The 144179-nt window shown below is 39.0% G+C and overlaps 3 protein-coding genes, 1 long non-coding RNA gene and 1 pseudogene across 13 annotated transcripts; 2 read left to right on the forward strand and 3 right to left on the reverse strand.

Moving 5' to 3' along the window:
- The first annotated feature begins 473 nt into the window (after positions 1 to 473).
- On the forward strand, positions 474 to 16398 carry LOC135731364 (uncharacterized). Its single transcript, XM_073813679.1, has 14 exons — positions 474 to 586; positions 2681 to 3309; positions 3397 to 3492; positions 6066 to 6299; positions 6394 to 6541; positions 6650 to 6676; positions 7881 to 8416; positions 11214 to 11287; positions 12069 to 12780; positions 12940 to 13035; positions 14064 to 14297; positions 15021 to 15168; positions 15414 to 15440; positions 15606 to 16398. Exons 1-14 carry the CDS (start codon positions 580 to 582, stop codon positions 16157 to 16159), a joined length of 3522 nt encoding a protein of 1173 aa, XP_073669780.1. The 5' UTR covers positions 474 to 579; the 3' UTR covers positions 16160 to 16398.
- A 6449-nt stretch (positions 16399 to 22847) lies between these two features.
- On the reverse strand, positions 22848 to 38988 carry LOC135731401 (nuclear factor 7, brain-like). Its single transcript, XM_073811776.1, has 7 exons — positions 38937 to 38988; positions 32193 to 33205; positions 31849 to 31944; positions 24529 to 24762; positions 23773 to 23914; positions 23629 to 23655; positions 22848 to 23541 (listed from the first exon to the last, which is right to left on the reverse strand). The coding sequence occupies exons 2-7, from the start codon at positions 32745 to 32747 to the stop codon at positions 23018 to 23020; spliced, it is 1578 nt and encodes a 525-aa protein (XP_073667877.1). The 5' UTR covers positions 32748 to 33205; positions 38937 to 38988; the 3' UTR covers positions 22848 to 23017.
- Positions 38989 to 42018: 3030 nt separating this feature from the next.
- Positions 42019 to 44328, forward strand: LOC135783684 (uncharacterized). The gene is made up of 3 exons (XR_010545735.2): positions 42019 to 42112; positions 42474 to 42602; positions 43117 to 44328. It is a non-coding gene; the product is annotated as an uncharacterized lncRNA (long non-coding RNA).
- A 4485-nt stretch (positions 44329 to 48813) lies between these two features.
- LOC135731542 (E3 ubiquitin-protein ligase TRIM39-like) lies at positions 48814 to 104858 on the reverse strand. Of its 10 annotated transcripts, none has more exons than XM_073811766.1 (10): positions 104774 to 104839; positions 98590 to 98902; positions 97047 to 97283; positions 96655 to 96897; positions 60849 to 61417; positions 60458 to 60553; positions 57976 to 58209; positions 51391 to 51532; positions 49503 to 49529; positions 48814 to 49411 (listed from the first exon to the last, which is right to left on the reverse strand). In XM_073811766.1, exons 2-10 carry the CDS (start codon positions 98606 to 98608, stop codon positions 48864 to 48866), a joined length of 2115 nt encoding a protein of 704 aa, XP_073667867.1. In that variant the 5' UTR covers positions 98609 to 98902; positions 104774 to 104839; the 3' UTR covers positions 48814 to 48863. The 10 variants fall into 10 exon arrangements, with proteins under 10 accessions (XP_073667867.1, XP_073667870.1, XP_065105674.2 ...); XM_073811769.1 differs by lacking the exons at positions 57976 to 58209; positions 60458 to 60553; positions 60849 to 61417 and adding exons at positions 92717 to 92950; positions 95442 to 95537; positions 95963 to 96498; XM_065249602.2 differs by lacking the exons at positions 96655 to 96897; positions 97047 to 97283; positions 98590 to 98902; positions 104774 to 104839 and adding exons at positions 61581 to 61811; positions 64484 to 64545; positions 69280 to 69379; positions 70994 to 71054.
- Positions 104859 to 125291: 20433 nt separating this feature from the next.
- LOC135783386 (E3 ubiquitin-protein ligase TRIM39-like) lies at positions 125292 to 131587 on the reverse strand (annotated as a pseudogene).
- Positions 131588 to 144179: the final 12592 nt, after the last annotated feature.

Below are 144179 nucleotides of genomic sequence, written 5' to 3' on the forward strand. Positions count from 1 at the left end.
TCATAATCTGTGCGGTAAATTTATATATAGAATTTTGCTATTTATTTCAGCAGTTAACAAATTCAGTTTACCCTGCGTGTTTTCTGTTTTAATTTTACAATGTTCAATAAAAGCTGTAGAATGCATTTAAAAAATAAAGCGTAATTTTTAAGTTCATTGTTCATAAACGGCACACCAAAGCCGTTTTTTATAAGTGTATTCCGGTAAAAAAGTCAATCATCAATCTCGAATCCTGAAGGAGGAGCTCTGTGCAGAGTTGTGAAACTTTGCGCATGCGCAGTAGTTGGAGCAACCTGGAAAGGTGTTCAGTCGATCTCAAGAAACAGATTTTATGGTATAACCTTAGTTGATGTAAGACTTAATTATTATAATTATTACTTAATTATTATTCATACAAAACAGTGTGACAATCACGGTTGTGAACCTCCGCCCTCAGGTGCTGGACACGCCCACAAAGAGAGAGAGCGAGAGAGTGAGAAAGAGAAAGAGATGTAAAACAGGTTTTCTTTAGTTTTTATTCACACACACACCCATCACAAACTGCGACAGCTTCGAGAGAGTACGATAGGATACTTCATTATGCAGTGTAAGTAAAAGCATTTTATTATTCGACATTCTGTGTTTTATCAAAGTCTATCATTTGAAATACATGCTTAAAATACTAACAAGTTAAGAGTTTGTTCAGTAAATCATTAATCGTTAAGACGTGATCGATATGATTCAGCTAGTGTTTGCTATTATTATTATTTTCATTCACTCATGAAGAAAGATTTAATAAGATTTTTAAGAGGATTTAAAGTTTATTGGTATAGATTTGTGCAGGTGGGTGCTGTAAGATAAAGTTAAAACAGTCAGACAGTCAGTAACAGGTGTTTGTTTGGATTTAAATGTTCGTCCTGTTTTACTGCATTCTTTGGATAACGTGATGACGTCAGCGTGCATGACCTTCACACGCCTGATAAAAAGCTTGAGCTCGTGTTTGTCTCTAAACTATTGATTGAATTATTGTGTCAGTGAACCTTTATGATGTGTTTAAACTTCCCTGCTGAAATAAAACAATCACAGAAATTCTGTTGGTTTGGTTTCCAATTCAATACCATTAGGAACCATTAATTATAACCATTAAATCAAAACAAAATTCATTTTTGTAGTGTGTTTTGGGACATATTCCTGTGGGATTTAATGGTCCCACCAATAGAACCCAACACATACCAGTAGAGACCCACAGAGACCATTATAGTTTCCATTACAACCAATAAAAGTCTCATTAAAGGGATAGTTCACCCAAAAATGTAACTTCTTTCATTTACTCACTCTCATGTTGTTATAAACCTGTATTAATGTCTTTGTTCTGATGAACATGACTGAAGATATTTTGAGGAATGTTTGTAACCAAACCGTTCATGGACCCATTCACTTTCATAGTATTCTTATTTCCTACTATGGAAGTGAATGGGGTCCACAAATTGTTTGGTTGAAAACATTTCTATTTTCCTTTGTGTTCATCAGAACAAAGACATTTATATAGGTTTGTTACAACGTGAGAGTGAGTAAATGATGAAAGAAGTTACATTTTTGGGTGAACTATCGATCCAATGGAGTTTCTGTAATTTTTTTAAAGCATGGTTAGAAGAACCTCCAGTATTCAATCATGTAAAATACAGATAATCCATCACCTTTACCTGCAGACTAAACATGATGTAATCTTTATGTTAATAGAGATCACACATACTGAACAAGACCTGCACTTGTATACGGCTAATTTCAAAACTGTACCTTTTTCTATTTGGTTGGAAGTTCATCCACACGCAGACGCAGTATCAGGTCATGAAACTGAACTTTTATGAAAACTCCTGCCAGGCTGAATATTTTATTATAAACTGTTTTGGCTTTTAGAAAAAGTTTTTGGTTTGTGACGTGCTAAGGGGAAACTCTGCAATGGCTTCTGATTGGCCAACATGGCTTTACAGTTAGGGAGAGATTGCCATCTGTTGGTTTGGCATGCTCTTGACATCGCTTCATACCGGGGTTTTGCGTGTTCATGTGTGGAAAAACTATGTTTATAAAAACTCTGGTGTACATCTGGTCTAGGCCTAACTTTGAATTTAAGGTGCTGTGTGTAAATTTTAGCAGCATCTAGTGGTGAGGTTGCGAATTGCAACCAACAGCTCAGTCCTCACCCCTCGCCTTTGAAACGCGTGGTAAAGCTACGGTAGCCGCCACTGGAAAACATGTCATCGTTGGAGACAACTTTGTAAAAAAAGTTTGTCCGTTAAGGGCTTCTGTAGAAAAATGGTGGCACAAAATGGCGACTTCCACGTAAGGGGACCCCCTGTGTATGTGATTGTGATTAATGTGAATACTAAAAGAAGCTATGCTATTCTTTTTTGAGCTGTCATTTCGCTTTTTGTTTGCCTGTGTCAATGTTGTCTCTAAAACCTAAATAGTAGATGAAAACATGAAAAGACCTGATCAAATAAGTTATATAAGCAAGTAATTTTATTTACTTGTAAGTGTTTGAAATGAAATATGAACTTTGTTGACATCTATACGTGAGAATGAGCACCTTGCTAAATGTATAAAGCCTCACAACTCGTCCGTTGTTTACACCACGGCTTTTATGTTTCTTTTCTTTTGCTATCCTGCCATTCCTCTCCTCAATTCTCTGTCCATCTTACAGGCCCACAATCTCCAGGGCGTCTTCTGTCAGAGGAGCAGTTCTCCTGTTCAATCTGTCTGGATGTGTTCGTGGAGCCCGTCTCCACTCCCTGCGGTCACACCTTCTGTAAGGCCTGTCTGCAGGGCTTCTGGAACCACAGCAAAAAGATCCTTTGCCCCATGTGCAAAAAGACATTCTCCAGAAAACCCGAGCTCAGCGTCAACTGCGTGCTGGCCGAGATCGCCCAACAGTTTCAGGGTCTGAGCACAGCGTCCCCCGCCGGAGTGCCCGGTGCTGACAGTGCGCCGGCTGCACAGAGGGAAGACGACGGCGGAGACTTTGCCAAACCGGGAGAAGTACCCTGTGACGCTTGCATTGGGAGGAAGATGAAGGCCTTGAAGTCCTGTCTGAACTGCCCGGGTTCCTTCTGCGAAGCTCACCTGCGTCACCATAAGAAGGGAAAGGCTTTGACCGGACACAAGCTGGTGGACCCCATACACAACCTGGAGGACAAGATGTGCAAGAAACACGAACGCCTGCTGGACGCCTACTGCCGAAACGAACATGTGTGCGTCTGTAAGGAATGTGTGGAGACCTCGCACAAATCTCATAACGTCGTTTCCGCTGATCGAGAGTGGAAGAAAATAATGGTAGGTGTTTCGTCACTGAAGTAGATCTTCTCTTCAGTCGGTAGATGTTTCCTGATGTTTCCTGACATGTGACTGTTGTCTTCTCAGAGTCAGCTGGGGAAGAAACGCTCAGAACTGAAACTTATCATCAAGGAGCGAGAGAAGAAGCTGGAGGAAATAAAGCACTCCACCAAAGTCCTGAAAGTAAGTCCAGTCAACATCTGGATAGATCTGCTTATAACTCGACTGTCTCTATCATTTCATCTTCATTTTTATGAATTACTGATGATGTGATGTCACAATAACAGTGAAGGGAAAGTGACAGGAGACCAACAGATTAAAGATTTACAATGGACAATTTAATTGTAAATAAAAACAATTTGTAATAAATTAAACATTTTTTTACAAAGAGTTAGCTTAGTTTTAGAGTACAATTTGCATAATTTCTTTAAATAATAATAATAACATAATTTTATGAATAAATAATGATAATTTTTTTTTTATAAATGATAATTATAAAAATAATAATATATCGATAAATAATAATAATGGTGTATTCCAGACATTGAAAGTCAGAGAATTTTATATATATATTTTTGTCAAAGTCATGGAATATCAGGGATTTTGTTTGATGCTTCAAATTTTATTTTGCATTTATCTAAATGTAATTAGCTTGTTAAGTTGTGACGTTATCGGCTGAGTTAGAAATGGGGTCAGATTTGACTGTGTGAGATTAAAAACGTAAAGGATGACACAGGCAAAATTAATCAATTACATAAGTGTATTTACAATCATATTGAACTTAAAACACCACACTAAAACCAAACCTAAAACAATCTAAAAGTTCCAAGTGTGTAAAAAGTAGGGTGACCATACATGCCATTCTTCCCGGACGCGCCCTGGCCAGGATTTCGGGTGCGTCTTCTGGAAGTCGTATTTGTCGACCGCATACTTCATACAGGATTATTATTATTACAGAAAAATTTCATTTTAAGGTAAGAATGAAACTACGATTGTATGTCTTATGTTTTTAAATGAATGGCGTATGCTGTCAACAAATACAACTTCTGGAAGACGCACCAAAATCCTGTCCAGGACGCATCCGGGAAGAATGGCACGTATTGTCACCCTTGTTAAAAGTCCATTTGTGCAAAGTGTCCAACGTGTATATAATCCAAGTGATATTTCAAAATTCAGAATGGTATATCCAATAAAAGAAACTCCACAGTTCATAATCCTTTGGATGAGCTAAAGCTAAGCTAACCATGTGCTCTTTGCTGCCTCCTTTTATAATGGCAGTTCCTGTTTCCTGTAGACCAAATAAAATAAAAGTAATGCACACATTTAAAACTCAAATATACATAAAATTACAAAATATATATTGAGCAAACATGTGTCTTGTGTGGCTGTGTCATCACGTAAGAAATGCTGTTTCTGGGTCCAAGCCTCCATTAATTTCAAGTGAGACTACAATCTAAACAGCTACTTATTGGTGTTGTTTATTTATTTCATGCATTTAAGCAATTTTTTATAAACTCACTGTACACCATTTATTAGACTCACAGCATCTCAGACATAGGTCATGAAAATTCAGCTTTTTAGTCAGTAAAAGTCACTCAGGGAATTTGTCATTTTACTTGGAGTGGAAACCCTGTGGCATATTTCAATAAAGAGGTTCAAACTCTGGGTTTATTTACCCTGAGATGGGGAAACCCAACCATCATAGTTTCCATTACAACCAATACAATTCCCATTTAAACCATTACATCCAATAGAATTACTGTGATGGTTTCAATTGTATTTTAGTTTTTTAGCAGAACTATAAAGGTTAATTTACCCTTCTTGTGACCACTTTTAAAAGCAATGGGTTTATGAAACACACCAGAATAGCCAAAGTCAAAGAAAACCCAGAAATATCCGACCTAAAACTGTGATAAGCCTGTACAGACACACAGGCCATCTCTCAACCTTACACTTGATTATATCTGTTAACCACGTGATCTAATGCAGACAATAGGAGCACTGCAAATATTTGCCATATTTTATATGTTGTCACACCCATTTCAACTGAGAGAAGTTTCCAGCAAACACACTACACAGTACTACACAATTATTGCAAGAACCCAGACAAAAGCCTTTTGTTTGTGCAAATATAAAGTAAATAAAGAGTTGTGCATATTCATCTTTGATTTCCAGGAATTTATTCGAAAGTTTAACTGAGCTGAAGTTATAAAAAACAAAATGCAGAAAATTAAATAAATTAATAGAAAGGTTCATTTCTGTGATATTCTGTCAGTGCTTTAGGCCACAAAGCAAGTTCACATTTAAAAACTGTTTTTATCCTTAGGCCATTAGGTCACTGAACTCTTAAAACGTTTAAAGCATGTTCAATTGTAGTATATATTGTTTGTTTCTCTTTTATCTTTCTTTTATACTGATTCTATAATTTATTAAATATATTTATTATGCACAGGTCGTAGATGCATTGCAATTTCATTGTATAGCCCAAAAATAAAGGTATTAGATGTGTTATATTGGCATGGGTAGTTGACGGTGTCGTTCGGCCGGTCTGTCCGGTCTCTGTGTGTGTTTGTGTGCGACAGCAACATTCCTCTTGAGATGTTAATATCCTCTTTCACACACAGACATTTCAGTTAAATTACCATAAATACACAAGAATAACTTTACCAGTAAAGAATTAATGTCAGGAGGAAACCATAGTCTGGTTTGTGTTGGAGTGGATTAGTTACTGTATGAGTTTGTTCACGTGTGTTCAGGAGAACAGTCAGAAGGAGATAGAGGAGAGCTGGGCGGTTTACGCTGAGCTCCAGCGAATCCTGGAGCAATCTCAGGCCGAGCTTCTGGACGCTATCACAGCCAGACAAAAACAAGCCGAACAACACTGCAGAGATCTCACCAGCAGCATGGAGCAAGAGCTGGAGGCGCTCCGGAGAAGATCCAGTGAGCTGGACGCGCTGGCTCAGACACAAGACAAAGTCATGTTCCTACAGGTACACACACAGACACACAACACAACACACACACAGATGTTTATGAAGTGAAGTGCAGAGTCAGGATTTGATCTCAAGTTTGTGTTACTTGCAGTTTCTTCCGTCTCTACCTCCGCCGCCCGAGCCGTCCGATTGGTCAGCGGTATCCGTGAACACAGATCCGCACGTCCACACCATCAGGAAGTCCGTCTGCTCCCTGATGGAGAAATTCCAGCATGAAGTCAAACGAGTTTATGGGAAAGGTGAAGAGCCAATCAAATCAAGCTTATTCCATTTAAAACCATGTTTATCATTTCCATTTCAAAATGCATGATGTGTAAAAACTTTATGATTTATGTTTATCCCTGCAGAAATCAGAAAGCTGCAAAACTATGCAAGTAAGTGTGTTTTTTCAATTGCAATAAAAATACAAGCTTGCCCTACGATAACTCATCATTTTATTGTTTTTTTAATAATAGGATGATCAGGGTGCGTAGCAAACATTTTAAAGGTGGGGGACAGGAGTGTAAATTAAAGGGAAAAAAATTATATATGTAAGTGAAGTGCATATAAATAGCATGCATATATAGTCAAAAAAGAATTATTGAATAATATTGAGCTAATGCACATGCTATTCACGCATGTCACGTAGTTGGCAGAATCTGTTAAACACCACAATGATTTAGTACCAAAATCATTTAAGTACAAGGATGGCGAAAATATATTATGATATTAAATAATTTTTGAGCCTTTTACTTTTTTTGAAAGGACAGTGACGTTTTTAACTACAGAGACTTATGTAATAATTATGAATTCTGCGTTATAATGTATAAATTAAATATAGTGATCCTTAGTATTGTGACAATAGTTCAATCAAAGTCTAGACTGGCAGTTTTAGATAGTTTTGTGTAAATATGTATGTTCAAGTGCAAGAACAAGAAAACATGAACTCAGTTAGCATTCTGAAGCAAGGAGCATAGGAGTAAACCTGTTTCATGTCTTCTTGTGCTTAAATATTAAAATAGGCAATGCCTAAAAGCATGTGAAATGATCATTTAGTGACAGGTCTGCGCTGTTCCCGAATTTAGAAGCTCAATCAGAGGTGTATGCACGAAAGATCATCGCTTCATAACTCTCGCTTGTGATTGGGTATATGTTACGTCACTCAAATCTAAGCAAACAAAAAACATGCCCTTAAAATGTGTCCCCCACATATGCTACGCCAATGAGGATGATATAAAAATGTATTTGAATCGTTTGCTGAAGTGATCGTCTTTCATGTCTTCCTTACATTTATTTTAAAAAAGTTAATATTATTCTTCATAATGGACACTAGGTGGCACCAATCCATTATAATATACAGTTTCACACACTGTACACAAACATACTTGTGTACTTTATTTCTACATTGTAATATTATTGTGAACTTTACCCATGTACATTTAAAACTGAATAATATATGCTCTTACGAAATGACTTAATGTTTTTGTGTTCAGACAAGCATCTTTATTACCACGATCATGATCATATTTATAATGTATTATATTGTGCCATGTTATAAATAAAAACCAAAGAGATCCAAAATAATTCCTTTTTTTCTAGGTGAGGTGATCATGGATCCTTCCACAGCCCAGCGTGATTTGTGTCTTTCTGAAGACGGACGTCAGGTGCGCTATGAAGAGCAGCGCAAGAGCTCCTCGCATTCGGACACGCCGCGACGCTTCAGCCCGGCTCTGTTCGTCCTGGGACGCGAGGGGCTGTCGTCGGGCAGACACTACTGGGAGGTGGACGTGGGCAATAAGACAGCATGGACAATGGGCGTCGCACGGGGTTCAGCGAGACGCAAAGGAGACATCCGGCTCAATCCTGAGGGAGGCTTCTGGTGCTTATGGCTGAAAAACGGCGAAGTGAAGGCCCTCGCCGGCAACAGGGTTCCCGTGAACGTCTCTACGCTGCCCCAGAAGGTGGGCATCTTTCTGGACTGTGAAGCCGGTCAGGTGTCCTTTTACGACGTGAGGGCTCGCTCTCATCTTTACACGTTCAGCGATACTTTCACTGAGAGTTTGTACCCCATCTTTAGTCCTTGCATCAACCAGGATGGAAAAAACCCCGGACCACTGATCATCACTCCGTTCAAACACACCTGAGGAGGACCGGCACACAGATCTCTCATCTTGGCATGAATAGCACTGCTGCTGAATCTACATGACACTACTGAGTCTCATGAGTTCATGAAGGACACAAATCTAACTATAACCTTGCCCTGTGTGGTTGCACACATAACATACGAACGTGCGTACGCACGCAGCATCACCAATACTGAGCCGGTTCTTTGTAAACGACTAATTGACTCACTGAATCAATCATACAATCTTGATTCATTACTGTCATCATGAACTTTTATTGTATTTTGGGCTTGTGAAACTTCTGTTTAGTTACTTACTTGTTTTCACATTCAGTGCAGCTTTTAAATGTTGTTATATATTTAAAATATATATTAGTTTGTAGGACCAGTTATTTCTTTAATACCATTGCTTTCTTTAAAATATCTAAAGAATGATTAATAAACATGAAGGGTAAAGTAAAATACTGTGCTGTATGTACAAGAACATTTTGCAAATGAATCCTGAACAAAATCAAATCTTTTAAATCACACTGCAGGTTCCTACTGTAAATGTGTTCAGGTAAAACAAAACTTTATTTCAATAATGATGGCAGTTAAACAAATCACTATGTAATAGTTTGTTTCAGTAACAGTGATTGTGGATGCTGGAAGTTTTTTTTTTACTTTATATACCCGATGAATTTTATATTGAATGTGTTGTTTATATGATGATTTTTGAGGGTATCTTAATGTTTTTCAAGGTTTTGTATGAACATTTTAATAAAAGTAATTGATAACATTCATTTGTAACATTTCCACTTAACACACAGACATAAAATGTGAACAGACTGATAGACAGTGGACTTGATATTGGGGGAAAGTTAGGACGATTCTAAGGGCCCATAGATATCATTTTAATTAGTAATAGTAATAGTTGTAATGTAATAGAAATTAAAGGGTTTACAAATAAAACAAAGTTATGGCTTGTTTCTGCATTTCCGGCAAAATTAAACCCCCATCCCATACGACAAAAAATAAATGTCTGTGGCCACAATTATGTTTTAAATATATGTTATAAATATAAAATGCAAGTAAAGCTAAATTAAATATATTTTTGAATTTGAAAATATATTTAGTTTTAATCTTCAGCTATTAACATATATTTCAAAATATATTTCAGGGGCAACAAATACATTTCTAATTTGCAGAATACAGCAAAAAATATATATTTTCATTGCCAAAATATATAAGTTTGTATAAAGTATAAGTATAAAATATAAAATTATAAGTATATTTTTGCAGTTGAAAATACATTTAATTTTGACAAATAAGGGAATAACCTCTTTTTGCTCAATCATTGAGAAAGGTGAACTTTTAAGCTTTCAAGTATTAATGGAAAAGATTTCATTATAGAAGTAAGTTATTATGATAAAAAAATAAAAGAGAAATTCAAAGATAATTTGAATCCACTGATAGACATCAGTAGCCTGGTTAGCCAGACCTACATCAAGATGTAAGGTCTGGCAACTCTTCACACAAACGGCTCAATGCAAGGGGCGGGATATAAGGTTGTCCCTCAAAATGCCTCTGCACGCAATAGGATAGCGCTATGACGGATCAGAGCAACGAAGAAGGTGACGTAGTTACCGTAACCAGTCGGCAAAACTCCAAACACATCTTTCTTGCTTAAAAAGGACTTCAGTAGGGTTATTTGCTCTTCTCTCAAAGAAAAACATAAGTCTAAGTCCTCCAGAGTCGCGGCCAAAGCCGCTTCAAAAGAAAGCTGTTCGCCAGCAGCAGCAGCCATTCTTTGTTTTCAAGTAGGAACCGTTGCAGCTCTGTCGTCATCATGTTAAGCCCGCCCCACAGACGCTACACACGATGTGATTGGCCTGACCAAATTTTGGTTTTTGGAGCTGTTAAGTGTATTGTGAGTGCCTAGACTAAACCCTGGCAGCAAATATATTTTGCGGCCGCTAGGGTGCGTCTAGATTTCTAGGCTAAGACATCAGGTATTCGATATAAGATAGTTTCTCAGATATACAAGAGTTTAATAAATATGAAGAAACATTCTACAAGTTATATCAAAGAGTAATGGATGACAGAAAATGGAATAATTTTTATTGATGAAGAGTGGTCAACCACTATCTATCTTTTTTTACAGTATATGGTGAAAACCAGACCTAAGGCTCAAATCTAAGTGTGAGATTAAGAGCCTCACAGTTTGATTTCAAACATTTATTTCACTATGAGTTCAATTGCTGACATAAAATTACTGTCAATATTAAAGATCAAGTTAATCAAGTTTATATTTTCACAGAATGTTCTTTACATCATGTAGGGGGAGTTTATGTAGAAAACAGTACACCACAAATAAATATTTCAGCTTGGTTTTTAATTATCCTGTGGGCGAAGCTGAAGGTATGTAAACCATGTTTGTTTAATCTTTGTTTAAGAATGTTGCATTTTCTCTGAATGTTTGATTAGGCTAATGTATTTTTCAATTACATTTACATATGCACAATAAATCATCTTATAGCTACAAGCATGGTAGGTCTTTGACTAAAGACTGATAATATTGGTCAAAATAGCATAATGTCTGTATTATTAAATTGCAGACTTTGGATAGTATGTGTGTTGGAAAATTGGGGGGCCCAACATCAGATTATTTCATGGGCCCAAAATTGCCACAACAGACACAAGAAGAGTGAGGGTCTGTTAATGGTTAACATTTTATCTGAGGTCGTAAGGGACCCCAGTCTTTGGTGTTAAAGGGAAACTAGGCTAGGAGGGAGGGTGACAGATTATTTTTAGGGTGACGGAGACATCAGCTGTGCTACATGTCACTGCTGTCCAGAGCAGACGGTCAGTGTGTTCAGAGTCATTCAGCTACAACAGACCACCGGTGAGTGTTAAATGAAAAACACTGTAATAATAACAGCATGAAAATGATCTGAACTTTATGGAGGATTAAAGAACTGCATGCTCTGCTTCATTGCCAGTGTATGAATTATTCAATTGTGGTTCTTAATCTATGCGGTAACAGATATAGATTGTCCAAGCAAAACAGTAAACCACTTATTTACTGTTCCCGTATGTCCTTAAAATTTGGCCTTTTGTCCAGCCAGCGTGTGTAAAGGTAAAACAAGCAAGCTTCTCTATCGCTGAATAATCATTCTAATGCAAATCACCCATAACCCTTCTTTTAAGGGCAAAAATCACCATGCATGTGTCGTTTATAAAGCAGGAGTCTGGTAAGCCTACAGTGGTATTTTTGGTGAGATGATAATCTTGGCTTCTATGAATAGCCAGGCTTTACATATTCCTGAAATGTCTCTGTATTAAAAGCCACTGCAGGCCAGACTCTTGGTATATTTAGCACACAGCAAAGCTGACTAGCAGATCTGGTTTGAGAGATTTTTCTATTTGATAATGTGTTTAGACATTCAATAATGTATCTATTTGGGATGGAATTAATTAATTTCTTACTATTAGACCAATTGAAACTAATAGTGACAACGTCATGGTATTGCGAGAATGCAGTCAACTTACAAAACAACAATTAATGTTTTTCAGTAAAAATCCTTAAAAGTAGGATGCAGTTACTTGGGAAGCAAAACTGTGCAAGACATTTCACATTTTATTCTGTCAGGGAACAACAGACTTTGTGTGTTTTATCTTACCAGACTGGCAAACGTTAAGAGCTACTGTATTTGGTGGATCCACAATTGTCCCTCTGTTCATACAGGAATGGCATCACCCACCAGTATGTTAGCAGAAGAGCAGGTGCACTGTTCCATCTGTTTAGAGATGTTTACCAACCCTGTCTCCATTCCCTGTGGACACAACTTCTGCATGGCTTGCATCGGCAGCTACTGGAAGTCCAGTGCTCTCTTCATGTGTCCGATGTGCAAAAAGACCTTTCTCAAGCAGCCCGACATCAGCATAAACACAGTGCTGAGAGAGATCACAGAGAAGTTCAAAGAGATGAAAGCCTACCCAGTCCAGAACCTCCAGAGAACAATGCAGCCCGATCCCGGACGAGCCCCCGAAGAGCTCCCCGCAGACTTGCCCGAGCTGATTCCACCCGACGTGCCGCCGGCACAGGGCGTGCCTTGCGACGTTTGCACTGAACACAGGCAACGGGCCGTGAAGTCGTGTTTGGTTTGTTTGACGTCTTATTGCGAGGAGCATTTGAAGAGCCACACTGCTCGCTTTACCAAACACAAACTGATAGAGCCGGTGCGAAACCTGGAGGAGCGCATGTGCAAGAAACACGAGAGATTATTGGAGCTCTTCTGTAAGAAAGATCAGACCATTGTGTGTGTGCTGTGCACAGAGATGGACCACAGGGCCCATTACACTGTGCCGGTCGAACGAGAGTGGACTGAGAAAAAGGTAAAGAAATTTGCATTTAAATATTTCCAAAAGTGACATATGTCCTTGTATATGGTGAAAATTAATGGGCAGCTGGCAAAGTAAAAAGGATTTATAAAGCGGTGCTTGTAGAGCTATTAGAAAAGATTGAAAATTCACTGTGAATGTGGTGATTGTCAGGCTCTGCTGCGTAAGACTGAAGCTGAAGTTCAACATATGATCCACGAGCGTCTGAAGAAAGTTAAGGATTTCAAACACTCAATAGAGCTAAACAAAGTAAGTTCAATATATCAGAAACATATGATTTCACATTTGCACTGAAGCACTTTTTTGTTTCTTGACTCTTTTAGGAACCTTTGACTGAATGGTTCTTTGAGGAACCAAAATGGGTTCTTCTAATGTATCTTTTCTCACCAATGCAATTTTTGTGCTGGTTCAGAGCTTAATTTCAAATCAGTTCTTTCTTTTTCAACACCCAATGCACCAGCTCTGAACCAGGAAAAGTGGCTGTTAAGTAGCACCAAAGCATTGCTGGTCTAGAATTAAGAACCGATTGCGTCAGGCGCTGGGGACAGGGTTACTGTGATGTGAAACTAGGAGGGAAGCTACATGCTAAGGCTAACGTTGTTCGGTGCAAATGATAAAACATGTTATGCCCAAACCATTATTTTCAATTCCAACCCCTGATTATATATATTAAGTCAAGATGCACATACATGTTGGATTCACCACGTTTGGATGCTAATGAACGTAAGCAAAGTCATGATCATTAATAGTGTTTATAAAATCATGTCGGGCTGCACATACACATTGATTTGCCCCGTTTGCATGCCAATGTAGGTACATAAAGCAGGACCATTAATAATAATGCATCATCCAACATTGTTGATAGTGTGTTTGGCTCTGCCGCACTAACATTGGTGGGAAAGACAAGACGTATACATTTACGTTAGACTTGGCTCTGTGGTGGCTCTCTAGCACATGGAAAGGCAAACCGGTTCTTAGAAGGCTCGCCAGTCGAACCAACTTAAAACTAAGAACAGGACTAGCTCTGAACCAGCACCTAGTTCTTTCTGGTGGAAATGGGGTATAAGGGATCACTGTAAGGGACCTTTTGTAGCACCTTAATTTTAAACACCTGTACACTCTTAATAATAAAGGTGTCTTGCTTATATTTTTTAAATCTGTAAGTTTGACTAAGAATCTTATTGGGACCTTTAATGAGTGTAGCATCACTGTTAGTTTCTCTTCAATTCAACTGCTTCACACATACAGTGCATAGAGTATTTTCATCTTTTTTGCAGGCCAGTGCTCAGAGAGAGATTGAGGACAGTATGCAGGTGTTTACAGATCTGATCCGAGCGGTCCAGAAACTCCAGGCTGAGCTGGTGCTGGATGTTGAGGAGAAACAGAGGAAGACAGAGAACTGGGCCAATGATCAAATAAAGGAACTTGAGAGGGAAATCGATGTGCTAAAGATGAGAAACACAGAGTTAGAGTATCTCGCTCACACTGAAGATCACATCCATTTCTTACAGGTGCACATCACCTCATACAACACTGATCTGTATTTTTACTCCAGTTAAATTAGTTGTTTAAACAGTATACATCATGTGTCTTTAACGGGGAGTCTGTGGTGGTATTACTGGGGGTCCTCCAAATATTGTTTGAATTCAAAATTTCTTTGGAAAAATCAAATTAGGCATCAAACAAAAAAGCTGCATTAATGGTATATTGACAGATAAAAAATCTAACAAACATTTTCCATATATAATAATATGAAACTTTATTAAAATGAAGGTTTCCCAGTTCAAATCTACTCAGTAAAATGTAAAAATGTAATGAAGTACTTTGCTCCTCCTCTCTATATTATGTGATCATTGGCCTGAAAAAGGTTGAAGACTTCTGGTATACATTAATGGTTTTACTACTTTACTACATTAGACAGTCATTAAGCCAATGATCTCTGAATTTATGATAAAGGTTTGAATGTTTTTGCAAAAACAACTCAGGCTACTTTAGGCCGAATAGATCATCTGTGAACAAAGCAAGCTGAAGAGCCACAACTTTTGGGATTTTGTTTGCCATCAGGTGGTTGTGTTGTGAAACTGCTCAGTGGCGGCAATGATGAAGTTTAACCTTTAACACATTAAACAAAACATTACACCAACGCCCAAGAGGAGCAGAATTTATTTATAGATGAAAGAGAAGAAGGATCACATGTTAATCCTTAATGCTTCTTTAATGTCTTATTCTTGCAGAACTTTACATCATTAATGTCTCATCCACACACTAAAGACTGGTCTGAGATCTGTGTGCCTGCAGAACAGTGTGTGGGAACCATCAGAAGAGCTGTGCTTAAACTGGACCAGACGCTCACTGAAGAAACAGACAAACTTGTTGAACTAGGTAAGCCTGTATTCAATACACAAAACAGCATCACATGCCTATGGGACATTGAGCAAGTCTCTTACTTACAAGTTAAACCATCAACATAATCTGTGAAAATCAGCAGAACTGTAATAACTTGTCTAGTCAGTTTTTTAAATAGATTTAGCCTTTGCTGTGTTGTTGGACCCTGTCTGAAACTGTAAAGTTGTTTTTGTGTTTTCTCGAAATTTTAATTATAATCATCATGTTTTTGTTGTAAACAGAGCTAAGGAGGATTCAAAAATATTCAGGTAATTTTGCCTTGCTTATGGTACGATTCATTGTTTGAAATCATTTGTCATTTATGAGTAGTCGCTTTCCATTCATTCATTTAGCAGACACTTTTATCCAGATCAAGTGGCATGTTTGATCAACATGAACTGTAAAGATGGTCTCTCTTTTGCCTCCCTGTAAAGTTGACATCACCTTTGACCCGGACACGGCCAACCCCTGGCTCCAGCTGTCCGAGGACGGGCATCAATTGCGTCACCTGGGGGCATGGCAGGATTTGCCTGACACCCCCGAGCGCTTCGATACAGTGGTCATCGTTCTCGGGCGCGATGGTTTTTCCTCTGGACGCCGATACTGGGAGGTCCAGGTGGGCGAGAAGGACGACTGGTACCTGGGTGTGGCCCGGGCATCCGTGAACAGAAAGGGGAGAATTTCAGTGAGCACACCTCACGGTTACTGGGCTTTAGCAATGAAGAAAAGTCAAGGGTATCGAGTTTCCTCCTCACCGCCCCTCCTGCTTCCTATTGAACCCAAGTTGAAAAGAGTCGGCGTGTACGTAGATTATGAAGAAGGACAGGTGTCGTTTTATGACGTACAAGCCAAAAGTCACATCTACACTTTTATGGACTCATTCAAAGAGAAACTCTATCCATTTTTTTACCTGTACTGTTGTGATAAGGCCTCTGACACCATGACTATTTGTCCTGTAGAGGAGAAATCACACGTGAAAGAGTGTTGAATTACCTTTGACAAAATCAACATCATTAAACATTTTCTTTTCTTTTGTGTTTAAAAATTTAAGGTAAAATTGGGATTGTGCTGTACCACTCATGATTAGTTTCAGATTGCATTCAGTGTTTTTATTTATAGTCATATTTTTGTCTGTTTGTTTAAATTGAAATTGTGTAATTTTCATAATCATTCATAATTTTGTTATATCTTTATTACTGTTGACAAAAATAAAAAAGCCTTAGCTATCATTTTTGTCAGTGATTGAGTAGTTTACTAGATTTAAAATTACATTGTTGTTTAATAAAGAATGGGTTGTGATAGTGAGCTAACATCACATAAGATCAAGAAAGACTTGCAGAGTCTGAAACTGCCTACTTTCAAACTATAGTAGGTGAAAAGCAGTAGGCGAGGCGAGTAGTATGTCCGGAAATACTCAGATGACCTTCGACTTCTGGCAAGTGTATATTCGATGGACCCTTTACTATCCGCATGAGGAGTTGACTTTGTCATGGAAAACCCTGTTCGGAGAGTCGGTCGAGGAGTTTGCCCAGCTATTCTCTGCGGCACAAAAAGAGACTGAGGACATAGCCCACATCATGCCATGTTGAAAACACTCCGCTCCTGCCCGTTGATGTCGGCCCCTTAGCCTGCCCCTCGCCGAGGGCGTCCTGCAGAGGCCGCCTCCGTTCCCCCTCGGACTCTTCTAAAAAGAAGCGAAACACTGGTCGCCAGCAGCCTGCCCCTCCCGCTCAGCCCGCTTCTAGAGGTGGAAAATGTAAGTCTAAGCGGCCCTGAGACGGGTGCATATTCAATGCATTCGTCCTAATAATTGGTTTGCATTTATCGACCTGAAGGACGCGTACTTTCATGTATCAATTCTCCCATGACACAGGCAGTTTTTCTGCTTTGCGTTTGAGGGGAAAGTGTACACACCAGTACAAAGTCCTCCAATTCAGGCTCTCTCTCTCGCCCCGTGTATTCACCAAAGTAGTGGAGGGGGCTTTAAAACCCGTGAGAGAAAAAGGTGTGCGCATTCTCGCGTATCTAGAAGATTGGCTCATAATAGCTCAATCACGTCAGATGCTGTTCAATCACAGAGAATTAATTCTCAAACACCTCGCTTGTTTGGGTCTTAGGGTCAACTGGGAAAAGAGCAAACTCTGCCACGTGAAGAGGATCTCTTTTCTCAATATGGAACTGGACTCGATCGATTTAATAGCACGTCTAACAGATGCGCGTGTACAGTTAATTCTGACTTGCCAAAATACGTTCAAGAGCAAGTGTGTGGTCCCGCTGAAACAATTTCAGAAGCTCCTGGGGCATATGGCAGCAGCAGTGGCTGTGACATCTCTCGGGCTGCTCCATATGAGACCGCTTCAGCATTGGCTTCACAACTGAGTCCAGAGGAAAGCGTGGCTTTGCGGTGTTCACCGTGCTATCATTACACCTGTCCCATGAATAGACCGCTCGTTTCTTCGGACCAGTGTGCCTCTGAGACAGGTCTCCAGGCATGCAATAGTAGCTAATGCAAAGCAGCGTGAGCGTCGTCTACGAGACAGGTGAAATCCTTCGCGCCCTCCCTCTATTCCTCCTTGGGATCAATCCTTGGTGCTAAAAGCTCTCCAGGATGCCCCTTTGAGCCTCTGCATACTGTGAGTATAAAATATCTCAAAATGAAAACTCTAACACTCCTCGCATTGGCTTCTGTTAACAGAATAGGGGATCTCCATGCATTTTTGGTCGACAATTCATGCCTTCAATTCGGGCGCGCTGTGTACAGCGTAACACTGAGACCCCAGCCCGGCTACGTGCCCAAAGTTCCCACCACTCCCTTAAGAGATCAGGTGGTGAACTTGCAAGCGCTACCTTTGGAGGAGGCAGACCCAGCCATGGCTTTGTTATGTCCTGTACATGCATTGCTTGTGTATGTGTATAGAACTCAAAGCTTTAGAACCTCGATCCAGCTCTTTGTCTGTTACGGTGGTCAGCAGAAAGAGAAAGCTGTCACCAAGCAGAGGATGTCCCATTTGATTGTGGATACTATAGCCCTTGCATACCAAAAGCAAGACATTCCTTGCTCATTTCATTTACATGCTCATTCTACAAGAAGTGTGGAATCATCTTGGGCATTGGCTCGCGGTTCCTCGCTAACACATTTGTAGAGCTGTGGGCTGGGCAACACCTAATATGTTCACTAAATTCTATAGTGTTCGAATCGAACGGTCTCCTCTCGGGTTCTTTCTTCAAACCAGTGAGAACACCGAAGGTCGGCTCATATGTCCGCTTGCAGCCTTTATTTTGGTGCTGTACAATTGTACCACTTTGGACGGCCATTAGTACAAAAACATATAAAAAACTGTTTTGTTCTCCTCCATCACCTTGATGGCTGATGTTGTGAAGCATCGGCTTTCAGCCTCTCACTAGATGTATTCTCTGTAAATCTTTGTTAGGCTGGGTGCCCACATTGTGTCCCCTACGCGGGGTTCCTATGTGTGTATAGTCTTTGGGGTTAAAATCCTCCATGTTTTACTTTAGCAGAGCCCCCCTCTGTGTCTCTCTGTCATACTATGTACTGTTCAGAGATCTCTCTATGAGCAACCACTCGGTTGTTTCATACTGTGTATGTCATCCAGTTTACCTCCTTAGGAGATGTCTTCTGCAGTGTTCCTAGTTCCGCCATGAAGAGGTCGCTTCCCCAGTTTGCTGGTTCACTATTGTGGGTTAAGGAACAGGTTGTGACTGGCCTTCTGCAGTTAGACTTAGGTTCTGCCTCCTACGTGGAGGGCAAAGGGCTTCTGCAGGCACTAGAAGAGTCCAGCTGCAGTGGCGCTTTGGTAGGGATTCCCAATTCGTCGTAGTGACCGTCTGAAAGGGAACGTCTTGGTTACATATGTAACCCTCGTTCCCTGAAGGAAAGGAACGAAGATGTCATGTCCCGTTGCCACAGTTTGCTGTTCCATTGCTGTTAGCAGGCCGGGCACTGATGCACGGCTTTCTCAGCAAATAGCTGATTTGGTAATGCACCTGCTCCACATTAAATACCTGCGGGGCGGGCGGTGCCAGCAGATGCAAATACCTGCATGCAAAGTTCATTGGGGTTTTTTAGTTTTTCAAAGTAGATTGGTCTCCGAAGCGGTTCCCAATTCGTCAATCACGATGTGACGTCTCCGTTCCCGAAACGTTCTGAACTGTGTGACTATAAACCTTCATCCAGATAGATGCTAAAATTTACCATACACTATACAATTCTTTGTAACTGGTGTACAAGGATGCTGGGTTTAGCTGTGACTCTGTCTACTAGACCAATTCCAATCCAACTTCCAGTGGATCGTAATGCCAGTTCTGCTGGTCCAAATTGAACAGAAAAGTTGTTGAGAAAGGTACGTTAAAGAACGATGGTGCTGTAGAAATGTAGTAAAGTAAAAATACAGATAATTTGTTGAAAAATGTAAGTCAAAATTATGCACTATAGATTCTACTTAAGTAAAGTACAAATATGTGGACATCCACACAGTTGACAAGTCCCGCCCACGAAACCCGAAAGAGAGATAATCCCCTATTTTATTTTTTACCCCTACACCTTCCCCTCAACACTTCCCCTTTCCCCTTGAAACAGAGTGAAAAAGGGGAAGGGTTAAAAATATTTTCCACAACTACTACACCATCATATTTCATAATATGTCCTACGTCAAAGTAGATCCCTTCTCGAAAAAAAACAGCATACCATCAAAACCAGCATATGTTGTGTTTTTGTTCTGGTTTGCTGGTGACCACAAGCATAGACCGTCATAATTCTCTGGTTTAGCTGGTGGTCATCAGCATATCAGCACAAGCATCAGCATCCCATGCTGGTCACACCAGCAAGACCAGCATATGTTGTGTTTTGGTGTTGGTATGCTGGTGGTACCACCAGCTAAACCAGCACCAAACCAGCATGGGAATGATGCTGGTCTATGGTAATTTTTTCAGCAGGGATGCAATGTTTATCACATTGCCACCTTCACCTGCAGTCATACAAGTTTAGTTACAGCCTAAAAAGTGGCCCTAGAAGCCCAAAAGCAGCACCACACACCCCTCTGTTAGTGATTCAGATGCTTTTCTCCTCCGTCTATTCACGGTCCGGTTTTCCGCAGTTTGTTCGCAATCGCTGTAGTGGACTGGTAATCTGAAGAATCAGGAGTAACCTCCAGAGCGTGATCGTGTCCCTGTTCCCCCGTCGGATCGCGTCCTGGGTCCCCGGTCTGCTCCTGCTCCGGAGGAACAGGGAACCGACTGAGCATTAAAAACTTTATTAAAGGTGACAGAAAATGAAAAAAAAACTTTTTTACCTTGTCTTAGTTGAATAATGGTAGACTACTCGCATTCACGAACATACGAAACATGCTAGACATTCTGAACATCTCCGTTTCATAGAAATTCCTCCTTTAGAAATGTCCGCCAGAAAATGGCCCAATCTTCACTACTGATACATATTATGTAAAATGCATCTCAATTCCCCCACACTCTCATTCAATTCCCTCAACTTCAAAATAATTTGCATACATCCAGCCTCTCACCTCCAACGGGAAGTAAATTGCAGCAGTGTTCGCCAAGTTTAAGGCGAAATGGCGAGTCGCGTTCCAGGGTGTGCTCTTCTATCTGTAAAATTTTGGTCTGTCCGTGTTCTGAAGACTGCAAAGTTTACATTCTTTTGAGTGGCAGCAAGAGCAGCCAATCAGCAGTCTTCAAGACATATTCATGGTGCTTTACATAGAAATTAGAAAACAATATATAAAAGAGAAAAAAGAAAATGTAAAAATAAGAGATACACGATAAAATGACAATAAAAACAAAGATACATGAGAGTTTAAAATAATGATTAAAGAAAATAAATGTGATTTTAATAAAAACAGTTTAGAATGTTAAAAAGAATAAAACAGGAGTAAAAGTGACTTGAGTTAAAAGTGCAGTCAATGTGAAGCAGCACAGTGCTCATTCAGTAAATGCAACAGAATAACAAAACAGAATAAACACTTCACTACAGTAAATATTTCAGGATTTCAGCTTTTGGGGACTCTAACCCTCAATTCAGCTGTTCAACTGTTACAGTATGTGGGACTCTATCCCACAAGTATTGGGGACTCTAACCACCAATTTAGCTTTTGGGGACAGAGTTAAACAGATGTGTTTTTAATCTAGATTTAAAAGTGTTTACTGTTACAGCACATCTGATCTTTTACAGTAGCTAAATGCTGACGCACCTTCTTTTGAGTAATCCTTGGTATTTCTAACTGACCTGATCTGAGTAATCTGTTTATATCCAGTTAGCATATCTGTAATGTATTTGGGTCCTAAGCCGTGAAGTGATTTATAAATGAGTAACAATATTTTAAAAAAGTAATTTAAAATACTTTTAAAATAAGTCACTTAATATTTAAAAATTTTATTTATATAGCACATTTCAACATAGCAAAGCCATTCAAAGTTCTTAACAATGTAAAATAAACGTAAAACAAATACACACAACTGAAGCAAACAAGACAGACAATAACAAAACAATGAAATAAAATTAAAATGCTAAGGAGAAAAGATATGTTTCCAACCTTGATTTAAAAATGTTAATGGAAGATGCAAGGTGGCACGATAAAGGCAATTGATTCCAAAGACGGGGCACAGAAAAGGCTCTGTGACCATTAGTTTTCAAATGGGAAGAGGGGGCCAGATAAAAGAGCCCTGTTAGCGGATCTTAAAAATTTGGTAGATGATAGGATAAGATTTAGATAAGATGGAGCTTGATTGTTGCTTTAAAAGCAAACACTATAATCTTAAACTGAACTCTAAAATTGACTGCAATCCAGTGAAGCGATGCTAAAATTGGAGTTGTTTTTGTACAAACATAACTATGAAAACCTAGGTTTCTAACCTGTGAGGAAATGGGGGGGGGGGGGGGGGGGGTGATTGCCCAACTACTTAATAATAACCATTTACATTTTGGGGGGGGGGCAAAAACAATCATTTCTGTTTGGTTCTCATTGAGTTGGAAAAAGTTATTTGGTAACCATTTTTTATATCCGAGATACATTTCAGCAATGGTTTCATTTAATCACCAGCTTTAAGTGGGTGGAACAAATGTGTTTCATCAGGATATAAATAAAAAAGAGACATTGTGCTTCCTTATAACATCTCCCAGAGGGCCCATATATAAGTTAAAAAAGCGGTCCCAGAATAGAGCCCTGTGGTACTCCACTAGTAATCGGAGCAGATGATGAGAAAAACTTGCCTTACTCTACAGAAAAAGACCTGTCTTTGAGATATGAGCTAAACCCCGTAAAGGCTGTGCCCTGACACTGATAAGATGTTCTAAATGACAAATAAGAACATTATGATCAATATATTATGATTGGTATGTAAGATCCAGTAAAATCAATACCGCATTTATTTCCCCAGAAATACATTCAGATAAAAAGAAAGGCAGATAGAATACAGTTCTAATAGTCACCTGCTATTACTACAAACATTACATACAAATCTGACCTTGTTTCATTATTACTATAGAAAGAATAAATATTTTAGGAGAAGGGGAGAAGTAACATTTAAATAAAATGGACAGATATATAAAATGGACAATACCCCATTCACCATGATATCTGATATTATAATACATATATATATCAACAGTGATTTGTCACGCTACTTTCAAAAGTGCATCCGAATCGATATGAAAGGTGTTGTATCGATGCGCGCATTGTCAGGAGTTCATGACGATGTATAGTTGTATCGATATTTTGAACACAGCACTAATATGTATATATATATATATATATATATGCAGTGAGATATTTACTATATATGTTGCACCTCTCACATATGAATATCAGTTGAATTACTAGAAAAAAATTTTCATTGGATCTGAATTTTTGACATTTTTGTTGGGATGAGGGTTAAAATACGGACGGATGGTTCCATTGAATCTACACTGAGTAAATGTGTAAATATGTGACAGATTGTCCATATTATAGAAGGAGATGAGATCGCTCTCATAGTCGACAAACACTCCCACCTTCTGAGGTTTGGTGGAGAGATGCAGCTGAATTGGACAATCTTCAAAAGCTCCATACGTGTTTGGACCAGAGAACAGAAAGACCCAATAACCCTCACTGGGTTTGTAGGAGACATTTCCTCCCCGGTTTGCATTTTCTCTCACTACGCCCAGTTCCCAGCCTGTTGTCTGTCCCACCTCCACTAACCAAAATGCTTTTCCAGACGTGATCTGAAGATTTCCCAAGACACCATCCAACAGATTGGTGCCTCTCCGGATGTCATGAGCGTTTGCTTTGCCTCTTACAGTTTTGCCATCTTGAAAGACTTCCAGAGCTGGATGTGCGGTTTCTTTATCCAGAATTACATCCACTGAAGGAAAAAAAAGAATCTCAGTTAAGAAAAGTTTCTTCATAAAACAACGTGATAGTTCAGGAATTAATTGTTTTTTAGACTTACCTAAAAACCTCTGAATCCTTGTAATTTCTGTAAAAAAGTGACTTTGAAGTTATTTTGAAACAAAATGCCATGAGACTATCAGTAATATTTACATCAGTAAACCTCACTTAATACATCACTACTGTCAATCATCATAATTTTTACCAATAAAGCAAAGATTCTCCAGCTGAGTCCTAATAGAAGTCAAAACAGATGTGGTTGTATTTCTCATGGAGCCAAAGTTTAGTTCCGTGTCAATAGCAACTCTCCAATCATCTCTGAGTTGAGCCGGCACAGTTGGATACGACTGAAAGGAAAGATGAACAAACACATCACAACTTTACAGTTTATTTAACTAAGTTTGGGAGAAGCATGCATTTCATACGATTGCCCCGCGTAGCGCCACATGAAGTCCCTCAGTTGTGTGTGTGCGTCTAACCTTCTGACACTTTCATCTCATTTATTTTCGTTGACGAATAAACAATGTAGCGAGTAACGGTAAGTGTCAGTTGAAATGTAGTGAAGTAAAGAGTACAAATACTCAATCAAAAATTTAGTTGAGTAGAGAGTAAAAGTTGCTTTTATTTTTGATACTCAGTACAAGTACAAAGAACCAAAAAAATACTTAAATACAGTAAAGAAGTACATTTACTCAAGTACTTTACACCTCTGCCCTCCTCCACCCCATTTCCTCACTCTCCAGATCTGATCTATCTGTTGTTTGGTGACATGATATCCTGATTGTTTGAAACAAAGAGAAACAAAAAGCTAATTTTGTTTCAAGGTGTAAATCACTGAACTGTATATGAAACTCATAATAAAGCTGTAGTGTGAATGACTGTCCTAATATTCAGTATAACAGCACTCTCTCTTGTGTGAAAAGGCTTAAATATACATTGTACAATATTATTAGTGTCTAACCTGGAGAAAGATGATGTCGTCTTCTTCATTCTGAGTCTGATTCAATCTGTCGATCATTTTTTTATACTTTTGCATGTCCTCCTGTATCTTCTGTGTCTTCTCTTCCATCTCTCTCTCCAGACTCCTTCTTCCATCTTCCAGAGGAGCAAGCAGCTTCTCCTCAGCTCTCCTCACAGCATCGATCACTGCAGCAAACACCTTTTTTATCTCTGTCTGCTCTCTGTTTATCTCAGCCTGTGAAGAGTAGAAGAGCGACTGATCACTCTCTGTGACTTTATATACATTCAGACTGACATTAATAAACATTCCAAAGTCATTGGACATTGTTAATGGACATTGTCAGACCATCATAAAAAAAAATCGGTGTGGTTTTATGTAAACACTGCTGACAGGGAAAGATCAGACAGTGAGATTACTGATGTATTTTTCATGAGCGTCTAAATGCTGTACAGCGAGATGCGGATGGGAACGCAAGTGTCTTCAGAGAAAATATTGTACCGTGAGATGGAGATATCAACATAGTAGAAGCAAAGAAAAGCACAGAAAATCGACAGATAGCACAGCATAATACACGATAGCAAAGCAGGTAAATTTGCTGCGGCTATGAATCAACATTATAAGCGAGCGTATTACTAATGTAACGTATAGGAGAGGGTGCTAAGTTAAGCCCAAGAAGGCTGCCTCCCCGGGTTGAAAACCCCCCTAGGAGAAAAAACCCCAGACTTTTTAGCCGGGGAAGTAAAAAAGTCCTAGGAGGGAAAAACCCTTGGGAGATATATATATATATTTATATATACATTGAAACGGATAAGGAGATTAAGCGAAGATTAAGCAGGTTCCGCCGGTGGTCGTTGGTCAGGCATCAGCTGGGCATCACGTTGAAGGACAGCCAGTGGATCAGAGGTGTGCCGACTTTCACATTTACCGGAACTGGGTCTGTTTGTCTCATTGTCCTCGGGGTCGAAGACGAGACACGGAGAGAGAAACAAAATCCTATTTGCGTAGGGGCCATATATATGTATACACATGTACACATACATATACACACGCACGCACGCACGCACGCACGCACGCACGCACGCACGCACGCACGCACGCACACACACACACACACACACACACACACACACACATATTATATACATACATATGCACACACACATACATATAAACATGTACACAACACACACACACACACACACACACACACACACACACACACACACACACACACACACACACAACCAATCAATCACATGGCAGTTGCTTCAATGCATTTAGGGGTGTGGTCCTGGTCAGGACAATCTCCTGAACTCCAAACTGAATCTCAGAATGGGAAAGAAAGGTGATTTAAGCAATTTAAGCGTGGCATGGTTGTTGGTGCCAGACGGGCCGGTCTGAGTATTTCACAATCTCCTCAGTTACTGGGATTTTCACGCACAAGCGTTTCTAGGGATTAGAAAGAATGGTGTGAAAAGGGTAAAACATCCAGTCCTGTGGGCGAAAATGTCTTGTTGATGCTAGAGGTCAGAGGAGAATGGACCGACTGAAATAACCACTCGTTACAACCGAGGTATGCAGCAAAGCATTTGTGAAGCCACAACACGCACAACCTTGAGGCAGATGGGCTACAACAGCAGAAGACCCCACCGGGTACCACTCATCTCCACTACAAATAGGAAAAAGAGACAATTTGCACACGCTCAAAAAACTGGACAGTTGAAGACTGGAAAAATGTTGCCCGGTCTGATGAGTCTCGATTTCTGTTGCAAGTGGGCAGGGCCGAGGGCGTGGCAAACAAAGGGACGTCATGATAAAAATTAAAATATTTTAATAGAATAAATAAATAAAATATGTTTTTTAAAACACTCAAATAAAACTTAATTTTGAAGAAACTATGACAAAAAAGAACACATACTAGATTATCAATGAATTAAATGGGTTTATGATAAAAGAGACGCTTGTGTTTGCCAGATACTCGCATAATCTCATGTGTAATCAAAGTGTACTGTTAAAGGACAAGTTCGGTATTTTAGACTTAAAGCCCTGTTTTCAGATTGTTTATAGTGAAATAGAATGGTTTTGACTGAAATTTCGACATTTTCGGCTGCCCTGAGAATTTTCGCGTGTCTGTGTTTCAGCTCAGACCTCTACAATGGGTTTATAGGTGCACTGGAACAATCCTTCCTAAAATGCATTAAACTTTCGTTTACAAAGACGTGAAACTCACCGAGTGGTCAGGGGTGTTCACTGATATGCTCACACAAAAATCGCTGCAAAAGATGCTTTCCAACAGCTGTTTTAGCATTCGTTGTTAACTTGTGGACCTATTTCCCCAAACGCCTCACACCCGTACATTCTTCCGCTTAGAGCTTGAATAATAGACACTCCAGCCCAGGTGGTGGCGCTAATCCGCCTTTGCCAATTGCAAGAATAGAAACAAAGTTCCCGGCGCGGAGTAATACCGTACCTCACAGGACGTCTAATACAGGCAATGGAGTTGGTAAAAACTACGATAAAACCTGTTGGAATGTGTCTTTTGGAGCGATTTTTGTGTGAGCATATCAGTGAACACCCCTGACCACTCAGTGAGTTTCACGTCTTTGTAAACGAAAGTTTAATGCATTTTAGGAAGGATTGTTCCAGTGCACCTATAAACCCATTGTAGAGGTCTGAGCTGAAACACAAACACGCGAAAATTCTCAGGGCAGCCGAAAATGTCGAAATTTCAGTCAAAACCATTCTATTTGACCATAAACAATCTGAAAACAGGGCTTTAAGTCTAAAATACCGAACTTGTCCTTTAAGGTTGTGTGTAACGTGTATTTTGTGAACGCGAGAGTCTCTTTTATCATAAACGGTTTTGACGCGTGTGCAGCAGGCACTTATTTTGACAAAACACGTGATGCACATGGTTCACATGATGCACAAGCAACAAACACATATTTTGAAAACACGCCCAACACACATGACACTCCGAACACATATTTTGAATTTGCGCCACTTGGAAGAGCAGTCACCAGCCGCCACTGGTTTTGCGGTTACCAATGATAACAACAAACATTAGCTAACAATAAGGATAAGTTAATTCATTTTGTGGGAGGGTAAATCCTTTTTGCAGAAACCCATTGGCATTGCCCAATATTTTTGTTTTAATATAGGGCCAGCAATATTCAACAAATTTTGCACTGGGTCTCAGCTTGGAATTTACAGTCAGTTCCTGTGTGGGTGCAAGGGGAGAAAGCCTGTACCAAATTTTTGTCTTTGGTTTGTGCATCACTTCAAATAGCAGGAAAGAGTTCCATTACAACACCAAATAAGTAGTTGTGCATACAATAAAAATATGGTCAGAATTTAGGAGGCATTTTGGTTTCAATCGCTTGCCCTATTGTCTCCAACTGTTTATTCCCCCATCCTATAGACACTGCCTTTTGGGCATGGGAGGATCAGGGGATTAGGTCCTTAAAAGAATAATATTTTTGCTCATTTGATGAGGTTGTATATAATTTTCTCCTGCCCAAAACGCTTTTTTTTAAATACATGTAGGTAATGAATTTTACTAACTACCTGCCCCTTCAGACATTGAGGCACTGCTGGATTTAAAGCCAGAGGGCAAAGGACTAATTTAAGCATTTATTATCTTGTAAGCACTATAGATCCACAAAGCCTAGACTGTTCTAAATGCATGGATTCTTGACCTGGGTAGAAACTTTACTGATATGGAATGGGTAGCTATTTAGACAAAGGACACAGGTTCGTCACCCTTTAACAGACATGCCCTTATCCAATTTAAAATTCTACATTTCACTATTTTATTGTCTAGGATTTATCCTACTGTTAGTCCCCCATGCAACAGATGTACTGTATACACCCACCAGCTACAACAGACCACATGAGCTGCTGCTGATGACAAAACCACCAAAATTATTTTTAAAGGGAACATATCATGAAAGTGCTATAATTGGGTCCCCATTGCTTCTATCAACCTAGAAAATGTGATAAAGATCAACCCAGTAACTTAATTTTAGTAAACCATTCTCTGCAAGCGTGTTATAAAATAGCTAATTGAAATTTGGCTCCCCCTGTGATGTCAGAAGGGGATCTTATTATAATAATACCACCCCTTAATCTGCCCACCCAACCACGGCACTGCCATTAAGTGCAGAGAAAGAGAAAATACTTGAGTTTACAATTTCAACAAAGCACCATTATGGCGATCAGTGTTTGCATTTCATCAGCTCATTTGCATTTAAAAGGACACAACCAAAAACGGCACATTTTTGTTCACAACTACAAAGTACAATTTTAATTATCTGGGGGGTATTTTTGGCTAAAACGTCACCTGTACTCTGGGGACACCAAAGATTTATTTCACATATTTAAAAGTCTTGTGAAATGTCCCTTTTAAAGCTGCGTGCAATGTGTAGCTCTGTGAAACTTTCAAGTGTTGTGTCTGATATTTTTACACCAACACAATAAAAAAATGTAATGTGCACATTAAAAGTTATAGCATGCTAAAATTAAAATCATAACATGTAAATTGCCATTGTCGGCAATGGTGACCTCGACAAAAATAGCATTAACAAATTAATATTTTAGGCGCAGTCTGGAGCCCTGTTAAAGAGCCACACAGATCCAAAATTGAAAATGAACTGTATTGCAGTGTGTCAAGTAGCTGTCCATCAATGTAAACAATGTGCAAAGTAGTTGAACCAAAAAGTGCACGGTTAATAAAGTTATTGGCTTCTAAAGTAGGGAGTCGACTCTGAATCACTGAAACGAGTCATCATTTGGATTGAATCTCCTGCCTGACTTTTTCCATGTCACACAAACACTTTGCCTGCGGGAGAAACGAAAACTATGACCTGCCCAAAGCTAGATAGTGTGTAAACATCATATCACGCTGTGTTTTCAGTTTGTGTTGTTTTCACTCCCAAAGGATGAAGATATATGAAGAATCTGTGGTTAAATTTACTTTTTCAAGGAGGGATATACTAAACGTTTGGCTGTGAAGAATCAGTGGTTAAAGTTACTTTTTCATGGAGGGACTTACTAGACGTTTGGCAATGAAAGATGGTTCAGTACCCATTTTATGTGGAACAACATGGCATGTGTCTCCTAATCACAACCTGTAAGTATGATTATAGCTACATACTTGCTTACCCTGCTGAAAAAACCAGCATCAAACCAGCATGGACCCGCATGGGAATCATGCTGGTCTATGCTGGTTTAGCTGGTGGTCCCAGCATACCAGCACCAAAACACAACATATGCTGGTATGACCAGCATGGGATGCTGGTACTAATGCTGGTTTAGCTGGTGCTAATGCTGGTTTGGTGCTGGTTTAGCTGGTGCTAATGCTGGTTCTGATGCTGGTTTGATGCTGGTTTAGCTGGTGTTCACTAGCAAACCAGCACCAAAACACAACATATGCTGGTCTTGCTGGTATGCTGTTTTTTCAGCAGGGTAAATGAGTGTAACAATTTAATGTCTGTCGTCGTTTTAATAATGTGGACTAATGATGAATGATGTGTATTCATGTTGTTTATTAAACTCTTAATATACTGTCAGAGAGTCACGTTAGCAAGCGGCTAACACATGCTCACTTACGGTTTTGCTATGACCCGGTTAGTTTACATAAATGCTTAAATGAGTGTAAAATGTTAGTTTCAATCGTCGTTTTTATTGCTTAGATTAATGATGAATGTTGTGTTTTGATGTCGATAATGTCTTTTCAGTCATGTTAGCACTAGGTCAATACATGTTTCACTATTCTTGGTCTGTGCCACTGATCTGTGATCTGTGCGTAGTGATGTTACGTTCGTGAACGAATCGTTCTTTTTAAACAAATCTTTTAGGTGAACTAATCGTTCTCGTTCACGCCATCCATTGACTCATATTTCTCGTTCACTGAAATTTCCCTCCCTTCTTGAGGAGCACAGACAAATAAAGCGCGGCTTTCTTTCTGCCTTCAAAGAGTGACAAAAGTACGAGCCAATGGCAATCGAGTATGAGCTGTGGCCGAGCATATGATTGGCTCAACGTACTGAATGAATACGCCCTTCACTGACCGAGCCGCTGTTTTGAGTCTGAACGAACGAGAGAGAGATCGAGTTCTTAAACAAAGTGAATGACTGGTACAAGTTACAACCTAATAAATAAGAAGGATCATACAGAAAGAGAGTGCAATGTAAACAAGCTTGTGAAAGAATGGTTTTATTTTAGTGAAGTTATAGTAACCATGTTTATTTACCTTAATATATCTATATAGTTTAATCCAACCTTTCACTGAACTTTAGTCAGTCATCTGCATCTGAACGAAGTCTTGAACGACATGACCGAAATTATGTGATTTGTGAACGAGGATCTGACTGAACCAGAGGAGGCATGCCAATCACTCACAGCACGGGAGTCTTTATTTACAACAAATCCAGATTAGATGTACTATAAATGTACGTGTCTTAATATATTCTGTAGCTTGATAAAATTATGCTTAGTATTTTACAATTTGAGCTTTATTAAAAACTAACGAGTTTTTGCAAAAAGTCTGTCTTTGTCTTATAACACATGACACACAACTTCGCCACCTATTGGCGTATTTATGTAAAATTAAGAAATGGTCACTGAACAAATCAGTGAACGAACTGAAAACGAACGAGTCACCTAAATGAACGAAAATTTCCATCACTGTGCGGAGACTCTGTCAGTTGACCAATCAGAGCAGAGAAGGCTACTGAAAGGTAGGGTTTAGGCAGACTGAGTCGTTGAACGGCTTCAAATGAATCGTTTGGGGATCTCTGAGAAATGGGGTAATTTTAAATTTATATTTTGAGAAAATTACAGCGTTTTTTGACCTTGCATGCATTCAAACCTGTTGTTCGGGACTCATAAAGAGTGATAGGACGCTTAAAATTGGCATCTTACTGGCTCTTTAAAACATCAAATACGGTGGGACAATTTGTCAATGTCTATTGTGATTACGGTCCTGCATTTATTAGTATTTTTTCTCATTATCTATTTCCTTGTTTCATAATCTTTCATGTCAGCTACAATTATTGTAAACTGGACAACTTGGGGCAGGTGTAATGCGGTAACTTTCTTTTTTCATTAATGTTTACTTATCTATTTAATTTATGTTGTTATACTTACATATAATGTCTGTGTACCTTATGCCTTACATATGCACATTGCTGCTAAACACTCTAGTGTTGTTTTTGATCATTTTTTAAATGAGTTACTTATGTGTTTTTGCTGTCAAGCTATGGGGTTGGGGAGATGGTTATTATGTTTCTTTTTGTAGCACTTTTTTCTTTTACTTACCACATTTTTTCTGACTCTATCCTCAAGGTCTTGAATTTTTTTTGCTCCCTTTTTTATCATGCTTTCCAACTCCACAATAGTCCTTTGCTGTTTGGCCTGTAGAAACACACACAATGAAAGTGAACTAAACTGAAGAGATATTTTGTTTGATTCCCTTTAGCGTTGCATTATTTGTGTGAGACACAGTAACATCTTTTATGTATGTACTTTACAGTGATTGTTTAAAAATAAAAAAATTGCAAAGAATTGTGGGTAATCATCTAATTGTAAACTAGTGTTTCCCAGTACATGGTTCAATGTATATGGATCAAATAAAAGCGTTATTTCCTATGAAAGTTAAATACCTCTCTCCTCTGTCTCTCTGTCACCACAGTTATGACATCTACACCAGGTTTCACACATAAGGCACAGATGCAGCATTCGTCTCGGGTACAGTAGAGCTCCAGAGGTCTGCCGTGGTCACCGCACGCCCTCTCATCCCATCTCTCCACTGGATCTATAAGTCTATGACCCTTCAGCCTCTCCATAGACTGATGCGGCTTCAGATGACGCTCACAGTATGAGAGTAAACAGGTCAAGCAGGAATTCACAGCTATGAACTTCCGGTTTTTCTCACAGATGTCGCACAGGATCTCACCTCTTTCATCTGTGTTAATGTGACTCAGGTCATCCATCTCCACCCTCCTAGGAGCCTGGTGGCACTGAGGACACTGAGGATCGCTCATGTTTATGTGCTGATTCAGACAGCTTTCGCAAAATGTGTGTCCACAACTCAGAGTGACTAAATCTTCTGTCAGGTTTTTACACATGGAGCACTGAAGTAGGCTGGCAGTATCTGCAGTCGTGGCCATTGTGATTGTGTCAGGAGTTAAATCTGAGGCAAATAATAATAAAAACATAAAGGACACCTTGACACTTGGGATTGAACCACCAACCTTCTGGTTGGTAGACAACCTACATGAACCACTGAGCCACTACCGCCCCAGCAATAACAACATTATCACATCATTATCATTTTAATAAAAAAATGTATGTGGCGTGCAGTAGCAAAGATTTTGTTAGTGTGTTTCTAGGACTATGAACGGACAAATTCCCTCACAGATGTCGCAAGGGATCTCACCTCTTTCATCTGTGTTAAAGTGACTCTGGTCATCCATCTCCACCCTCCTAGGAGCCTGGGGGCACTGAGGACACTGAGGATCACTGACGTTTGTGAGCTGTTCGAGACAGCTTCTGCAAAAGGTGTGTTCACAACTCAGAGTGACTAAATCTTCTGTCAGGTTTTCACACATGGAGCACTGAAGTTGGCTGGCAATATCTGCAGTCGTGGCCATTGTGATTGTGTCAGCCCTGAAATCTGAGGTTAAAAAAACATAATACAAGATAATAAGAACAAAAATATTAATTTACAGGGGTCAGGAACTGGGAAATTTTATTTCTTCAGAACTTTTCCCCAACACCAACCTGACCAAATGTACTGTACAAAAAAATGCAAGTACACAATTTTTATTTGAATGTTTTATACATTAATGTGATCTGTGGTTTAGTCTACAAATATTCACCATTCCTGACGCTGAGTGATGTGTAAAAATTTCCGTCACAATGAATAACATAACTAGACTTGAAAGGGCAATCTGGTAATTGCATAAACATTTCAAAAGTGCAGTTTGTGTGGTTTCTGTCTCTTTGTTGCAGTGGATGCTGGGATTGATTTGTTATACTAACTTGCCCTACTTGTTTGTATGTTTTTAATCAGAAAATTAAGCATAGGGAGAAGAAAATCAATTCTGCTGTCAATGTCTCAAGTCTGTTTTCTCCCAAGGTTTAACTTGTCACTTACTTTATATACACCACTGTAGTTTCAGTTGTATTTGAGTCAGTTTGACGTTAAACACTACAGGACACTGGCCTTAAGGGAGACTGTGCTGCATTGTTCCTTAAACATGGCTAACATTTGCGTTAAAATATGAAAACAATCAAAACCTCCAGTTTTTAATGTATTAACGTTTTATCTTGTTAACAATAGAGGCACATTACATTCTATTGTGAGGGTCATGACCACTATTTGTCTAATGTAACCACTATACATATTTACTGGCATGGTTATATAGGGTGATAACGGTAGTATGCGCTTGTGCTATGCACCTTACAACGTTTTCTGTGGGTAATCTCGATGAGATTTTCTTAGAAAAATATATATATTTTAGACTTTATTAAATGTTATAACTAGATTCCGGTAACAACGAGTTTTAGCATAGTGAGCGTTTACTAAAATAACTTTAAATGTGCTCGCCTGAAAGAGGATTTACATTTGTATCTCGGATTGCTTGATGAAATCATGGGGTAATTTTGATATTTGGCTGGAGTATCACTTTAACGTTGCATGCCAATCTCCATAAAACAAGATGCGCTCATTTTTTTTTCTGAATGGTGTAGTAATGATAGTAATGTTGTTGATCTGTTGCTGCTGTTTGCACATTCAAATTAGATAAAATGTTTGTATTGTTTTTACCGGGGCACAGCCATTAACTGTATTTTTACTCAATGACAATTTAATATTAATATCAATTAACAGTTAACAAGCTGTGGTTGTCGGTTGAGAAAATTAACTGAAATGAACATCCCTTTGTGCCTGTGCTTTGAAACACTTGTTGTAGCTGTGTGATTTGTAGCTGAAGTGCGTGGTTTTGATGTGATATGATTATGGTGCTTATACGTGTGATGTATTAAATGTAGGGATGCACCGATAGGATTTTTTGGCTGATACCGATTCCGATTTAAACAGACAACTTCTGGCTGATACCGATGCCGTTACCGATATTAAACACTTGTATACAATACTATACAGTTGGTCTATTAGCTAGTTTATTTCTGCATCAAATAATTTTTACTGAACATGGATTTGATTTAATTAACATTCAACTGACCAACATAATAAGAGAGGCACAAATTAAGCTAAAACAAATATAATAAGACAGCATGACAACCTCCAAAGGCGGTTTTTGATTTCAGCATTTATTTTATTAACAACATTAACTCATTTTTTACATATAATGGATTTTTTTATGCAGTTAATTAATAAACAATCTGTATCGGCCTTTCTCGTGCTATTGCCGATATGCCGATGGTTTCAAATTCATAAAAAATCGGCCGATATATATCGGCGGCCGATACATCGGTGCATCACTAATTAAATGTATGCCTTAGTAATTGTGTAATGCATAAGTTTATAAATTATGGATTTCTAAATGTTTTGTTGAACATTTGGTGGAATAGTAAGGGTGATTTATTTTTTCACGATGTTTATAATTTTTACATTCAGGACAATGCCAATGGTATTTTGGAAATCTTGGTAAGTGAAAAATGCATAGATAAAACTCTAAAGACAAAGTTAAACTCTGTATGCTACTGTATGCAAATGAGTTCCTTACTGTTAAAAAAGGTGGAGAACATTCTGTGGACTTCCTCTGACATCAACTGCCAATCGCAATCCCGCAACAGGAAAGTGCCAATATGCAAACTCCTCCTTATCTGAAAATGATAAAGGTACCCTTTTCGTAAGCAGTGAAAAATTTTCAAATTTTTTTAAATATGTATCACGCTGTTTTACTATATAACTCTTTAAAATGAGTAGCTTGTATTTTGCTTTATATCCTTGAAAACTACTTGTAACCTGTAGTTTGTTATTATTTACTACTGTATGTACACCAAGTTTTATATCCGAAAAAGTATTGTAACCACTAAGTTTGAAAAATATATGCATGATAAATTACATATTGCATGTTTAAAATTGACAACTACACAATATTGTGTTAATGATTTATTGAGGAAAATGTGTATTAGAAGGAATAATGCATTTAACATGTAAAAGATAGACAGATAGAAGGAACAAAGAGTAGTACCATCAGATGGGATGTTTTGCAAACACATCAAAGAAGAAGGCAGACGCAGAACAAAGAGATACAGGCTTATTTGTACATCTCTCTTCAAGGCCTTCCCTAAGGACTGTGATATCACCAGTGGGGAATTCGAACTTGGCAACTTGTCTATAAAAGAATGAAGTTTTGACAAGTCTGACAGAAACTGGATGTGACCACCATTTCTCCGGGCTCTGATAGTCGGCAGATTGTTTACTTTGAATTAGAGTGTTAGACTTTATATTTTTTGTTATTAATTGGAAAAACAGGTGTTTGTACTATCAACAAATTGTATTGATAAAACTTAAACTTAAGGTCTGCTTGCTTCTACGAGAACCTTAGCTGTAATGAATGACCAACGGAGGATGTCTCCTGACTGATTGGTGTGAGTCTAACTTATTACTAGATCGTCAGATGGATTATTGTGATTATTTTTCTTATTACAGATAAAAGAAGCAGGTTCAACTATTCCAGCCTAACCTGAATAAATAATAAGGCAAAGGGTGTTTTAAACCTGCACCGAAGAGCAACAGCCATGAAAGTGACAACTATGAGTCTCTCCCCCAGAGACTGTAACAGCAACACGCCAAAATCATCGTTCTGAGTCTCCAACCTGCATGCTAGAGATCGCAAGAGAACAAACCAAGTTCTGAGTTTCTGGCCTGTTTGTCCAGAGCTAAGTGGATCACACTACATTCCGAGCTTCTTGTTCAGAAAGGCAACCACCCACTTCTGCAACAAGGAGCAAACCTTTACTTCAAAGGACCTTCATCTGCATGTTCCAGATTGTTAAGGACCTTCTGCACCAACTACAGGACCGCATATGCATGTTCCAGATTGCTAGGATCCTCTTGGTGCTCCAGGGGATCAGCATTTCGTGTTCAAGGCTGTTAAACTGAATCTTTCTCTTTTCCCACTGCAGGATGGCAAAGCCTGACTAGTGGAAGACATTGCAACTACCGGACTGCTCATTTGACTGCACAGAACGTAAACATAACTAACCAAACCTCTTTACTGACACCTTGGTATTGGTGTATTCTGTCAGTTACTATTTACCATAAATGCTTCTCAATATTGCATAACTGATTTTCAAATGTTTAACGGATATTTCTTTATTTATTTGTTTTACAGTATATGAAATAAGGTTGTCACCTTATTAGAAACAGAAAACATTTTGCCATAAATTCAACTCAGTCACTTCTATTCTCTTTCTTTGCACTTTAGTTTTCACCTTTACTATCCTTTAGTATTTAAGTATCCATTAGTAGTGTTTCTAGTTATTCTTGATTATCTTTATATAATACATTTACCATTTACCATAATAGAGTAAAAGGCTCTACATGTTAGCCAGAATCACACAAAATCCTTCAAAAACATTAGTTGCCAACTCCCTCCAATTTACATATTTTCGTATCTGTTGAATGATTTTAGATCATACTTATTGTTAAAGTAAAATTCCTTAGCTGGTGCCTCAAGGTAATAGCCTAGAAATCTAGACGCACCCTAGCGGCCGCAAAATATATTTGCTGCCAGGGTTTAGTCTAGGCACTCACAATACACTTAACCGGTCCAAAAACCAAAATTTGGTCAGGCCAATCACATCGTGTGTAGCGTCTGTGGGGCGGGCTTAACATGATGACGACAGAGCTGCAACGGTTCCTACTTGAAAACAGAGAATGGCTGCTGCTGCTGGCGAACAGCTATCTTTTGAAGCGGCTTTGGCCGCGACTCTGGAGGACTAATGCTGCCTTCACGTGCTATCGTAATTATGGTAAATACCAAAATCCCACTTGGAAAATGCACATGAACACCCCTCATGTGGTATTTTCCACTGGGCAACTCGTAAAATATTTTGATGCCCGAGTTCTAGTTCACAAATGGAAAATGCACTTGAACACAACACGCTGGTAACGACCAGTTCACAAATGGAAAATATCATCTTTCCCATAGCACGTGAAGGCAGCATTAGACTTATGTTTTTCTTTGAGAGAAGAGCAAATAAACCCTACTGAAGTCCTTTTTAAGCAAGAAAGATGTGTTTGGAGTTTTGCCGACTGGTTACGGTAACTACGTCACCTTCTTCGTTGCTCTGATCCGTCATAGCGCTATCCTATTGCGTGCAGAGGCATTTTGAGGGACAACCTTATATCCCGCCCCTTGCATTGAGCCGTTTGTGTGAAGAGTTGCCAGACCTTACATCTTGATGTAGGTCTGGCTAACCAGGCTATCAAGGTAAAGGAGGGAGGGATACACACACACACACACGCACACACACACATTCTGGTTTCCATGTTTTTTGGGGACATTCCATAGACGTAATGCATTTTATACCATACAAACTGTATATTCTATTCCCCTTACCTGCCCCATTCCCTAACCCCAACCATCACAAAAACCTTTCTTGTACCTTAGATTTTCAATAAACATCATCTTGTTTGATTTATAAGCTTGTTTCCTCATGGGGACATCAAAATGTCCCCACAAGGTCACAAAAACACTGGTATTCCTATCTTTGTGGGGACAATTGGTCCCCACAACGTGATAATTACCAGGTACACACACACACACACACACACACACACACAGACACGCACACACGCACGCACACACGCACGCACGCACGCACGCACACACACACACACACACACACACACACACAGACACACACAGACACACACACACACACACACACACACACACACACACACACACACACACACACGCGTACTCACATTCAAGGTGAAACTCACCTCTAGTGACCTGTGTATGGCATATTACCCAGTTGGTTTCCAGTGTGAAAATCACTACATTAATTGGTGCCAGTGTTAAGATCACAACATCAACATCTAAATGTTACATGTTCCTTTAACTTAATGAGAATATAAACCAAGTTTAAGGATTGTTCTTAGAACAAATTTTTGTTAGCTTGGTGATCTTTCAGAGCACCATCTAGAAATATATTTTACATTCTTGAAAGTCAACAAATGCATACTGATATCTTAAAATTTTAATACATATATATTAGTACATTTTAAGGATATATTCAAATGTTTTTGGAAAAATCACTGACACATTCAGAATGCAACTAAAATAGAGATTAACTGCCAATGAGTTTTTTATGTACCATATTTGTACTTTGGTAAAAGTGATGCATAAATAAGTCATATTTACCTTTCCTAATGTGTGTGTTCTCCTCTATAGGCCATGCGGTATCTGCTCTCTTTATGATTCCTTTAAGTTTCTTTTCTTTGTAGTAACCACCCCTCTCTAGTTTTCTAAAGACGAAAGCCACACCCTAATATTCACAGTCAGGGATGGTTCTAGGATCAGTGTACAGTGTACATCAGTGTCAAAAATACACTTTTAATAAAATATGATAAACATTTTCTAAAGGGTATAGATATTTTTTTTTTATTGTGCTTTTTGAAATAACAATGTTCCACTGAGTTAAACTGAAAACACTTTACACTGATATTAATGAAAATCTCGTCATCTGTTACTCACCTTCTTGTTATTTTAAACCTGTATGACTTCTGCAGAACACAAAACCCTAATTTTAGGCAACCCTAAAATTACTCCCTCATGACTTTGACTAATGCAAGTCAAAGGCCGACCAACAGTTTTTATGAGATTTATTGGCTCTTCTTTTTGTCTACACTTAAAGGAGTCATATTATAGGGCTAAAAAGCACATTACTTTGTGTATTTGGTGTAATACAAAGTGTTTGTGTGGTTTATGGTTAAAAAAATCATTATTTTCCACATACCATACATTTTTTTAGCACCTCTAAGTCCCGCCCATCTGAAACAGGTCGTTTGGTACAAAGCTCATCGTTGTGAGAAAGCGCGGTGTCAACAGGTGTGAACTGATTGGCCAGCTATCCAGTGCGTTGTGATTGGCCAAATACCTCAGTAACGTAATCGGAAAAATGACGCTCCTTGCCAAGTTTTGGAAGATGAGCTCCCAAAACAATAGTGAAAGCCACGAGATACTATCATATTTACTACTACCTTATCAACACGAGCCTGAATCTGACCCAGAAAACACGGATGGCTAAGCTAATCTATCAACTTTACCAGCGCGATGTAAGCAGAACGTAACAGATGGTAAGGTAAGGATACTAAAACATAAACCATGTTTGCATTTGTGAACTGTAGAAACAACAAACAAGCACTAATCTGCACTTCTCAAATCTCGCGTTTGGATCATCATTAGGAAATGCATTAAAACACAGGCGCGTCTCTGCACCAAACTCGTCTTTGAATCGTCGGTGAGGAAATGTATTATATATGAAACCATTGGCTACTTACAGGATGTCAGTGTAGTTGCAAAGTCACAATTGCTCCACTTTTTAGACGAAGCCTTTGTGTACATCCAGCGGTTGTACTCCGCGATGTTTAGAAAGTAATCCTCCTTAAAATGTGCAGCACACAATCGAACATTTGGGCTGTACTGTTCTGAAACAGTGTTGTAAATAAAACCTAACCACTGGTTTCTAAATGTTTACTCTGTTGGAATGCCAACCAAAGTAGTTTTGCAACGAAACACAGCGTCTGCTCGACATGGAGGAAACAACAATACTACAGCGTGATTGAAAGTTACACCCTCTATCTTTGCGTATATATGAGGGCGGTGTTATGAAAATGTTCAAACCAGTATGACGTCTAACTGCATGGGCGTGTTAAACGAGCCGTTTTAGGTGGGCGTGGATGAGGCATCACGTTTAAAAGAATATCTCTTTGGATTTGAAACTTTAATTTTTGCAACTTTACAAATCTTTTATATGCACAGACATCATTAAACACTCTAAAAACAAAGGAAAACATGCAATCTGACAATATGACTCCTTTAAATTCATAGTCCCTTTATTTTATTCACAACTGTTCTCTCTTTAAAGCGACACTATGTAGTTTTTTTAACTTTAAATAATGTCTCTAAAATTATTTCAGTGATAGAACAACTTTTAACTGGACAAATTGTACTGTTGCTGCAACCTAAGCAGCCTCCTAGCTGCTACAAGCACACTCTGAAAGTGGCAGTGGAGGGTAGGAAACACAGCCCCGCCGCCTGCCTGCAGAAGAGTGTCTGATACCAGGCACTGTTGCGCTTTTCAACCACATGGGGGAGCTGTAAGTCATTTTTACATGGAAACTACATAGTGTTGCTTTAATATACATCTTTATTTTTCTTGTTGGATTTCTTTTTAATGTCATCTTTTCTCCCCCTTTTACACTCATCTTTTAATTCATCCAGGATAAATACAAATTTCATCCAGTATATGTTTATCAACCAATCAGATTGGTTTATGACTGTGTTAGGAGCTTGTTATATGAACAAATTAGGCATTGTTAGCTCTGCTCCTTTGAATTATAAGATATTAATGCACACCCAAGGTGGTAATGCGGCATGACGCGAAGCGTTAAAATATTTCACGTTTACCACAAACATGTGGCGCCTGTTTTGAAGACATTTGACAGGGTAGACATGTGGTTTACACAAAAAAAATCAACACCCATGGAAAATTTCTCAGGCCTGTGGTATAAGTAATATTATAAAACGGTTAGTTCCAATCTTTGATTACCGCTTCGCGTCGTGCCTAACAACGCCCTTCAGCCGTTACTTATTCACAATACAGCACAACCTCTCATACGCACTTTGGCGCTCCGCTCAGACAGCAGCCGAGCCAAGCACGCTGATAGTGGGTGACTCTATTATCAGAAACATTGAAAGCAAGGCTACCTGTTCATACTGTTTTCCTCAGGCAACGGTTTCTGATATTAACAAGGAACTTTGCAACATTCTGACGAAACATAAGTCTGTCAGTCGAATTGTCATACTTGTGGGAAAGAATGATATTCTGAAAGAGCAGTCTGAGCTCCTTAAGAGGGATTTCAATGAATTTTTTTGAAACACTTGCAAGACTGAATTACATTGACAATTTCAATATCTTCTAGAGTCAAAGGCAACTTTTGAACACAGATGGTATCCACACAAACAAACTAGGTGCTAGGTAAAGACAATGGTCCTCATTTATCATTCTTGCGTAGAAACGGCTGTATATGTTGGTGTAAGATTGAGCTTACACTCCTCTCACAACCTGATTTATGAAGCTGTGCGTACCTTTAAATTTAGGTGTACGCAATACCTGCCCTTCATAAATGCCGCGGCTGAAAACAATCGTCATTAGAATAACACGCCCATATAAATTCAATTCTCCACTTCCCCACGCCCTCATTTTACGGCATGGACACACGGAAAACAGCAAAGAAGAGAAACGAGGGAAGTGGAAAGAAACAAAATTGTTTCATTTGGGAGTTTAAAGAGTGGAATTAAAGACATGACAACTTGTAATATTCTTCTTCTTCTTATTATTATCATTATTTTTATTATTAATGATGCTTATTGTTATTAAGAATTATTATTATTATTATTATTTACTGTTTATTTACACATTTATTTTCTTTAATTGTTATTTTTAATTCTCATGTATCTTTGTTTTTATTGTGATTTTATCGTGTATCTCTTATTTTTACATTTTCTTTTTTCTCTTTTATATATTGTTTTCTCATTTATATGTAAAGCACTTTGAATGACCTCTGTGTATGAAATGTGCTATACAAATAAACTTGATTTGCTTTGCCTATAGATGAAAGAGAAGAAGGATCACATGATAATCCTTAATGTTTCTTTAATGTCTTATTCTTGCAGAACTTTATATTATTAATGTCTCATCCACACACTAAAGACTGGTCTGAGATCTGTGTGCCTCCAGAACAGTGTTTGGTAACCATCAAAGAGCTGTGTTTAAACTAGAAGCAGACAAACTTGTTGAACTAGGTAAGCCTGTATTCAATACACAAAACAGCATCATATGCCTATAGGACATTGAGCAAGTCTCGTACTCACAAGTTAAACCATCAACATAATCTGCCAAAATGACAGATGGCTTTCAGATTTTTTCATCACTGCTCATAAGAATGAACCCAACCTTGTTTGTCACCTAATGTCAATTATCAGCAGAACTGTAATCACTTTTTTAGTCAGATTTTCAAAAACATTTAGCCTTTGCTGTGCTGTTGGACCCTGTCTGAAACGGTAGAGCTGTTTTTGTGTTTTCTTGAAATTATAAACATCATGTTTTTGTTGTAAACAGAGCTAAGGAGGATTCAAAAATATTCAGGTAATATTGCCTTGCATATGGTACGATTCATAGTTTGAATTGATTTGTCATCTACGATTATACGCTTTGCATTTCTGTTCATTCATTTAGCAGACACTTTTATCCAAATCAAGTGGGAAGTTTGATCAACATGAACTGTAAAGATGGTCTCTCTTTTGCATCCCTGTTAAGTTGACATCCCCTTTGACCCGGACACGCCAACCCTTGGCTCCAGCTGTCCAAGGACGGGCATCAATTGTGCCAACTGGGGGTGTGGCAGGATCTGCCCGACACCCCCGAGCGCTTGGATACAATGGTCATCATTCTCGGGCGTGAAGGTTTCTCGTCCGGACGGCGATACTGGTAGTGTTAGGTGGGCGAGAAGGACGACTGGTACCTGGGTGTGGCCCGGGCATCCGTGAACAGAAAGGGGAGAATTTCAGTGAGCACACCTCACGGTTACTGGGCTTTAGCAATGAAGAAAAGTCAAGGGTATCGAGTTTCCTCCTCACCGCCCCTCCTGCTCTCTATTGAACCCAAGTTGAAAAGAGTCGGCGTGTACGTCGATTATGAAGAAGGACAGGTGTCGTTTTATGACGTACAAGCCAAAAGTCACATCTACACTTTTATGGACTCATTCAAAGAGAAACTCTATCCATTTTTTTACCTGTACTGTTGTGATAAGGCCTCTGACACCATGACTATCTGTCCTGTAGAGGAGAAATCACACGTGAAAGAGTGTTGAATTACCTTTGAAAGAATTTCCTTTTGTGTTTAAAAATAGATTTTGGAATTAAAGGTAAAAATTGAGATGTGCAGCACCACTCATGATTAGTTTCAGATTTCATATAGAGGTGGTTACCCAGACCGGGATTATTTTAAGACAGGACTAGGCCTTAGTTTAATTAAGAAATATATATATTTTTAACAAACATTCCTTACTAAAAACCTTACTTGTGTGCATTTTGAGGCAAAACAAAGGGCACTGATGGATTTTAAGATATGTCAGTGGGGCTGCACAGTGCCTTACAGCAAGAAGTTCCCCGGTTTGAGCCCTTGCTAGGTCAGGTGGCTTTTCTTTGTGGAGTTTGCATGTTCTCCCTGTGTCAGCGTGGGTTCACTCTGGGTACACCAGTTTCCTCCCACAGGCCAAAAACAGGCAAGTTAGGCACATTGGAGATGCCAAACTGTCCCTCCCCCAACCTGTGTATGGATTAACTGGTTCCTGTCATGAATATAGCCATGGATGCTGGAATGGTGTAAATACATAAAGGAAGAAGATATGTCAGTGCAAATTGTTTTCAGTATGGACAGCTCTTACAATCCCTGCCTGGGAAACCGCCCCATAGTGCTCAAATTTTATTTATAGTCAAATTTTTGTCAGTTTGTTTAAATTGAAATTGTGAATTTCAATTTAAACATATTGAGTCATTTAAACCTACTACAATAGAAGAGCTCTCTAAATTAGTAACGTCATCTAAATCATCGTCCTGTATATTAGACCCCGTTCCCACAAAATTACTAAAAGAGGTATTTCATGTAGTGTCCGACACGGTACTAAATATCTTTAACTCATCGCTAGAATCAGGATACGTTCCAACAGCTTTCAAACTAGCAGTTATTAGACCGCTCATTAAAAAACCAAACCTTGACCAGGGAGATCTTAATAACTTTAGACCAATCTCAAATCTACCTTTTCTTTCTAAGATATTAGAAAAAGTAGTGGCAAGCCAGCTATGCACATTCATAGCGAATAATAGTACATATGAAAAGTTCCAATCAGGATTCAGGCCCCACCATAGCACAGAAACAGCGCTGCTTAGAGTTACAAATGACCTCCTATTAACATCCGATCGTGGTGAAATCTCAATCCTTATATTACTAGACCTTAGTGCAGCCTTTGACACAATAGATCACAGAATCCTACTCAATAGACTAGAAAACTATGTTGGCATCAGTGGTCAGGCGAAGATCGTATCTAACCAATCGATATCACTTTGTTTATGTAAATGAGGAAGAGTCATATCACTCCCCCGTTAAATATGGCGTACCTCAGGGATCAGTTCTAGGCCCTATCCTATTCTCGTTATATATGTTACCTCTAGGAGACATTATCAGGAAACATAACATAAGTTTTCACTGCTATGCGGATGATACCCAGCTTTACATCTCGTCACATCCTAGCGAAACCCACCAGTTTGCTAAGCTATCAGACTGCATTAGTGATATTAGGGACTGGATGGCACATAACTTTCTTATGCTAAACTCCAATAAGACAGAGATACTTATTATTGAACCAAATCGCTACAAACATAATATGTCAGATTACAAATTGCACATAGATGGCTGCACGGTGGTGCCATCTTCCACGGTTAAGAATTTAGGTGTAATGTTTGACAGCAATCTATCTTTCGATAGTCATATCTCCAACGTCTGCCGCACAGCATTCTTCCATCTTAGAAATATCTCAAAAATACGCCATATGCTGTCTGCATCAGATGCAGAAAAGCTTATCCATGCTTTTATGACCTCTAGAATAGACTATTGTAACCTGTTACTCGGGGGATGCCATGCAAATCAGGTAAACAAGCTACAGCTGGTTCAAAACGCCGCCACAAGAGTACTTACTCTATCTAAAAAGTATGACCACATAAGTCCAATTCTGGCATCTTTACACTGGCTACCAGTTAAATATTGCATACAATTTAAAATATTACTAATCACCTACAAAGCCTTAAATGGCCTAGCGCCCTCGTATATTAAAGAACTACTATCAGAATACAATCCACCATGTAAACTGCGATCACAAAATTCTGGTTACTTAATTATCCCTAGAATATCAAAAGTGTCTAAAGGTGGTAGATCCTTTTCCTACTTAGCTCCTAAGCTCTGGAATGATTTACCAAATAATGTTCGAGTATCAGACACAGCCGATCAATTTAAATCTAAACTTAAGACATTCTTCTTTAACAAAGCATTCACATAGAATGTCCAGTAAATGTACTTTTCCCGCAGTAGTTATTTTGTCTAGAACAAAGCACTCACATACCTCATATGGGTAATTTACTCTTGCCGCAATAGTAAGCCTGTCTGGAACCGAGCTGAATTTAACCACTATAATGTATGACACTTGCATTACATGCGAACGGCCCCTATGTTAATAGAATTCTGTTTTTGTCTCCCTGTCTCGTCCTCGACTCCGAGGACAATGAGATAAACAGACCCAGTTCCTGTTGCTGTGAAGGTCAACGCACCACTGATCTACTGGCTTTCCTTCAACGTAATGCCCAGCCAATGCGCGACCAACGACCACCGGCTGAACCAGTTTAATCCGCTAACCCGCTTCCTATCCCTACCGTGTTTATATATATAAATAATATACATTAATCTCTCCCAAGGGTTTTTGTCCTTCTAGGAGTTTTTCCCACTGGGTTTTCTCCTAGGGGGGTTTTTCGTCCACGGGAGACTCAGCCAACTTTGGTTTAACTTAGCACTTTACTGTATACGTTACTGTATTACTACGCTCGCTTGTACGGTTTATCCTTAGCCGCTATATTCTAATTATTATATTATCTATTGATTTTCTGTGTTTTCCCCTACATCTACTCATGTAAAGCTGCTTTGCAACAATTAACAATTGTGGAAAGTGCTATGTAAATAAAATTGAATTGAATTGAAATTTTTCATAATCATTTATAACTTTGTTATATCTTTGTTATTGTTGAAAAAATTAAAAAAGCTTCAGCTAACATTTTTGTCAGTGACACTGTGAATGAATAGGTTACTAGATTTAAAATGACATTGTTGTTTAATTAAGAACGAGTTCTGATCGTGAGCTAACATCATGTAGGACATAGAAAGACTCCCTGCATCCGAAACTGCCTACTTACATACTATATAGTAAAAAGCAGTGACGAGGGACTCCGGTAATCTTTGACACTGACTGTCACAGTACGCCATTTTGGATGCAGGGACTGTTGTCAGAGTTAGTTAGACATCACTGTCCTTTAATTCCTTCAGTGTGTGGCACACTTTCAAATGAAAATCTGATAGATTTATGTTTCTAGTTGTCTAGTTTTAATGAAAATCAGAGAACCTTAACAGAGTGCCGCTGGGGTGAAGTGTTTTTGTAGGTGAAATCCTGAAGCGAGTTTTAGTATTTAGCATTTATCTGGTTCCATCATCCCGAAGTAAGTGGGTTTTTACATGGGCTATTATCTTACTAAGGTCTGAGGTTAAATATTGTCACTTTTTTACAGCATTAAACACACCTGTTTTAAAGCTTTAATGTGTCTTTAAAAAGCCAGTTGCTAACAAGTTTCTAACTGAACTAAAGACATTGTCAGGGACATTAAATATCATCAAGCTGAACTCACACTCACTAGTCTGCATTTACAGTCTCACGTTTGTGCAAATTGTAGCTTTAGATGGCAGACCTGAAACCTCCAGACAGGTGTGCTGATGTAAGTTGTAGATAATCTCTGCTAACATCTACTTGTGCTACGATATAACTGGTTTCACTGCACAACATAACTATACAGCAAAAAATGTTTACTCTATTTTAAAATTTGATATTAAATGTATTTCAAAATATAAAAATAATATAAATTAAAATATGTGTGCTGAAATAAATATAAAAAAATTTTTTTTCTAAATTAATTTTTCACCATATTTTTTGGCATTTATATTCACGTCACATTGGAAAAAAATCATTCTATGTATTTTTTGAAAAAGTTAAAATTAAATATATTTTCAACTGAAAAAATTTACTTTACAAACTTTAAAATTCTGGCTAGGAAAATATATTTTTTGAAATGTATGTTAATATATAAAGGTTAAAACTAAATATACTTTCAAATTTAAAAATATATACAACTAAGTTTTACTTTTTAACCAAATGTATGTAGCATATTAAAAACATATTTTTGACAAGAGAAATGTATTTTCTTGCTGCATGGGTATTATTGTTGACACTTAAAAATCTGTGTCACGGGTTACGTACTGTGGAGTTTTCTTCTGCGACCAACCAACCAACCCATTAAAATTTAGTCGACCAATTCTCTGCTCTTCGATAAACTACTTTGGGGGGGGACAGCACAAATATAACCCCAAATATAAACACAAATATAAACACATTTTATACAAACATCAGGTTTATATTCCTTTATTTGTATCTGTAGATATATTTCGTTTGCAGTGAATCAGGTCATACATCTTGACACATATTTTGCAAACAAAACCAGCAGTGCTCAGCATAATAAATATGAGAAGAGTGCTGTTGTTAATTCCCATCACCGCTAAATTAATTGCATGAAATATAAATAAAATATAAACCATAACCTTAAAAATAAAATATACAAACATATAAAGAAAGATGATAGATTAACTGAGCAACAGGTGCAGGAACAAAGTTGTATTTATATTGCATTGTTTTAAACTGTGGGACTGTAAACCTTCATCCAGATGGATGCTAAAAATCACCACACAGAAAAAGCTCAAATTCATTGTACACTATACAGTTATCTGTAACTGTCTGATGTTAAACTGTGATTTTCAAACAAAAACTCTAGAGAAAAGATTATATTAATTTACTTAAAGCATATGAACAAAGCATATCAAAGTATATTAATACAATATAAATGTTTTAAGGATATTGCTTCAAGTATATTTAGATGAAAAGTTCAGTGTCTCCAAACCTTTAAATAGTACTGTGTCTTTACTCTTTGGCAAAAGCTATTTTAAAATCAAATGTATAAATATATAAAATGCACAATACCCCATCCACTGTGATATTTGATATTAAATAATTGTCATTTTATATATATATATATATATATATATATATATATATATATATATATATATATATATATATATATATATGCATGTGCATGTGCGTGTGTGTGTGTGTGTGTGTGGTGGGGAGTTTACTGTATATGTTATATTGATGGATTAAAAGAAGAAACGATCATTGGATCTGAATTTTTGACATTTTTGTTGGGATGAGGGTTAAAATACGGACGTATCGTTCCATTGAATCTACACTGAGTGAATGTGTAAATGTGTGACTGATCGTCCATATTGTAGAAGGAGATGAGAGCGTCCTCATAGTCGACAAACACTCCCACTTTCTGAGGTCTGATGGAGAGATGCAGCTGAATGGGAGGATCTTCAAAAGCCCCATATGTGTTTGGACCACAGAACACAATGACCCAATAACCCTCACTGGGTTTGTAGGAGACCGTTCCTGTCCTGTTTGCATTTTCTCTCACTACGCCCAGTTCCCAGCCCGTTTGCTGTCCCACCTCCACTAACCAGAATGCTTTTCCAGACTTGATCTGAAGATTTCCCAGGACTCCAGCCACCAGATCAGATTGCTTTGGGCCACTCGGGATGTCATGAGCGTTTGCTTTGCCTCTTACAGCTTTGCTGTCTTGAGACACTTCCAGAGCTGGATGTGCAGTTTTTTTATCCAGAGTCACATCCACTGTGGAAAGAGAAGAATCACACTTAAAGCAAAGTTTGAGAGCTTCTTAAATCAACATAATAATTCAGGTATTCATTTTTTATATTCTTACCTAAAAACCTCAGAATTCTTATCATTTCTGCAACAAAATGTTAAGAGAGTTTATTCTTACAAGAACTGTGACAGCTCTATGACAGTGATGATAATAATAATGATACATTTATCAGATGTAATTTTAAACCCAAATATACATTTACATTTAGTCATGTAGCAGATGCTTTTACAAACTTTAGTGTGTGTGTGTGTGTGTGTGTGTGTGTGTGTGTGTGTGTGTGTGTGTGTGTGTGTGCGTGTGCGTGTGCGTGTGCGTGTGTGTGTGTGTGTGTGTGTGTGTGTGTGTGCGTGCGTGCGTCTGGTACAGGAAAAAGGACAAATATGAAAGTCATTTTGACAGACTGCACTTACAACTTGTCTAAATGTAATTTCTAGTTATGGTATTTGACCTAATGCAGATTATGCAGCACTGTGCAGCTGATTTAAGTGAAGTTCTGTGAAAGTGCAAATACTCATACGCTGATAGGTCTGCGCAGCGCTGCTGAAGTTAAATACTACAGTGTAATGTAGGAGTGCGAGATCAATCTCCAGAACAAAAGTAAAATTGTAACAAGAGTCGTCTTCCTGATGTAAAGTCGCATTAACTGGAAAAGAGTTTGCATTAATCTGCCTTCATCTGTTTATTACAAAAGATGGTTTCAGATGAGTTTAGTTTAATCAGATTTTTACACGTTTGTTGATATTTTAATAGCAATAGTATTTTGATTTGTTCATATTTGTCGGTTTAGCATAAAGTTTGCGTGTTTTATCGCCTTCGCTGTCACTTTGAGAAAAAACATTCATTCACCTGCTTCATGTGATGTTAAAGGTGCAGTGTGTAATTTTTAGAAGGATCTTTTGACAGAAATGCAAAATAATATACAAAACTATATTATCAGGGGTGTATAAAGACCTTTCATAATGAACCGTTATGTGTTTATTACCTTAGAACGAGACCTTTTTGTCTACATACACCGAGGGTCCCCTTACATCAGGGGTGTCCACTCCTGTTCCTGGAGGGCCGGTGTCTCTGCAGAGTTTTCTTCCAACCCTAATCAAACACACCTGATCCAGCTAATCAAGGTCTAACTAGGCAGACTAGATACTTTGAGGCAGGTGTGTTGAGGGAAGTTTTAGCTAAACTGCAGGACACAGGCCCTCCAGGACCGACTTTGGACACCCCTGCCTTACATGGAAGTCGCCATTTTGTGCTGCCATTTTCTACAGAAGCCCTTAAAGGACATTTTTTTAATAAGTTGTCACTGATGATGACATGTTTGTCCAGTGGCGGCTACCGTAGCTTCTCTATGTGCTTCAAAAGCTAGGGGTGAGCCGTGGACTAAGCCGTTTGTTGCAATTCGCAACCTCACCACTAGATGCCGCTAAAATTTACACACTGCACCTTTAAACATGTAAAGTGATGCACAGTCTCTGTTTATCTGTTCTATTCACAAATAAGTAAACACATTTTGACTTGAATGCTCGTCTTGTAAGTTTATGATTAAAAATAGACATGAACGAAAACAATTATTATCATTAAAACATGAAATTACGGATAATAATTGTCTAAAAAAGTCTAATGCATCCTATGGTGTGTGTGTGAATGATTACCTTGATTAGTTCATATCTGATAATAAACCCACATTATACTCGAATTCACAGATTCATAGTACATTTATTTCATGCTTTAACAGTTGACTTCAACAGTACCTAATTTTTTTTAAACATTTTAGCTAAGCAGCAATGATACATCACCTTATAATGGCTATTAACAGTCCGGCATTACTACAATAAAAGTTTGATTTTTAGTTTGTTTGCACACCCCCCCCCCCAATTTTTCAGCAACAGCTGCCACTGAGTAAACCGCACTGAATACATCACTACTGTCAATCATCATCATCTCTCACCAAAATAGCAAAGATTCTCCAGCTGAGTCCTTATAGAAGTCAAAACAGGTGTGGTTATATTTCTCATGGAGCCAAAGTTTGGTTTAGTGTCAATAGAAACTCTCCGATCATCTCTGAATTCAGCAGGCACAGATGGATGTGACTGAAAGAGAAACAAAAACATTAAAACATTGCATGTATATGTTATAATTCTCATTATGTATATTATTCTCACTGCAGTTGACAAGTGCAAAACCTGGTTGTACCAGCACAGAATCCTGCTGAGGCTCCTTTGGCCCCTTCTCATATACGAGGTACCTATGACGACGATTGAAGCAATGGACAGAACAATCAGTCAGTTCCTCAGGAGGTGGTTAGGGGTCTCACAGTCTCTAAGTAACATCGCCCTATATGGCCATTCCACCAACTGCAGCTTCCCATCAGCAGCTTGTCTGAGGAGTTCAAGGTCACACACGCCCAGTAGGTCTTAATGTATCGAGATTCTTCTGATGCCAAAGTCTCCACAGCTGGATATGGCATTAAGGCAGGAAGAAAGTGGAGGGATCAGGCATGGCATCTTGGTTGGCAGCGTGGCAAGGGGGCGTGTAGGCCTGGGCAGTTTTTCTAAGTTATGATATGACAAAGCAAGATGAAGAGAGAAACGTATTTTGGTCCAGGACGAGGTGTGGGCAGAAGGGGAGGAAGATCGCCTGACCAAGATGGCTGATATGAAACAGCAAAGCACCTGGACCAGGTGGGAGAATGGCGAGCAGTGCAAGATCACCAGGGCAGAGTTGTGGAGCACTGAACTATGGCACATCAAGTTCCTCATCAGTTCGAGGTACGATCTTCTATCCAGCCCATCCAACCTTCACCACTGGGGCTTAGTAGATTCACCGGCATGCCAGTTGTGCCAAAGGAGCAGTACACTGGAGAACATCCCCAGCTGCTGTCCAAAGGTTTTGGGGGAGGGGCAGTTTCGCTGGCGACATGAACAGGTCCTCAGGGCTCTGGCAAATACAATCACCACAGCGATTCAGAGCAAACCGTGCATAGAGCAAGGGCCTCCAGGTTGCCAAAAAGGAGGGTACAGATCTTCACATGGTGTTCCTTGATCTCGCAAATGCCTTTGGCTCAATCCCTCACAACCTCCTCTGGGAAGCCTTTGACTACTTTAAAGTCCCAGCAGCTCTCACAACCCTTGACAAGGCCTCTTTCAAGGACGTCCAACTCTGTGTGACAACAGCAAAGTACACAAAAGCTTGGCAACACCTGCAAGTGGGAATCATGGCCAGCTGCACCATCTCCCCACTGGCCTTCACTCTGGCAATGGAGGTCATTATTCGGGCCTCTAGATGGACATTTGGCCGACAGCGAATAAGAATAGGGCTGAGGCTGCCACCAGTCAGAACCTAAATAGATGACCTTACACTTCTCACCACGACCAAGGTTTGCACTGTACACCTATTAGGTAAGCTCCAGGAAAAAATTGAGTGGGCTCGCATGAAGATCAAGCTGAGCAAGTCCAGAAGTATCCCCATCATCAAGGGAAAGCTGTCAGACCACCGCTTCCACATTGGCGAGGAACCCATCCCAACTGTCTCCGTGAAGCCAGTGAAGAGCCTAGGTTATTGGAATGGTGCCTCCCTTAAAGACAAAGAGCAAGTACAGCAGCTTAGGAAGGAGGTAGCCAGTGGTCTGGAACATCTAGCAACACTGAAGCAGATCTTAGTGGGATGCAAAATCAGCCTCACCAGGCACAACCAGTTGCTGAAGTGTCTTGCTGCAGTGATGGAAAGTCGACGGACAAGTGTGAATGCCCTTACTCCCCCATCATCCCAGTGGCAGCCAACACCATTTGTTCGGGAGGGTGTGGGTCAAGCCAACCTCACCACCATAAGATCAGACTCTGGTCAGCTGGGCAGAGCACTGTTGGCAGACTTGAACAAGAAACTCTGCTTCCCAGCTGAAATTGCAGCTACCGACCTGTGACCAGACCTTGTCATGTGGTCAGCCTCGCTCAAGCTTGTCTACATCATTGAGCTCACCGTGCCCTGGGAGGGTGCAGTGGAGGAGGCCTATGAACGGAAAAGGCTGAGGTAATTGGTAAATGGACTGCATTTATATAGCGCTTTTTAACAGACCTATACAATACCTTTACAATTTTGCCTCACATTCACCCGTTCACTCATTCATACACAGACGGCGGTGTCAGCCATGCAAGGCGCCATCCAGCTCGTCGGGAGCAGCTGGCGTTAGGTGTCTTGCTCAACCTACATGAACCACTGAGCCACTGCAGCATTAACTGAACTTGCAACCGATGTGCAACAACAAAGCTGGAATGTGAAGGTATGTCCAATGGAAGTAGGTTGCAGAGGGTTTGTAGCCACCTCAACACCTCTGTGGAAGAGGGAAGCCAGTGGCTGTGGGTGAAGAGAAAAGACTCCACCTGGGTCTTCAAGTGAGTTCATGGCACCTAGGGAGTGAACATGGGACGCTTGGATTCACTGCTGAACCCTCTGGAGTTGTAGTGGGCCTATCAGCGAAACACCCTGGAAGGAGGGCGCCCACTTGACAACCCTAAGGATGCCATCACTCAATTGACCATCCCACGGAGTCTCAACGAACCTGAACCTGCATTACAGACGACGGTGGGGCCTCTGGCCTTAGTCAAACGGGTTGGCATGCATGGTCGGGTTGCGGTGAGATTTTGGCGTTTTCTTATGATCTTGTGTATTGCGGCAAATAGTATGCCTTACAGAACCGTTTGCCACTGAACCAGCATTAACAACGTCAGTGGGGCTTCTGGCCTTAGTCAAATGTGTTGGCGTGTATGGTTCGGGGAGTTACGAGAAAGGAGCAACATCAGGAGATAGAAGGGCTGAGGAGTAGTGTGGCAGAGAGTGAATCAATTAACCATCCCACAGAGTCTCATCGGTGCCTCGAGTATTCATTAAGGGATATCAACATCAAGTCCTATACAACAGATCTTAGATGACATGGGGTATACCCACGTCTAAATTCTAATAATTAAAGAGATAGTTCACCCAAAACTAAAAATTCTGTCATAATTTTCTTACTCTCATGTTGTTACAAACCTGTATAAATGTCTTTGTTCAGATGAACACGAAGGAAGATATTTTAGATAGGAATGTTTGTAACCAAACCGATCATGAGCCCCATTCACTTCTATAGTAGGAAAAAATAATACTATGGAAGTGAATAGGGCTCATGATCGCTGTGGTTACAAACATTTCTTGAAATATCTTCTTTTGTGTTTATTTATACAGGTCTTTGACAACATTAGAGTGAGAAAATTATGACCGAATTTACAGTTTTGGGTGAACTTAACCCAACCTTCGGTCCTCTGGCCAGAACCTGCTTAAAGTTCCAAAGACTAGATGTAACCCCCGAGGGGACCTGTCTTTTCAGTCCATTGCCTCTAGACTCTGGAACGACCTGCCCCTGTCCATACGTCAGGCAGTTTCTGTTGTCTCTTTTAAAGGGATCTTAAAACATGCTTGTATAAGAAAGCTTTTGGATGATGGGTTTTTCACAAATGTCACTTTCATTTTACATGTGTATTTACAATCTTTTTATTGATGTGTACCTATTTCCTGTACAGCACTTTGTGATTTTTATCTGTAAAAAGCGCTTTATAAATAAATTTTACTTACTTACTATTTACTTTACTAACTATCCCAATAAATCAATTTAACTTACTTACTATTTACTTTACTAACTATCGCGTTAATAATATAAATTTCATAATGATTCTTACACTGAGAAGTCAGGCAACAAGGGTCAAGTGAAAATACTGACCCATTTTGGGGTGAACTAAACATGCAAGACTTGTCTACATGTTTATAACGAGTACTATGAGTATACCCACTTCTCCAGGCACCACTACACCACTGGGCAGATCTGATCTGACATGAAATGCTGATTGTTTGGAACAGAAGGAAACCAACAGCAAATTTTGTCTCAAACGTAACTCTCTCTATATGAACTCAAAGCTGTTATGTGAATAAAACTGAAAATCAAGCTGTAGTATGAATCACTGTCCTGATATTCAGTATAACAGCACTCTCTAGTAGTTATATAAGGATCATTCTGTCAAAATATGATTTATGACCCCATGTCATGTTTTGACTGGTAGTCCCAACCCTTATCAGTCAAAAACTTTACACGTTGGACAGTTTTGAGTGACATTTTTATGGTTTTTATGGTGTCCATCAAAGTGTGGTTTTCCTTTTTGTGTCTGTTAGTCATTTTTATTGATGTGTCAAGCACATACATTTTTGGTGCGTGTTAAAAGTTGTGCAGAGATTTTTTTTCTGGTTGTCATATTTATGGACGATGTTTCTCTGCTCCACAGCCCCGCATTCCTTCTCAGCCGGGGTTTCAGTGGATGTGTTTCAAAAACCTTGATGGTTAAAATAAATGTAATTCACGAGCTCCGCAAGTCTTTTTACGCTTCACGCTCTATTATTTACGCGCATTAAAGATTGCACACGCCGGTAGTGATAGAGAATGTGCGCCGGGTGCGTGCTCATATCTGCCGTTTTAAAAGAAACTTGTGGTACAAAATAAATGAAATTCTGTCCACTTTGACAGAAATAAAGGTTTATTATATCATTACACAGACCTTACACAGCTCGTGATTAAAACACGTCCATGCATGTTTGTTGGTGAAGCACCATGCATATTTTCATATTTGCAACTAAACTTTTGTTTGTAACATCAAGTTTCTTTAAAAGTCAAAGAATCCTAGGCTGGTTAGCCAGACCTACATCAAGATGTAAGGTCTGGCAACTCTTCACACAAACGGCTCAATGCAAGGGGTGGGATATAAGGTTGTCCCTCAAAATGCCTCTGCACGCAATAGGATAGCGCTATGACGGATCAGAGCAACGAAGAAGGTGACGTAGTTACCGTAACCAGTTGGCAAAACTCCAAACACATCTTTCTTGCTCAAAAAGGACTTCAGTAGGGTTTATTTGCTCTTCTCTCAAAGAAAAACATAAGTCTAAGTCCTCCAGAGTCGCGGCCAAAGCCGCTTCAAAAGATAGCTGTTCGCCAGCAGCAGCAGCCATTCTCTGTTTTCAAGTAGGAACCGTTGCAGCTCTGTCGTCATCATGTTAAGCCCGCCCCACAGACGCTAAACACGATGTGATTGGCCTGACCAAATTTTGGTTTTTGGACCGGTTAAGTGTATTGTGAGTGCCTAGACTAACCCTGGCAGCAAATATATTTTGCGGCCGCTAGGGTGCGTCTAGATTTCTAGGCTAAAAGAATCCTGCATTTAGGGGTGTCTGTGTGTGTGTGTGCCTGGTAATTATCACGGTAAAGATAGGAATACCAGTATTTTTCTGTCCTTGTGGGGACATTTTGAGGTCCCCGTGAGGAAACAAGCTTATAAATCAAACAGAATGATGTTTATTGAAAATGTGAAGTAGCAGAAAGTTTTAGGGGAAGGGGTTGCCAACCATCTGATTTCTGCGAATATGCAGCGAATATGAAACGCCTTTAGGTATGATGTGCTTGCGATATGGGGTCCAGTTTTAAAGAAACTTTTGATATTACAAACAAAAGTTTAGTTGCAAATACGCGTGGGTGCTTCACCTACAAACATGCATGGACGTGTTTTAATCACGATCTGTGTGAGGTCTGTGTAATGATACCTAAATCATAAAATAAACCTTAATTTCTGTCAAAGCGGACAGAATTACATTTATTTTACACATCATGGGGCTTTAGTAACACACAGTTGGGTTTAGGAGACATTAATGAAGCCAAACCAGAAGATGAGATAAAAATGTACCACAAGTTTCTTTTAAAACGGCAGATATGAGCACGCCCCCGGCGCACTATTCTCTGTCACAATCTTTAATGCGCGTGAACAATAGAGAGTGAAGCGTAAAAAGACTTGTGGAGCTCGTGAAGTGATTCACAGGTGGACAGAATTACATTTATTTTAACCATCAAGGTTTTTGAAACGCATCCACTGAAACCCCTCCTGAGAAGGAATGCGGGGCTGTGGGGGAGAGAAACATCGTCCATAAATATGACAACCAGAAAAAATCTCTGCACAACTTTTAAAGCAACACTATGTAGTTTTTTTACCTTTAAATAATGTCTCCAAAATTATTTCAGTGATAGAACAACTTTTAACTGGACAAATTGTACTGTTTTTGCAACCTGAGCAGCCTCCTAGCTGCTACCAGCACACTCTGAAAGTGGCGGTGTAGGGTAGGAAACACAGCCCCGCCCCTCCCCCTGCCTACAGAAGAGTGTCTGATACCAGACACTGTTGCGCTTTTCAACCACATGGGGGAGCTGTAAGTCATTTTTACATGGAAACTACATAGTGTTGCTTTAACACACACCAAAAAATTGATGTGCTTGACACATCAATAAAAAGGACAAACAATTGCATGACAACTAACAGACACTAAAAACCATAAAAACATCACTCAAAACTGTCCAACGTGTACAAAACATGATTGACAGGGGGTCATAAATCATATTTTGACAGAAAGATCTTTATACAACTACACTCTCTCTTGTGTGAAAACACTTTAAAATACAATATTAGTGTCTGACCTGGAGAAAGAGGATGTCATCTTCTTCATTCTGAGTTTGATTCAGATGATTGATGGTTTCTCTGTGCCGTAAATTTTTTCTTTGTATCTGCTGTGTCTTCTCTTCCATCTCTCTCTCCAGTCTCCTTCTTTCATCCTCCAGAGGAGCAATCAGCTCATTCTCAGCTGTCTTTACAGCATCCATCACTGCAGCAAACACTTTGCTTATCTCTTTCTGCTCTTTGCTTATCTCAGCCTGTGTAGAGTAGAGGAACAACTGATGATTCTGTGTGACTTATATATACATTCAGAAAGTCAGATTGGAAATCTGTTTTAATCGCACAACTAGTTGTTATTCCCTAAGCAGCTTTAAAGGTGCAGCGTGTAATTTTTAGAAGGATCTTTTGACAGAAATGCAAAATAATATACATAACTATATTTTCAGTGGTGTATAAACACCTTTCATAATGAACTGTTATGTTTTTATTACCATAGAATTAGACGTTTTGATCTACATTGCACCGAGGGTCCCCTTACATGGAAGTCACCATTTTGGGCCACCATGTTTCTAAAGAAGCCCTTAACGGACAAACTTTTTTTACTAAGTTGTCTCCGATGATGACATGTTTGTCCAGTGGTGGATACAGTAGGTTGTCTATGTGTTTTAAAAGTAAGGGGTGAGCAGTGAACTGAGCCATTGGTTGCAATTCACAACCTCACCACTAGATGCTGCTAAAATTTACACACTGCACCTTTAATGGACATTGTCAGATTTGCAAGCATCATTAAAAACACATCTGTGTAGCTTTATGTACTGTAAACATGGCTGACAGGGAAATATGGTGGAATTCTTCTTCATTAGCATCTTCATACTATACAGTAAGATGCGAATGGGAGCGTGAGTGTCTTTTCAGAGAATATTGTACAACATACAATACAATGAAAATGTATTAGCTATCTTGGGCACAGATACAGATATGGTGGCAGCCATGTTGGTAACAGAGACAGGAATGGTGGCAGCGAGAGAATCCATATGCAAGGAAGTCTATTAAAATCCCAAAAGGGCAAGCAATCACATCCAACAGGGTAAATCCAAAAGCGTAATCCAAAATACAGGCAAAATGTCAAAATCCTAAACATTTAACATGTATACAACAGGAAACAAAACAATGAAACAGCATGCTCGGTAATGCACCTACAACTAACAAAACTTCACAAGGTGTGATGGTGAATGAACAGGCTTTATACTAACAAACAGGAAGTGAACAGTGAAGTGTGACATGACATGCTTTCAAATATTATAAACCAGAAACTAGAACATGACTTCAAAATAAAAGACCTATCAACAGAACACAAAACCATGACAGTAAGTTTCTATTAACTTTAACTATTCACTTAATATGTTTGGTAATTTTTTTTTTACATTGTATTATTTGAATAAATGTAGGCAAAAACATTAAGTTGATCACATGTTAATTTAAAAATCTAATGTTTTTTAATTACCAGCAGAGGAAACTGCCCGGAGTTCTTGGCTGGTGTGAGTGTGCAGTGCAACTAGCAGCTCATTCACACAGCACTTTGGTTTTAGAAAATACCCATAAATCTGAAAGACAAGCTTCTGTGTCAATGCAAACACCTGTAAATGTTCTGGAATTGCTCCTGAAAAGAGGACTTAGTAACATTGCTGTAAGATACCTGGAAAGCCCTCAGTGTGAACAAGACGCAGAAACAATGCCGTTAGCGGCGTGTCATAGTGAGGACGAGTGTCATGACAACATGAAGTTATGGTTCAGCTCTTTAAAATGAGGGGTTTACATGCAGATTAACATTCACGACGAAAAAAGTCTGCAAACTGGATTGAAGCAGATACCAGGTAGCTTGTCACTCTCCGTGCTGAAGCTTATTACCAGAATATAAGCATCTATGTCACCAGCATGTAAGAATACCACATCACGCACTCATATGAGTTTATGATAAACAAAAATGCATGCGCGTCATCACAAGAAGATATATCGTTCAGCCCTTTACAACAGGGTTTACTGTACATTAACAATTATGATGAGAAATATCTGCAAACTGGACTGAAGCAGATATCAGGTAGCTCGTCACTCATTCAGCAACGTGACTTTCCGTAATGTCTGTGTGAAAAAGGCTGAGGAGTAATGGCCAATAAAGCCAGTCATTTACCACCGGCTGCAGCTCCTTGTTATTTTCATCACTGGACCATCTGTGTATTTGTGGTCCAGCTTTTACAGTGAATGCATCTTAAATCTATTTAGTGTCATTAAAAGTGAAATAAACATTTTTCTACTTTTATACCATTACCTTTGTCTCCATGGTTTATTTTGTCATAAAGTGGGTAACCTGTGAAAAGGAAACTTTTACCACAGTACTGATCTACTTTTAGGTTATGGTCAAACAAACTGTACGTACTTGACAGTGAGATGCAGAAACTAACATACCTAACATAAACTGTGATGAATGTAAACATATGGGTTACTTACTACATTGTTTCTGACTGTATTCTTAAGGTCTATAATTTTTTTTTCTCCCTTTTCAATCACGCTTTCCAACTCCATAATAGTCATTTTCTGTTTGGCCTGTAGAAACACACACAATTTAAATAGTTGATTATTTATACGCTGCCACACAATAAAAGTGAACTAAACTGAAGAGATATTTTCTTTTGACACAGTATCATCTTTTATATATGTAAAGGTAATTCATTGTGGTTGTTAAAAATTAGAAGAATTGTGGCTAGTAATCTAATCCTAAACTACTTTGCCCAGTACATGGTTCAATGTAGGTGGTTCAAGTAAATGCTATATGTCCCTTGAAAATGAAATCCAGGGGCATATATTACCCACTGTATTATTTCCTATGAAAGTTTAATACCTCTCTCCTTTTTCTCTCTGTCTCCACAGGTATGATATCTACACCAGGTTTCACACATAAAGCACAGATGCAGCGTTCGTCTTGGGTAGAGTAGAGATCCAGTGGTCTGCCGTGGACACTGCATGCTCTCTCATTCAATCTCTCCACTGGTTTTACCAGTTTATGACCCCTCAGCATCTCCATAGACTGATGCGGCTTCAGATGATGCTCACAGTATGAGAGTAAACAGGTCAAGCAGGACTTCACAGCTATGAATGGACAGTTTCCCTCACAGAGGTTGCAAGGGATCTCACCTTCATTACCAGAGTAAAGGAGACTCAGGTCATCCATCTGTGCCTGCAGAATAGCCTCATGGCACAGAGGACACTCTTGATCACCCCGATTGTCTACCTGCTGATACAGACAGCTTTTGCAAAAGGTATGTCCACAGCTCTCGGTGACTGAATCTTCTGTCAGGTTTCCGCACATGGAGCACTGATGGTGGCTGACGATTTTTGCAGCTTTTGTGACTTTAGCAGACTTTAGCTTTTGTGACTGCAGCTTTTCTGTGTTAGCAGTTAAACCTGAGGCTAATTGTAATAATAACAACAACATTATAATATAATTATCATTTTAATAAAAAAAAATATGTGGTGTGCAGTAGCAAAGATTTTCTATGTGGTTGTTAGTGTGTTTCTAGGATTTCACAGCTATGAACGGACAAATTCCCTCAGATGTTGCAAGGGATCTCACCTCTTTCATCTGTGTTAAAGTGACTCAGGTCATCCATCTCCACCCTCCTAGGAGCCTGGGGGCACTGAGGACACTGAGGATCGCTCATGTTTACTAGCTGATCCAGACAGCTTCTGCAAAAGGTGTGTCCACAACTCAGAGTGACTAAATCTGTCAGGTTTTCACACATGGAGCACTGAAGCTGGCTGGCAATATCTGCGGCTGTAGCCATTGTTGTGTCAGCAGTTAAATCTGAGGGGAAAAACGTAATACAAGGTAATAAGAATATGAATATTAATTTAAAGGGGTCAGGAGCTGGGAAATTGAATTTAATTTCTTCAGAACTTTTTCCCCAACACCAAATGTACTGGACATCAAACTGCAAGTACACAATTTTTATTCTAATGTTTTTTACATAAGTGTTATCTCTGTGGCTCACCGGTTTAGTCTACAAATATTCACCATTCCTGACTCTCAGTAATGTGTAAAAATTTCCATCACGATGAATTATAACAAAACTAGACTTAAAAGGGCAATCTGGTTTTTGAATAAAAAATGAAAAAGTGCAAATTGTGTGTGTTTCTGTCTCTTTGTTGCAGTGGATGCTGGGATTGATTTGTTATACTAACTTGTCCTACTTGTTTGTATGTTTTTATTCAGAAAATGTAGCTTAGGGTGAGGAAATTCATGAGTGAGGGACATCCCAGACAAACTTAAGTCTGTTCATGAAAGCAAGGAAGGGAGGGGGAGGAGTTAGCTGCGCTCTGTTTGTTTGAAAACAGTTCAAACATCAACAAAAAGTGACGTCTCACAGATTCGCTTAGAGTGCCTTTAAGGGAGACTAGCTGCTTTGTTCCTTAAACATTTGCATTAAAATATAAAAACAATCAAAATGTGCAGTTTTTAATTTATTAAAGATCTCGTTCTTTCTGTGTTTTAGAAGCTTTGATTGTGTTTACAGTGTTCATGTTTTAACATGTTTCACGTGTTAAAAAACGTGGTATTTTTCACACAATTTATTTATCTGTATAGCGCTGTTTTCACTGTCCTAAAAACGGCTGATGTCTTCCTTGTTCTATGAAGTCCCTCCTTCAGAAATACATATCGAGTTCTGATTGTTTAGTTTGTTTAGTGTGTTGTGATTTTATAGCCGCTTAGCTTGCCGTTAGCTTAGCTGCCGACTCACGTATTCCTGTGGGCTGAGTTTAGTCAAAAACTCTTTTATTGACGTCATTAAATCAGGAAGTAGAGGGCTGTAGTCCAAACTGGCTGTAAGCTTAGAAAAGAGACTTCTGTTAAAGAAAATATTTCGTCTGGCCGTGAACTTTGAGTTTTATCCTTTTACAGGTATTCTTTATGCTCTAACAGCAACATTACACACTAACTAAAGTTTGATAAATGGGATAGGAAGAACATGACCTTTAATGTTTCATCTTGTGAATGGTAGAAGCACATTACATTCTATTGTGACGGTCATGACCCCTATATGATCCCTGTATGTACTTACATTAGTCTAATGTAACCACTATACATATATACTGTAGCCTGGTTATATAGGGTGATTACAGTGGTACGCACTCGTTTTCTGTGGGTAATCAACAAGATTTTCTAAGAAAAGTATCCATATTTCAAACTTTATAAAATGTAATAACTAGCTTCCGGTAATGAGTTTTAGTGTAGTGAGCATTGGTTGCCATGGGTATGTTGCACAATGACTCGTGTGAATCATTTAAGGAAGCTAGTTATTATTATTTATAAAGTTTAAACTATGGCATCAATTACCCACAAAAGGCCTTTATTAACCCTTTGGAGCCGTGTGGATTACCTGTGAAGAATGAATGTACTGTTTTGGGCTTCAAAGTCAGAAGTTTTTCCCTGATCCCTGTTTTCTACCATTATAAATCTTGGAAGAGTAAAGACATTTACTTAAATAATTTGGACATAATGTGCCACCAGTACTCCGTCAGAGCATGTCTTCAGAACCGCGACGAGCAGCCAGCACTTTAATGCGCAGCTTATTAATACCAACAAATGTAAACAAGTTTGTATTTCTGGCCAGAAACATCGAAATTTAAACATGGTTTGTGTAACGTTATGTAAATCCTGCATCTCTGTCTGATTGTTGTTTCCTTTTTCTCGTTCTTGACCTTCGCTGAATTCTGGGTTTATATTTTAAACTGCCGCTTCAGTGCAGTAAAGCCACAGAGCTATTTAACAAAGAGCACGATCTCCCGAGACAATAATTCATTAATAAGGGCTGTTTTCTTGTACAAAATTAAACATTTAAAAAAATGAACATAAAAAAAGACAAGATTCTAACAATGTCAAGATCAGATGCCTGACAGGGTAATTGTGTGTGTGTTTGTTTTCAAAATATTTTCAAAATAAAGAAAAACAAGACAAAGCTCTGCAGTTTTTTTTGTACGTTTATGAACAAAGTGATTGGAACACAATTGTCTGTCATTCTAGAGCAGGGCTATTCAAATCTTACCCTTGAGGGCCAGCACTGCATAGTTTAGCTCAAACCCTGATCAAACACACCTGAGCAAGGTCTTCATGATCACTAGACAATCACAGGTGGTTAAGTTTGATTAGGGTTGGAGCTAAACTCTGTAGTGCTCGGCCCTCCAGGGTAAGATTTGAATAGCCCTGTTCTAGAGGCACCAGGTGAAATCTTGCCTAGGGCAGCAAATTGGCCAGGGCAGGCCCTGCTGGAAGCTGTTGCTCCCGTTAGATCAAACAGAATCAAAGAAAAAATGCCAGCACCATGGTATGACCATCATACTGTACCACAGCCCTTAAAAGGGTAGCTAGAAAAATGGAACGAAATTGGAGAAGCACAAAGTTAGAGGTATGGCATGCAGCATGGAAAGAGAGCATTCAATACTACAGACAGGCTATAAAAAACAATTTTCCTATCTCACCAAGCTTGTTGAAGAAATTCATAATAACCCTTGTTTTCTCTTTAGCACAGTTGCGAAATTGACTAGAAAAAAAGAAAAAACAGAAATCAATATTAAACTCCAACATAATAGTAACGACTTCATTAACTTCTTCACTAACAAAATTATGGTTATTAGGGAAATCATCAATGCTTCACAAGTAGCCACCATTTTACCCTGGGAGGACTGAGAGGATGTTGGTGTTGTTTTGTTTGCCACTTCTACGCATGCTATTGTCTCTTGTGTTCTTGTTTTTTTGTGTCCTTTGTAATTTCCTTGCTCATCCAAAGCTTCATGGTTAATCTGACTACCCTTCTTTAAACAGGCAACTTCCACCAGGTGCGAGCTGTGACTGAGGCTGGATTTTCATCCCCACCTGTTTTGCCGTAGATCTTTTAGCACAACAACAATCCACCTCTGTGCCTCTAGCACACAGCTAACTGCCATCACAGAGCTCAGTCTGTCCACTCTGCATCATGTTTAAATATTCCATTTCAGTCATCAAACAGCTCAGACTTCTACATCGACCCCACTACATCCACAGAAGCTCTTACCGTAAGTTTGTTTACTTCCACCGTGGACAATCAATACCATCCCTCTGGTCACCCGCACGCTCTGTCGCACTTCTTCCATGCCATCAGAGGGCTTCCACCACTGACTCATATAGTCATATTTTTTAGACTCTGTATTTTTATTTCATTACATTTTATCCAATTTGGTATTTTTATTTCTTTTTCTTTTTAATTTGGCATTACTTCAAAACAACTAATCGCAAACAACTAAATTGTATTAATAAATTTGATAAAAGACAAGAAGTCGTCTGCTTTCATGAACTTAGCTCAGATAATCAACCACGGGGAAGTCTTCTGACAATTATATGTGAGTATGATCTAATCTTAGAGTATCACTTTACTTAAGGTAATGTGATTGGTATACTTAGGGATATAGTTGCAGATTCAACTATCCTTCCATACCCTGAATAGAAAGAATAGGCAAAAGGTACAAGTTTTCGTACCATAAAACAGTATGTTGCTACTGTGACTTAAACATCCACATGGACTCCCCCACCTGCAAGCTCTCGTCAGAATTCACCACTTTACTGGACAATTTCCCTCTTACCCAACATGTCACATTCCCCACCCATGAAGAAGGACATATCCTCGACCTGGTTTTCTCTACAAACAAACTAGGGTTTGACATCTATCCATGCCCCTTCCCCTGTCTGATCATAAAACTGATATGGTTCACCATCCCTTCTCCAACCCCACGCTCCCGCCTCTCCAGAGAAATCACCTTCCACAATCTTAAGTCAATCAATCCCCTCCATCTCTCTGACCTGCTCTCCACCACCTCACCTCCTCACCTCACCTAATAAGCTCACTAACCACTTCAACTCTGCCTTGTCTACCTCCCTAAACACTCTGGCCACACATAAAAAAGTCACTTTTAGCACATCTTCTCACTGGTACACACCTGCACTCTGGAAAATGAAACAAAATATCCACCAACTGGAACGTCAGACTACATAACAACCTCTCACAGTCCACAACGAAGCCTATAAACCCCACCTTACCACCTACAAAGATGCCCTCATTGCTGCCAAATCTGCATACCACTCCACCATTCTCAACGACCCCTGCCAAAACTCTAGAACCCTCTTCACCACAATGAACAAACTCATCAAGCCTTGGACCATTACCCTCCTCTACCCCTGATCTCTGCAACTCTTTCCTCCACTTTTTCGCTGACAAAATCAACACAATGTATCAATCTATATCCCCTGTACCAGATCTTTAAATTCCTACTCCAGCACCTACCACAGCCCCACTACCCCTCATCTCCGCTGACCTCCCGATCCCTTCTCCTCACTAAACCTCTCCCAGTTTAAACTGGTCACCTCTACTGAAATCTCCACACTCATCAGCTCTTCCAAACCCACTACCTGCTTGCTTGACCCCCTCCCTACTCCACTCCTGAAGTCCTGCCTACCCATTCTATGCCCCTACCTTACTAACCTCTTCAACTCTTCACTGTCCCTTGGCTCTGTCCCCTCTGCCTTCAAAACTGCTTCTATCACCCCAATCCTCAAAAAAACATATCTGGATCCTCAACAACTACCACCCAATATCCAACCGCTTTCTGTCTAAAACCTTGGAACACATAGTAGCCTCACAACTTTAAACCCATTATCATGCCAATAACCAATTTGAACCCCTCCAATCTGTTTGTTGCCCCTTCCAAAGCACAGAAACTGCTCTCCTGAAAGTGACACAGGTTCCCCACCCATTCTTATCCTCCTCGATCTGAGTGCAGCCTTCGATACCGTGAACCATAACATCCTGCTCACTAAACTCAAAGACCTCGGTATCGAAGGTACCGCACTCAGCTGGCTCCACTCCTACCTTTTCAACAGATCCCACTTCATTTCTATTCATAAACACACCTCTGCCACCGCCTCAGTCATTTAAGGCATTCCCTCAAGGCTCTGTACTCGGCCCCCTCCTCTTCACCATCTACATCCTACCCCTTGGTCAACTACTTCGTCACTGCAACCTGGACTTCCACTGCTATGCTGATGACACGCAGATCTTCCTCAGCACCACAACCCCACACAATCCTCGCCTTTCTCAAACTCAACAACAATAAAACGGAATTCCTCCTCATAGGCTCCAAATCAACACTCAGCAAAACCAAAAACCCCACTCTCACCATAGATGGCCTCTGTCTTCCCATCTTCCCAGGCCCAAATCCTTGGAGTGATTTTGTATCCCACCCTCTCCTTTTAGCCCAACATCCACCATGTCATCAAAACCTTCTTTCACCTCTGCAACATCGCCAAAATCAGACCCTCTCTCATCCCCCCCGCTGCTGAAAGACTCATTCACGCCTTCATCTCCTCCCGACTGGATTACTGCAACTCACTTCTCCTTGGCATCAGCTCCACCAACATCAACCCACTCCAACTGGTACAGAATGCAGTTGCTCGACTCATCACCTGCTCCAAATCCTGGCAACACATCACTCCAGTCCTAAAACAACTCCACTGGCTTCTTATTTCCCGTCGGATTACCTACAAAATCTTGGTCCTCACCTACAAAGCCCTTCACCATCTGGCACCCTCATACCTCACTGACCCCTTCTCTTCCCTTACCCCATGCCTTCTCTCCCCTTACCAACCCTCACGGTCCCCGGCCCCTCAGATCTACCTCAGCTGGTCTCCTCTGCATCCACAAGTCCAACCTCTGCAGTTTTGGGGACAGAGACTTCTCCAGGACAGCTCCCAGGCTTTGGAACTCCCTTCCCCAAGAGATCCGCACTGTAGAATCCCTCACCATTTTCCAGTCCCATCTCAAGACTCATCTCTTCGCTTCTGCCTATCCATAGCCCCCCCCCCCCCCCCTTTCAACCGTGCATCAATTTTGCTTGAACTGTCTTGTTTTTTCTAGTTTTTGTTTTGTTTATCTTGTTTTGTTTTGTTTGTCTAATCTATTTCCATGTAAAGCGACTTTGAGTCCATGAAAAGCACTATATAAATTAAATATATTATTATTATTATTACCCAATAGTACATTGATCGCTAGATTACCACATGAACATAAGTAGTGGCAAGCCAGCTATGTGCATTCTTAGTAAACAATAGTAGGTATGAAAAGTTCCAATCAGGATTCAGGCCCCACCATAGTACAGAGACAGCACTGCTTAGAGTTACAAATGACCTCCTTTTAACATCCGATTGTGTTGAAATCTCAATTCTTATATTACTAGAACTTAGTGCAGACTTTGACACAATAGATCACACAATCTTTCTCAATAGACTAGAAAATTATATTGGCATCAGTGGTCAGGCATTAGCATGGTTTAGATTGTATCTATCACTTTATTTATTTAAATGAGGAAGTCATATCATGCCCCTGTTAAATACGGGGTACCGCAGGGATCAGTTTTAGGTCCTATCCTGTTCTCGTTATATGTTACCTCTAGAAGACATCATCAGGAAACATAACATACGTTTTCACTGCTATGCGGATGATACCCAGCTTTACATCTCCTCTCATCCTAGCGAAACCCACCAGTTCTGTAAACTAACAGACTGTATTAGCGATATAAGTGACTGGATGGCAAATAACTTAAACTGCAATAAGACAGGGATACTTATTATTGAACCTAATTGCTCCAAACAAAATTAAAAAAATTACAAGTTGCCCATAGATGGGTGCACTGTGGTGCCATCCTCCACAGTCAAGAACCTAGGTGTGATGTTCGACAGCAATCTATCTTTCGATAGTCATATCTCCAACGTCTGCCGCACAGCATTCTTCCATCTTAGAAATATCTAAAAAATACGCCATATGCTGTCTGCATCAGAAGCAGAGAAGCTTATCTACGCTTTTATGACCTCAAGAATAGGCTATTGTAACTCATTACTCGGGGGATGTCACACAAATCAGATAAACAAGCTTCAGCTGGTTCAAAACGCAGCTGCAAGTTCTTACTCGATCTAAGAAGTATGACGACATAAGCCCGATTTTAGCATCTTTACATTGGTTACCAGTTAAATATTGCATACATTTTAAAGCCTTAAATGACCTAGCACCTTCGTATCTTAGATAATTACTATTCAATCAAAAGTGATTTTTTTCAAGGATGTTTATACTTTTTACACTCAGGACAATGCCATTGGTATTTTGGAAATAGTTTGGTGAGTGAAAAATGCATAGATGAAATTCTAAAAACAAAGTTAAACTCTGTACTTTATGCTATGCAAATGAGTTCCTCACAGTGACGAAAGGTGGACCACATTCTGTGGGCTTCCTCTGACATCAACAGCCAATCACAGTCCCGCAACAGGAAAGTGCCAATATGCAAACTCCTCCTTATCTGAAAATGATAAAGTTACCTTTTCGTGAACAGTATTGGGTGAAGTGAAAAATGGTCCTACCTTTAAATAAATGTATCACGCTATTTTACTATATAACTCTTTGGAACCCTTAGAGACATTAGTAACTTAATTTATTATGCTATATAACCTTGAAAACTACTAGTAACCTGTACTTTGTTATTTTTACTAAGTACACCAAGTATTATATATGAAAAAAGTATTGTAACCCCTGAGTTTGAAAAATATATGCATGATAAATTACATATTGCATGTTTAAAAATGACTACTACTCAATATTTTATTAATTTATTGAGAGAGAAAAACGTGTATTGGAAAGAATAAAGCATTTAACCTGTAAAAGATGGACAGATAGAAGGAACAAAGGGTAAGTTACCATCAGATGGGATGTTTTGCAAACACATTGAAAAAGAGGGCAGACACAGAATAAAGAAATACAGGCATATTTGTACATATCTCTTTAAGGCCTCCCCTAAGGACTGTGATGTCACCAGCGGGGAATTTGAACTTGGCAACTTGTCTATAAAAGGAAAAAATTTTGACGAGTCTGACAGAAACTGGACACGCTTGCCATTTCTCCAGTTTTTGATTGTCGGCAGCATGTTTACTTTGAATTAGGGTGTTAGACTTTATACTTTTTTCTACCTAATTGGAAAAACAAACTTTTGTACTATCACTAAATTGTATTGATGAAACTTATAAAAGACAAGAAGAGCTCTGGTTGCTTCTACTAGAACCCTAGCTGTATTGAGCGACCAATGGAGGATGTCTCCTGACCGATTGGTGTTAGTATAACTTATTACTATTAGAAACAGAAAACATTTTGTCATAAATTCAACTCAGTCACTTCTTTTCTCTATTCTCTGCACTTTAGTTTTCACCTTTACTATCCTTTAGTATTTAAGTATCCATTAGTAGTGTTTCTAGTTATTCTTGTTTATCTTTATATAATATATTTACCATTTACCATAATACAGTAAAAGGCTCTACAGGTTAGCCAGAATCTCACAAAATCCCTCAAATACATTAGTTGACAAACTACCTCCAATTTACATATTTTCGTATTTGTTGAAAGATATATTTAGATCATACTTATTGTTAAAGTAAAATTCCTTAGCTGGTGCCTCAAGGTAAAGGAGGGAGGGACACACACACACACACATTCAAGGTGAAACTCACCTCTAGTGTCCTGTGTATGGCATATTACCAAATTGGTGCCCCATGTGAAAATCACTACATTAATTGGTGCCAGTGTTAAGATCACAACATCAACATCTAAATGTTACATGTTCCTTTAACTTAATGAGAATATAAACCAAGTTTAAGGATGGTTCTTAGAACAAATTTTTGTTAGCTTGGTGATCTTTCAGAACACCATCTAGAAATCTTTGACATTCTTGAAAGTCAACAAATACTAATATCTTAACATTTTAATAAATATAAATTAGTACATTTTAAGGATATCTTTAATTGTTTTTGGAAAAATCACTGACACATTCAGAATGCCACTAAAGTATGAGATTAACTGCCGTTGTGTTTTTTATGTAACATATTTGTACTTTAGTAAAAGTGATGCATAAATAAGTCATATTTACCTTTCCAAATGTGTGTGTTCTCCTCTAGGCTATGCAGTATCTGCTCTCTTTATGATTTCTTTAAGTTTCATTTCTTTGCAGTTTCCGCCCTCTCTAGTTTTCTAAAGACGAAAGCCACACCCCTATTATTTACAGTCAGGGATGGTTCTAGGGTCAGTGTATACCCGGGGCTTAGCCCAGAGTCATCCATGCATGTGTCAAAAATACACTTTTAATAAAATATGATAAACATTTTGTAAATGGTATTACTTTTGCTAGATTAATTTTTTAATTGTGCTTTTTGAAATAACAATGTTCCACTGAGTTAAACTGAGAACATTTTACACTGATATTTATGAAAACCTTGTCATCTGTTACTCACCTTCTTGTTATTTTAAACCAGTATGACTTCTGCAGAACACAAAAGAGGATATTTTGAAAAAAAAATTGGTAACCCTAAAATTACTCAAAAAACATTCTCAAAAAACCAAATTCCGACCCAACATCACTGTTAAATTACCGTCCTATCTCCAACCTCCCCTTTCTGGCTAAGGTATTAGAAAAAGTGGTGGCCTCACAACTACACACTTTTCTAAAACCTGTTTGTGCCTTTTCAATCTGGTTTCCGCCCGTGTCATAGTACAGAGACTGCCCTACTATGCATAGTTAACGACCTTCTTCTGTCTGTGGACTCTGGCTCAGTTAACATTCTTATCCTTCTCGATCTTAGTGCTGCTTTTGATACAATAAATCACAATGTCTTTATCTCCTGTTTGTCTGCTATTGGTGTTTCTGGCACAGCCCTAAATTGGTTTTAATCTTACCTCACCAACAGAAAGCAATTTGACGCACTTGGTCCACATAAATCTTCCAAGTCCTCAGTCACTCGTGGTGTCCCTCAGGGTTCGGTTCCCGGGCCACTCCTCTTTCTCATATACATCTTCCCTCTTGGTCAGATTATTCGCAGCCACGGTCTATATTTCTACTGCTATGCAGATGACATTCAACTCTATCTTACCACCACTTCACACCCTGACCCCCCTCGCACTCGCTCACTAACTGCCTTACTGACTTAAAAACATGGATTGCAAAACAATTTTCTCAGATTAGATTACTGTAACTTACTATTCCTTGGTCTCCCCACCAAATCCCTTCAAAGATTGCAATACATCCAAAACTCTGCAGCCAGGCTCCTTACACATACAAAAGGATCTGCCCACATCACCCCCATTCTCCATCAGCTCCACTATGGAGACAGAATAATTCAAATGTCATTAATAATTCACGCAAAAAACATGATTCACACATGCGTAGAGAATTTCACATACATGAAATCTAATTCACATACACAAAAATATATATATTTATTCGCAAAAAACGATGTACATACACAAAATAAAAATACATATTCATAAAATAAGTTTCACAAACGAAAAAAACAATTCACAAATGTAGAACTGTGTACGAAGTTTTACATTTTGAGTTTATCATAACTGTGAATGTACGAATCATCTTTTTCCTGTGTGAATTGCTTTGAATTCGTGTGTGTGCTTTTTGAGACTTTGGTGGCAGCGCGCTTCTCCAACGTGGGTCACTCATACTCTTTAGCCAATCAGATGCAAGCTTACCATTCAACCAATCATAACCCGCCAAGAGCGCAGCACTCAAGGAGCTCAGCAATGCACACCTTTTGCGCAATCTGGCTCTCCTGACGTATTTCCGGAAGAATCTCAGCGTCTTGACTTCCAGCGCATTTCGTATCTGAGTGTACTAGCAGCAAAAGGCTTTCATATAATTCATTTGAGAGCGATTTATTACTAAAGTATATTTATAGCATTTTATAGTTAACCATTATAGTAATGGCTTCCAGAAAGTTTAAAAATCAACAGCGGAAAGAAAGTAGTTAAGCTGAACATTGCTTTAGTAGTTAAGCTGAACTTTGAGGACTCCTCAAAGTTCAACTCTGTACGAGGACTCCTCAAAGTTCAACTCTGTACGAGGACTCCTCAAAGTTCAACTCTGTACGAGTTTTTTTTTTTTTTTTACGAAAAACACGCAGAAAATGGATTCACAACATTCGACGTGAGCGATTAAACATCACATATCAAACAAGGATCTGCAGTCATGTTAAACGTGATGATTTGATCGTGCTATTGACCCTTAAAGTGCGTCACTGGCTGAGAAAGGACGCTTTACCAACCTTATCCAGTGAACCAAGTATTGCATTTAGTTTTGTTCAGGTATAAATAATATTGACATGTATATAATCAACTTTTATTCAGTGTTGCCTGCACTACAGGAATGTAAATATAAATGACTTCACACATTTGCAATGCAGTAATGTATTTAAATATACTGTAAATAACTTTAATACAGTGTTGCCTGCACTGCATGAATGTAAACATGTAAATATAAATGACTTTGAACATTTGCAATGCAGTAATGAATGTAAATATACTGTAAATAACTTTTATTCAGTGTTGCATGCACTGCAGGAATGTAAACATGTGGCTTTGAACATTTACAATGCAGTAATGTATTTAAATATAATGTAAATAACTTTCATACAGTGTTGCATGCACTGCATGAATGTAAAACTATATGACTCTGAATATTTACATTGCAGTAATGTATGTATGTAATACACTGTAAATAACTGCCCGCACTTCAGAAATGTAAACATGTAAATATAAATAACTAACAAGCAAACAGATGTGTCAAGGCTGTAGCCAAATAGTTGCAGAGATTGTAGTTATGGGGCATCTTGATAGCGATTAAGGTTGCGTGTTGTTGCTGGTGGTATGACAGCACACTTCCATACTAAACTTTGCCAAAGCCAGAATCCACCAAAGAATTGACATGTGACATCCTGATAGTGATGACCGAAGGGGCTACAGCACTGGCAAAGTCCTTAAACGCCTCTGCTACTTGGAGGACTGTGAGGTCAGGCAGCTTACAGGTGACACTCTTTTAAAAGGTACTCCTGAAATAAAAAAGGTCAATTTCTATCATTTTAGTCTGTATAATCTTTCATATTTTTTTTTATCAAAAACTGTTTCTTATTACATGGCATTTGCAATACTTCTAATCGTCTGACGTCCCTCATGCAGTGCTAGACCCCGAAGCCGTTTGTTTTGAGAATAATGGCTGGCTGATGAAGTTATTGGCTGGCTAGCCGGCTCAGCCGAAACCTAAATGGCTGCTGCAGCCACCAAACTTTTCATAGCTACAAATGGCTGAAGCTGCCACATGTCTACAGATGTCTACGTTATACTGATTAACAGTGTTGGGAAAATTACTTACAAAGTGTAATACATTATATATTACAAATTACTGTAATTTCAAAGTAATTAGTCACATTACAATATTACTGTCTCTGAACTGTAATGAGTAACATTACTTTTGAGTTACTTTCATCAAAATAACAGAAGTATGACTAGGCATTAAAAACTGTTAAAATGTAGTTTATTGCTGCATAAATCTAGAAGTTATGTGTTTGCCCTCGAGCTTTGAATAGGCACAGTGAAGACTTATGGCAAAATACAATAACTGTCAGAATTATAAACGTAGACAAATGATCTGGTAAAAGTATGGTAAATTATGGTACACATAACCAAACACAATAGAGCTAGAGCCCACTATAATGCTACCTATAGACTAATAACATGGCAAAACATGCAACCTCTTTTAATTTCTATTCTTTAATTCACTTTTAATTCAGAGCCACAGCACAAACCTGGCATGCACTGGGTTGAATGAATGAATGAATATATAGGTTCCCATACAAAGGCTGGTAAAAAACTTTTAACATTGATGTTTAAAGTCTACACTAATTTTACGTTGTAGTTTTGGTTGCTGTTTGAAATAAAACTGTAGATAGCATAGCAATAGCCTAGCAATCTATGTATCTGGACTGTAACCATAGCAACGTTAGCTTACCTTGTCATTGCTGGTGTGATATGGATTTTACTGGCAAGCTTTTTAAAAGTCTCTTTACTTCTGGGGTTCAAGCAGCACAGGAGACCGATAGAAACTTTCTGTTGGTTTTACTTAGTGCTCTCATTCGCAGAATTATGCGTGTGCTGCGCTACCGGACCTGATTGCGACCACTTTAGTCAATGTTATGCCGCGCGCGGACTTCCCAGAAGCGGCTCTTATAAGAAACGCGTCTATATTTGACTTCACCGATTCCAAATCGCAGTTCCAATACAAAATTAAAGTAAAAATGAACATACTGCATACAGCACCCGGAAACAGACATACAAACGTTATTTTACCCGCAGCTTTTTCCTGTGTGGATGCTGGCTAAAAATAACACGGTCTATTTTTGAAATGCATTGTTGTGACGCGCACGTTACTAATGCTTCGCTTCTTCTGTACGGAAAACGGGCAATTTTAATTTCCCAATCTGAAGACTGCAGCCTCCGGAGGTCGCATTTTTACGCTGCCTACGTCATCAACACTGTCTTATTTCAAAATATCAACAATTATAAAGTTTATTCTTATTATAAGTTAATCGTAAATTGTTTTAATATGCGTATGGCTTGCGAATGTAATGCTCAGTTAACTTAAATAAACCAGGCTTGATGACGTATGCAGCCTGCATATGCGACCTCCACAGGTTGCAAGTTGCAACCCCTCTGTGTATTGTAGCAACGAGCGAGCACAAGACTGTGCTGTTATGAAACCAATCGGAAAATGGATCTCGTGTATTGTTTATATATTTCGTGTGTGTATGTCTCTATGTGATAGAATTATTATTTGATTGCAAATAATTCTAGCCGGCTCAGCCAAACTTTATCAGCTGGCGGCTCAATTTGGCTTAAGAAATTATTGGCTGATGGCGGCTGAACTTCTAAATGGCGCAAATGGCGGCGCCTGGCGGCGGCTTCGGGGTCTATGCAGTGCCCTGATCCTTACTGAAAAACTACTCAGTCAGTAACAATCTTATTCCTGTACGTACATTGCAAAAACAAACACTTTAGGCATAACATAAAGACTATATTGTAAGTGTTTACTATTTAACTAAATAGATAAATAATACAAAGATCAATATTAACTGGTCAGAAACAGAGACGAGGATTTAGCATGAGATGAGAATACTTAACGTACTCTCAAAGTTGTTGATTTAATAAAAAAAAAACACTTCTCCTTCTTACTGTTAGGTAAGACAGTCTGTCTTGCAATACGATTAACGTCATTCACGTTAATCGTGGGAATCTCTTGTAAACAGCGAGTGTAATGTGTGTTATTTTAGCAATATTAAATTATGAAACAATATGAAATAAAGTAATAACTTGCACGTATATCCCGCACTTCGTTCGCCATGCTTGGTTGAACTGAAGTCATTGTATTTGGAAATAAAGACGAAACTCTCAAGGTTAACACATACCTTGACTCTAGGGGTCTAAAGAGACAAAATAAAGTCAGAAATCTTGGTGTAATTTTAGAGTCTGACCTTAATTCCAGTAGTCACGTGAAAGCGATAAGCAAATCAGCTTACTACCATCTCAGAAATATTGCCAGAATTAGTTGTTTTGTCTCAAGACAGGACTTAGAGAAACTTGTTCATGCTTTCATCACAAGCAGGGTGGATTACTGCAATGGACTCCTTACGGGGATCCCCAAAAAGACCATTAGACAACTACAGCTTATACAAAACATTGCTGCCAGAATTCTGACCAGAACCAAAAAATCTGAGCACATCACTCCAGTCCTCAGGTCCTTACACTGGCTTCCTGTCACATTTAGAATAGATTTTAAAGTATTGTTACTCGTTTATAAATCACTTCATGGTTTAGGACCCAAATACATGACAGATATGCTAACTGAATATAAACCTAACAGATTACTCAGATCATTAGGATCCGGTCAGTTAGAAATACCAAGGGTTCACTCAAAACAAGGTGCGTCAGAATTTAGTTATTATGCCACCTGTAGCTGGAATCAACTTCCAGAAGAGATCAGATGTGCTTCAACAGTAAACACTTTTAAATCTAGATTAAAAACACATCTGTTTAACTCTGCATTTACTGAATGAGCACTGTGCTGATTCACACTGACTGCACATTTAACTCAAGTCACTTTTACTCCTGTTTTATTATTTTTAACATTTTAAACTGTTATATTTAAATCACATTTATTTTCTTTAATTGTTATTTTAAATTTATGTATCTGTGTTTATTGTGATTTTATCGTGTATCTCTTATTTTTACATTTTCTTTTTTCTCTTTTATATATTGTTTTCTCATTCTATGTAAAGCACTTTGAATGACCTCTGAGTATGAAATGTGCAATACAAATAAACTTGACTTGCCTTGCTTTGCCTATAGATAAAAGAGAAGAAGGATCACATGTTAATCCTTACTGCTCTTTAATGTCTATGTCTTGCAGAACATTACATCATTAATGTCTCATCCACACACTAAAGACTGGTCTGAGATCTGTGTGCCTGCAGAACAGTGTGTGGGAACCATCAAAAGAGCTGTGCTTAAACTGGACCAGACGCTCACTGAAGAAACAGACAAACTTGTTGAACTAGGTAAGCCTGTATTCAATACACAAAACAGCATCATATGCCTATAGGACATTGAACAAGTCTCATACTCAAAAGTTAAACCATCAACATAATTTGTCAAAATAACAGATGGCTTTCAGATTTTTCCATCAATGCTCATAAGAGTGAACCCAACCTCGTTTGTCACCTATTGTCAATTATCAGCAGAACTGTAATCACTTTTTTAGTCAGATTTTCAAAAACATTTAGCCTTTGCTGTGTTGTTGGACCCTGTCTTAAACTGTAGAGTTGTTTTTGTGTTTTCTTGAAATTATAATTATAATCGTTATGTTTTTGTTGTAAACAGCGTAGGGCTGCAACTAACGATTATTTTAATAATCGATTAATCTGTCGATTATTTGTTCGATTAATCGATGAATCGGATAAAAAAACAAAAAACAAGAAAAGCATTCATTTCCAACCCCTTATTCAAAAACAGAACTAAAATCTTTAGAAATTGCACAAACATGTTGCTCCTTGAACACACCTGAGCTGTTACAATAATAATAATAATAATAAAAAAAATGGACTAACACAAAAAAATACACATGTATGCTTTACATCTGCCAAATATAGACTTTTTTATTATGCATTTCCCATCAAGAAGCCTATCTCTTGATGGGATCAAAAAGATAGTATATGAGTACACTCTCAAAAATAAAAGTACAAAAGTTGTCACTGGACAGTACCCTTTCAAAAAGGTACACCTTTACCAAAAAGTGCATATTAGTACTTCAAAAGTACATATTGGCAGTTCAAAGATACATATTTGTACCTAAATGACACACATTAGGACCTTTTATAAAGGGTACTGCCCCAGTGACAGCTTTGTACCTTATATTTGACTTTATGTGTTTTCTCTGATCGGATAGCTATCTCATTTGTTAAAACTGTTCCATTTACATTTGGCCACATAAATGCGTCTTGTGAAAACGGAAAATGCGTCTTCTGCTCCCGCGCAAAATGCAAATACACCATTCATTACTTCGCCTTAAAAAATGTAAGACGATGTTTATGCAACAAAAGGCGGCACTTAAGGTATGTTGTACTGTATGTTGGGCCAGGCACGCGCGTCTCCTTGCTCGGCATGAGCTGGAGCGCGCAGTACAGAACAGCAGGAGAGTAACGGCGCGATGATTTAACATACAGAGCCATGACGGGGAAAAGCGTTCATACAACTCTCTCTCAACGTTTTATTTCTTTGTTTAATATCATTGGAGTTTTTATTCATTCTAGAAACTTTTTTACTCGCTGTCGTCGCTCCATAAAGCATAAGCGTGTCGTCTTTGTTTGTTTACCTCTTTGCCGGCTATAACTTCCAGGTGACGCGCTTATGTTTGGGAGGAGTAAAACACTGACATGTGGTTTTTCTCTACCTTTGCTGTTTTTTTATCTTTTCTCCGCCGCCCTGTCATTTCTCCGCCCTGTCTATGAGGCGCCGAACCCTGCAAGCAACAGTGCGCGAGAGAGACCGACGCTCCGTCCCAAACCGCATACTTCCATACTATATAGTAGGCGAAAAGCACTACTTCTCGTACTCTTTGCCTACTATATAGTATGGAATTAGGCGGTTTGGGACGCAGTGCGAGTGTGTTCACTCTGCTCCGCGCTTAACTGAAATTTTTCCTTTTTTTTTTATTAAACGTCTCTGCGTCACGCGACACAACGAATCGATTATGAAATTCGTTGCAAACACTTTAAGTAATCGATTTTTATCGATTTAATCGATTCTTTGTTGCAGCCCTAAAACAGCGCTAAGGAGGATTAAAAAATATTCAGGTAATATTGCCTTGCATATGGTATGATTCATAGTTTGAATTGATTTGTCATCTACGATTATACGCTTTGCATTTCTATTCATTAATTTAGCAGACACTTTTATCCAAATCAAGTGGCAAGTTTGATCAACATGAACTGTAAAGATGGTCTCTCTTTTGCATCCCTGTTAAGTTGACCACACCTTTGACCCGGACACGGCCAACCCCTGGCTCCAGCTGTCCAAGGACGGGCATCAATTGTGTCACTAGGGGCGTGGCAGGATCTGTGGTCATTGTTTTTGGGCACAAAGGTTTCTCGTCCGGACGGCGATACTGGGAGGTTCAGGTGGGTGAGAAGGTGGGCACACTTTCAGATGAAAATCTGATAGATTTATGTTTCTAGTTGTCTAGTTTTAATGAAAACCAGAGAACCTTAACAGAGTGCCGCTGGGGTGAAGTGTTTTTGTAGGTGAAATCCTGTAGCGTTTTAACACATCTGGTTCCATTATCCCAAAGTAAGTGGGTTTTTAAATGGGCTCTTGTTTTAATGCCTGAAATAAGGTGTGTGGTACACAAAGGACTAAATATTGTCACCCTTTTTTCTACAGCATAAAACACTGTTGGAAAGCTTTAACTGGTCTTTAAAAAGTCATTTGCTAACAAGTTGCTAACCGGACCAAAGACATTGAATATATCATCAAGAACTCACACTCACTAGTCTGCACTAGTGGTCTCACTTTGTGCAATTTGTAGAATTTAAAACAGAGTTAAAATATCATTATGAAATGAATGTTGTTCTCAAATACTCGTTGGACACAATTATTGGCACAACCAAGAAATTCTTAAAATAGAGTAAAATATCTCTGAAGTATATTCCCATTCATATTTAAAATTTTGAGCAGCATGATTGTAAACATAAAATCATTCAGCTCTGGCTTCCTGTTTCACAGAAATATAAAGTATTTTATATAAAGTATACAAAAATAAAAATCTCTTAATCATCCATCACATGAGAAAAATCAAAGAATATATTTCTGATGTGCAGCAAAAGATAATTGAGCTTCACAAAATTGGTGAAGTGGCTTTAAGAAAAGAGCATCATTGATTTCCATCATCAGCGAAATAATTAAGAATTTCCAACCAACAGAAAATGTTACAAAACTGCCTGGAAGAGGACATGTATGCCTATATCATCCTAATATGCGGTAAGAGAGTTTAGAAAATAATTGAGTCTCTGGTTCAGAAAACCTTTTAAAAAATTGTCAAACAGAACCTATATCAACACATGTTGTTTGGGATGGTTACAAGAAAAATTCTTCTAGCTCATTCAAAAACAAACTAAAGCATATTCAGTTATTAGCCATGACTGGAGCTTTAAATGGGAATGGCTTCTATGATCAGATGAAACTAAAAAAGCTTTTAGCAGCAAACACTCAAGATGGGTTTGGTGAACACAGAGAAAAAAGTACCCCATGTGTACAATGAAATATACTGCTGTGTTTTTTATGTTGTGGGCCTATATTTCTGCTGGAGGTCCTGGACATCTTGTAAAGATACATGGCATCATGGATTCTATCAAATACCAACAGATAAAAAAATCAGTAAGTGACTGACTCTGTTAGTAATCTTATAATGGGCCATGTTTGGATCCTCTAACTGTACAATAACCAAAACACAAACCTCAAAAACAACACAGAAATGGGTCACTGAGCTCTAAACCAAGCTTCTGCTATAGCCATTCCAGTCCTCTGACCTGAACCCTACAGAAAATGAGAGGAGTAAACTGAAGAGGAGAAGCTGGGAATCTAAAGGGTCTGGAGTGATTCTGGATGAGGAATTGGTCTCCGATCTTTTGTCAGGTGTTTTCTAACCTCATCAGGCATTATAGGAGAAAATTTAGACCTGTTAAACTGGCAAATGGAGGTTTAAAAAAGTATTGAAGGGTGCCAATAATTGTGGCCAATGTGTATTAGAGAAAAACTTTTATTTCATAATAATATTTCCCCCCATTTTAAATTATTGTTATACAATGAAAGGACACATTTTTGTGATTTTTAAAATTAAATATCAAACAATGCAGATTAATTTTCACAGCTTTATTTGATCATATTGACCATCGGTGCCAATATTCTTGGGCAAGACTGTATATAACTGGTTTCACTGCACAACATACGGCCAAAAATATATTTACTGTATTTTCAAATGTGATTTTTAATTTATTTCAACATATAAAAATAATATAAATTAACATATGTGTGCTGAAATATATTTTAAAAATATGTTTAAAATTTTTATTTTTGTACATTTAAAATATATTTAAAGCATTTATATTTACGTCACATTGGAAGAAAAACTTTTCTGTATGTAAACAATTTTGAAAATGTTGAAATTAAAAATATTTTCAACTGCAAAAATATACTTTACAAACTTTAAAAATTTTGGCTAGGAAAATATAATTTTTGAAAATATAAAGGTTAAAACTAAATATACTTTAAAATTATAAAATATATTCAATTAAGCTTTAAATGGTAAATGGACTGCATTTATATAGCACCTTTAACAGACCTATGGCCATCCAAAGCGCTTTACAATTAGCCTCACATTCACACACCTTTACTTTCTACAAAATGTATTTAGCATATTAAAAACATATTTTTGACAAGAGAAATGTATTTTCTATATGGGTATTATTAACAATTAAAAATCTGGGTCACGGGTTGCGTACTGCGGAGTTTTCTTCTGCGACCAACCAACCCATTAAAACTTAGTCGACCAATCCTCTGCTCTTCGACAAACTATTGGAGGGGGGGACAGCATGAATAATATAAACACATTTCATAGAAACATCAGGTTTATGTTCCTTTATTTGTATCTGTAGATAAATTTAGTTTGCAGTGAATGAGGTCATACATCTAATACATCTACAGCATAATAAATATGAGAAGAGTGTTGTTGTTAATTCCCATCACCGCTAAATTAATAGCATGAAATATAAATAAAACATAAACCACAACCTTAAAAATAAAATTATCAAATAGATATAGATAGATGATATATTAACTGGGTTAACAAGTCCAGAAACAAAGATGTATTTATATTGCATTGTTCTGAATTGTGGGACTGTAAACCTTCTTAAATTCACCATACAGAAATTGTACACTATACAATTATCTGTAACTGTAATCTGTTAAACTGTGATTTTCAAACAAAAACTTTGGAAAAAAATATATTAATTTACGTACAAAACCCCGTCCACCGTGATATTTGATGTTATGATAATAAAATAATTGTCATATATTTATGTAGTGATGTGTTTACTGTATATGTTACATTGATGGATTAACAGAAAAAATTATCATTGGATCTGAATTTTTTACATTTTTGTTGGGATGAGGATTAAAATATGGACGTATTGTTCCATTGAATCTACACTGAGTGAATGTGTAAATGTGTGACTGATCGTCCATATCATAGAAGGAGACGAGATCGCTCTCATAGTCGACAAACACTCCCACTTTCTGAGGTTTGGTGGAGAGATGCAGCTGAACGGGACGATCTTCATAAGCTCCATATGTGTTTGGACCACAGAACACAATGACCCAATAACCCTCACTGGGTTTGTAGGAGACCGTTCCTCTCCTGTTTGCATTTTCTCTCACTATGCCCAGTTCCCAGCCCGTTATCTGTCCCACCTCCACTAACCAGAATGCTTTTCCAGACTTGATCTGAAGATTTCCCAGGACTCCAGCCACCAGATCAAATTGCTTTGGGACGCCCGGACTGTCATGAGCGTTTGCTTTGCCTCTTACAGCTTTGCCGTCTTGAGACACTTCCAGAGCTGGATGTGCGGTTTTTTTATCCAGAATAACATCCACTGAAGACAAGAATCTTTTTTAAAAAAACATTTGAGAGCTTCATAAATCAACATAATGATTTAGGAATTCATTATTTTATATTCTTACCTAAAAACGTCTGAATTCTTCTCATTTCTGCAACAAAACATTTAAAGAGTTTATTCTTACAAGAACTGTGGAAGCACTATGACACAGTGATGATAATAATGATGCATTTATCAGATGTAATTTTACACAGATATATGCATTTACATTTAGCAGATGCTTTTACAAAATGACTTATAAATTGCGGTAAACAATATAAGCAATTAGAACAACAGAAGAACAGCAATACATAAGTGCACGAACTAGTCTCATCAAGTCTAACACAGTATAACTCAGGATTCTTAACTTTTTTTAAAAAAAAGTTGCCCGCCATCATTTTTTATAAATATCTGATAAAAGTTCTACAAAATGACTTCCAGGATGGCACCTTCTGTAAATATATAAACATACAATATATTTCAAATGAAAGAACAGAACAAGTTCTGTGAGAGTGCAAATACTCAAGTACTCTCTAAACTCTCTCGCGATACTTTGATGTCATACACTGATAGGTCTGCACAGTGCTGCTCAAGTTAAACAATACAGTGTAATGTAAGAGCGCAAGATCAATCTCCAGAACAAAAGTAAAACTGTAACAAGAGGTGCTTTGATTTGTTCATATTTGTCGGTTCAGCATAAAGTTTGCATGTTTTTCGCCTCTACTGTCACTTTGAGAAAAAAATTCATTCATCTGCTTCATGTGATGTTAAACATGTAAAGGGATGCACGGTCTCTGTTTATCTGTTCTCTTCACAAATAAATAAACACTTTTTGACTTGTATGCTCATCTTGTAAGATTAGAAATAGACATGTGAACGAAAACAATTGTTATCATTAAAACATGAAATGACAGAATAATAATTGACTATAACGGAATCTTTACAATGCTGTTTGTCAAAATAAAGATATTGAAAAAGTCCTCTGGTGTATGTGTGTGTGTGTGTGTGTGTGTGTGTGTGTGTGTGTGTGTGTGTACCTGGTAATTATCACGTTGTGGGGACCAATTGTCCCCACAAAGATAGGAATACCAGTGTTTTTGTGACCTTGTGGGGACATTTTGATGTCCCCATGAGGAAACATGCTTATAAATCAAACAAGATGATGTTTATTGAAAATCTAAGGTACAAGAAAGGTTTTTGTGATGGTTGGGGTTAGGGAATGGGGCAGGTAAGGGGAATAGAATATACAGTTTGTATGGTATAAAATGCATTACGTCTATGGAATGTCCCCACAAAACATGGAAACCAGAATGTGTGTGTGTGTGTGTGTGTGTGTGTGTGTGTGTGTGTGTGTGTGTGTGTGAATGATTACCTTGATTAGTTCATTACAGATTCAAAGTACATTTATTTCATGCTTTAACAGTTGACTTCAACCAGAACTTTTTTTTTAGCATTTTAGCTAAGCAGCAATGATACATCTTCACCTGATAAATGACCATTAACAGTCCCGCATTACTACAGTAAAAGTTTAATTTTGAGTTTGTTTGCACCCCCCAACATTTTTTAGCAACAGCCGCAACTGAGTAAACCACACTGAAAACATTAGTGCTGTCAATCATCATCATCATCATTTCTCACCAAAAGAGCAAAGATTCTCCAGCTGAGTCCTCATAGAAGTCAAAACAGATGTGGTTATATTTCTCATGGAGCCAAAGTTTAGTTCAGTGTTAATAGAAACTCTCAAATCATCTCTGAATTCAGCAGGCACAGAAGAATACAACTGAAAGAAGAACAAAAACATTACAACATTACATGTATGTGTTATAATTCTCATCATGTATATTATTTATGTTGAACCGAGTATACCCACTTCTTTATTAGATGACATGGGGTATATTCATGTCTAATTTCTAATTATTAAAGGGATAGTTCACCCAAAACTTTTTCTCACTCTGATGTAGTCACAAACCTGTATAAATGTCTTTGTTCTGATGAACACGAAGGAAGATATTTTGAGAAATGTTTTTACCAAACCTATCATGAGCCACATTCCCAGTCAACACTTTGATCTCTCAGTGAAGTCACCATGAGCTCACAAGATCCTCATAATGTTGTCACAATGTGTGCCTCACAGTGAGCTAAAATTGTAACCACACAGCGCACTCACGGTGTGCTCATATATTAAGGTCACCATATGAGGTCACTGCACTCACTTTCAGCTCATACTACCCATAAAGCATATGGGATGAAAAGTACCAGATGTCGCTCAGAGAACTAATATTATAGTGTTTACAAATCTGAAACATGTCGCAGAGAAGTCAGCATTTAATTGCAAATGATACGGACCATAAGAAAAATTGTGATTGTCACTGCATTTAATCCCTCCACTTAGTAGTGAAGCCATTCACTGCAAATCATGAACACACATGACAACTATCACTGCAACTCCCCAACAATCAATCACTTCCTGCCAGCTGTGGGAATCGAACCACCAACCTCTGGGTTACACACAGGTCTGGCTCTCTAAAGGTCTGGATAAAACAAATCTGTGAATCCTGGTCACTTTTACCTCCTATCTGTGTGAGCTTTCTAAAACCTTAATTTAGGCTTCTGGATGCTGTAACGTTGTTGTTGACATTTTATATGGTACATACATTACACACCATGTATATTAGTGATATTCCCGCCGGTAATAAAAACAAACATGTATGTTGCGTCTAATTCCCTGTAGCGTATATTAAATATTTGGGAATATATATTTTGCATATGTGACCAGTCACGGAAAGTAGGGACACAAGTCGGATCTGGGCATTTTGAGTTATTCACAGATTCTGAAAGTGCAGTTTCTAAGCTTTCCAACGATGTGTAACACATGGAAATCTGATAAGATTTGGAGAAGTTGTGGCCATTTGAATATAGGAACTCAGAAATACTCAAACCGAGAAAATCGAGACGAAAGGGACTCTTCTTTTCAGCTGGGGGAGACAATAGGGCTCATTTACATCTCATTTAGCTAAGCCATGCCCCCTGTAAAACCCTTTTTGAGATGTTCTAGCATCATATGTAGTATTTTATGACCAAATGACAACCCGCAAAAATAAACATGACTCTTTTACCTTTGTGGGGATCACAAGTCGAATCCAGTCTGTTTCAGATTATCCAATGACCATATTTGTCCAAAAATGCGTATAATCCGTGAAATATAGATTGTTTACATCAGATTTCGCATGAATGTCTGGTAATACAATATAATATATAATCTGAAGACTATTTAAATCGTAACATGTAAGGGTATATGAGCTTACACTCCGTTAAACACATGAACCGGCCTTCAAAGTTTGTATTTAAAATAGGGAAGTAGTATAATAGATCATCCAAACAGCGCCGTCGAAAACGTGACATCCTTTAGAGAGGTTACCAATGGCTCGCTCGTTCCTCCATCAGCCAATGACTTCATGGAAAATATTGATAGACAAAACATGTAGCCAATTATATGAAGAATACAACGATATCTGTGTAACTTCTGTGTGTTTGGACTCATGCTGCGCTGCAAGAACTGACATACAGATGACGTCAAAGTACCGCGAGAGCGAGTCGAAATTAAACTACTCCGTAAGATTTCTTGAAGAGCTCTCGCGGTACTTTGACGTCATCCTACTGCGGCACCGCATAAAGTCAGTGACGCGGCTGACGTACGATGCGGCTGACTGTTATTTGTTCCGCCCCAGCTTCTTTTATTTTTCTTTTGTTTTGTGCGCCCGAGCTTTACAGTCTGGGGAGACGCAGGCTATAAGTTTGAAAAAAAAAAAAAAACTTGGCAAACATATCTGAGGAACAGGGCAGCGCGTCACTACAGTCACGTGACTTCACGCTCGAGCAGCCGGAAGAGAAGACAATGCTGAATAAAGTCGTAATTCTGCTATTTTTGGACCAAACTGTATTTTCGATGCATCAACACAATCTTACTGACCCACTGATGTCACATGGACTACTTTGATGATGTTTTTATTAACTTTCTGGACATGGAAACCATACATAGATTTTCAATGAAGGGGAAAGCTCTCGGACTAAATCTAACGATAAAACATCTTAAACTGTGTTCCGAAGATGAACGGAGGTCTTCCGAGTTTAGAACGACATAAGGGTGAGTCATTACTTACATTATTTTCATTTTTGGGCGAACTATCCTTATTTAGTAGTCACGCTGTTCCCTTTGGGGGCGGAGGCGAAAACACAAGCTTATACAGTATGTAAATATACACACAGACAATGACGCCCCCCGCTGCACGCTAGAATCTCCGGAAAAACAAGCCTATTTTAACCGCAAAATGTACGCTTTTAAATATACAAAAACTGCTATCTCAAACATGGAGAGGCTTCTTCGTGATCTCAACTAACAGATTCTGCAATAAAACGAAAATCACAAATTTCGAAAAAAAAACTTTGTTTCTCATTTTCTCGAAACTTGTGCTGCCGACTTGAGTCCCTGGTTTCCGTGACGGGTCACATATTTTATGAGGTTCTTTGTTAAGGTTAAGTGCCTACGTGGCAACTTAACTTCCACAACGTAACTTGCACAACTTAACTTAAAATCCCCAAACCTTTGGCATCACGGAAGCGCCAAGTAGCTCCCTCTGCCAGCCACAACAACAAAACAAGCTGAGAACTAAAAGATGACAGACGATCTGCGGTAGAAATTAAGGAAGGGAATTTGTGAATAGATAACACACATGCTGTTTTGTTAATGTTGAAAATGTTTATTATTATCCTATCTATATATTAATATGACCATGCTGGTTTCTATGGTTCATTTGCGTATGGTGTTGCCAGTTTACAGGGCGATGTAATCTAATGGCTGTTTCCAAGCACTTTTAGGCTGAAATAACCCTCTTTTTATTTACATTACAAATGCCTGGTATGTATATTTTAATGGTCGCGGGTGCCGGGTGGTGTGTGTTGTGAAAAAAGATACAGTGGTGTGGGGCGGGTTGGGAGGGCCAAATATTTCATAAAGGGGGACCTGCGGCTTGGAATTAACGCCGACCCGTGCATCACTAATGTATATGGCTGTATAAAATGCTGTGTAGAAATTGTCCTAAATTTGATCCTATGATCATTCCTATAATATTTCTTAGAAATTAAAGGTAAGAAGTGTGACTTTCTACCCTTGGGCCAACATTTTCCAGACATGTGTGCTGTCCTGCTATAACAGAATGAGTGTGCAGTTCCCTTAAAATGATGACCATAGTTGAGCTCACTGTAAGTGTACCATGACCTCACATAGTGACCATGATATGAGCATGCAGTGAGTGTGGAGTGACCTCACATCTTGAGCTATTGTCACGATGTGAGGTCACAGCACATTCACTGTGCACTCATATCATGGTCACAATGTGAGGTCACACCACACTCACGCTCATACTGTGGTCACGATGTGAGGTTATGATACACTCAAAGTGTGCTCATCATGGTCACTATGTGAAGTCATGGAACACTCATTGTGCACTTATACCATGAACTCAACATTCTGAATTCACTATGAGCTCAAATATGATTATCACAGTATGAAAATGCTGTGACGTCACTGTGATCCTCCAGTATCCACCTTTTCCTAGTGAGATATATGAAGTAGAATGCCCTACTTGTGTTGTATTGCCTCCCTTTAACCTGCTCAACATTTTGAATTCACAATCAGCTCACATATAGCTCACACTGTGAATAATCACGGTATGAGAATGGTGTGAAGTTACTTAAGTTCGTATTCATGGTGTCTCAAAATAGCACAGTGAAGTACACTTAGATAATCTTAAGAACATCTTAAGAAGTACTAAAGATTTTAGTATATTAAGTACAAAATTAGTGTGCGAAAATACAGCACTTTAAGTACACTAAGGAAGTGTACTACTTTTTCACCTGGGCTGCTACTCTGTGATTTAAACATCCACATGGATTCCCCCACCTGCAAGCTCTCATTAGAATTCACCACTTTACTGGACAATTTCACTCTCACCCAACATGTCTCATTCCCCACCCATGAAAAAGGACATATCCTCGAGCTGGTTTGCTCTACAAACAAAATAGTGTTCAACCTCCATCAATGTCTCTTCCCCCTGTCTGATCATAAGCTGACACAGTTCACCATCCCTTCTCCAACCCCACGCTCCCGCCTCTCCAGAGAAATCACCTTCCATAATCTTAAGTCAATCGATCCCCTCCATCTCTCTGACCTGATTTCCACCACTCTCCACCTGGACCTAACCCTCACCTCACCTGATGATCTCACTAACCATTTCAACTTCACCTTGTCTACCTCCCTCAACACTCTGGCCCCCGTCACTTTTAGCATCTCTTCTCCATGGTACACACCTGCACTCCAGAAAACGAAACAACATGGCCGCCTACTGGAAGGTCTGACAGCAAAACAACCTCTCACAATCCACACCGAAGCCTATAAACTCCACCTCACTGCCTACAAAGATGCCTTCACTGCTGCCAAATCTGCTTAACTGTACACCATTCTCTCTGACTCCTGCCAAAACTCTAGAGCCCTCTTCACCACAACTCACCATGACTTGGACCAACACCCTCCCACCCCTACCCGGATCTCTATAACTCTTTTCTCCATTTTTTCATTGACAAAATCAACACAATCTATCAATCTTTATCCCCCTTACCCGATCTTTCGGTACCTACTCCAGCTCCTACCACAGGCCCGCAACCCCCATCTCCCCCCTGACCTCCCTATCCCTTCTCCTCATTACCGCCTCTCCCAGTTTGATTTGGTCACCTTTACTGAAATTTCCAAACTTATCAGCTCTTCCAAACACACTACCTGCTCCCTTGATCCCCTCCCTACTCCACTCCTGAAGTCCTGCCTTCCTATGCCCCTACCTCACCAACCTCTTCAATTCTTCACTGTCCCTTGGTTCTGTTTCCATCTGCCTTCAAAACTGCTGCTATCACCCCAATCCTAAAAAACACAGGTCTGAATTCATCCTCCCTCAACAACTACCGCCCAATATCCAACCTTCCCTTTCTGTCCCAAACCTTGGATTGCATAGTCGCCTCACAACTTCAACCCCATCTTCATCCCAATAAACAATTTAAACCCCTTCAATCTGGTTTTCACCCCTTTCACAGATCCAACAGATCCCACTTCATTTCTCTTTATAACCTCACCTCTGCCACCGCTCCAGTCACTCAAGATGTTCCCCAAGGCTGCGTACTCAGCCCCCTTCTCTTCATTATCTACATCCTCCCCCTTGGTCAGCTACTCCGTCACTGCAACCTGGACTTCCACTGCTACGCTGATGACACGCATATCTACCTCAGCACCACAACCCCACACAATCCTCCCCTCTCCCACATCAACTCTTGTCAGTTGGCTATTAAAACTTGGATGCAACACAACTTCCTCAAACTCAACAGCGATAAAACAGAATTCCTTCTCATAGGCTCTAAATCAACCCTCAGCAAAAGCAGTAACCCCACTCTCATCATAGACAGCACCACTGTCTTCCCTTCTTCCCAGGCCTGAAACCTTGGCGTGATTTTGGATCCCACCCTCTCCCTTGAGCCCCACATCAACCATGTCATCAAAACCTCCTTTTTTCACCTCTGCAACATTGTCAAAATTAAACCTCTCTCAAACCCCCCGCTGCTAAAAGACTCATTCATGCCTTCATCTCCTCCCGACTGGATTACTGCAACTCACTTCTCATTGGCATCAGCTCCACCAACATCAATTGACTCCAAATGGTACAGAACGCGGCTGCTCGACTCATCACATGCTCCAAATCCTGGCAAAACATCACTCCAGTCCTAAAACAACTCCACTGGCTTCCTGTCTCTCATCGGATCACCTACAAAATCTTGATCCTCACCTATAAAGCCCTTCACCATCTGGCACCCTCATATCTCACTGACCCCCGTATTCCATTTCCAACCCTCACGGTCCCTCAGATCTACCTCAGCTGGTCTCCTCTGCATCCACAAGTCCAACCTCCGCAGTTTTGGGGACAGAGCCTTTTCCAGGGCAGCTCCCAGGCTCTGGAACTCCCTTTCCCAAGAGATCCGCTCCGCAGAATCTCTCCACAAATCTTCCAGTGCCGTCTCAAGACTCATCTCTTAACCTCTGCTTATCAATAGCCACCCCACCCCTTTTTTTAAATCTTGCCTCAATTTTGCTTGTTCTCTCTCGTTTTCTCTAGTTTTTGTTTTGTTTATTTTGTCATGTTTTGTTTAGTCTAATCTATTTCTCTGTAAAGCGACTTTGAGTCCATGAAAAGCGCTATATAAATCAAATGTATTATTATTATTATTAAAATACACGCAAGACACTCCCTTAACATTAAACTCTGATTACGCATGAGATTATGCGTGTATCTGGTAAACGGGAGCCTCTCTTTTCAATTCAATTTTATTTATATAGCGCTTTTCACAATTGTTAATTGTTTCAAAGCAGCTTTACATGAATAGATGTAGGGGAAAACACAGAATAATCTATAGATAATATAAGAAGAAGAATACAGCGGCTAAGAATAAACCATACAAGCGAGCGTAGTAATAATGTAACATATACTGTACAGTAAAGCGCTAAATTAAGCCAATGTTGGCTGACTCTGACTCTCATCATAAACCCTTTAGAAGCGTCTGCAGCAGGCACTTATTTTGACAAGACACATGATGCACATAGGTTCACTCGACGCAGTGAACACATATTTAAAAATTACGAACCACACACATGACGGGGTACATACATGTTTTGACACTGTGACACTTGTGAACTTTGCATCGTGTGCCTTGAAAAAAGTCACCAGCCAATGGTATTAGCCGAATAATTGCATTGCTAATGCTAATCATAGGCCTATCTCTCTTTACCTGTTGCCACTTGTGTTGTCCTCTAAAAATAAATCAGTAAGCTTGGCACATTTGGCACCATCCTCCTCCAATGCTTTTCTTTTCTTCAACCTGACTTTTTCAGCCCCTCCTGGCCTCTTCCTCCAATCCTCCCTGGTACGGTAGGGCCGGCCCAGCTATCGGTAGGCACCAGCAGTTGCCTACCTGAGAAAAGTTTTGGAAAAGATGGACTATAGATCCAACCAACTCTATGGGAGGGAAGAGCTCCCTTACATGGTACGAACCATGCAGAGGCTATGCGCTGCGGTGTCAGAATGCGGAACATGTATAGTGTTATTTAAGAGAAGATAGACTCACTAACGTAACAAATGTAAAAAAAAAACCTTGACCGGCCCAAAAGTAAGGCGGCCCACAAGGAATTCTCCCGGTTCTCCCGATTACCCACCTTGGGCCAACATAAGACTGAGAAAATGATGACAGAATTTTTAGTTTTGGGTGAACTATTCCTTTGATAATATAAATTTCATAATGAACCTTACACTGAGAAGTCAAGCAGCAAAGGTCAAGTAAAACACTGACCCATTTTGGAGTGAACTAAATATGCAAGGCTAGTCTACATGTCTCTGTTTATAACGAGTACTATAATGAGTATACTATAATGCTTTAATATACAGTATACAATATAAGTGTCTGACCTGGAGAAAGAGGATGTCGTCTTCTTCATTCTGAGTTTGATTCAGATGGTTGATGATGTTTTTATACTCTTGAAGGTCCTCCTGAATCTTCTGTGTCTTCTCTTCCATCTCTCTCTCCAGACTCCTTCTTCTGTCCTCTAGAGGAGCAATCAGCTCTTCCTCGGCTCTCTTCACAGCATCCATAACTGCAGCAAACACCTGCTTTATCTCTGTCTGCTCTCTGTTTATCTCATCCTGTGAAGAGTAGAGGAACGACTGAATATTCTGTGTGACTTTATATACATTCAGAAAGTCACACGGGAAATCTGTTTCCAATCGCACAACTAGTTTTAATCAGCTTTAATGGACATTGTCAGATGTGCAAGCATCATTAAAAAAACCCATCTGTGTAGTTTTATGTACTGTAAACATGGCTGACAGGGTAAGTTGTTTTCTTTTATGTTCATTGTGTTTTCATATAAAATGACAAAGGATAAAGTATTGAACACGCTTACTGAAATGTATTTAATACTTTGTACCAACATTATGAGGATCTTGTGAGCTCATGGTGACTTCACTGAGAGATCAAAGTGTTGACTGGGATGTAGCTCTTCTATCAACTCTGATCTTTAGTTCTGTTCAGGGCCGGAGTGGGACTCACTTTCAGTTCTGGAGTTTCATGCCTTGGACCGGCCCACTTTAGTTCACAACTGACTATATTAAAATAATATCATTAAATCCTTAGTAGTATATAGTTCTGCAGTAGTGCACTGTTCTCTACAGCCTTGCATTTCATTGTATTTTTCAAAATCATGTAAATAACTTACAATTCAATGCAAATACAGTAGCCTAAACAATTATAATTTTGATGCAGCCAAACCATAAGGTGTTTTAATATTATTCAATTAAACTTATTCAATAACTACTGAAAGGGAACAAATGTGTTTGTGTTTTCCCCTTTATTTCAATTTTTTTTAAATGGTGCACTGTAAAAAAATAATTCAGTGGCTTTGTAAATATCACTTAATCATTTATTTTCATTTGATTTTTTGAGTTGGACAAACCAAAATAAATGCCTAAAACAGATATTTTTGGTGTAAAATACACACACGCACGCACGCACGCACACACACACACACACACACACATGCACTCACCGGCCACTTTATTAGGTACACCTTTATAGTACCGGGTTGGACCCCCTTTTGCCTTCAGAACTGCCTTAATCCTTCGTGGCACAGATTCAACAAGGTACTGGAAACATTCCTCAGGTCCATATTGACATGATAACATCACGCAGTTGCTGCAGATTTGTTGGCTGCACATCCAGGGCAAGAAGCTTCCGTTCCACCACATCCCAAAGATGCTCCATTGGGTGTAGATCTGGTGACTGTGGAGGCCATTTGAGTACAGTGAACTCATTGTCATGTTCAAAAAACCAGTCTGAGATGATTTGCGCTTTATGACATGGCACGTTATCCTGCTGGAAGTAGCCATAAGAGGATGGGTACACTGTGGTCATAAAGGGATGAACAGTGTTGGGAACGTTACTTTAAAAAAGTAATTAGTTATAGTTACTAATTACTTCTCACAAATAGTAACTGAGTTAGTAACTGCGTTACATTATTATAAAAGTAATTTATTACCAGGAAAAGTAATTCCGTTATTCCCATCACTGGGGATGAACATGGTCAGAAACAATACACGATGCTCAATTGGTACTAATGGGCTCAAAGTGTGCCAAGAAAACATCCCCCACACCATTACTCCACCTTTACAAGCCTGAACCATTGATACAAGGCAGGATGGATCCATGCTTTTATGTTGTTGATGCCAAATTCTGACTCTACCATCTGAATGTCGCAGCAGAAATCAAGACTCATCAGACCAGGCAACGTTTTTCCATTCTTCTATTGTCCAAATTTGTTTAGCCTGTGTGAATTGTAGCCTCAGTTTCCTGTTCTTAGCTGTCAGGAGTGGCACCCGGTGTTGTCTTCTGCTGCTGTAGCCCATCTGCCTCAAGGTTCGACGTGTTGTGCGTTCAGAGATGCTCTTCTGTATATCTCGGTTGTAGCGAGTGGTTATTTGAGTTACTGTTGCCTTTCTATCAGCTCAAACCAGTCTGGCCATTCTCCTCTGACCTTTGGCATCAACAAGACATTTCCGCCCACAAAACTGCCACTCACTGGATATTTTCTCTTTTTCGGACCATTCTCTGTAAACCCTTGAGATGGTTGTGTGTTGAAATCCCAGTAGATCAGCAGTTTCTGAAATACTCAGACCAGCCCGTCTGGCACCAACAACCATGCCACTTTCAAAGTCACTTAAATCACTTTTCTTCCCCATTCTGACGCTCAGTTTGAACTGCAGCAGATCGTCTTAACCATGTCTACATGCCTAAATGCATTGAGTTGCTGCCATGTGATTGGCTGATTCGAAATTTGCATTAACGTGCAGTTGGACAGGTGTACCTAATAAAGTGGCTGGTGAGTGTATATATATATATATATATATATATATATATATATATATATATATATATATATATATATATATTTTGTGATACCTCACAGGCGTACAATATAATTGCTGTAAAAATATATAAATGCTGCAGTGATCGCTATGTGTAATGCGGCGTGATTTTAGGTTATGGTCAAACAAAAAACTGTACGTACTTGACAGTGAGATGCAGAAACTAACATATCTAACATAAACTGTGATGAATGTAAACATATGGGTTACTTACTACAATGTTTCTGGCCGTATTCTTAAGGTCTATAATTTTGTTTTCTCCCTTTTCAATCACACTTTTCAACTTTACAATAGTCCTTTGCTGTTCGGCCTGTAGAAACACACACACACACACACACACACACACACACACACACACACACACACACACACACACACACACACACACACACACACACACACACACACACACACACACACACACACACACACACACACACACACACACACACACACAATTTAAATAGTTGATTATTTATACGCTGCCGCACAATACACAATAAAAGTGAACTAAACTGAAGAGATATTTTCTTTTGACACAGTATCATCTTTTATTTATGTAAAGGTAATTCACTATGGTTGTTAAAAATCAGAGGAATCGTGGCTAGTAATCTAATCCTAAACTACTTTGCCCAGTACATGGTTTAATGTATGTGGTTCAAATAAATGTCCTTTGAAAATTAAATCCATGGACCAAATATTTCCACTGTGTTATTTACTATGAAAGTTTCTTACCTCTCTCCTCTTTCTCTCTGTCTCCAAAGTTATGACATTTTCACCAGGTGTCACACATAAAGCACAGATGCAGCGTTTGTCTCGGGTAGAGTAGAGATCCAGGGGTCTGCCGTGGACACTGCATGCTCTCTCTTCCAATCTCTTCACTGGTTTTACCAGTTTATGACCCCTCAGCATCTCCATAGACTGATGCGGCTTCAGATGATGCTCACAGTATGAGAGTAAACAGGTCAAGCAGGACTTCACAGCTATGAACCTCCGGTTTTCCTCACAGATGTCGCACAGGATCTCACCCCTTTCATCTGTGTTAAAGTGACTCAGGTCATCCATCTCCACCCTCTTAGGAGCCTGGTGGCACTGAGGGCACTGAGGATCGCTCATGTTTGTGAGCTGATTCAGACAGCTTTCGCAAAAGGTGTGTTCACAACTCAGAGTGACTAAATCTTCTGTCAGGTTTTTACACATGGAGCACTGAAGTAGGCTGGCAGTATCTGCAGCTGTAGCCATCGTGATTGTGTCAGCAATTAAACCTGAGGCTAACAACAACAACATTATAATATCATTAACATTTTTAATAAAAAATATATGTGGTGTGCACTAGCAAAGATTTTCTGTGTGGCTGTTAGTGTGTTTCTAGGACTTCACAGCTATGAATTGCCGAATTCCCTCACAGATGTCGCAAGGGATCTCACCTCTTTCACCTGTGTTAATGTGACTCAGATCATCCATCGCTGCCCTCTTAGGAGCCTGGTGGCACTGAGGACACTGAGGATCGCTCATGTTTACGCGCTGATTCAGACAGCTTTCGCAAAATGTGTGTCCACAACTCGTAGTGACTAAATCTTCTGTCAGGTTTTTACACATGGAGCACTGAAGGTGGCTGGTGATATCTGCAGCTGTAGCCATCATGATTGTGTCAGCAATTAAACCTGAGGCTTAAAATAACAACAACAACATTATCATATCATTATAATTTTAATAAAAAAATTGGTGTGCAATAGCAAAGATTTTCTGTGTAGATGTTAGTGTGTTTCTAAGACTATGAACGGACAAATTCCCTCACAGATGTTGCAAGGGATCTCACCTCTTTCATCTGTGTTATAGTGACTCAGGTCATCCATCTCCTCCCTCTTAGGAGCCTGGGAGCACTGAGGACACTGAGGATCACTGACGTTTGTGAGCTGTTTCAGACAGCTTCTGCAAAAGGTGTGTTCACAACTCAGAGTGACTAAATCTTCTGTCAGGTTTTCACACATGGAGCACTGAAGTTGGCTGGCAGTATCTGCAGCTGTAGCCATTGTGATTGTGTCAGCATTGAAATCTGAGGTTAAAAAAAACATAATACAAGATAATAAGAACAAAAATATTAATTTACAGGGGTCATGAACTGGGAAATTTAATTTCTTCAGAACTTTTCCCCAACACCAACCTGACCAAATGTACTGTACAAAAAAATGCAAGTACACAATTTTTATTTGAATGTTTTATACATTAATGTGATCTGTGTGGCTCACCGGTTTAGTCTACAAATATTCACCATTCCTGACTCTCAGTGATGGGTAAAAATTTCCGTCACAATGAATAACATAACTAGACATGAAAAGGCAATCTAGTTATTGCATTTCAAAAGTGCAGTTTGTTTGTTTTCTGTCTCTTTGTTGCAGTGGATGCTGAGATTGATTTGTTATTTTAACTTGCCCTACTTGTTTGTATGTTTTTATTCAGAAAATTAAGCATAAGGAGAAGAAAATCAATTCTGCTGTCAATGTCTCATGAGTGAGGGACATCCCAGACAAACTGAAGTCTATTTTCCAAGGTTTAATTTGTCACTTACTTTATATACACCACTGTAGTTATAGTTGTATTTGAGTCAGTTTGACGTTAAACACTACAGGACACTGGCCTTAAGGGAGACTGTGCTGTGTTCCTTAAACATTGCTAACATTTGCATGAAAAATGAAAACAATTAAAATGTCCAGTTTTCAATGTATTAACGTTTTATCTTGTTAACGATAGAGGCACATTACATTCTATTGTGACGGTCATGACCACTATTTGTCTAATGTAATCACTGTACATATTTACTATAGCCCGGTTTTATAGGGGGATTACAATTATATACATTACACTGACCTTCAACATACTGTTCACATACTGTTTTTCGAATACTATGTATTCGGACATACTACTCGCCTCGCCTACTGCATTTTGCGTACTATATAGTATGAAGTAGTTTCGAATGCAGCATGTCTGTGGAAACTTTACACTGGACCTCAAGCAACGTGAACTGTGTGCCTCTCCTTTCTTCCTCCAGACTCTGGGACCCTGATTTCCAAAGGAAATGCTAAATTTACTTTCATCAGAGAACAAAATTTTGGACCACTCAGCAGCAGTCCAGTCCTTTTTGTCTTTTGACGCTTCTGCTACTGTCAGTAAATTACATCTAGAGGATGAAGGTATCATAGAAAAGGTAGAGGGTACAACAACTTGGGTTTCACCTATCGTTGCAATGCCAAAACCAAAAGATCAATGAAGTTGTGTTGACATGAGATTACTAAATCAAGCTGTATTGAGAGAGAGAGAGAGAGAGAGAGAGAGAGAGAGAGAGAGAGACACATTTCACAAACCATTGATGACATTATTCATGACTTAATGGCATGGTAATGTTCTCCAAACTGGATCTCAATTCAGGATATCACCAACTTGAATTAGCACCTGAATCCAGATACATCACAACATTTTCCACGCATGTCGGGATACGAAGATAAACAAGACTCATATTTGGTATGTCATCAGCTGCTGAAGTCTTCCAAAACAACACTCCTACAAGGCATCCCTGAAGTTCGAAATTTTAGTGACGACATTCTGGTTTATGGTACCACAGCTGACGCACACAACAGATCCCTCGAAGCAGTCTTCCAATGGCTACATGAAAACAACCTGACAATCAACAAAGGCAAATGTGACTTTCATAAAACATCCCTTGAGTATTTCAGATACTTCTTATTTAACAAAGGTATCGCACATGACCCAAAAAATTTAGGCAATCACAGACATGCCACCCCCACAAAACCAAAGTGAGACGAGAAGTTTACTAGGTGCAAGATTCATTCCTAACTATTTTTCAATATTAAAATATGTTATTACCTTAACTAAGAAGAGTTGATCCATCCCTCTATCATCTGTGTGCGTGCACGTAAGCGCTGGAGCGCGCTGCGACACTTCGATAGCATTTAGCTTAGCCCCATTCATTTAATGGTACCACTCAGAGTTAAAGTTAGAAGTGACCAAACACATCAACGTTTTTCCTATTTAAGACGAGTAGTTATACGAGCAAGTTTGGTGGTACAAAATAAAACGTAGCGCTTTTCTAAGCGGATTTTATATAGGAACTATATTGTATGGCGGAACAGCACTTTTGGGAGTACTTCAACTTGCCTGAAAAATCCGCTCCCTTTCTCCCTCTCATAATAGGAGAGGGAGGGTGTTACTGCGCCGAGTCGAGGTACTCCCAAAAGTGCTGTTCCGCCATACAATATAGTTCCTCTTTTAATTCCGCTTAGAAAAGCGCTACGTTTTATTTTGTACCACCAAACTTGGTCATATAACTACTCATCTTAAATAGGAAAAGCGTTGATGTGTTTGGTCACTTCTAACTTTATCTCTGAGTGGTACCATTGAATGAATGCTTGTATGCTTTACATCTGCCAAATATATAGACTTTTTCTTAATAAAGTGAACCTGAGCTGCCAGAACAATAGATAATTTATACAATACAAATCAGAAGCAAAATTATCTGCCAATGAGGTAAGAAAAATAATCTTAATGAGATAATCTAAAAAAAAACCCACAAGATTATTTTTCTTACCCAATTGGCAGATAATTTTGCTTGTTTTGAGCAAACAATCACTTAATTTTGATGTGGGTTTTTTTTTCAGAAAACAAGACAAAATTTCTCATCCCATTTTTCTTGTTTAGTAAATGCATCTGCATTGCAAATTGTGTGACAGCTGTCCAGCTGTTATTAGAAGCACTAGTGCAGTGCCCGTCAATTTGTATTTGTGTGTGTTTTTAGTAATTTGAGTGCTCATTGTTACAATTACACTGCAAAAGTTCAGTGGCTTTTTTATTTGTGCATGGTAGAAAGAAAATACTGATACTCGCATAATGACGTACAATAAAAAAGGATAATTGTACTACATGTTTACTTGTCTAAAAGAAAACATCCCATTTGCGTCCGAACATGCGGTACAGGAACTGCTGTGGTGTGTCATGATCATGCTGCATGGCATTCATAAGCTCCTGCAATAATTGAGTACATTATTTACATCAGTGTGTGTATGTGTGTGTGTGTGTGTGTGTGTGTGTGTGTGTGTGTGTGTGTGTGTGTGTGTGTGTGTGTGTGTGTGTGTGTGTGTGTGTGTGTGTGTGTGTGTGTGTACAGACAGAGAAAGAGAGAGAGAGAGTTCCGTGATATTAAGACATGTAGACTGGCATTGATCATGCTTTAAAAAAAATAAACAAACAACATGTAATGCATTCTATGTCTGTCATTCTAAATATATACAAGTCTATTTTACGTCTCTTAGTATGAAATTCATTGCCAACACTTTCAGTAATTGATTTTTAACGATTTAATCTATTCGTTGTTGCAGCCCTAAACACTTCCATCTATTTCTCTACTGTGTTGAATTCTACATGGTCACAGATCACAAACCTCTTGAGTTAACCCCCTTGGGATCCAAAACTCTTTTCCTGCCATTGACGAGTTATCTCGTCAATCTGCAATACCGCGATTATCCACCAGGTGGCACTCCTCCGCAACTTATAAAAACCGGAAGTATTGCCCTAGGGCAAACAGCTGTATGACCGTGTATGTTTTAAAGATCGCTCTGCATCTGATCTCTATCAAAAGTCCTTCACAAAAATGGAATTATCTCAGCTTTTAGCTCAAAATTTGGTGTTTTTGATGAAACCTACACATATTTGAGAGGTGATAAAAACAGAACACATGAAGGTAGGATGAAACTGATTTTTTTCCGGAGCATTTTCTGGAAGGCATTAAACTTTTGTGAAAATCATGAAAAATGCTGGCGGCGAAAGAGTTTATAATCATACACACGTGTTTGACATCATTTGAAACTGTGAAGGGTCTTCTTTAATTTGTGTACATTCACAATAACAACAGATCTTTGTGTTTTTGTCAAATAAAGAAAATAAACAGGGTGCACATTCAGACATTTCTGTCTCCGCCAGCTGTCTCTCAAAACACCTTACAAAAATCAATTGAATCTCCGTAAATACTTGATACACATATCCAAAGAAAGCCTGAAATATCTACTTTTAAACAAGCAGTAAAACAAATATTGCCTGTTTATATAATCTGCATTGAAGTAAAGAGAGTACTGAGAGTAAAAAGAGTTTTTCCTGGCTGACTTCATTATCTTTAATGCGGTCATGCCCAGAGGCGGTACATGCTGTTGACATGGTAATGAACAGATGAACAGTTCAAACAATGATAAACAAAGCATAGAGTTTTATCAGATTTAAAGACATTACTGCATGTTTGGATGATAAACTTTATACACACACGTGAGGAATATCTTCATTTATGTCTGGACATTGAGGAAGAGAAGCGTTTATCTTTAACGTTACCTAAGAAGAAGAACAATTGAAGACGCACTGGAGGAGGATATATTTCTGTAACAGTAACAGTTAATTTTAACCTCATTTATATTTGCTATCATGTAATATGCTTATGGCTTTAACAGTTCAGCCTACATAAGCGACCTCAGCAAACTGCACGCTTCGGATTGAAAAACTTTTGCATTGTTTACAAATGAGGACGCGTGAACTCACGTAATGGTGGATAACTGTTACATGCCGTACAGTGTTAAACACAGTAATTCACTTTCGTATCCTTCATGGCAACTTTGAGTGAGGCTGCACTGCAGGAAGTGTGAGCTGTAATATGATTCCATATATTGTTTACATGCAACGCAATTCCATACATTGTATTTTACATGCGACACCGTTTTTTATGAGCGCCGCGTTGTTTACATGGACGCCATAAGCGATGTGTTTTTAAAGTTCATATGCGCTTACAGAACAGCTGTTTTTAACTCCCTTACAGGTCTACATCCCTCTCATCAGTACAAAACTATGAAGCGAAAAAACATATTTACACTTTTTGGACATTAAGTTATATGGTAAGATGAGCCACATGAAGTTTACAGCTCTGTTGTTTATCAGTTTCTTAGTTTATACAAGTTAAGTTTTTGAATAGGGTTTGTTTACAAATAAACTGAAAATGTCGCACTGACCTTCATTTGTATTTTGATTATATTGTTAACTTCTTAATAAACCACAAACAAACATGTATATATTCCTTTGGTGCTCTATATTTTTTACTGTAGTTCCCTCTCACATTACTGCCTCATTATGCAGCTCATTATGCAGCTCATTATGCAAGTCTTTTGTTGCTCAGCTGTCAATCAATCCTTCTTGCATACGGCCCCTCTAAACAAAAAGTGTCTTACAATTTCTAAATCAATATATTGTTTTATGTGAATGAGTAGGCAGAATGATTTTCACATTATTTTAAAGAAAAACTCTAGACTACTAGACTCTGTTTAGAAAAGTCTTGTTAAAACATGTTTAGTATGGATTTTGTAAACTTATATCAGTGACCTAAAAATGTAGCTTTTTTAAAAACCACGCATAAACATTTTTCTCTCAAATGTATGCACATACATGTAGCTCATATAATATTTTAGCCCAGTTTGTGGTGAACGCAGTGTTATGAGACACTTGCCATTAATATGTTTAAAGCAACTGAAAAAAGACCAAATGTAAGAGCATGTCAGAACCTCTGCCAATGTCCCAAAATGGTCGGACCCCAGAGGGTTAATCTTCAAAAACCCCCAGCAAGAATTGAGAGATGGGCACTAAGATTACAACCCTACAATAACAAGATTATTTACAAAGCAGGAAAAACTAATCCGGCAGACTATATGTCCCGCCATCCACAAAAACTACACAAATCTACAATCACTGATGACGTTGACACTGAGCTACATGTCAAATTCATTGTTGACAATGTAGTCCCCAAAGCCATGACATTAGAAGAAAAGGAGATTCTAAAAGGAGATTGTATTGTTATGCCAAAAACAAAGCAAAGAGATCTTTGAATTTGCCCACGAAAGCCCTAGTGAAAGCAAAACATCTACTCAGGGAAAAAGTTTGGTTTCCGGGTTTTGACAAACAAGCAGAACATGTACTATCGAACCGTATACCATGCCAAGCATCCTCAACGCATATCAAACACTCACCACTTTAGATGTCTGAACTACCTGCAGGTCCATGGCAAAATGTTTCTGTGGATTTTATCGGTCCATTCCCATCAGGTGACCATCTTTTAGTTATCTTGGATGAATACTCCAGATTTCCTTTTGTAGAGATAACAGAGGTGTCAAGTGTCGAGGTGTCCTTGAGCAAGACACCTAACCCCAGCTGCTCCCGACAAGCTGGATGGCGCCTTGTATGGCTGACACCGCCGTGGGTGTATGAATGTGTGAGTGAATGGGTAAATGTGAGGCAATATGTAAAGCGCTTTGGGTGGCCATTGGTCTATGAAAGCGCTATATAAATGCAGTCCAGTCCAACACCAACAAACAAAGTCATTTCATTGCTAGATAAAGTTTTCTCCGTCGCAGGAATTCCCAAAATAATGAAAATTGACAATGCCACCTTTTTTCAGCCAAAAGTGGCTAACTTCACAACACACCTAGGTATACACCATTGCAAGATCACTTTGTACTGGCCTCAAGCCAATGGTAAAGTTGAAAGTTTCATGAGAACGCTAAAAAAGCCATATCAACAGCTTTAGCTGTAGAAAAACCTTGGAAACATGCACAAGTTTTTGAGGAACTACAGAGCAACCCCACATCAGACCGCTGGAGTATCCGCGGCCGAATCGTTATTCAGTAGACTTATACATATCAAATTACAGACAGTGCACAGCCCAAAACACAACAATGCACTTAGGCAAGCTGACTGCCACAAAAAGGAGAAGATAAAACAATACTCAGACAAGAGTAAAAGATTTTCAACATCTGAACTCACAACAGGGAATTCTGTACTCATTTGTGAAAAAACAAAAGGAAAACTTAAAACACCATATAATCCAAAACCAAATATAATTATACAAAGTGATAAAAACTAAAGGCACAATGATATCAGCACAAATCGGACAACACATAATTACAAAAAAAACACCTCACACTTTAAACCCCTAAAACAAAGAGTACATGTACCACTCAGTGATCTGATAAAATGTTTATAGAATGCTGAATTTAGATTACTATAATTGTTTTTGAGGATTTAAGCTAACATAATTTTGAGTTTCTCCCAAGTCTCATCAATAATATGTCCTAGGATTAATCTAGGATAATGTTTTATTGTTGTCATGTTTTGACATCTTTCTTCTAAAACAAAGGGAGGGATGTAGTGTTGCACTGCCTCTTTAAGAAATGACTTTTCCGTCATGCATTGCTGTTGTGTTTACGAGCAGTAAACTTTCTTGTGAAGCACACATTACAGGTTTTCTCTTGGTAATTACAGTCCCCTTATTAGAAACAGAAAACATTCAACTCAGTCACTTCTATTCTTTATTCTTTGCACTTTAGTTTTCATCCTTACTATTGTTTAGTATTTTAGATTTATTTAGTAGTGTTTTTAGATATTCTTGATTATCTTTGTATAATACATTTACCATAATACAATAAAAGGCTCTAAATAAGTCATATTTACCTTTCCAAATGTGTGTTTTGTCCTCTATAGGCTATGCGGTATGTGCTCTGTCTCTCTTTATGATTCATTTAAGTTTCATTTCTTTGCAGTAACCGCCCCTCTCTAGTTTTTCAAAGACAAAAGCCACACCCTTATTGTTTACAGTCAGGGATGGTTCTAGGATCAGCCCAGAGTCATCCATGTAATAAAATATGATAAACATTTTCTAAGTGGTATTATTTTTGCAAGATCATTTTTTTTAATTCTGCATTTTGAAATAACAATGTTAAACTGAGAACACTTTACACTAGTATTAATAAAAATGTCACTCAAATTCTTGTTATTTTAAACCTGTATGACTTCTGCAGAACACAAAAGAGGATATTTTGAAAAAAAAATATTGGTAACCCTAAATTACTCCCCCATGACTTTAACTAATGCAAGTCAAAGGGGGACCAACAGTTTTTTTATGAATTATATTGGCTCTTCGTTTTCTCCTCACTTTAACACTTATGGGTTGTTGAGGCCATTTTTAATGTCTTATTTTGGCCACAACTTTTTCTGTGTTTCAGCAAATGGAATGATTTTTTGGTGAATAATCTTATATTGACAAATATTTTGAGAAAATGCTTTGAAATTTTTGAAAAAACTCAACAATATACTCAACAAACTACCAAAACACACTTCAATCAGCAGTAAGGTGCGTGTCTACTAAGCGACATCCTTGCCTGGGTTGCGTATGTGTGGGACGGGTCTATCAAAAGAAGGTCCAGATTCTATTGGGGTAGAGGCGTGTTTGTTTAGGTGATTTCAAATATCAAAATTGGCTTTTAAACATTGTGCACTCCACCTTAAATAGTAAAAAACTCATTATATCAGTTTTATAGGAGCACTGTGTGTTCTGTTTGTACATTTATATACTTGGCAGACACTTTTATCCAAAGTGACTTAAAGCAGACATATCATGCTTTTAAATCTGTCCTATTTACATATAAATCATCTATTTGTGGTCTATATAAAGCGGAACTGCAATGCTTGGGTCTGAATTCCTCATTATTATAGCCCCACAGGCCCCCTTTCTACCCCTTTTCTGATGTGCATCTGAGAGCACTCATCCAACTCATTTTGGTGCTGTCTTTTTAAATGCACGTCATACCCTGCCCCCTCTCCAGGTTGCAGAGGTGACACTCGGTTAAACTCTACCCCGTTCGACCATTTTTGTAGTTTTATAGCAGAGATACGATTATCTAGCGGCACAGAAACTTTTTATTCACTCGTTATTCACAAAATGTCAACAACGGAAGACTTGTCCATCCAGCCGTACATGTTCGAGCCAGAGTCGGAAACAGAGCGAGATGAAAATGAAGACTACGAACCTGCAGAACAATGTCTTCATATGGAGGTATCGCAATAGTGTGAGGCTGCAGCCTCCGGAGGTCGCATTTCTTGGCTGCATACGTCATCAAGACGGTCTTATTTCAGAATATTAACAATTATAAAGTTGACTATTATTCTTAGTTAATCGTAAGTTGTTGTAATATGCTCATGACTTGCAAATGTAATGCTCAGTTAACTTAAACCAGGCTTGATGCCCAAAAGCGATCTCCGCAGGCTGCAGCCTTCGGAGTGAGAAACGGCACTGCTAAACCATGACCACCGTGTACTTTACTGTTTTTAAAGTTATTTACAGCTTACCGAAGTGCTCTGCTCGTCGTCTCCAAAGATAGAAGTAATTGACCCCTCAATCAGACTAAGTCTATCGGCAAATCCTTCTTTATATTGGCAGAGATTGGTGAAGTAGTAATCCTTGAAGTGCTTCAGGGACACAAAAATGACTTTACCCACAGATATGGGTACATTTCTTCTCTCTCGTAACTTCTGCATCCTTAAGCTTGGACTACAATATCGCAGCGAGAAATAAAAAATGGCGGATTGCTCGAAGTGTTGGGCTGGGAGTCGATGTCCTTATTTGGCAGTTCCGCTGCAAATACTGTGACGTAATTGTTCAAAAAACGTAATAGATAATAGAAAAATCAGAACAGATTGGAAAATATGACCAAAACAGAATATAAAGATAACAACAAAGCACCTGAAGAGACTAATTTCAACTTTTATGTACTTATAAACACTACAAATATACAACAAAATGCATTTAAGAGCTAAGAAAGTGGATTTAGCATGATATGTCTCCTTTAAAGTAACTTCAAGTCAAAAAGTATCAAGAATGAGTCAGCAGGAGACTCTGCTTCCACATTGGGCCAAGGTACGCACAGATCTGTTTACTATTGACAACAATGACTATTTAAAGGGACACCATGAAACTTTTTGGCCACTAGGGGGTGCTAGACATGTATTTTTCACTTCTAGCGCCCCTAGAGCCCACAAGCGCCGCAGCACTGTCGCAAAGGAAAGGAACTGGCCAACCTTAAAACTAAACTAAAAACTAAACATTTAAAATGCTAAACGATCAGCATTTTGAGACAACAGGGAGAAACGCAGTCATGTTACAACTTTCTGATGAGGAACTCGTCGTGGCAGAAGCCATTTCTCAATCTGAAGGTTGCAGCCTCCGGATGTCGTATTTCTAAGCTGTATACGTCATCAAGACTCTCTTATTTCAAAATATGAACAATTACAAAGTTGACTATTATACATAGTTAATCGTAAATTGTTGCAGTATGCTTATGACTTGCGAATGTAATGCTCAGTTTACCTTAATAACCCAGGCTTGATGACGTGTGCAGCCTGCATATTTGACCTCCGGAGGCTGCAGCCTTCCAATTCAGAAACGACCAGACGTATTTCCTTGCCTTTTTCCAAACAAATATTGTTGCATCCTCTCTCTCTCCCTCGCCACCAGGATTTTCCGCAATGGCGCTCGTTATTCCTCTTTTTTGTGTGAAAATCGCTCCAAATCCAAGTAAACCCATGCGTTTAGGTCTGCCGCTTTGTAATACGTCACGCGAGTGACAGCGGAACGCAGCAAATGAGGAAGAGAGAAGAGAGAAACGCTCGGATCTGATTGGTGAATGAGTAGGGTTTGGTTTTACACTGTGAGCAAGTTTGACTGCTGTAGCATCTTGGATTGTAATGTAAAACCATAGACACAGTAAAAGAAAGGTAAATACGTGAACACAGCATCTGAATACAGGGAACTATATGCAATATAATCGCCGTAATTTATAAAGAACATCGCATTTATGTATGAATCAACAGTTTATATAAAAAATTGCCTTAAAGGGGAATCGAACCTGGGTCGCCCGTGTCATAGGTCCGTGACACTAAAGACTGTGCCACAGAGTCACATAAGAGAAATTGCTCTCTACACTCCTTAAGTAGCCTCCAGCAAAATTCACGTTAAAAACAAATTGTGTGGAGGAAGTGACGTATGCCGTAAAGCAGTCGAATTTTGTAGTTTTTTTTGTGCTCTGGTTACTACCAGAAACCCTAAGTTTTAAAATACGAGTAAAAGTGATACAGACCCCGTCAGGCTATGGTAGACATGTCATTCAACCTATTTAAAGTCGATGTACTATCACAAGGGTCTTGAAAATTTATTATGAAGGTTGAAAAATTACATGGTGTCACTTTAAATCACAGTAGACTACTATTTCAATTTTTGTGGGAAATAGATTATGTACCTGACATCTAATCAACCCATTTCACCTGTCAGGATATTCCCAACATACTCATCTAAGACATTGGCTCACAGTTTACATCACAGGAGTTCCTAAAGTTCGGATATCAGTGTAAAATTCCAAGACCAAGATGGCGGCCATGACAACAGCCCGATATTTGTTGAAGCTCAAGTCTGCACTTTGAATTATTTTCTCTAAATATAGTGGATTTAATGCATCTATTTACATATTCGTCAACAAAGAACAATATTTCTTAAGTAATTTATAAGTAAATTGACACTAACAGATGACAAATAAGAGCGCGCTCTGCTCCTTATGGCGCTTTTCCATTGCATAGTACCCCACGGTTTAGTTTAGTTTGGGTCTTGTCAGCTTACTTTTGGGAGCTTTTCCATTGGGTGCAGTACGTAGTACCCGATACTTTTTTTCGTACCACCTCGGTTGGGGTTCCAAGCGACCCGAGCTGATACCAAACGTGACGCGAAAACACTGTAGATCACTGATTGGTCTGAGAGAATCGTCACGTCATCGCTATAATGTAAATATTAGCTTTAGCTTACTGCTAGCTTGTGCTGTCTCAAGCAAACATGTTGTTATCTGTGTTCTGCTATAAGTTTCCAAACACCCTTTTAGCGATGAAAAACATCCGCATGCTGAGAATCCGGGACACCATAACAGTTTTTTCGAGACTTGCAGTTTGTGGTGGCACATTCGCGACGTGCACGTCCGCATTATAAATGCTTAAATGCAACTTGAATGAGGCTCAGCGGAGCGCCGTCGACTGACGCCACGGGTCGGGTGTTTGAACAGAAACTGTCATGTGAGACAGAGGTAGTGATAAACGCGATGTGCAAACATCTATTTGTGGTGGCCAATTTTAATTTTGTGGCAGACTGAGAAATAAATGAATGTATGGGAATGTACAACAACGCTCTCACGTGTATGATGTCACAGCAGTAGGCAGCATAAATATAACGACACGCCTATAATTCCTCCCACTCCGAAGTGATACTAAACTCAATGGAAAAGCTAACCACGCCAAAGTGAGGTGAGCTGACCCGACCCAAACTAAACTAAACCATGGGGTACTATGCAATGGAAAAGCGCCATTAGTGTTTGGTCACAATGACTATCGACAAATCTATAACTGAAGTTATACAAGATCTGAAAGATGAGTTGCTCGCACACCTTGATTCCAAATTGGATAAATTGGCGGAGGGACGCGACATACTGGGCTTCATGCAGCGGCTTGTTCCTCAGCTTCTCGGGGCGGAAAACTTCCCAACGTCTCTGGTGATTGAAAGGGCACATCGTACTCCAACTGTACGTAATTCCAACTCCAAATCGGGTGCAAGGTCAATCCTGATAAAGTTCCTGAATTTTCAGGACAAAATGAAAATTCTCCGACTGGCCTGTAAAAAGAGCAATCTTCAGTACCAGGGGACGCGTATTTACATTTACCCGGATTACAGCGCTGCTCTTCTCGAGCAATGACGTCAATTTGATCCCATTAAGAAACAACTCAGAGAGCAGGATATTAAATATTCGTTACATTATCCTGCAACGCTTAGGGTTATTGTGGATGGTAAGGTCACTACTTTCCTTTCCCCCGAGGAGGCAGAAGGCTTCCTTCGTGATGCTCCTATGAGATCCCCGTAGTATTATTTGACTTTCATTCTTCTGTATACTAGTACTATTGATATCACCTCTGCTCGTGCCAGATCTTGTAGCTAAAATGTTAAGCTGATTTATTTTAATTTTATTTTGTTATTTTTCATCTGAATTTTTGTTCTTTAAAGTTTAATGTGGGCAGCAGGTTAATGAACTCTATTTGCCGTAAATTGTATAAAATGACATAAATGCAGAGTGAGTATACTACCTAATAACGGCTGATAGTAGGTTGTTGAATAATTGTTCCTTTTGTTTCTAAAGCTGCCTGAATTTAAATAATGAATGATTATTATTTTTGACTGGTTATTGGTATCAATTTACTACTGAAACATATAGTACTTATTTTTGCCATTTTTTTCTATAGAAAAGATGAATTTTGGTGGGAAGGTGAAGGTTTTTGAGTAGTATTATGAATTCAGCTCATTACTTATTTCCAGTCCACCTAATAAATTGTTAGAAAAGCAGACTGAGCAAATAATATTTTTTGTCTTTGTTTAAGATATATGTTTGTGTGTGTGTGTGTGTGTGTGCGTGCGTGCGTGCGTGCGTGTATGAATGTGCATGCTCTCTTTTCTACTTCTTTACCGTTAGCCCTTATTATTGCTGTATTTCATTTGTCGGATTGTTTGTTTATAGTTATGTAAAAACTGTATTATGAATACAAGTAAAGGTGTGTGTTGGAGCTATTTTTGCACTTTGTTTATTTTAGGCTTAAGTTACAATTTACTATATATAGTTTATATAGTTTGGTCACGTGGTGCTATGTTAATTTGCATAAATGGGTTAAGGTGGGAGGAACCGGAAAGGCTGCGAGGGCATATGGTTTTTTACCACAGCGTGAGAGAGGCAGCAGGAAATGTCTGTGAGCTTGCTTATATCTGTAAATAAACCTCCTCGAACTCATCTTTGGCTATGGACATTAGTTTATTTTTGTACCTCTTACCATGCGTAAAGCCTACCCATGACGCAGCCTTAGTGGCCATTTGAAAAGGTTGTTATTATTAGTTTTGTTTAAGTTTAAGGACAAATAGCCACTACATAAGTAAAAAACCCGCCCCTAGATGTATATCGTTGGTTTACCTGGAAAATTGGACTCGTTGTTTGCTGGATTACCCCATTGAAAGTGGATTACTTACCTGGATGCTCGAGACAACGCTGGGCCGAGGAGTCGCGAAGGTGCGGACTGGATATAGAGCAAACATCAAGCCACGACCCATCCTACAGTGTAAAGCGTCATTGGACACCGTACTGGATAACGGTGACGCTATTGGAGCGCTGGAGCTGCATTTACGGAATGGAGGATTGATGTTTGTTACATTTGGATTCGCAAAGGCTGGCCCAAAGCCTTCACAGGTGACGCGCACGGACGCGCGCAACAACAATCACTGCACGCATTCAACTCCGTGCGCAAAGACAACAACGCTACAAACAAAGTTCCGCAAGGTATGTGCTTTATTTAACCTTGGTAAATAACTGTGTGTGCACGTGGCCAACGTCAATAGAAAGTAAAAATGTCTGACGTTGTATCCAAAGCCACAAGTGACACGGCGCTTGCGATAAAGAGACGTACAAGTTTTACTGTTAAAGGAATGATGTTTTTCATGCAAACGTGTCAGGAAAAGAGATCGAAGAAATTCAGACAAGCCAAATTGTTCATGAATCAAATGGATGAATTAATGTATTCTGCAGACAATATCGGTGAAGTCAAGTCTCTTTTGGGTCAAATGATAACATGTGTTAATGAGGCAAAACAACATCATTTGTCATTCGTGTCATTGAACATACCTCAGGATGAAAAGGAAAGACAGAATACATATTTTGAACAAAAGGAAAAACTGTTTTCAAACTTTATTGATGATGTCAAAGGGTGGTTTATCAAATACAGGCCATTTATATGAACTTCCAATTAAACCGCCTGATAATCAAACTGATATTAGGCCTGAGGACAGTGTTTCCAATAAAGGTTCTGCAGCGCGCTCAAAAGCTGGCTCTAAACTGTCAAGAACTTCCTCTAGTGCATCTGCAAAAATATTAGCACAAGCAGATAAAGCAGCATTACAGGAGCGTATGGCTGCTCTAAAACAAAAGCACATTTTGGAGGCGCAGGAGGAACAAATAAGACTTGAACAAGAGGAATTAAGAAGGAAACAGGAAAAGGACCAAGAGGAATTACAGAAGAAACAGGAATGTTTAAGGAGAGAAAAGGAACAACTTGCTTTGGAAGCAGAATTAAAGGTGACAAACGCAAAATTGAAGGTTCTAGAAATAAATTCAAAGTGTGGCTCTAAAGTGTCAAAATGTGCATCTACAACATCAGATGGCATGAACTCTTACTTGGAAAGGTCAGAAATTCCAGGAAAATATAAACTAAATCCTACTGCTGACCATTTTGTGCCCACCAATGAAAACTCTGAACCTTCTCCTAGGTGCTTATTAAATTCTGTCCCTGTTGGTGCTAAACCCAAACATGTTGTAATGCAACCACCCATACCTAATGTTATTCCTGCTTCTCAAGGACAAAGTACACAACCACTGGTTTTGCAAAATGCTCACGACAATAATCAATCTACCAATTCTCCAGACATTTTGAACATCATGCAGCGTCAGAATGAAATTACTGCCCTGTTGGTCCAACAAAACACAGCCTCTGCTCTGCCTATGAGAAATATACCTGTATTTGATGGTGATCCCCTGTACTTTAAATCTTTTCTCAGAGCCTTTGAAAATTGTATAGAGGATAAAACTCAAAATTTCAGTGATTGTCTGTACTTCCTAGAACAATACACTAGGGGGCAACCAAGAAACATTGTAAGAAGTTGTCAGCATCTGCCCTCTGATCTGGGTTACCAAAGAGCAAAAACACTTTTGATTGAACATTTTGGCAGTGAACACAAAATCTCTTCTGCTTATATGGACAAAATCAATAATTTGCCCTCAATAAAACCTGAGGATGTTAACGCTCTGCAGTCATATGCTTTGTTCCTTCGAGGTTGCGCCAATGTAGTACATCATATAAAGTACATGAAGGAGTTAGACATGCCAGCTAACCTCAGGACAATTCTAATGAAACTTCCATACAAACTGAGGGAAAAGTGGAGAAATGTGGCATGTGATATACTGGAACAAACTGGAAGCAGAGCAGTGTTTGTCGATTTTGTAAATTTTATTGAAAAACAAGTCAAAATTGTTTCAGACCCGCTGTTTGGAAATATTAATGATGTTTTCCCCACCAGCCACACAAAGTTATCCACTCAAGTTAAGCAGAAAAGGAAAAGTGGTACCTTTGCCACCAGCATCAATGTAATAAAGGATGAACATAGAGAAAAGAAAAATTTAACAGCCCATAGTAATCAGCTCAAATGTCTGTTCTGCCATTTCACTAATCACACTCTGGAAAAATGCTTTCAGTTTAAAAGAAAGACCCAACAGGACAAGATTCACTTTCTAAAGGAGAAAGGTGTGTGTTTTGGGTGCTTGAAATATGGACACACAAGCAAAGACTGTAGGAGTCGTTTGGATTGTGAAGTGTGTCACAGGAAACACCCATCTGTCCTGCATGTGGAGAAGGAGGATACTACAAGGATATCCTGCAAAGAAACTGTGAGCATTGTACCTGAGCAGCAGCAGACATGTGGTCATATTGGGGCTGGTGAAGAGGATACTGCTGTTTTTTCCATTGTGGCTGTGCGGGTGAAAAGTCAGAAAAGTAATAAAGTTGTGCATACTTACGCTTTCTTGGACCCTGGGAGCTCTGGTACCTTCTGCACTGCAAGTCTGGCTGAAAGGCTGGGAGTATCAGGTAAAAACTGTAACATACTATTAAGGACAATGGGACAGACTAAAACAATTAATACCACTGTGATAACTGGTCTGGAGGTGTCTGGTTTTGATACCGAGGATTTTATTGAGCTGCCATCTGTTCTGACACAAACAGAAATGCCTGTATCCAAAGTCAATGTGCCATGTCAGGATGATGTTGCCAAGTGGGCGTATTTGAGTAGCATTAAGCTACATGAAGTAGATGCAGATGTGGACTTGCTCATTGGAACGGACTCTCCCAAAGTTTTGGAGCCATGGGAACTAATAAACAGCCAATGTGGTGGACCGTATGCAGTGAAGACCAGAGTTGGTTGGGTCATAAACGGGCCTCTTCGTGTTGGAGACTCTGGAGGTGCTGGTGTCAAATCAGGATGCACTGTTGTAACTGCTAATCATATATCTGTGGAGCACTTGGAAAATATGTTGATGCAGCAGTACAATCATGGCTTTGCTGAAAGAACATATGACGAACAACTTGAGATGTCAAGAGAAGACATTAAATTTATGAAAATTGTGAAGGATACAGCGGTGCTGAACAATGAACATTATTGTATTGATTTACCTTTCAGAGTTGAAGATCCTGTTTTGCCAAATAATCGCTGCATTGCATTACAAAGACTCCAAAGCCTGAAGAGGAGATTTAACAGAGATATTTCATTCAAGGCTCAATATACTGATTTTGTCAACAACATGTTGGATCAAGAATATGCAGAAAAGGTTCCCACAAATGAGCCCGCTCCAAAACAAGGAAAGGTGTGGTACATTCCCCACCATGGTGTACATCACCCAACCAAAGGTAAATTGCGTGTTGTGTTTGATTGTGGCTGTACTTACAAAGGTACATCATTAAACAGCCAGCTCTTGCAGGGCCCAGACTTCACTAACACGCTTATTGGCGTCCTCCTCCGGTTTAGAGAAGAGCCCATTGCTATTATGGCTGATATCAACGCCATGTTCCATCAGGTCCGGGTCCCACACAAGCATGTTAACTTCTTGCGCTTTTTATGGTGGCCCAATGGAGATGTTGCAATGGAGCCAGAGGAATATAGGATGTGTGTACATTTGTTTGGAGCTGTATCGTCTCCAAGCTGCTCAAACTATGCACTGAGAAGAACTGCTGAGGATAATGCATTGGAATACTCACCCGACGTCCTCAGCACAGTCAAAACAAATTTCTATGTGGATGACTGTCTCAAGTCCACTGCAACAGAGGAAGATGCAGTGAAGCTCATACATGGATTAACATCTCTCTGTAAAAAAGGTGGCTTCCATCTCCAAAAGTGGGTCACAAATAGCCAAAATGTGTTTGCACTTATTCCCATCAATATCAGGGCAGTGGGTTTGGAGAGCATGGATTTGGATAGGGACCAACTCCCTGTGGAAAGAGCTCTGGGGATGCAATGGTGTGTTCAAGGAGACACGTTCAGTTTCAGGACGGCGGTACAGGAACGTCCACACACCAGGAGAGGCATCCTTTCTGTGGTGAGCTCTCTTTATGATCCACTGGGTTTTTTGTCTCCTTTCATAATCCCTGCTAAGTTACTGTTACAGGAGCTGTGTAGAATGAACTTCAAATGGGATGAGCCAGTCCCTAGTGCCGTCTCCAGACATTGGTCTGAGTGGCTCTCTGAACTTCAGCATATGAGTGGATTTAAAGTGGAACGGTGCATTAAACCTAAGAACTTTGGAACACAAGTGAAAGCAGAATTGCATAATTTTTCAGATGCCAGTCAATCAGGATATGGCACTGTTTCATACTTGAGATTGGAGAGTGCTGACAGTGTGCATGTTTCATTCATCACAGGCAAGGCTCGTGTTGCTCCTCTAAAGCAACTAACCATCCCACGCCTTGAGCTTGCTGCAGCTGTGCTCGCAGTTCGAGTGAATTCCATGCTGTTGAAGGAGTTACAGTTGCCATTGCAAAGGTCAGTTTTTTGGACTGATAGCACTACTGTTCTCAAGTACATCTTCAATGAAACAAAGCGCTTTCACACATATGTTGCTAACCGTGTCAGCACTATAAGAGAAGCCACAGATAAAGATCAGTGGAGGTATGTAAACACCAAAGATAATCCTGCAGATGAAGCATCTCGAGGACTAAGAGCTCAGGAATTTGGGAAAGGAAAATGGCTAAGGGGACCAGACTTTTTGCATTTGTCTTCCACCGAATGGCCAAAACTTGACTTGGACTTCTCCTCCATCACATCTGATGATCCAGAGGTGAAAAGGGAACTTAAAATGAATGCTGTCGCAACGAACCGTGACAATCCCCTCAGTCGGCTCATTCACTATTTCTCATCCTGGAGAAAGCTTAAAACATCAGTGGCCTGGTTGTTGGCGTTGAAAGAAAGACTTTTACTTTTGAGCCAAAAAAGGAAAGAATATGTGGTCAAGCAGAATGAAAATGTGGAAAAGGAGCTTAAAAAATTCAAAGCCACGCTTGGAACATCCAGCTTGACACCAGAGCGTTTGGAGGAAGCCGAAAGAGCAATAATTCGGTTTGCACAAAACCAAAGATTCAGCACTGAAATTTCCTCACTAAAACACGACCCAAAGACTGTTTCCAAAGACAGCCCTCTTTATCGCCTCGACCCCTTCATTAAAGATGGCATCCTCAGAGTTGGTGGACGCCTGTCTAGATCTGTCCTGCCGTTGGAGGTTAAACATCCTGTGATTCTGTCAAAAGATCTGCATGTTTCCCAGCTCATATTACGTTACATCCATTATCAACTTGGACATGCTGGACGCAATCACATGCTTTACAGATTGAGACAGAAGTATTGGATTATAAATGCCAACTCTGCGGCCAGGAAGATTCTCTCACAATGTACAGTGTGCAGAAGGTACAGAGGAAAACTTGGAGAACAAAAGATGTCAGATTTACCAGAGGAACGAGTTGTGCCTGATAACGCGCCCTTTACAAATGTAGGAGTAGACTATTTTGGACCACTGGATGTGAGGAGAGGGAGAACTGTGCTGAAGCGATATGGAGTGATATTTACCTGTCTAAGCAGCCGTGCAATACATCTGGAGGTGGCGAACTCCCTCGACACAGACTCCTGCATCAATGCTGTGCGAAGATTTGTCTGCAGAAGAGGACCTGTGACAAGTATGAGGTCAGATAACGGCACAAATTTTGTTGGTGCGCAGAAGGAGCTGAGGCAGGCCCTGGCTGCTTTAAATCACTCTAAAATTGAACGGACTTTTGTGCAGGAAGGAGTGATGTGGAGTTTTAACACCCCAGCTGCATCTCACCAAGGTGGCGTTTGGGAGCGTCTGATTCGCTCTGTGCGCAGTGTACTTACCTCTGTTGTTGGACATCAACTGCTGGACGTGGAAGGCCTGCAAACACTGTTTTGTGAGGTAGAAGCAATACTCAATGACCGGCCAATAACTAAGGTCTCAGAGGATCCCAATGACTTGGAAGCGCTCACTCCAAATCACATTCTTCTGCTGAAAGGCAAGCCCATTCTGTCACCAGGTCTGTTTGAAAATTCTGACCTGTATATTAAGAGGAGATGGAGGCAAGTGCAGTACATTGCGGAGCTTTTCTGGAAAAGGTGGACATCAGAGTATTTGCTTGTAATGCAAGAAAGACAAAAATGGACGAGGCAAAAAAGAAACTTCATTCCTGGAGATATTGTTGTAATCGCTGATGCTACAGCTCCAAGAGGCTCGTGGATGATGGGTAGAGTTCTAAGTACTACAGCTGACTCAAGAGGACTGGTTCGCTCTGTGAAGGTCCAAACGAAGACCAGCATCCTGGACAGACCAATAACCAAGCTCTGTCTTCTCTTGGAGGCTAACAATTGACTATACATCTCATTCTCTTTGTCATCTGTCTTCTATCTATTTTGTTTTTTTTTTTGCAGGCATGGAGAATCTGAAGATGCAAGATTTAAGCTTGATGTTTAGGTTATAATTATAGCTCCTTTGTGTTAACAGCTAAGGTTAATTGTGGGTAACTTACCGTCACAATTAGGGGCTGGGTTGTTGGAGCTATTTTTGCACTTTGTTTATTTTAGGCTTAAGTTACAATTTACTATATATAGTTTATATAGTTTGGTCACGTGGTGCTATGTTAATTTGCATAAATGGGTTAAGGTGGGAGGAACCGGAAAGGCTGCGAGGGCATATGGTTTTTTACCACAGCGTGAGAGAGGCAGCAGGAAATGTCTGTGAGCTTGCTTATATCTGTAAATAAGCCTCCTCGAACTCATCTTTGGCTATGGACATTAGTTTATTTTTGTACCTCTTACCATGCGTAAAGCCTACCCATGACGCAGCCTTAGTGGCCATTTGAAAAGGTTGTTATTATTAGTTTTGTTTAAGTTTAAGGACAAATAGCCACTACAGTGTGTTTATCATTCATCTGAATATTAGAAGTTTACTACCTAAAATTGACCTGTTAAGAGCATGGCTTACGTACAACAAACCTAAGGTAATTACACTTTCCGAGACCTGGCTCAATAATACGATATCAGAAGATGATATAAAATTTGACAATTATGTTTTATATAGAGCGGATTGTGACTCTAGAGGAGGAGGAGTGGCTACATATATTTCCTCAACCCTAGTTTCTGAAATTGTTACACCAAATGAGTATCCCTTGTATTTTGAATCTTCATTTGTTAAAGTAATTCTTCATAAAAAATAAACAATTAATAGTAGGCAATATTTATAGACCCCCCAAAGCTCCAGTTGAATCCACAAAATATGTATGATGAATAGGTATGATCGCAATTTAATTAATGGCTCAAACGTAATACAACTTATAACAGAACCTACCAGAAAGGATTCTAAATCATCATCTTTGCTGGACTGGATTTTAGTCACACATCCAGATAGGATTATGTCATCTGGAGTTTTGCCAGACTCATTTAGTGATCATTCTATGATCTACTGTGTCTGGAAAATAAATATACCTCGAATACCTCCAAAATTATTTAGGGTCAGACAATCAAAAACTATTAATTCCGAATACTTTGTCCAAGACATGACTAACATTAACTGGGATAGATTTCAGATAATCCCATTTGTTGAAGATGCATGGAACTATTTTTATTTAGAAGTTACCAAATTAAAATGATTAATAAACATGCACCTTGGAAAACAATCAATGTTAAGGTAAGACATTTGCCTTGGATAAATGGTGATTTAATAATATTTTTTTTCAAAGTTAGAGATAGAGCTTGGAGAAAATACAGCTTAACAAGGGATTCTACAGATTGGAATACCTATAAGAGGTTGAGGAATATATGTACAATAAAAACGCAAAATGCAAAAGCAAATTATTTCAAAGACTGCATGGCAACAGATTATAATAATCCTAAAGTATTTTGGGACAGAATTAATAAATTAACAATTTTTTCATCTAAAAACAAAGTAATTTAAGTAATTTCATGCGAATAAATAATTAAATTGTTAATGATCCATTTAAAATTGCTGAGGCATTTAATCAATATTTTACCCAAGGAAGTCCTATATCCTCTGATTTTTCAGATCTCAATTCTAATTATATTACATCTAATGTGAATTAGTTATTAAAAAAATATCATATTGACTTAGAATACTTTACTCCTCTATTAGTTGTTTTACCTTTAGGGTTAGAAAAAGAATTATTACCCAATTAATATTTCCAATCCTTGACTATGCTGATAATTTACCAGAATACTTCTGATACAAATCTTCATTCTCTTAATGTTGTTTATAATAGTATTTGTAGATTTGTATTGAGATGTCCATATAAAACGCATCACTGTCAAATGTATGAATTATTAAATTGGTTATTGTTATATTCAAGAAGGCACTTTCATTGGCTTCAGTTTATTTTTAAATGTTATCATTTAAATTATCCTCACTTAAAACAAGATCTAATTCCCTTTTCCTCTTCATATAACTTAAAGCATACTGATCAATAATTTTTTTATGTTCCCAAAATTAATAAAGATGTAGGTCACAGGGCATTTCAATTTAAAGCTCCATCATATTGGAATAATTTAACAAGTGAAATAAGATCTATTACTTCAATCAATGTCTTTAGGTCAGCTTTACATGATCACTTGAAGAATATTTGCTCTTGCTTTTGAGTATACCCATTTTTTAAAATTATGTAAACTTCATTACATTGAATGGTACTGAACTTGTATGTTATGTATGACAAATGAACATTTATTGTATTTATGTACTTATGGAGTTGGTATGTGAGGAGATGTTATGGAGAGCTAATTGTTGTATGAATGTATGTTTTATGTGTTAAACATTGTAATTTGTTGTTTGTATCTCTGTTTGTTTTAAGGACCCCCTCGAAAACGAGATGGTGCATCTCAAGGGGTTATCCTTCAAATAAATTTCAAATTCCTACACAAGACCTCTTCATCAGACTGTTCCCAGAGCAATGGCAATGTAGAGTCATCAGTCAAAACTGCCAGGTTACTGATGTTCAAAGCAAAAATATCAAGAAAGGATTCACATTTAGCCATTCTGCACTGTTAGACATTTCCAAGGGTTTTACACTAACTACTGTAAATTACAGTAAGCTAGAGGTTTTCTCAGGTCCAAATAAATGTATCCACCTGAAATTACCCAAACATGACATGCATAAATTATTTTTTTTAAAGAATGTCCCAACCTGAGACAAACCTCAGAAAATTTAACCGAGCCGAATGAGTTTGATCCGACCCAGTGTCAATTATTTTTACCCGACTGGACCCGAATGTAAACAGCAATGACGTGTGTGCAGTCTGCAGCCCCACGCACACCATTCAGACAGAAAGAAACCCAGTGGCCTCGGAACCAAGTTGGCCTGCTGCTTATCTAAAGACAACACCATAACCGCAAAATTGATTGACAAGTCTGGTTTGATGAAAATGAATGCACACATGCAAGTTAGTTTGGGTCTTCTCAGGGCTATTCTGCAAAACACATTTATTTTAAATTATGATAGGCCCCATGCTGCTAATATTATACCCGACCCATGTCCGAGGCACACGTGAAACATTAAGATCTGAACCCGGTCGTGTCAGACCTCTGGTTTTTGGATCTAAGTGGAAGGCCTCTAAATTACAGTTTCTAGGACTGTATTTGAGGTTTACAGTAACTAAATGCTACTGTAAATATGTAATACAGCACCATTACTGTAAAAGCCATATAGGTTTGCCGTATACTACTTTAATTATTTTACTTTATTCATACATTCATTCATCTATAATTTTAATATAGAATAATTTTTTTACCTAGACAGGTACTGCTAGCTTGTTTAAGACATTTCAAGAAATTGTGTGGAAAATTACATTTAAAACATACAATTTCTAAACCATTGAAAGTAATATATTTAAAATAACACAAAGCACATGAACTTGCCGATGTTTTAAGTTTTTTTTAGTTGTTGTCAGAAAATATTGTATTGTTGCACTATATTTTCTTTACTTTAAAGACAAGTAAACATGCTTACAATATAAGAAATTAGCAATTAGCCAACAGGCTAATATCCAAAACAGATACTATGTACACAATGCACTACTCTCATCTAAACAAGGTCATATGTTCCTTTTAACTTTAACAATCTACATTCTCTGAGGTTCTTTGTCCTTTGGAAATTTGTAAAATGATGTATTTTCTGTGTTTTGATGACTGAATGACCAGCACCCTGATTCAAAACAATTGGTTTAAAGCTCTGGACGTCCATCCATCACAGCCTCGGTTTGAAATCAACATGGTGGCGGACTGAATAAGGTGTATACCAGCTAGATATACACATCAGGAAAAAATGTGACCAGTCACGGAAAGTAGGGACACAAGTCGGATCTGGGCATTTTGAGTTATTCACAGATTCTGAAAGTGCAGTTTCTAAGCTTTCCAACGATGTGTAACACATGGAAATCTGATAAGATTTGGAGAAGTTGTGGCCATTTGAATATAGGAACTCAGAAATACTCAAACCGAGAAAATTGAGACGAAAGGGACTCTTCTTTTCAGCTGGGGGAGACAAAAGGGCTCATTTACATCTCATTTAGCTAAGCCATGCCCCCTGTAAAACCCTTTTTGAGATGTTCTAGCATCATATGTAGTATTTTATGACCAAATGACAACATGCAAAAATAAACATGACTCTTTTTACCTTTGTGGGGATCACAAGTCGAATCCAGTCTGTTTTAGATTATCCAATGACCATTTTTCTCCACACATGCGTATAATCCGTGAAATATAGATTGTTTACATCAGATTTCGCATGAATGTCTGGTAATACAATATAATATACAATCTGAAGACTATTAAAATCGTAACATGTAAGGGTATATGAGCTTACACTCCGTTAAACACATGAACCCGCCTTCAAAGTTTGTATTTAAAATAGGGAAGTAGTATAATAGATCATCCAAACAGCGCCGTCGAAAACGTGACATCCTTTAGAGATGTTACCAATGGCTCGCTCGTTCCTCCATCAGCCAATGACTTCATGGAAAATATTGATAGACAAAACATGTAGCCAATTATATGAAGAATACAACGATATCTGTGTAACTTCTGTGTGTCTGGACTCATGCTGCAAGAACTGACATACAGATGACGTCAAAGTACCGCGAGAGCGAGTCGAAATTAAACTACTCCGTAAGATTTCTTGAAGAGCTCTCGCGGTACTTTGACGTCATCCGACTGCGGCGCCGCATAAAGTCAGTGACGCGGCTGACGTACGATGCAGCTGACTGTTATTTGTTCCGCCCCAGCTTCTTTTATTTTTCTTTTGTTTTGTGCGCCCGAGCTTTACAGTCTGGGGAGACGCAGGCTATAAGTTTGAAAAAAAAAAAAAACTTAGCAAACATGTCTGAGGAACACGGCAGCCGCGTCACTACAATCACGTGACTTCACGCTCGAGCCGGAAGAGAAGACAATGCTGAATAAAGTCGTAATTCTGCTATTTTTGGACCAAACTGTATTTTCGATGCATCAACACAATCTTACTGACCCACTGATGTCACATGGACTACTTTGATGATGTTTTTATTAACTTTCTGGACATGGAAACCATACATAGATTTTCAATAAAGGGGATAGAAAGCTCTCGGACTAAATCTAACAATAAAACATCTTAAACTGTGTTCCGAAGATGAACGGGGGTCTTCCGAGTTTAGAACGACATAAGGGTGAGTCATTAATTACATTATTTTCATTTTTGGGTGAACTATCCTTATTTAGTAGTCACGCTGTTCCCTGTGGGGGCGGAGGCGAAAACACAAGCTTATATGTAAATATACACACAGACAATGACGCCCCCCGCTGCACGCTAGAATCTCCGGAAAAACAAGCATATTTCAAACGCAAAATGTACGCTTTTAAATATACAAAAACTGCTATCTCAAACATGGAGAGGCTTCTTCGTGATCTCAACTAACAGATTCTGCAATAAAACGAAAATCACAAAATTTGAAAAAAAACTTTGTTTCTCATTTTCTCGAAACTTGTGCTGCCGACTTGTGCCCCTGGTTTCCGTGACGGGTCACAAATGTAAATGCAACATTTGGAGAGTCTTTGGCATCGGTCAAGAACTTGATTAAGTGGATTATACACACACCCACAAATACTGTATATGCTTTTAGAAAACTTAAAATAAATGTCATAAGTTTCATGGAGTTATAATGAGCTATAATGATTTGGTGTTATACAATTTGCACTCTTCTTTTGAAGTTGAAAAAGGTGGTCAAGGTCTACAGTACCACTGTGACCAGAAAACCCCAAACACCACAAAATCAGCATTTTGGTTCTGGAGGTCAAACAAAGTCAAAATGGGTTTGAATGGCATAAGGGTAAGTAAAAATATTAAAATGACCATTTTCAGATAAATTAACAGTTTCAGTACTTAAGATAGAACTGGTATAAAATGAAAACTGCGCTGAAATTCATCTTTACATTTACATTTATGAAAAAAGGCAAACAATATACAGTGCAAACAAGTCATACATGTTTAACAGCAAATGTTGGCCCATATTGATAGGATAGCATCTTGCAGTTGATGGAGATTTGTGGGATGCACATCGAGGGCACGAAGCTCCCATTCCACCACATCCCAAAGATGCTCTATTAGCTTGAGATCTGGTGACATTTTAGTACAGTGAACTCATTATCATGTTCAAGAAACCAATTTGAAATGATTTGAGCTTCGTGACATGGTGCATTATCCTGCTGGAAGTAGCCATCAGAGGATGAGTACATGGTGGTCATAAAGGGATGGACATGGTCAGAAACAATGCTCAGGTAGGCAGAGGCATTTAAACGATGCCCAATTGGCACTGAAGTAAGTCAAGAAAACATCCCCCACACCACTATACCACCACTCAAAAGTACATACACAGAGAGACGTGTTTCAAAGAGCAAGCAGACATATAGGGCCCTACTTTAACAAACTAAGGGCATTGTCTAAAGCTCACGGCGCTCTTTCTAAAAGAGTGTGTCTGAATCCACTTTTGCTAGTTTAACAATGGAAAAAATGGTTGGTGTGCCAAGCGCAGTTCATATACCAATACATAAGTCAAATGTAAGTATTCTGAAAAAGAGAGTATAAAAATCGAGTGTCTGTAGACCTCTCAGGACTGTTTTAAACACAGCTCATTCTTCCATTCACTCCACCCCCTCCCTTCTGGGTTTCTTCTAAAGCCACGCCCCCAAAACACATGAACGTGCAACGCCGACCGGCTCCACATTATGTGGAAATGAATGTGTGTTTTGCAGATTTAGAGATGAATGCATTTTGCACGGTTCCCTTCATATTTTTGTCAGACATTGTTACTGGATCAATTGAGATATTTTGTACCAAGCAACTGAAACAGTAACAGAACAGCATTGAAATGAAATCCATTTTGTGAAGGATTATTTATGCTTATACATATGAAGAGACATTATTCAATATACTTGATAACACTATATTTTGTTCAATAAAACTAATTTTACACTAATTTCTGTCTGGCGAAAGCTCTGAATTTATGTTTTACGTGCAGTATTGTCCGGACCTCGGCTGGTGCGGAGGGTTCATTTACTGGACCTCCACCAATTTAGGTGAAGACCCCTGCCTTAAAGAGACAGTAACCTCAATTAACCTACTTAAGTGTGTCAAAATCACTTCTGTAGCTCTAAAAGAATAATTAGATTTGATTTATACAATAAAGACATTGTTATTATTCATTTGATCAAATTTCGTGTTTAAGGACTCTTATACAGAACTCTTATTATTCATCTATGCCTACATAAATACAGGTTTACGTTCTACAGCACCTTTAAAATTAAGTCGACCAATCCTCTTCTCTTCAACAAATTTCTGGAGACAGCATAAATAATACAAATAAATGTCAGACCCACATCAGGTTTGTTTTTCTTTATTTGTATCTGTAGGTACTGTATATGAGGTCATACATCTTGATACATATTTTGAAAACAACACCAACCGTTCACAGCATAATAAATATGAGAAGAGTGCTCTTAATTCCCATCACCACTAAAACAATTGAATTAAATAAAAATATAAACCACAATCATATTCATAAATAGAATAAACAAATATATGAAGATAGATGAGAGATTAACTGGGTTAACAGGTGCAGAAACAAAGCTGTATTTATATTGCATTGTTCTGAACTGTGGACTATAAACCTTCATCCAGATGGATGCTAAAATTCACCACACAGAAAGAGCTCAAATTCATCGTACACTACAAAATTATCTGTAACTTGTGTTAAAGTGTGATTTTCAAATAAAAACTCTGGAGAAAAGATTATATTAATTAATTAAAAGCATATGAACAAAGTATATCAATATAATAATAGAAAAGTATTCCTTCAAGTACAGTTTAAGAACTAAGAAAGGCAGCTACAGTAGAATACAATTCTAAAAAGCTATTACTACAAATATTACATACAGTGTTTCTTACATACAAAAGTTTTTTAGTAGAAAGGCAAAAGTTATGGACACTACCCCGTTCACCATAATATAATGATATTTAAATTGTCCTATATACTATGTATATATATATATATAGTGAGGTGTTTACTGTACTGTATATGTTACATTGTTGGATTAAGAGTAGAAATTATCATTGGATCTGAATAATCTTTATTGAGAGGAGGATTAAAATATGGACGGATGGTTCCATTGAATCTACACTGAGTGAATGTGTAAATGTGTGACAGATCATCCATATTATAGAAGGAGATGAGATCGCTCTCAAAGTCGACAAACACTCCTATCTTCTTAGGTTTGGTGGAGAGATCCAGCTGAATGGGTTTTTCTTCAAAAGCTATGTATGTGTTTGGATCACAGAACACAATGACCCAATAACCCTCACTGGGTTTGTAGGAGACCGTTCCTGTCCTGTTTGCATTTTCTCTCACTACACCCAGTTTCCCACCTCCACTAACCAGAATGCTTTTCCAGACTTGATCTGATACCTTCCCAGGACTCCATCCACCAGTTTGGGGCCACTTGGGATGTCATGAGCGTTTCCTCTGACTCTTACGGTTTTGCCATCTTGAGACACTTCCAGAGCTGGATGTGCGGTTTCTTTATCCAGAATCATATCCACTGAAGAAAATAATCTCTGTTAAGAAACTTTTGAGAGCTTCATAAATCAAAATAATGATTTTGGAATGTATTTGTTTTTAAGTTCTTACCTAAACACCCCTGAATTCTTCTAATTTCTGCAACAAAACATTTAAAGAGTTTATTCTCTAGAACTGTGGCAGTGCTATGACACAGTGATGACAATAATGATGCATTTATCAGATTACACCAATTTATTTTAATATTCTGATATATACTACATGTTGTATTATAACTTTCTTTACATACTACGGTACTTAAATGTTACTGTAAGTTACTTGCCATGACCTCACTCAATACATCACTACTGTCAATCATCATCATCATCATCTCTCACCAAAAGAGCAAAGATTCCCCAGCTGAGTCTTAATAGAAGTCAAAACAGATGTGGTTATATTTCTCATGGAGCCAAAGTTTAGTTTAGTGTCAATAGAAACTCTCAAATCATCTTTGATTTCAGCAGGCACAGATGGATATGACTGAAAGAAGAACAAAAACATTACAACATTACATGTATGTTATAAATGTGTATTATCATGTATGTTTTTGTATGGAGTATACCCTAACTTCTTTATTAGATGACATGAGGAATACCCACGTCTAAATTCTAAATATAAATTTCATAATGATCCTTACGCTGTAAGTCAAGCAGCAAAGGTCAAGTTAAAACACTGGCATATTTTGGAGTGAACTTATTATGCAGAACTAGTCTTAAATGTCTCTGTTTATAACACAGAGCGTTCAACCTTAGTTGGGAGCACACTTAAGAGTATACCCACTTCTCCAGGTGACATGAAATCCTGATTGTTTGAAACAGAAGAAAACCAACAGCACATTTTGTCTCTGATGTAACCCTCTGTATATGACCTCAAAGCTGTTATGTGAATGAAACTCATAATAAAGCTGTAGAATGAATCACTGTCATCATATTCAGTATAACAGCACTCTCTCTTGTGTGAAAATGCTTTAATATACAATATACAAGTGTATATTATTAATATATTTCATATACAATAATATTAATGTCTGACCTGGAGAAAGATGATGTCGTCTTCTTCGTTCCGTGTTTGATTCAGATGATTGATTTTTTCTTTATGCTTTACAATGTTTCTTAGTATCTGCTGTGACTTCTCTTCCTTCTCTCTCTCCAGACGTCTGTGTCCATCCTCTAGAGGAGCAAGCAGCTCCTTCTCAGCTCTCCTAACAGCATCCATCACTGCAGCAAACACCTTCTGTATCTCTGTTTCCTCTCTGTTTATCTCAGCCTATGAAGAGTAGAGGAGCGACTGATCATTCTCTGTGACTTTATATACATTCAGAAACCCTGGAAATCTGTTTCTAATAGCACAACTAGTTGTATTCCCCCAGCAGCTTAAATTGACATTGTCAGCTTGTAATCATGTAAAATGACACAGGAAAAGTATTGAACATGCTAAAACCTCATTCACACAGCACTTTGGTCCCAGAACATTTCCATTTTATTTGTCAGAGAGGTTTCTGTGTGAACACAAACACGTCCTGTAAATGTTCTGGGATCGCTCCCGGAAAGCATTCTGTGTGAACAAGAGGCAGAAACAATGTCGTAAGGGACGGGCCTTCGCAACAAGAAGTTATGGTTCCACTTTTTGACACAGGGACACGCAGATCAACGTTCATGTTGAGAAACGTCAGCAAACTGTACTGAAGCAGGGAGCTCGTCACTATCAGAGATCATTCACCAGCATGACAGAACAGCACATCACACGCCCCTTATCATCTTGTCATAAACTAAAATGCACGCGTGTGGTTTATAGAGAGAGAAATTACAAATAATTAGCAAACTGTGGAAGACGCTGTGGAAAAAATACTTTACGGTATGTGTGTGTGAATGCACACAGAGATTAGGGAAAATCATTGGCAGTGTGAATAAACTAAAAATCAAACAATCCTGGACAAATCCCGGACCCATTTCTGTTCATTACTGACTGTCTTGGCTTCCCATGCCTTTCACACCTCCTTTTCTTCAGGGGTCCAATTTTTTTTCCCTGTTTCATTTACATGAATATACAGAACCTAATTTATGGACATCTAATGGTTGGATTTTTTTGTATGTGTTAATCACCAACATCTGGTGAAAATTTCATATCAATAACACCTTTTGATATTTACACAACATATGGTGTCATGTTCAATACTTATTTTACCTGCTGTATAAAAATGTACAAATATTAGAGTTTTAAAATCAATTCTAAATTTGATAAGTAAGCAGTGCAGTGCAGACTAAATATGAGTTGCGGCTTACTTGCGAGATGGAGTAAGAAGTCAAGCATGTGCATTTTAGACTAGCTGTAGACCGGATAAGGAAGACTGAGAAACACCATGAAGAAGTAAAATACAATTATCTAAACAAAAGGGTTCACCATTTGGAAGATAAAACAGTTTCACTTTAGAAAGTAGGCGAAGATAAAAAAGCAAGACTTTATAACAGTACTGATCTGTTTGTCAAATTTTAGGTTATGGTCAAACAGACTGCATACATACTTTAAGAACTTAAAGGTGACATAGAATGATTGAACGGGGTATTTATCCTTGTTCTGTGATGTGACATGTAGACAAAACATTTTTTGTTTGGGTCTGTAATGCCTTAGAAGCTTCCTAAAAACCTCTCTCAAATAGCTTTATTAGTGTGGGGGATTTTAAACAAATGGTTTTGCACCTATTTGGCTCCCCCTACTGGCTTAACTTGCAATCTCATTACTGATTGGCTGACTTTGCTGCCACTCAAAAAATGTAGCCAATTATTTTAAAGTGGAGGGGCAGGGAGATGCCTGTGATGTCATAAGCATCAGTTTTTCAGATTGGGCCGTTTTCTGGCTGACATTTCTAAAAGAGTAATTTCTATGAGACTGAGATGTTTAGCATGTATAGCACTTTTTGTATGTTTGTGAATGTGGGTAGACTACTATTATTCAACAAAGACAAGGTAAAAATGGTTTATTATTCTCTGTCCCCTTTAACATACCTAACATAAACTGTGATGAATGTAAACATATGGGTTACTTACTACATTGTTTCTGACGGTCTTCTCAAGGTCTTTAATTTTGATTCCTCCCATGTCAATCACCCTTTCCAACTTCACAATAGTCCTTTGCTGTTCGGCCTGTAGAACACACACACGCACAAACACACACACGCACACACACACATCTTTTATATATGTAAAGGTACTTCACCTCATTGCACAAACATGAGAGGAATTGTGAGTAGCAATCTAATCCTAAACTACTTTTGCCTAGTACATGGTTTAATGTATATGATTCAAATACAGTTTTTCTTGATTGCTTTGACCTGGTTAAAGAAACTAAGATCCACTCAGTTTTCATCATCACTATCTCATCAGTGTCACAGTTCTTCTTCTTCTTCTTCTAGGGTTTTATGGCGGTTGGCAAACCAACTTAAAAGGTGCATTCCCGCCACCGACTGGAAAGGAGTGTGAAGCGCATATTTGAAAGGAACATTTAAACTTAACCTAGTCTGTCAAAAAAAAAAAAAAAAAAAAAAATCCTATTAAATAATCCTGTCTCCTTTAAAAATATAAAATATAATTAACTCGTGATATATTTTTGATTGCTTATTACCTTTCCATAGGAGAACTTGAAGTGTCATCTCATTAATCTCAATACTTCTTAAAGCTTGTTTTAACTTGAAACGCTCTATTTCATAAGCTACACATTGTGTCACAGTTCTTCTTCTTCTTCTTTCTTTTAATGGCGGGTGGCACCAACTTTAAGGTGCATTATCGCCACCTACTGTATTGGAATATGGACCAGAGTTTCAGCATTGCATTATGTAAAAAAAAAAACACTAAATTCTCCCAATCAGCCCTGTTGTTTTAAGATAAAGAAATAAACTTTCTAATCCATTATCTATTATATTTTTAAGCAAGTGTCACAGTTGATTCGTGTCATGTCTTGTTTCTGTTCTGATTGTCGTCACCTGGACTCTTGTTAATTAATTGCCTGCCTCATCACACCTGTGTATCGTTAGTCTGTTTGTATATATACCCCTCCCTGTTGTATGTGCACTTGCCGGATCATTGGCATTACTTCCATGTCTGTTCCTGTATTGGATGTTCCTGTTTTACCCGCTGTTGTATGTTACTTTTTTGTTCGCTGTTTTATATTAAATGTTATTTATTTCATGTGAACCCTGCGTGTGTGTCCCGATTCATGTTCCCGGTCAACCGGTAAACAAGAGTACGTCTTTTTAGATTAGAGTACGATTATAAGTCGTCCAGCTGTACTTCGCTACATTAACAATAAGTTAGTTGTGCTAGGGCCAATCGAAGTAGTAAACAGTGTACGTCATTTAAAGATTTGAGAAGAAGACCAGCTGTACTTTGCTACATTAATATAAGGTATCTGTGCAAGCTAGGCCAAGGCCATGAGAACCAATAAGCAGAATATTTCATTTTAGATATGAGGAAGGAGTCAGCTGCACTTTTGCTACATTAAACAAATAAATCAATTGTGGCAGGCCGAGACCAATGAGAAGAGTGTACGTCATCTCAGATCAGAAGTGTTTGATCTTACTGTTTAAAAATGGAGTCAGATGTTGGGAGGGCAGATGATCTTTGAGCACCTCTTTGAGGGGTGTGGATTGTCTCACTTTGTTGGCTCGAGCGAATAAAGTAATTTTTGTTTGGCACCTGGAACCTTTGTCTCCTGAGTATTTTTTCTTATGAAGATTCAAGCTAAGACTTTTTGCCACTACACTGGTTACACAGCATTAATTCCAGCTGCCTCAAACAAACATAATATAGGGTCTGGGTTTCAGTACAAAATTTAAGTTTTACAGTTTGTATTTGATGTTAATATGAATTAAAACTTACCTTGAATTCTTTAAAGAACTTTCAAGAGCTTTGCCAAATTCTATGTTTGATAGCGACAAGCTAGAAGGTATTCCCCATAGACAGTAAAAGAAATGGACACAGCGACGCCATTGGATTCAACGGAGACAAGTGAAGTCAATTAGAAGCACGCACTTCCTGGGGGTCGGCGTACTGCGCAGACTCAAACTGAGCTTGATGAAGTATGGGCTTCTCCCTTGACTTTATGCCTCCACATCCACCCGATTGCCTCATAGACAGTAAAAGATTGCCTGCGAGCTTCTCTTCCTTTTCATACGGTAATTTCTCTACTGCGCGACAGAGAGTCGCAGGTTATGACGCAATCGTTAGCCTGTTTTTAAGAACACTGCTTCAACTGGGCCATAACATAAGATACAAGGTAATGGACAACATTTTCGTGTTTCTTTAGAAATAAGTAATGGACAAATGTAGTCTTTAAACGCCTCAGATGTAAAGATATTCGCTGTCAAACTGACGCCAAAATGAATGGGAGTCAATGGAATACTAACAGCAGGTGGGTGTCCGCTAATCAATGGCAGAGCCCGATGAATATAAAATATGAAACCCTGCCCCCTGGTATTTCCGTGTGCTCCTACCAGGTGTCTTCCTCTTCTTTTACTCTTGTGGAGAGACAAATACAAACGCGTGTATACGCTGCCCCCATCAGTACTGGAACAGTTTTGCAACCTCAGTACCTCAGGTACCAGAGAAAGTTGAATGTTGGTATCGACTTGGTACAAAGTATTGGTTCTTGTGACATCCCTAGTGACAATGTCTTATACTCCAATAGATTTGACTGTGTTTTGGTTTACATGTATTCTTTGTGATATTCACAGTATTTCAGTTTTTTAGATATGGTTTGGCCAAAATGTATCAAAGCATTTCTTTTTCTGGATCAACTTTTTTGCAAAAAAGTACATTTGACACAGCCTACTGTATACAAATGGCACTACCAATAGGCTACATGGACAGGCAATGGTGCACTGAATCGCACTGAGCATTTTGTATTTTGTTGTCCACTGTGTAATGATTGATTAAAAGAGCTCATATATTTTTATGCAAGTTGTGTTGTTTGAAGGCAAATGTTGCTTTTGTTCCATATTTTAAATGTTTAAATGGCTCGATTAGAGTCTTTTGCAAACAAATATGTCATTTTGACCGTGTGTGCCACTGTTTAGACCTGTGTGTTAACTGTTTTGAAAATGCGGAGCTTGATTTGAAGGCTGCATCAAAGCAATCAAGAAATCTGTAAATGTCCCCTGAAAATTAAATCCAGGGGCTATATATTACCTACTATTATTTCCTATGAAAGTTTAATACCTCTCTCATCTTTCTCTCTATCTCCACAGGGATGACGTCTACACCAAGTTTCACACATAAAGCACAGATGCAGCATTTGTCTTGGGTAGAGTAGAGATCCAGGGGTCTGCCATGAGCACTGCACGCTCTCTCATCCAATCTCTCCACTGGTTTTATTAGTCTATGACCCTTCAGCCTCTCCATAGAGTGATTCTGCTTCAGATGACGCTCACAGTATGAGAGTAAACAGGTCAAGCAGGACTTCACAGCTTTGAAAGGACGGTTTTCCTCACAGATGTCGCAAGGGATCTCACCATTTTTACCAGTGTAAAGGAGACTCGGGTCATCCATCTGTGCCTGTGCCAGCATAAGAACCTCGTGGCTGCTCATGGTGACTGAATCTTCAGACAGGTTTTGACAGATGGAGCGATAAAGTTGCTGGGAGATATCTGCGGCTGTTGCCGTTTTGATTGTGTCAGCAGTTAAACCTAAGACTAATAATAATAACAACAATATCATTAACATATAATTATCATCTTAATAAAAAATGTATGTATGTGGTCTGCAAAAGCAAAGATTTTCTGTGTGGTGGTTAGTGTGTTTTTATGGCTTGTTTTGCAAAAACTTGAGATTTATTTGGTAAAATATTACAATTACGCTACGATATACAATCCTTTATTGTCAGTGCAATATGAACAAGAAGGTAGTAAAAATAAAAATATTAATTTAAAAGGATCCTGGGGGTCGGCGTACCACACTGACCAAATGTACTGAAAAACAAACTTCAAGATCACAATTTTATTCTAATGTTTTATACTTTAATGTGATCTGTGTGGCCAGGCCCGGCGCCACGAGGAGGCAAAAGGGGGATTTGTGCCCCCTTAGGTTTAAAACGAGGCTTTACAAAAACATATAACTAATTAGAACTCTACTGTGTGATTACAAGACTAACTGAAATAAAATATAAAGAAAATGTCTTTAGGTTTCATCATCTTCTATTTCTTTTAAACGTAACAGGGCTATGTGTCTCCGACTGGCAATGGGGTATAGATGATTAATCATACTAAAAGATGATTGGACAGGAAGGGATAAGCGTGGATTTCTGTTGGCAGCATAACAATTTTTATTGGCTGCCTGTCGTGCTGGGTGCATCTCATGTAACGCAGCTCAAGCCATGTTTGCATTTATGTTTGAACTGTCACGGGCACCAATTAATGTAGTGATTTTCAAATGGGGCAACAATTGGGTAGTATGCCATACACTTTAACAGTATAAGAATAATCTAAATAGATCATTTAACAAATAAGGAAATATGTAAATTGTAGGAAAGTTTTCATCTAATTTATCTAAAGAATTTTGTGAGATTCTGGCCAGCTTGTAGAACGTTTAACTGTATTATCAACACAAGGAAGACACCATGGTAATACAATGGAATTTATTGACAAAAGATAAACAAGAATAACTAAAACACTTGTAAATGATACTAACATACTAAAGAAGAGAAAAAGATGGAAAATAAAATGCAAAGAATAGAGCAGTGGTCACTAATCCTGGTCCTGGAGGGTCGGTGTGTCTGCAGAACTTAGCTCCAACCCTAATCAAACACACCTGAAGCAGCTAATTAAGGTGCTTCAGGTGTGTTTGATTAGGGTTGGAGCTAAACTCTGCAGACACACCGGCCCTCCAGGACCAGGATTGGTGACCACTGGAATAGAGAGTAGAAGTGACTTAGTTGAATTTATGGCAGAATCTTCCCTTTTAGTCGGTCACTACGACGTCACGTCGTGACCAACGAATTGGGAACTCGCATAGAGAGACCAACCAGCTTCGTTTTGTATGTAAAGAGCCAATAAATGTTGGCATGCAGTATTTGCATCTGCTGGCTCCACCCCGCCAGGTGGGTATAAATGCTAGCAGGTGAGCTGCATTCATTAGCTGTTGGCTTCGGACCCATCAGCACTGCGGTGTGTGTGTTAGAAGCAGCTTTTTGTAGGAACCTGTGCATGAATAGTTGGCATGATAGTGCTTGCAGTGACTTCCCTGCTTGTGTTCATTTATATTTTCTGGAGAGTGTGGTTACTGTCTCCTGCATGCTTCATTATCCATCTGCACAAAAAGAGTAGTTTCCTAACTAAAAGAGCTACACATAATTTATCTGTATCTTTTTAAGACTACATTTCTCTGTGTTTCACAGGTGGATTCACATCTTTCTAAATATGCCGCTCTGCTCGTGTGCTGCGGGATGCAGCAAATATATGTGCCCCTCGGATGGTCACACTCACTGTCTCACGTGTCTGGGCATCTCACTTGCTGAGGCAGCACTTGTGGATGGTACATGTTCCTTCTGTGGGAAGATGACCATGGCAGATCTGAGGACTACTAAAGGGTACATGGCTGTCCCGACGGTGGAGCTGTCGGTTGCGATGCAGCTGTGTCCAGCCATCCCTGCCCTTACGGGCTTGTAAGTACTTGTCCGAGCTGCCGGCCAGTGCTTATCGAGCCTGTGGGGAGGCAGCCTCAGCATTGCATGCCATGGTGCGGCTACAGGTCCATTAGGCAAAAGCACTGAAGGATCTGCACAAGGGTGGTCACGACCAGACAGCCCTTAAGGAACTGTGTATTGCTATCGACCTGGAGCTGTGAATGTCCAAGGTCACCGCGCAGGCTGTCGGAATGTGCCATGTCCACCTTGGTGGTCCAGGAGTGCCACCTCTGGCTGTGCCTGGCTGATATGAGCGAGGCGAACAAGACACAGTTCTTAAACGCCCCTTATATCCTAGGCCGGCCTCTTTGGCAAGGCAGTCAAAAGCTTTGCCCAGCAGTTTTCGACCGCCCAGAAGCAGACTGAGGCAATAAAAGACATCCTGCCTCGCTTTTGATCTGCTGCTACCACCACTCTGTTGACGGCAGTGTCTTAATTCCTTCCTGCCAAAGGAGTCCGCCGTCCAGCCTGCGGCAAAGCCCGGTGGAAAACACAAGAGTAAGCAGCCCTGAGACGGGCCACCTGGATGTAGCGAGGACTGCTCTTTGGGAGACTGTGACTGCACCGCTCCCTTCTCCGGAGGAGGGCTGGGTGGAGAATCTATTGTTTCCGTAAATTTCTGTTCAGCCGGCTTTTTAGCCGGTACCCACAACTTCACCAAAAGAGCAGTTTCCTACTCCTTCTCCAAGTCTTCAGAGGATGGAGAACACAGTGGGTGGCTCAGAACCGGCCCACCTGCTTTCTCCTCTTTCGCCAGCGGACATGCACAGGCATCTGGGAAGTCTAAACTGACATCTTTTCGTCCAAGCTGTTCGGTAGCGGAGCCGGGTCAATGTTCCCATGACCTGAAACCCCCCGTGCACTTTTTCCAATGCACTATGTAGGCCACATCTGCTTTGCCCAGTTGGCCTACTGTAGGTACAACGCCTTCGGTCCCGCTTGCACAATATCTGGGGGCCTGGCTCAAGCTTCCCAGCCTGTCGCGATGGCTAATTTACATTATCAGACTCGGCTATGTGATTCAGTTTGCCTGGCATCCCCAAAAGTTGGCAGGCGTCCTCTTCACTTCTGTGAGGGATGTAGATGCCCACATCTTGCGTGCAGAGAGTGCTGTTCTCCTGGCAAAGGGTGTGATTGAGCAGTTCCCTCCAGCTGAGATGAGGTCAGAGTTTTACAGCCTTACTTCATAGTACGCAAAAAAAGGCGGTGGGTTAAAACCAATCCTTGATCTGCACTCTTTGAATCATGCGCTTCACAAGCTGCCATTCAAAATGCTTCAAAAGCATATCAGTACAAAGTCCCCCTGTGTCTTCACGAAAGTCGCAGAGGGTGCCCTCGTTCCCTTCAGGGAACACTGCGTTCGTATCCTTGCTTACCTCGATGACTGGCTCATAGTAGCACAGTCTATGGAGTAGGTTTGGGAACACAGGGACATGGTGCTCAGGCATCTCGACAAGAGCAAACTCCCCGTTCAGAGGATCTCTTTTCTTGGTATGACATTGGATTCGGTCGAACATACGGCACGCCTCACGGAGGAGCGTGCACAGTCAATGCTCAAATGCTTGAATTCGTTAGAACACAAGACGGCATTCCCACTGAAACTATTTCAGAGGCTCCTGAAGCATATGTCAGCAGCAGCGGCTGTAACACTGCTCGGACTGCTCCAGATGAGACCGCTTCAGCACTGGCTTCACGGCCGAATTCCAAGATGGGCATGGTGCAGCGGTATGCACCGGGTGCAAATCACACCGGCGTGCCGTTGTACCTTTCTCCTGTGGTCAGAACCTTCCTTGCTCTGGGCAGATGTGCTCTTGAAACAGGTCTCCAGACATGCTGTTGTTTTCACAGATGCCTCGACCACAGGATGGGGCGCCGCGTACAATGGGTGTGCAGTTTCAGGGATCTGGACGGGACCTCATCTGCACTGGCATATCAACTGCCTCAAGTTGTGTACAGTATATCTTGCTCTTGTCCACCTCAAAGGCGAGTTGCAGGGCAAAGATGTTCTAGTCAGTACAGACAATACTGCGACCGTTGCTTACATCAACCAACAGGGTGGTGTTCGCTCCCGTTGCATGTCGCAACGTGCCGTCATTTCCTCTTGTTCGCCGACGAGCTATCACAAGCAGTCACCCCCGGCAAGTGGGGACTTCACCCCCACATGGTTCAGCTCATCTGGATACAGTTTAGAGCAGCACAGGTGGACCTGTTTACATCTCCAGAAGCCTCTCATTATGAGACATGCTTATGCGCTGAAGTGGAACCTGTTCGTTGAGTGGTGTTCCTACCAGAGAGAGAACCCCTGTGAGTGTCCGATCAGTGTAGGGCTTTCTATTTTACAAGACTGGTTGGAGAGGAGGCTGTCCCCCTCCACCTTAAGGTAAATGCTGCTGCTATCTCCACCCACCCTGACCCCATAGCAGGGAAGTTGGTGGGACAGCATGACCTGATCATCAGGTTCCTTAGGGGAGTGCAGAGACTAAATCCATCCCGTCCCCCCTCTATACCCTCTTAGGATCTGTCAATGGTGCTTAATTGTCTCCAGGGCACCCCCTTCGAGCTTCTGCAGTCAGTGCGCGTCAAGTTTCTTTCAATGAAAACTTTGACCCTGGTTGCATTAGCCTCAATAAGTTAGGTAGGGGACCTGCAAGCATTCTCTGTCGACAATTCGTGCCTACAGTTTGGGCTTGCGGACTCACTGTTACACTGAGACCCAATCCCGGCTATGTGCCCAAGGTTCCCACCACTCCCTTTAGAGATTAGGTGGTGATCCTGCAAGTACTGCCCCCGGAGGAGGCAGACCCAGCTGTAGCTTTGCTTTGTCCCGTCAGCGCTTTGCGACTGTACTTGGACCGAACGTGAAGCTTTAGGACCTCAGACCAGCTATTTGTCTCTTACGGAGGTCAGCAGAAGGGAAAAGTTGTCTCCAGACAGAGGATGTCACACTGGATAGCGGACACCATTGCCCTTGCGTATCAATTTCAAGGCCTCCCGTGCCTGCTCAGGTTATGGGTGCATGCCACTCGGAGCATTGCGTCTTCTTGGGTGTTGGCGCACAGCACCTCGCTGACAGACATTTGTAGGGCTGCGGGCTGGGTGACATCTAACATGTTCACAAGATTCTACAGTGTTCCTGTCGATCCGGTTTCCTTCCGTGTTCTCACCTCCAGCAGGTAGAAACACAGAGAGCCCCGGTCTCGTGTGTCGGCGTGCAGTGCCAGTATGGCGCTATATGAATTTCTTGTACTGCTGCTCATCTTGGCTAGGTCACTCCTGTGAATGAGATTTTTAATCTCAGTGAGTTTTTACGTGGTTAAATAAAAGTTTATATATATATTGGTACCATAAATCCCCTTTTTTGGTAGAGTTTGGTACTTCCTCCAACGCCCGCGTTAGCTTTGCATCAGATGAATTCTTGAAATCCAATGTATGCAATATCCGTAGAGTTAAAACTAATCCCACGTTTTTCCCTCAGCAGACTAGCTCTGCGGTCTCTGTACAGGTGTAGTCTCACAGAGACCTCAATATGCAGAAAGCCCTATATGGTTATTCCATATTGGATATGCAATCTAAGAAACATTTAAGGGATGTGGCTTCCACAGTGTTCTTTGCTACAACCCAGTGTTGCCTTGTGGTTACTGAGTGGGTTGGAACATTTCAGGGGCTGTGGCCTTCCAAGGTTGTATTTGAAGGCAAATTCACAGCCTTGGCTATCACAAGATTCAATGCGCACCCGTGACGTCTGAGAAAAATGGTGATGTGTTCAGTATTTACAATACAGTATGTGATTTGAATGTTTTTAATCTGAAAACCAAGTTTGTATGTGATTTAAATATTTTTTATTAGAAAATTAAGGTTTACACTCTCCAGAACACTGGCCTTTTTGGAGATTAGCTGCTTGGTTCCTTGAACATATGAAAGCATATTGGTAGCAATTTTCAATTTAGAATGTAATATGGCAATGCATTTCTGTATTTAAAATTTTCATGCAATATGTGCAATTTTTGGTTTCCTACAATGCTTTTTTTAAATCCAGTTTTTAATGCTGAACTGATTAGATGTGTTTAATTTGGTCAAGCAAAACTATAGCAAAATGATCATTTAAATGTGATTTTCCTAATGTCCATTTTTGTGCTTCACAACTAGATTTTTTAAAATAAATGTGATGATGCAATATGAGTTTACATTCTAATGTCTCTTAAATACATAAGATTGTAGCTGTAGTATCATGACACACTTTTGATGAGTGGGTAAACAATGAGTCAACCTACAGATGATTTGACAATTCTCATCAACAGTCATTAATCAACATAACCTTATCACATTATCACTCAGCTTTTTTGCTATAACAAATGTATTTTACAATTGTGCACAATGATTGTAAAATAAGGAGGCCATCCGAAGTAAACACTGAATATCATTATGGTGACTTTAAACAAAACAAGGAGTCAATGTCTAAACATTACGGGACAGTTTCCTGGCCTGGTTTAGATTAATCCAGGAGTAGGTCTTTGTTATATTACTATTAATTTAACTTAGTTATAGTTTTAACTTTTAAACAGTTGGTTCAACTTAAAAATCTAATTTGGATAAATTCAGACTTTTACAGCAACCAGGTAACTTACTTTTTTAATTTGAATCAACAAATCAACAATTTTAGTGTGCATCTCGACACAAAACAATGGCACTGATTTACAAGAAATGTTAGTGTATGATGTTTTTAAATTAAGGTATTTCAAACATGCATTTAAGTCAAGGACTAGGATAAACCCTGTCTGGGAAACTACCACAATATGTTCCTTTAACTTAATGAAAATATTAGCAATGTTTAAGCAATGTTCTTAAAACAAAATTTTGTTAGCTGGGTGATCTTTCAAAACACCATCTTAAAATAAGGTTTAAATTCTTTAAAGCAAATAAATGCATAGACCTATAGTAATTTGAATTGTGCTGAGTTAGGCACATTTTTAGGATATTTTTAAATGTTTTTAGAAAAAAACAGTCAGGTCAACAAAGCATTCAGAATGCCACTAAAGTGTTCAATCAATTTATTAAAGAGATTAACTGCAGTGTGCAGGAAATCCAGACCTATGTACCATATGTGTGTACTTAAGTAAAAGTGATGCATTAATAATGATAAGTCAGATTTACCGTCTTAAAGGTGTGTATTCTTCTCTTCAGGCTTTGCAGTATCTGCTCTGGCTCTCTAAATGATTTGTTTAAGTTGTCATTTCTTTGCAGTACTTTTTTTACCTTTCAATTCCAAAGAAAAAGCCACACCTTTAATATTTGAATATATTTGTAAATGGTTTCTTTGCATTTTTGTTGTTTGCTTGTGACCTCAATTGCTAGAAGAACGAATGTCAGGGCAAAGTAAATGTACTTGTTATTGAATAAGATGCTTAATAAGAACAAGAACACATGGGCCGTGACATGAAATGCATCGGCACAATGAACAATAGATACAGCTCATTTAAAGGTGCCGTAGAATGTAAAACTGTATTTACTAGGTATATATTGATATATTTAGTTCTGTTTATGGTAATGACATATCATGAGCCTCAAACACGATTGTCTCCTTCTTATGTAAACCTCATGCATGCAAAAGACCGCTGCAAAAGAGACCAATCACAACACAACACCGACTGTGTAGATATCAGAGAACAATGTAACAGATTATTAACATGCATTCTTTGGCACCTTTGTAAGGGTTGATTCATTAAAGTGGTTCAGGCTGTAGTATATGGAATTATTTTAGTCTCATGAATTATTCATACGTACGACACGATGCACACATGCCTAGCATAAAACATGCATAAAACCCAATTCACGTGCATAAATTGTATACATTCACAATGTGCATGAATTGAAGTTATATTCTCACAAAAAACGTACAGCTATGCAAAAAAATTTGAAACTTTTAAATTTACAAGTTTGTCAATTAAGTCACAGTTATTAATGAAACTGTATATGCAGTCAGAAATGATCATATATTGTTAAATTGTTTTATTTAACAACTGGTTGGTGTTTGTCAAGTAGTGTGAATCTGCTTTTACAGTAACAAACTAATATTTGGTTGTTTGAACAAGATATTCAAGCCAAGATAAACATACATTTTGTTTAGAAACTTTTTGTGTAAATCAGAAATATATAACATGCTGTCTGTGAATGAACATACATATATTCTTTTAAATAATTTAGGAATCATACACCGTCAGATGGATATGGAGGAGGTATCCAACACAGTGGAGTTGGAACTGGGACATGGACGTCCAAAAATTTTAATTTCAGCTGCCAACCTTAACCATCTTCTAGAACTTGAGTTGCCATGCAAATCTTGACACAGATTTGTACATATTTGTTTACATTTGCGCAGGGTACTTGACTTGTTTGTGTATGTGTTTTAATACATTTGTGTACTACTTTTAAAGGCTCTTTACTAAAGAGAGACAAAATTTCAAAGTTGAGCTGTATAATGACAATAACAGCTTCATATTCTGTAAATATAGTACAATAAAAGTCTATACAATATATAACTGAGACAGTTATTGTCAGGTCAAATACAGAAATGATATTATGTAAACCATTGCCTTTTTAATGACATTGTTACATAATATTGCAAAGAAAAACATAATTTATATGCATTAATAGTTATTTGTCCATATAAAATTACCACCATGTCAATAAAAGGGCTCAGTGTTGTTTTAAAGGACCTCTTAACTTTCCCACATTTTTTTATCATATATTATTGAATTGCACTTTTTGGACATAAATATGCATCTTATCCCTTCGAAAACTTTATAAAATGTAAATCACAGCGATTCCTTTGTGTCCTGCTTTTAAATGTTGTGGCTTCTCTGACTTTATCATAAAATTGTAACATGTCATTCTCACAGTGATTTAATCCTCATTGAAAACTAAAAAATACCAAATCTCTGACCAAAAATATATTTTGCATATATATGCTTAATACATTTTGTAAAAAGTAATGCTCAATTGAATATATTTTTGAAATGTATTTAGTTTTAACCTTCATATATTATCATATATTTCAAAATGTATTTCAAGGGCAAGCAAATACATTTCTTATTTTATATCCCATATGGCAAAAATTAATTTTTTGCCATTTGTTTTATATATGCTAAATATTAGTTAATTTTATAAAGTATATTTTTGAAGTTGAAAATATATTTAATTTTAACCTTTTAAAAACTGTTATGTTTACAGGTTTGTAACATAAACAAAGTTTTTCTTTCAATGTGATGGATTCGCCAGGTTCCTCCCTCACTCAACACACCAGGGGCCCGTTGGCCCCTGAGTATGGTAAACAGGTGAAGGGAGACCGCAGGCTCGTCCAAAGCAGGCACTAGTGACTCACAGGGCAGGCCAGGCCCCATAGTGCCCACTGATGGCACAGGGAATGTATCCATAATTAAATTTTTATGTGCTGTCATGTTTCTTTTGTCCTTGGGATTGCATCTGCATGAAAATTAATATAATGTTCAATAAATGAGGGCACTGACAATAAAAGTCTTTTGAGTTGAGAGCTGTCTGCACTTGGGTTCATCCACCCCCATTCCTGACAGAATGATACAACCATTCTTGAACCCAGCAGACAGCTCTGTTTTGGTTTTGGTTACCTTGTTCAGTCTGGCCCCGTCTAGTGTTCCTGTCCGTCCAGTCCTGCCCCGTCCTGCTGTTGTCTGTGAAGTTGTGTTCCTGTGGCCGTGCAGTGAGCCCCGTGGGTGTGTTCCTGATCGGTGGGGTCTTCGGTAGGGCTACTGGCCGACGAGCTTCGCGGGAGTGTTCCTGTTCGGGGAGCTCCGCGGGACAGATCCGGATCGACGAGCCCCACGGGAGTGTGCTGGTCGGTGAGCCCCGCGGATAAGTGCCAGGATGGTGAGATTCGCGGGAAGTTCCTGGTCGGCGGATCCCGTGGGAGTGTTTGTACGTCGGACTGTCGCTGCGATGGAGCTCTGTTCAGCGAGCCCCGCGACAGAGGATCGGCCAGCAAGCTCCGCGATTCTCACTGGTCAGTGAGCTCCGCGAGCGTTCCTGTACGGCATGTCCAGTGTCCTGTTCAAGGTCGGCGGGCCGAGCGGTGCTGGGTTCCGGGCCCACTTCCTGGGCGGAGACCGTCTGTCCCGCCTTCTGTTTTTGGGGGTCCGGACCTTGGGCACTGTCGGCCTTCTGGCCGTTGGACTTTGTTTATTGTTTTGTCGTGTACTGTTGTGTGGGGATGCCGTGTGGCATCCTTTAAAGGAGGGGTAGTGTCAGGATCCTGAATGTCATTATATGTGTTTTGTCTTGTTTCTAGTACCAGGATCCTGACACCCTCATACAAGTGTTCTGTGTTTGTGTGGAGAGTCACGTGACCTATTTGTTATGTGTGGCACGTGCTCTCCTGTCTTTAGTCTTAACCTTACCCTCCTGTTTCCTGATTATGTATGATTAGTTTCCTCACCTGTTGGTTATTGTCCCCTAATTAGTTCCCCTATTTTAATGCCATTGTGTCTCTTGTCTTTGTGGTATCATTGTATGTACATGTGTCATGGTCAGGAGTCTGTCTCGGTTTGCCCTGTTTGTTATTATTTTATTCTTGCCTTGTTTACCCCCTCGAGGGTGTTTTTGTTATAAAATAAAAGTCTTTTGAGTTGAGAGCTGTCTGCACTTGGATTCATCCACCCCCATTCCTGACGACAACAACAGCATTAAATGCTGACTTATGTGTGTTGTACACAAATGCACATAAGTGAATCAAACTGATCCTACACATTTTATGCTTTTCATGTGTAAACAATCAGGACACAGCTCAGTGACCATTAAAAAAAATAATGTGACAGATTCTGTACTTTTGTCTCATGTTCATCTTCTAATGTTTAGACATTTCTTGGCTCCACAACAAACAGAAGAATACTTATGAAGGGCACTTCTACAGTATGTGTAAAACTGCAACGCACACAATCAGTACAGAAAAAAGAATACAAACACAGAATAGACAAGCATTTCAAATTAACAAATTAACTCTAGTCTCAATGTTGATGT

The sequence above is a fragment of the Paramisgurnus dabryanus genome, chromosome 2 (genome assembly GCF_030506205.2).
Source record: "Paramisgurnus dabryanus chromosome 2, PD_genome_1.1, whole genome shotgun sequence".
In the NCBI taxonomy this organism is placed as follows: Eukaryota; Metazoa; Chordata; class Actinopteri; order Cypriniformes; family Cobitidae; genus Paramisgurnus; species Paramisgurnus dabryanus.

Excerpts from the sequence above, each read along its gene's own strand:
- LOC135731364 (XM_073813679.1), top strand. Across the intron at positions 3,493-6,065 it reads ACTCCACCAAAGTCCTGAAA|GAGAACAGTCAGAAGGAGAT; the intron begins GTAAGTCCAGTC and ends ACGTGTGTTCAG. Across the intron at positions 13,036-14,063 it reads ACTCAATAGAGCTAAACAAA|GCCAGTGCTCAGAGAGAGAT; the intron begins GTAAGTTCAATA and ends TCTTTTTTGCAG.
- LOC135731542 (XM_073811766.1), bottom strand. Across the intron at positions 51,533-57,975 it reads ATGACATCCTCTTTCTCCAG|TCACATCCATCTGTGCCTGC; the intron begins GTCAGACACTAA and ends TTTCTCTTTCAG. Across the intron at positions 49,530-51,390 it reads GGAGAATCTTTGCTATTTTG|AAATGATAAGAATTCTGAGG; the intron begins GTGAGAGATGAT and ends ATTTTGTTGCAG.
- LOC135731401 (XM_073811776.1), bottom strand. The coding sequence starts at position 32,747 with ATGTTTTTATTATTATTTGCCTCAGATTTAACTCCTGACACAATCACA. Across the intron at positions 31,945-32,192 it reads CAGAGAGACAGAGGAGAGAG|GCCAAACAGCAAAGGACTAT; the intron begins GTATTTAACTTT and ends GTGTTTCTACAG. Across the intron at positions 23,915-24,528 it reads ACGACATCATCTTTCTCCAG|TCGTATCCAACTGTGCCGGC; the intron begins GTTAGACACTAA and ends CTTTCCTTTCAG.